Consider the following 144179-nt stretch of genomic DNA (forward strand, 5'->3'; position numbering starts at 1 on the left):
TTGTCCACCTGCCTCCATGTGCATCTTTACTGCCATCCAGTGATTTCTGCACTCAGTTGTCTTGGTGCACTAAGTCTGGTTTGCCCTAAATTCCACTTGGAGGTGGCTCATATCAGGGATAGTCAGAGCCTTCATTCCTTCCCCAGGATGGATGAGGCAATATTAGCTACATCCAGTTAGGTCTCTGGTGCCCAGTCAAGTCAACAAACCTAGACCTGCAATGTTTATATCAGAAGTAAAACTCTATACCAGCAGAGCATGGTAACTTGTATATTACTATAACCATTGTGGCTATCCTCAATAAAATGCTTAAGGCAGCATGCTTTTCATAACGTATAAAAAAATAAGTTATGTACTTACCATAATGTTCCATCTGTGTTGTCCATTTTCATTTTTCCTCAACGTATGGGTTCAGATCTGATATTAGGATCCGACTTGACAGTTACTCCAGCTTGTGGAGGTGAACAAACTCTATGGCTCCTTTCCTAACCATAATGTACCAAGCCTAACTCCCCTCAGGTCTTATATACAGCTAGAGAGAGAGATAAAGAATGACTATAAAAGAATTGCCATATCTGGAGTTCAACACCACAAGGGACATTGGGTGTCCTTGGTGAACTTGAAAATTCCGTTCCTCCAGAAGTCATTTAAGGGAAATGGAGGGGGATGGAGGGTGGGAAGTTGAGGAAGAATAAAAATGGACAACACAGATGGAACGTTATGATAAGTACATAACTTCTTTATCTGATGTTGTCAATTTTCATTCATTCCTCAATTTATGGGACAGAGTCCCCAGCTACCTAAATTACTGGATGGACTCTAAGGAAGTATATTCCTGAGTACAGTTGAGCCAAAGGCCACTCTTCCCCTTGAGAATAGATCCAATCTATCATCAGTGATAAAGCTATGAGGATTTGACCAAGTAGCAGCTGCACAAATGTCATTGGATGCTCTAGACTGGAATATAGTGGAAGTAGCCATAGATCTATTTGAATGAGCATTTAATGGTTTTGGTAGGGGGAGATTCATTTTAGTATAGACAAATGATATTCAATTTGTCAACCATCTCGCTATAGTTACTTTTGTGACCAATTCACCCATCTTGTGATGAGCAAAGGAAACAAAGAGCTGGTCGGTCTGTCTGTCTAAAATGTTTTGTTTTGTGCAGGTAGAAACACAACTGCCTGTAAACATCTAGTAAGTGCAGCACATGCTCTCCTTTATTTGCAAAGTTTGGGAGGAATACCAGTAGGTTAATAGCTTGGTTAATGCAGCATTCTGACACCACCTTAGGTAGGAAGGAAGCATTGGTCTGTAAGCTGACCCTGTTCTTGTGGAAAACTAAATATGGGGGTTTAGAAGATAATGCCTGAAGTTCTGAAATTCTTCTAGCAGATGTAATCACAACTAAAAATATGGTTTTCCAAGTTAAGAATTTTAGATCACATTTAGCTGAGATTCAAAGGGGGACTGTGTCAAGGCTTGTAGTACCAAATTTAAATCCCATGGTGGTATAGGATCTTTGTAAGGATGTCTAAGTAGAAGATTGCCTTTCAAAAATGCGTTCATAGTTTGGAGGAAGCCAGGGAAGAATTATGAAACCCCCAATGAAAATTTGAGATGACTGGAAGTTGGACGTTGATAGTTGATGAACTAGCACCCTCACTAAAAATTCAAGAACAGAATGTATCAGAACTGAGAAGGGTTCTGCCTGATTCTGCTCTGCCTAACAAACAAATCTTCTCCATTTGCTTTTGTAGAGTTTCCTCATAGAGGGCTTATGGGATGATAACAGAATGGAACAGAGATGCGACAAGAGCATAGGTTGCCTGGCTATCAATGGAATTGGAGAAACCATACAGTTAGCATGAGGTTTGTGATGTCTGGGTGAATCATGCCTATCAGTTGAGAGAGAAGGTCTGGGTGGATCCAGAATCCAAGGTAGGTACAGCAGATAAGGCCAAAGAAAGAGGAACCAAATTTGATGAGGCCAGTAAGGTGCAATGAGGATGACTCTGCTCTTCAACCTGGCTACTTTCTGAAGGAATTTGGGTATTAAAGGAGTCATGGGAATAAACATACAGAAGACCGTGGGGGGGCCCAATCATGGATTACAGCATCCTTTGGTGACTCCCTCGGAGGGGTTATTAGAGCAAAGAAGCTGCTGTAGTTGTTGTTTAGGGGAGATGCAAAGAGATCACAGCAAGGCTGGCCCCAGTGAAGGAAATTCCTGTCCGCCACTTTGTTACTGAGAGACCACTAATGAGGTTGTAAGGTGGACCTGCTCAGATTGTCTGCTATCACGCTGGACTTCCAGGGCTTCTTGACACAAGGGGTAAGATCTATTTCCTCTTTGTTTGTTTATGTATCAAACTACTGACATGTCCATTTGGATAATAATCATTCCAAGGAGAGAGTTCTGGAATGTTTGCAAAGCCAAAAGCACCACTCTCATTTCTAGAGCACTGATGTGCAAGTTGGCCTCCTTGAGGGAGCAAGTGCCTTGGATGGTCTTCTCCAGAAAATTCCCGCCCACCCAATCTGGTGAGCATCTGTGACCACTGTGGGCTTCGGCTGAGTGTAAATGAGGGGACAGCCTAGCAACAGTTGTGACTGCATCCACCAGGAAAGATACTGCTTGCATACCTGAGTTATTCTTATCTTCATCGACATAGAGTGAGAGAGAATTGACCATTGTGTTTATAGCATCCGCTGTAAAACTCTCATGTGATGTCTTGCTAAAGGAACTAAGACTATCATCAGTGACATTGATCCCAGAGCTTGTAGAATCAACCGAGCTGAAATTCTGGTACTGCAAATTATTTTCTTGACCTGATTTCTTATTGTTTGTACTCTCAAAAGGGGAAGTGATGCTACCATAGCGACTGTGTTGAATATTGCTCCTATGAATTCCAATGACTGGGTCTGTTGTAAATGCAATTTGTTGTGATTGGCAGTTATTCCAAGATTTGACCAAGTCTGCAACACTCGGTCTTGGGCTTGTACCAGTTGATGCCTGGTCAAAGCAGTAATGAGCCAGTCATCTAAATATGGAAACCTGCAGAATCCCTGTAGTCTCAAGTGAACTGCCAATACTGCCATATATTTGGTGAATACCCTGAGGGCCATGGTGAGACCAAAAGGTAGTGCTCTGAATTGGTATTGACTGGCTCCCAGCTGGAAGTGTAAATACCTTCTGTATTATCTGTTAATTTTTATGTGACAGTACGCATCCTGAAGGCCTATCAAGCACATCCAGTTGGCCTTGCTCAGAAAGGGCAGAATGGACTGAAGCGTGACCATCTGGAACTTAGTTTGCGAACTAATTTGTTCAACACACTGAGATCTAAAATCAATATCCAATCCCCTGTTTTCATTGGCACTAAAAATAATCTTTTAAGTTCAAGATTCTATTTGGTCTAGAAGGACCTCTTGGATGACTCTTTTTTTTCTAGCAGCTTTTGTATTTCCAAGAATAAAAAGTGAAAGGAAATGACAAAGTGATGTAAAAATAAGTTTAATAGCAAAGCTTTTTAGATAAAGCTCTTCTTCAGTGCTTAAAATCATGCTAAAACACATTTTCATATATAGATCACATGAAAAAATTCAAAGCAATAGAAGTGCAGGGACAATAAAATTAAATAATTAGGTGCTTGTTTCATGGAAAAAGACCTTCTCTTAAGAATAGGTTTTAAACTCACAGTATCATTCAGCTCAGGGGGCACATTTACTTAAAAGTAATTAATTCATCTATACTCAACATTTTCAGTATTCAACACAATACCCCATCCTCTAATACTTCTTTCAATGTTTTATATAACCCTAAATGTAAAAATATGCATTTTATCTGAACTTATATGTTTATCTAAGGCATTACTCTCCACCTTCCTATGTATGTCAGATAGGTGTTAGGCTATTCTCTGTTAACATCCTGTTGGTTTTTCCAACATTAAATGAAGTGCATTTTTCACAGGTGGCTAAATAAACCACATTCTTGGTTTTACAACTGGCAAACATGTAAAAAATAAAATGTCTTACTTGTATTAGGGTGTACAAAAAACAGAAGTTATGTACTCACCATAACCTTCCATCTGTGGTGTCTATTTTCATTCTTCCTCAACTTATGGGTTTGGATTTGATCCCTTGGATATGACTCGGCTATTGCAAAAGCTTGTGGCAACCAGACAATTGTTGAGTTACTCCCTTACCCACAATGCACCAACCTCAAGTACCTCAGATCTTGTTTGCTAATATCAGCAGAAAAGTATTGAATTGCAGTGAGAAGAGACTATACCTTGAGCCATGTTCCAAGGAAGTGGCATAATCAAAACTGTTCGCTCTTCCAGGAGACACAGGGCAGGGCGGTTGGTGGTAGGGGAGTTGAGGTAGAATGAAAATGGACAACTCAGATGGTAAATTATGGTGAGTACATAACTTCTTTATCTTATGTTGTCAATTTTCTTTCTGTCCTCAACTTATGGGACAGAATCCCCAGCTACCTAAATCCCTGGATGCACTCAAGGAAGGATATTCCTGAGCACCATTGAACCAAATGATGGTCTACCCGTGCAGTCCATATCCAATTTGTAATGAGTAACAAATGTGTGGAGAGCACCCAAGTTGCTGCAGCACAAATGTCATCCATGGAAGCTCTAAATTGGAAGACTGATGAAATAGCTATGGCTCTAGTGGAATGAGCTTCTAATAGTTTTGATTAGGTAATGCCCAATTTGTTGTGTGTGTGTATATATATATATATATATATATATATATATATATATATATATATATATAAGAAATACAATCTGTAAGCCATCTGGATAGAGTAATTTTGGCAACAGGTTTTCCTAGTTTCATGTCCCAAAAAGAGACGAATAACTGGTCACTTTTCCTGATATTTTCTTTTCTGTGCAGGTAAAAACATAATTGCTTGTGGACATCCAATAAATGCAACGTGTATTCACCTCTGTTAGAAAATGTGGAGAAGAATACTGGCAGACTGATAGATTGATTAATATTCGCCTCTGAAACCACTTTAGAGAGAAAAGAAGCATTAGTTCTTAAAGTGATTCTATCTTTGTGAAAGATCAAATAAGGTGGTTTCAAAGACAAAACCTAAATCTCTGAAATTCTTCTGGCAGAAGTAATGGCTACTAGAAAAATTGATTTACAAAGGAGATACTTGAGGTCACATTTAGCTGCTGGTTCAAACGGGAGGGGGGTTAAGTAAGTTGCTGCAAAACCAGACTAAGATCCCATGAGGGAGTAGGTTCACTAAAAGGAGGCCTCAGAAGAAGATTACCTCACAAAAAGGTTTTTCATAGTTCATGGGAGGCAATAGAAACACCTTCAAATCCTATGTGAAAATTTGAGATTCATGCTTGCTGGACCTTCACTGTGGAGGAGATATCTTTATCTTTAAAACGCATGGCTAAGAATTCAAGGATACTATGCAAAAGGGTTGAAAAGGGAACAACATTATTTTTGTGGCCCAGTAATTAAATCTTCTCCGTTTACTGGAGTAGGGTTTGCGTATTGATGGTTTATGTGAACATAAAAGTATCTGACAGACTGGAGAGGAGAGCATAGGTTGTCTGGCTATTAATGGAATTGGAGAAGCCAGGCAGTCAGCCTGAGGTTTGATATGTCTGGATGAATCATGCCTGTTGAATGAGACAGGAGGTCTATAGTTGGATCCAGAATCCATGGTTGATGGATTAAGTGAAGCCAAAGATAGTTACAAATGGAGAGTAGCTGCCTTAGTGAATGTATTCATACTGAAAGAATTCCAAAGGGCCTGAGACTTTGGAAGTTTCCAATGGGACTGGTAAGGGATTCATTACTACATCTAGAGCTCTTGGAATTGTTTAATAAAAATGGTTGTGAACTTCTAAAATGTTTAATCAGGGATAATGATCGTAAAATGGCTGATCTTTTGAACAAAATAAATATAGTGGATGAAAACATCCAAAAGGACTTATTGTTTTAAAGTAAAAAAAGTGGACTATTTTAAAATGTTTGAAAAAATTGATTGTGCAATGTTTGAATTAAAGCAAAGGAAAATGCATAAACTGAGAAGGGATGAAAAGGAATGTGGGGAGAACAGAGCCTACCCATTACCGCCCAAGGGGCAGGAGGGGCACGTAGTAGCACTGAATATGACATACCTGACATAAACTGTGTTAATAACAACCATAGCGATAATAGAGCAAGTTCTCTGGTCCCTTTAGAGACCCCCCCCGAGGAGGTCAGAGAGACTGAGGAACCAGAGGAGGGGCGAGACACACTACTACTACAACCACCAATATCCCACACATTCCAGTGGGAATTGGAGAGGGAGGAGGAAAAGATATTAGAGAGTGAATGCAGCACCAATGTAGTTATTTTGCAAAATACAAGTGGGGACTTCAAAGTTTACAACTACAGTAGTGTTTAATTTAATGGCCAGATAGCAGATTTGTTTCAAAAAGTTCTAATATTTGTTCCAGATAAAGCTTCTCTAGACCAAACCATAATTGACCTTAAGTTCTTTACTAGGAAGCTGAATTCTGAATTCTTTTTCAAGGGCCTGAATTACAATATGAACGAACAGTCGAGATATAAAAAACCCAGTACATTTAACCCCACCTTACATCCCAGAGTGTTAACTTTTAAAAAAGTTATGTGAGAAAGACATTAGAGAAGTTTTCAAAAAAGGGGGAAATAGATGGGACAACAATTTGAGTAACACAAAGAAAACATTACTCAGGGAAATATCTCAAAACCCAGAGATAAGGGTCATGAAACCTGACAAAGGTGGGGGCTTGGTCATTATGAACCATGATACATATACCAACAAAATATTCAATCACTTATTTGGGGACACTTACTGTGAAATCAGTTTAAATGAAAAAAAATATTAGCTACAACAAAGTTGACATTATGTTAGAAGAGTTACTTATGAACCAGCAAATTAACTTAGAAGAACACTATTATATGTCAGTAAAAAAAAATCCCAAAATACCGACAATCTTTGGGATCCCCAAAATTCATAAAGACCTAATTGATCCCCCGCTTAGACCAATTGTTGATGCTCGAACATCAAAGACTTTCCCCATAGTGAAATTTATAGATGGCCAACTTAAGGGTATTTTACTTGATTGACCCTGGATACTCTAGGATTTGTGGGATTTTTTGTCTAAAATTAACAAAAAGATGTACACTGACAACTTGGTTTTTACAACAGCAGATATTAGGGACCTATTTTCAGTCATACCACATGAAACGGGTATAGACTGGTTTTACCAATATCTTTGTCAGTATTCTACACTCAGCCATAACAGTATCCTAACATTAAGAACATTGATGGAATTGGTATTGGATACAAATATTATAACTTTCAAACAACAGTTATTTAAGCAGGTGAAGGGTGTGGCAATGGGGGCAGCATGCGCCTCCCATATTTGCCAACACAGTATTGTCATTCTAGGAGAGAGAGTATATATTTACTAGTTCCTATGCAAAAGACTGGACATTTTATGGGTGGTTCCTTGACGATATAATAATTGTTTGAAATAAGGACAAGAGGGAACTCAATAACTTCTTACAATTTTTGACAAATAGTACTGATTTTCTGGAATTCACCCACTTCATTACTGAATCTGCCATCCATTATTTGGACATTACTATTAAAAAAGATTCAGTGAAACAACAGTTTACTTCTACCATATACCAGAAACCCATGTATTCAAACAGTCTTTTGCATTTCACCAGCTGATACTCCCTTCATCAAAAGAAGGCATTAGTAAACGGGCAGGGGGGTAAGATTAGCTAGGATGATTTCTGATTACGATGAATTTGTTACACAGATCGACATCTTGAAAGACATGTTAGAAAAGAGAGGGTACCCTGTGAGTATGTTGCTGATATTTTTCAGGAGGTAATTAACAAAAGGTTGAGTGGGCATTTTTACCCCTACTTGGTACAGGGGAAGGAATTCAAAACGATGTAAGATAGGAGAGTAGTGACACTTTTAAAAGGTCAGCTATATTTAAATTCAACCAGCAATTTTACAACATTAAAAACATTATTCAGCACAACTGGAACATTTTTAGTACTGATTTAGAACAGTTACAACTTGTAGGACCAGTCCCTAACATTATATATGAGCGATGGCAACATAAAACACATACTGGAAAGACAGAAACACCATCCAGGCAGAGATATAGGGATGGCAAAATGTGGTTACTGTCTACAGTGCCAATATATTCTTGAAGGCAAAGACATCATGATCCCCATTTACGGGAAATATATTATAAGAGGGAAAATGTCTTGTAACAGCAAATGTGTGGTCTACTTGGCCCTATGCTCCCAATGTCTGAGTTTCTACATTGGCAAAACTATAAATGCATTGAGGAGTAGAATATATCAACATTATTATGATATTAATAAGAAAGATGGTAAAAAGGCATTAGCAGCACATATTATTGCCAACAAAGGGCAAGGATTTAAATTTATTATAATAGAACAGGTAACTATGGGAGAAAGAGGGGGACCCCTCAATGATTTTCTGGAATTGTCAGAACTTAAATGGCAAATAAGAGCAAATACATCAGAGGGTCCTGGAATTAATAGTACCATGTCCATTAGTTCTATTTTAAGACTGAAGGCACAATTCTTTTTATAAAGAAAGTTAAAAATATAGGATTGTTGCCTTTTGGAGAGATGTTGCAAACATTGTGGATGAAAATCATGCATGTATCTGGTGGTTTATGCATTGTATTTTTTATGCACTTTAAACAACATCTTTTAAGTATTTTAATTTCAGCCTTGTCATTTTATGTCGGTTTGTTGTATGGATGCTTTAAGAAACATTTTTACTAATTGTTTTCAGCTGAAATTGTTTCATTATGTATATAAGGGATGTTGGGTAAAAGACAGCTTCATTCTGATGAAGTTTCCATTAGAGAGACAAAAGTGCTCAAAATAAACTTTCCTGTGTGGATTTGTACCTTGGTTTCTGCATTTTTTTGATTACTACGTTTTGTTTCCTATGAGGCCAAAGATAAGAAAACCACATCTGACAAGGCCAAAAAGGTGCAATGAGGATAACGTTGCTCTTCAACATGGCAGCTTTCTGTAAAAACATAGAAATTAGTGAGATTGGTGGGTAAGCATAAAGAAGGCCGGGGAGCAAATCATGATGTAGAGCATCCCTCAGTGACTCCCCCTGCGGGGGGATCAGGGCAAAGTTGCACTTATTTAGGGGAGAAGCAAAAAGATGGTAGCAAGGCTGGCCCCACTGATGAAAAATCATATCCACCACATGTTTGTTGAGAGACCATTTGTGAAGTAGAAGAATGCACCTGCTCAGCTTGTCTGCTATCACACTGGACTTCCCCAGAATGTGTGTTGCAATGAAAAAGCAGTTGGATGAAATTGCCCATTGCCACACTCTGAGCTTATGATATGTTTAGCTAAGGCATTACTCTCCACTTCCCTAGTTATGTCAGATAGATGTTAGGCTATTCTCTCTTTGAAAATTCTGTTGGTTTTTCCAACATAAAATGAAGTGCATTTTTCATAGGTGGCTAAATAAACTGACACAAAGGGTAAAATCTGGTCCCACCTTGCTTGTTGATGTACCAAACCACTGACATGTTGTCCATTTGAATTTCAATTGTCCCCAAGGGGAGAGCTTCTTGAAAGCCCTACAACACTAAAAGCACCACTCTCATCTCTTGAACATTGATATGGAAATTGGCCTCCTCAGTGGACCAAGTGCCTTGCACTGTCTTCCCCAGGTAATGCCCCCCCACCCTAGCTGGGAAGTGTCCATGGCCACTCTGGTCTTGGGCTGAGGGGGAATGAATGGATGGCATTGCAGAACCTATTCTGAATGAATCCATAACTTGAGATCTCTTGAAAATCTGAGTAATACTTATCAGGGTTGACATAGGTTGGTAAAGTATTGACCAGTGCGTGGCTAGCACCCATTGTAGAATTATCATATAAAACTTTGCTAATGGTGCTAGAGTTATTGTCCCTGCCATCGATTCTAGGGCCTGAAGAACCAAGCGGGCAGAAACTTTGGTGCTGAAAATTATTTTTCTGACCTGTGCTCTTAATGTTTGAACTCTTAGAGGAGGCATTGAAGCTATTATTAACTTTGTGTTGAGCAAAGATCCTATAAACTCCAACTTTTGAGCAGATTCCAAATGAGACTCTTTGTAGTTTATGGTTATCCCCAGAAAGTTGCACGTCTGAAGAACTTGATTTCTTGCCTCTATTACTTGATGCCTGGTAAGGGCGGTAATGAACCAGTTGTCTAAATATGGAAACACCTGGAATCCTTGCAGTCTCAAGTGAGCTGCTACTGCCATACATTTGGTGAACACCTTGGGGGCTGTGGAGAGACCAAAGGGCAAAACTCTGAATTGGTAATGACTGGCTCCCTGCTGGAAGTGTAAATACTTTCTGGATCATCTGTTCATCTTTATATGATAGTACACATCCTGAAGGTCTACTGAGCACATCCAGTCATCTTTGCCCAGAAATTTCAGAATGGACTGAGCCATGACCATCAGAAACTTGATGTGTCAAACTGATTTGTTCAAGTTAATGAGATCCAAGATTTGTCTTCAGTCCCCTGCTTTCTTTGACACTATAAAAATAATCTTGAGTAAGTTCCACATTCTATCTAGTCTGGTGGGATCTCTTGGATGATTTTTTTTCTAGCAGCTTTTGTGTTTGAAGTGCTGCTTCTTCCCTCTGACTGGGTGGAACATTAGGGATTTTTCTTGAGATTGGAGGAGAAAGGGAAAAGGGTATTATATAAACTCTAGAAATATCCTCTGCACCCATGTATCTGTTGTCATCTCTAGCCGGGCTCTTTGGTGTAGAGATAATTGACCCCTGATTGCCTCCACAGGGTGACAATCAGGTCTCCTTTCAGGAGTGCTGGAAGGGTCTGTTGAACAGGGAATCTCTAGACCCTTGGTTTAGCAGATGACATCTGCCACAAAGGTGGCATCTACCATTACAGTTCCCCCTCTACCCATGGCAACCTTCTCCATGTGTGTCCTGGAAAGGACCCTGAGATTTTTTGAACCACATTTTTCCAGTGCCTTGTTGATTCCTGGAGAAGGATCTTTGAAGCATGGATAAATGTATGCCCATGGCAGATAGGGATTTTTTTGTCCTTTTCACACCTGGATAAAATGTCCTTAACTTTGGGGCCAAATAAAGATGTTCTTTCAAAGGGGGCATTGATGAATGAAGACTTGAATGGCTACACAAAATCACATAAGAGCATCCAGGTGTACCTTCATATGGAAATGCCAGAACCTGCTGCCCCTGCGGTTCCTTCAGCTGCATGTGGAATTAACCTCATGGAAGAATTGGAAATTCATTGCAGGGTAGCCAACTGAGAAGTAACAGATGTCTGTACCTCATCAGGAATGGATCCTGAAAGGGTATCAGAGAGTTCCTTAACTAGGTCTCTCTGTAACCTGGTCAAATGTGCCAAATAGTTCAGACACCTTAAGGCAAAGGTAGCTGAAACATAGACGCCCTTCACAAATCTATCAATCATCTGAGAATCCTTGTTTGGAGGATGGCTATTGAAACTCTCTTTGGATAGTTCCTTTTTAGGGGCCACCACCATGACCATGGCATCAACAGGCACCCCATTTGTCCAAAACTGTCTTTCTCTCTGTGCTGTTAAAATTTTGTCCTGTCTCCAGCGGTTTGGTTCAATATTGTCCAAGGTGTTTCATGCCTGCTGAGAGATCAAATCTATGAGGTCATCAGTGGGCTGAGTCACCCAGGAGGTAGATGGGCCAGTACCAAATGCCTCCAGGAACACAAACTCCTCAGACAAAGAGCTGCTGGACTTCCAGCCACCTGTCTGTTTCAGGATTTCAAGGATGTCTTCAAACTGGACATCTTCAGGTGGTGACTGTGGGGACCCTTCACCTTCATCAAAGTCTGTATCTTCTGTGGCTGATTCCTTGGGGGAGTCTAAGGGCTTCCTCTTGCACGATCTCTTCTTAGGGACTTCCTCAGTGGGATGCACTGAGGAGGTATCAGAAGAGGGGGGAACACCCTATTGAGAAACACTGGATTTTTGGTATCAGCTGTCCCTGTGGAGAGGATAGATGAGACTCTAAGTGAAGAGATGGCAAGCCTGTAGACTGGGGATCCAAGGGGAAGGGAACTGTCTTTGTTGAGGATGCAGACAAGGCTCTCAACATGATTTGAAAGGCAGATACCCCCAGAGAGGAACAGGACCCTGGGTCTGCAAGGCAAGCCTCTGGACCGAAGTCCCTCCATCCTCTAAGGAGAACTCCTCCAAGGCTGAAGTTGGAACTGAACTAACTCATGTCAAGTTCCCAAGGTGCAGAGATGGATCTGACAACTTCAGAGTCAACTGTGACATCCTAAACCTGACAGGGCAACTCCTGCTCTGATAGCACTTCAGATGCAATGTAACCAAAGAGCTCAGGACAACCTTCAGATCTGAGGATAAAAATATTATTGGATCTGATGCAGACGGGCCTGGATAATTTGAATCTGATATCTTCAAGACCAAGTATGAAGTCAGAGGAGGAACTTGCACAGGGAGTTGTGGAAGGTCAGATCTCCTGACCCAAATGGATAGGAGCTGACAGGACACTTGACATGCTCTACACTGAGAGAATCCTTCTCACTAAACTCTCCACATCTTCCTCTGTAAGGGTCCTGGAAGAGTTAGTGGACACAAGGGAAGAAGACCTAGGTGTCTTCAAAAAGGGAGAAGGAACTCTGGATGGAATAGGGTTCACTGATGGACAGTGTCTGGTCCTTGGAAGGGAAGTAGAATGAACCGTATGATCTGATGTTTTTGGTGTTGGATCTGGAGAAGTATGATCTGAAACTCCTAGGCCTCTTAAGCTTCAGATCCTTTTGTGAAGTTGGACCCAATAGCTCCTTAGTCAGGTGTCTTGAATCCGAGTGTGAAGTCAGATCCGACAATTTTGTAATTTTCTTTTTAGAATCTGATGACTCAGTTAGATCTGAAAGAGGTATTTTCTTTGATTTACCAGATGATTTAGTAGAAGCTATCGAAGAACTGGGAGAAATACTCTTTTTTGTTTTCTCAGGGGAAGCTCCAGATAAGGCCTCAGGAAAAAGAGGAAGGAAGTAACTCTTTCATAATTAATTTATTCTTTTGCTCAACCAGAGCCCTAGGGATTTAGGAATGGCAAATAGAGAGCAGTCCTCCTGGAGGTGGTGGGGTCCTAAACATAAACACATAAAGAATGTGTATCTGAAAGCAGTATTTTGTGATCACATTTAGTACATTTTTTGAAACCAGATGGTTTTTCTGTCATATTGATATGGAATACAGTCCTGTAACAAATACGAGAAGTATATATCTATAGAAATGTTTTTTTGGGGTGATGCATTGTAGTTAAGGGAGTAGCTTGAGAGTTTTCTGGATGCCACAAGCTTTTGCAATGGCCGAGTTGGATCCGAGGTTTTGAATCTAAACCCCTAAGTAGAGGACAGAATGAAAATTGACATCATCAGATCATTTTATCACAAAATTTAAACATTTGAAAGGCATTTCCCACAGGATCAGGTAGTTTGACAATCAAACCGTATAACCAAGTCTTGTAGTGACAACATGAAAAATGTGCTTTGCACTGAAATTTTTTTCATGTACCTGATCAGCCTGGTAGAATAGGCACCTGCCTCACTGTCATGCACCTTTTAACATCCCACACCTTTAGGTATTTATGAGATTTTTTCTGTAAGTTAAACTCATGTTACTTGCAGTTTCTGTCTCTAATGTCACGGATTCCTTTGAATTCCTTCATGTATCTGACATAGAACTGTTAGATGATTCTTGATACCATAGGGTGGTATGGGCAGAATTAAGAGCTTAGCATTCGGTTCCTATGTTGCCACTGCCATGGCCTAGAGGATAAAGCACCTAATTATGACCCAGGGCATGCGGGTTTTATTAGCACCTTAGGAGTTTGATGTGCTGAGTGGGAGGGATGGCCATGACCATCTGGAAGGGCAGTGGTGTTTATGTAGGCATTTCACATATGGAGGACTGGTTCATAGAGGGGATGTAACAGGCAAACACAGATAAGTGGAGGGGAATTAAGGAGTAGGTATTAAAATAAAAAATCCCCCTGGTGAGGTAGGCAGCAGTTCAAACCCCCAGGATGCCCTTAGGTTCTGCTCCAGCCCCAGCAGTAGAGCAGGATGGCAGATCTCACAATGGATGGGAGAACTGAAGTAGTGGAGAAGAATGAAGTAGAAGGGTCCAAAAAATTCAGTTCCTACATAATCATTTTTCAGGGGTTCAGTTTCTTTTTAGGTCTTCTCTGGAAATAGTAAAGTCATTTGTATCAGCAGTGAATGGGTTCCAGACCGAATCTAGTGTTAGCAACAGTGCAAACACTAGAATTCTTAACTTTATATAGAACACACAGATAATGCATTTTGTAAATAATCAGTATCATGTTGCATTTAAGGCTATTGTAAACCTAAGGAGCAACCTCTTATGCAACTAAGCAATTATTATAGTTACTCAGAAAAATGTTAATCTCTGTAGTGAAAAATCAACAATGCAAAAAATGAAACTTTTGTTTCCTATTTTACCTATTTGTTTATCTACTAATATATTATTTTTCTTTTAACAGCGTTAGCAGTGGATTATAAAATCTGAAGAAAAAAAATGGATGAAGATGCCTGCTGTATAAACTCTCTGTCAGTGACAATACATAATAAATAAATAAACAAATAAATAGCAGACATAACAATGAACTCAAACCTGCTGAAAATAAACAACCAACAAGTTCTTTCATCCCTACAAAAAGATTTCATCAGACTGCTTCAGTGTAAAATAGCAGGAGTTTAAATAACAAAAGTCATGAGGCAACTATATGATAAAATCAAAATTTATATTTAAAAACAAATAAAAATAACACTGTTTAAAGTATCTTTCAACACGTCTTTTAAAATTTATATGGCCATTCATCTCTGGAGGTACTGATTCTCTGCAACCAATTCATTTATTACACTTTTCGTTAAATCAAGATTCACAGTATTTAATACAAAGAATAAAAAGTGTAAAAAGTTGCACAGAACATGGAGTGTTGAAACAAAGCATTTTTTTCATGATTAACTGAGATGATGTAAGTATATTCATATATCCTTTTAAAATGACAAATTCTCCTTCCACCATGTGTCACAACCAGTATGCCAAGCTACATATATTAAACAGGTTGAATTTCAATTAAAATAACCTGGGTCCTTATAATACCGCATAAGAAATTATTACTGTTAGTGCATTAAAAGAAGGAAAAACTGTCCCATATCTGTACTGTTTGCATGAATTAAATAAATATATGCCTATATTCCTATGCTACTATTTGTGGCCATTTTCTAGAATGCCTATGATGTTAACATTGTTCTTATTTACCAAAGGTGGGAAACACTCATTATGTTTTAATACCTTGATTAGCTGTTAGAATCTTGTATCTATGTATCAATGCTACATGGCAAAACAAAGCTAAAACCATATATTTTCCTGGCTTTGTTCACTGCTCTTACTAGAACTTTTCTCATTTGAAGCTAATGGTTTTGCATGTAGCAAGCCTACAACCTAAGACATATTGTTGTTTGAAAAGCAGTATAAGTGTACCATCTCAATGTAACAGAATTAATTTAGTTTAAACACTCTATGAATTGTACACATTTTAAAAGATTTGTATTTATGTATTAACAAATACTGTAGATCTTGATATGAGGGAGAGAGATTCAATAAATGCACTAGACTGCAGATAATACAACTTAACAGTTTATTTTAAATGTGCCACCACCTCAAGAGCTGAATGATCACATAAAAAAATCCTAAAATTAAAACTTCTACAATGCTTTAAAAACAAACAAAAAAATCCTAACAATGTTATATTTTTTATTATCTGATGACTGTCACAAGACTTTTTTACTATTTAAGTTGCCATTGGTATGCAATGATGACAGCTCCTTATAGAAACAAATGCATGTACTGCTTGCTGTAACAAACTTATGTTGTTAGAGGGCTTCAGTACTGTCCTGTTATCTTATTTGCTGCAGTTACAGAGGTAATTTGTATATATTTTTTATTATAGAAATAATGTACAAAAAGGTAACTGTACTGTGAGATTATTTCACTCATCTGATCGGATCATAGAAACTGAAACACAAATAAGTTGAAAAACATTTCCATCATGCCAATATCCATCCTAGTGGCATACTTCCCACATTTACATAGGCAAAGCAGGTCACACCAGGAATGAATTCTCATCTGCCCATCCAGTTGTCAAGGTTCATATTAAAAGGATGCAAGGGTGTCACTCTGTTTTAAATGCAAGGGCAAGTTGTTCCTGATTTGGGATAAATGTTAGGTAATACATCTCTTGAGCTTGGTGTAATACATCCATTCCTCCAGCATGCTTTATTTATTGTGATACAGACTTAAATTCTTGGTTTCAGTGTTTCTGAGCTGTTCATTTTGAGGTGATGCAGAAAATCGAAGAGGCTTGGCTCCCTAATGGCATGGAATGCAAGACGCAGGCATCTCCACACAGAAATCTCATGACTAGGCATAGTAACAGGACTTTAAGACTCTCTTAGTTGTCAAGGGTCTTTAAACCCATAAACTTTTTAATTAAGAAACTCTGTGGTCTTTCTAGATCTGTGAAGACGTGCATGACAATAGGGGCACTTTATAATTGGCCTAATCAGAGCTGAGTAAAGAAGGACAACTACTTCTACTTTAGATAAGGTGGTTGGGAAGATGGCCTAATGGTTAAGGTGTTTGCCTTATAAGCACAAAGTACAGGGTTTGAATCTCACAGGGGATAATTGGTTAGGCTTAAAATGGCTCGCAAGGGCAGTTAGCCTATTACTAATCTATGAACCTATTTATATATCATTAGAGCAAGAAAGAAGGATTTCCTGTAACTATTTAAATGTCAGGACCTGGTAAAGCAAGTCCCAAACAAACAGAGACTGAATGGCTGAAAGAGTGGACTTTCATATACTAAGTCAGAGATGCCATTTCTCAGAATATTCTTTTTTCTCCAAGGTATGGCTTTCTCGGAGTTGGTATATATATAAATCCAGGGGGTGTGAGGAGAGCAGGTGGGGTTGCTTTCCCTACAAAATTAAGTTTAATGGAAAAGAGCGATTTTCCGTATTCGCTCTTCTCCAGTGTATTCTGTCCATTTTTATGACTTGTTGGCACTTGGTATTTTGAGTGTTGACATTTCAATAAAGAGCAGGCCTTCTTGGCTACTGATGCTACATGCATGTCAAAAGAGAGTGAGATGCTGATCAAGGTGTCAAAATCCCTGACTACATGTCAGATTGGAGGAGGGTCATCTAGACATCTAGTTTCTGTATGTATGTTTTTATAATACGCTGCTACTTACGCAAATTCTAAAACTTTATCAGATGATTAATACAGTGGTTTCATCAGAAAATGCTGTTTGTGTTTGAGGCATAGCTCTCAGATTTCTTATTTATGGTGCAAGACACAGAAGACAAAGCTCAGGTAAGTTTTTTAAACTGGTAAAAAAAGTTATGTACTCACCATAATGTTCCAGTTTTGCTGTCCACTTTCATTCTGCCTCAACTAATGAGTCTCAGAACTGACTTGGCCACTTCCACCAAATCCTCAGATCCAAAACCTCCCAAGCCCACCTCTTTACCCACAACCTAGCTCAGATTGAGTTTTCTGCCATTAGAGATAAAGGGACAATTTTTTAAAGAAAATAATAAAAGATAGAATAAGAAAAGGAGCTGGACCTCAAACAAGGAACAATGGTTCACAAAAGAAAAACTCTTAGGTCTTTCCAGTGGCAAAGAGAAGGGGGAAGGTGGGTGGGAAGTTGAGAAAGAATGAAAATAGACAACACTGATGAAATGTTATGGTGAATACATAACTTTTTATTTGATGTTGTCCTTTTTATTCATTCCTCAACTGATGGGACAGAGTCTCCAGCTAGTTGAACCTTGGATGGCCATCACAGAAGGATATTTTAGAGAACTGCAGAGCCAAGGGCAGCTCTGTTCATGAAAACCAAACCTAATTTGTAATGAGCAACAAAGGTATAAGCATTACTGCAAGTTGCGGCTGCATAATGTCATCTATAGAAGCCCTTGACCAAAAATCTGAATTGGCAGCCATATACCTTGTGGAATGAGCTCTAACAAGCTTAGGCAAGGATAATCGTCTTTTATTACAGACAAAGGAGATACAATCAGTTAACCATCTGCCCAGTGTGTAACTTTGAAAACTGGCTTGCCCAACTTGTTAGGAATTAAAGAGATAAACAACTGGTCAGTCTTTCTGAAATCCTTTGGTTCTATGGAGATAAAAACTGAGTTGTCTATGGACATTTAAAAGGTGGAGCATGTACTCTCCCTTATTTGAAAAGTTTGGGAAGAAAACTGGCAGGTTAATGACTTGGTTAATGTTCTACTCGGAAGCTACTGTAGGCAAAATAGATGGGTTGGTCCACAAAGGCACCCACTGTTTATGGAAAACCAGGTAAGGAGATTTGGAAGACAGAGCCTGGAGATCAGATACTTATCATACTGATAGAACAACAACTAGAAAAATGTTTTTGCCAAGAAAAAAAAATTTAGATCTGACCTGGATGAATGTTTAAAAGGAGTTTGATTCAGGGCCTGTACAACAATAGTTAAATCCCAAAGAAGGGAGAGATCCTTTAGCAGAGGTGTAAGTAAAAATGCCCCTTTAAGAAAGGCTTCACACAGTTTATAAGAAGCAAACATAGAATTATTTCACTTAACACCAAATGTGTGATAAGAGACATTGGGACCCAGGTGGACAGTAGTCTCTCGTTTGATAGTCACATCGCCACAGTAGTCAGGAAGTTCTTCTACGTGGTACACCTCATCATAAAAGGGTTCTCATCCAGGAAAAAAGAGGTCATTGTTCCCCTCTACTCGACACTTATTAGACCCATTATAGAGTACAATGCCCCTTTTAGAATGTGCCTCACAATACATCTGCAGCAGCTGGAAAGACCACAGAAGTACCTCACAAAGAGGATTACTGGCCTCAAACAAATGCCCTACATTGACCGCCTCAAAAAACTCCAGCTTTACTCCATAGCATATCGCCTACTCTGAGGTGATCTTTGCCTAACATATAAAGCTATGTCAAACCCAGAGCTGTTGGACATGCTACACCTAAAGAAATCAAAATCCCTCTGAGCTACACGCTCTAGGGACCTAAACCTTGTCACCACAATAAACAGGACATGCTGGAGGGATAGATTCCTGTCCCAGAGACTTCCCATACTCTGGAACAGGCTGCCCATCTATGTCAAGCAAAGTTCTTCATTAGTACTCTTCAATAAAAATCTTGATGAATGGATGGAAAATAGGAAATACACCCCAGGGATCACTTCTGTGTCTCTGCTCGACAGTGGCACAGGAAAATAACTTTCTTGTGTGGCGTAAGCCAGGGAACCTTGTTGGCTAGGATTATGTAGGCCCTTGGGCCAATAGCCTAGAACCTACCTATGAACCTAGGTGGAAATTGGAAATGGTAGCCAACTGGACCTTAATAGTAGAAAATATAGCCCCTTCATTGAAAATAAAACTCAAGTATAGAAGGTACAGGGGCAGGAAATGGGTCCAGACCCCTGTTAAGGACCCAGAATACAAATATCTTCCATTTATTCTTGTAAATCTTTCTAGTAGAAGCTTTTTGAGAAGATAAAATATGATAGACCAGGGAGGATGGCCTAGGCTGTCTAGCAATCAATGGAATTCGAGAAGCCATGTGGTCAGCTTGTCAGTTATGTCGGAATGAGTCATCTTAGTCAGGTGAGGCAGGAGGTCTGGGGTAGGATCCAGCATCCAGGGTGGATGTAGAAGCTGAGGCCAGAGGAAGGAGAACAAAATCTGTAGAGGCCAGAAGGGGGCAATGAGGATAACTGTGCTCTTCAACCAGAATGCTTTCTGTAGGAATTTGTAAATGAAAGAAGACTGGAGGGCCAGTTGTGGACTATAGCATCTCTTGCTGACTCCCACTTTGGAGGGATCAGGGCAAAGAACCTGCTGCACTTGTTGCTGAAGGGAGAAGCAACTTCTCACCAAAGCAGCAAAGATTTCAGTATCAAATTCCCACCTTATCTCCACCCTACTTTATGCCTCTCCAATATATACCAACCTAAGGCAATGCGATCTAAACAAGCTAGAGAGACCTGCTACAACAAAATCGCCAAATTCGCCACACAGGCATCCTACCGTAGTCACCATTGTCTCTCACTTGCTGAACTGGGCTGGCTTGAACTCCCTCACCTCCTTCAATGGTATCAACTATCACTCGCCCACAAACTAGTAAACCGTCCACTAAATGTCCCATCCCTCCAGAATCTACTCCAACCCTATCGCACCACCAGACCACTAAGATCCAGCAACAAAAATCACTTTCAGATCACTAAAGCCAGTGACTCTGCTGGTGAAGCACTATTCTCTTGTGCCATAGCCAAATTATGGAACTCCCTCCCACCCACAATTGCCTCCATACCATCATGCACCCACTTCAAAACTTTACTAAAAGCGCACCTAAAAACATGCTGGCTATGCCCTTGCAACTCCCACTCTAATATCACCCACCCCTACCTTTCTTTCCCACTAACTACCTTGATTATAGCAAGCTCAGATGCTCATAAGCCTAGTACTTATTATACAGCAGGAACTTCTTATTGTAACATTTGTTAATGTCTGTTATGTACTTCGCAGATAAAGATTCTAGTTATCTACTGATGTACTATGTACTTCATCTGTAAATATGTTTGTAATTAATTGCTATGTTAAATTGTTAATCGCTGTTCAATCCAATATAACTACTGTCTGTTTATTTTAACTGTGGAGCTTTTCTCCTTGGGCCTCCACTAAAAATGGACCTACGTCCAGTCGGACACTCCCGGTCAACAAATGTAAATAAATAAAATAATAAATAAAAGAAGTGAATAAGTCACATCTCATTTGGCCCCATCGACAGAAAATTCTCTCCACTACTTTGTCATTGGGAGAACATTCATGAGGCATCAGAATTGACCTGCTTAGTCTATCCACAATCACTTTGGCTGTCCACTGTCACACTGTCATTGCTTCTTGGCAAAGCAGGTAAGACTTGGTTCCTCCCTGTCTGTTGATGTACCAGACCACTGACACATTGTCCCTCTGAAAAGCAGGGACAGAGAGGAAAATGTTTTGAAAGGCCTGCAATTCTAGGAGGAGGACTGCTTTCATTTCCAAGATATTGTAATGTATCTTGCCCTCTTTGGGGACCATGTACCTTGGAATGTCCTTCTCAAGTACTGCCCTGCCACCCCAGTTGGGAGACATCAGTGGTCACTGTGGGTGTGGGCAGGGGTAGAACTAATGGGCATCCTTCAAAGAGTTTGAATGAAGCCACCAAAGAAGATATATTTTGCATGCTTGTGTGATCTTCATTGGGGCAGTTAAAGGATGCTGAAGAATGGACCACTGGACTGACGTTGTCAGTTGAAGAATTCACATGTGAAGCCTGGCTATAGGAACAAGTGTAATAGCAGCTGCCATGGATCCTAAGTCTAGTAAAATTAGTCATGCTGGAAGAGAAGTTGTATTACTTTCCTGACCTGGGATCTGAGTGTCTAGATTCAAGCAGGAGGAAGAGAGGCTATCTGATTGACTGTGGATAAGCACCTATGAACTCCAGACTCTGCATAGGTGTGAGCTGTGATTTGTTGTAATTGACTGTGATGCCTCGGTACAGGCACAAATGGAACAAGCAGTCCATTGCTTGCAGGAGCAGATGCCTGCTTGGAGCAGTTAGGAGCCAGTCATCTAGGTATAGAAGCACTCGGAATCCTAGCAGTCTCAAGTAAGGTCCTACCACTGCCATGCATTTGGTGAACACCCTGACCTGAGACTGGTAATGACTGGCTCTCAGCTGGAAGTGAAGATATCTTCTGGACCGTCTGTTCAGTTTGATGTGATAGTATGCATCTAGAAGATCTAAAGCACATCTAATCGTTTTTTCACAGTAGAGGCAGAATAGACTGAACCTTGACATCCGCAACCTTGAATATTGCATGAACTGGTTTAGTTTGCTGAGATCCAGGATGGGTCTGAAGAATCTTAAATATGTTTTGGGTCCTCTCTTGTCTGAGGTGACCTTCTGCATGACTCACTTTTCTAGAAGTTTTTCTATTTCTAATGCTGATGCTTCCCTCTCATTGGGTGGAACATATGGGATTCTTTTCATTCTTGTAGGGGGAATTTTCTGCACCCAGAAATCCTTTATTATGGCTAAACAGGCTCCTTGGTGCAGAGACAAACACCCCCCAACTCCTGCCAGAAGGAAGCAGTCAGGCCCCTTTTCAGGAGTGCTGGTAGGACTTGTCCAAGAAGGAGTCCCAGAAACCCTGGTTCTGCAGGCCACCTCCTTTTGAGTTCCTCCCTCTGCTATTGGGAGAACTATCTCCTTGTGAATCTTTAAAAGGACTCTAGGATTTACGGAGAGCATGTACTTCACTTGGGGTCAAATAAGGAAGATCCATCAAAGATCCATTAAAGAGAGCATTGATGAATGAAGACTTAAAGGGCTCTGCAAAAATAACATAGTCACATCCAGGTATGTCTGTTAATGTTTATGCCTCAACTCACTTCCCATGATGCCCTTCTGCTGCAGGGGAGATCAGCCTCATGGATGCATTAGAAATCAGCAGGAGGGTGGCCAGTTGTGAGGAGACTCTATTTTGGTGCTCAGCAGACATGGACCCAGAAAGATATTTGTAAAGTTCTTTAGTCGACCCTCTCTGTAATCTTGTAAAATGTGCAAGGTAATTCAATGACTGCAGAGGTCACTAAAGCATATATGCATTTACTTACCAAATCTGTTCAAAGACTTGGACTCCCTGTTAGGGGAATGGACTGAAGAGGTCTGTTCTACAAGCTCTTTTTTTGGTGGCTGCTGCCACAAATATGACATCAACTGGTACCTCCTTGCTCAACTATGCTTTTCTCCTTGGGAAGAGAACATTTTGTCTGGATGTTTAAGATTGGCTCCACAGTATCTGGTTCCTTCTATACCCAGTGAGAAACAAGACTGAGGAGTTCATCAGCCAGGAGAGTTACTGAAACATAGCTTGGGCAGATGCGAAAGCCTTTAGAAACACCAATTCATCCTGGGAAGTGGGGAGTGGAAGACCAACCACTTTTCTGTTTTAAAACTTCTACAATGTTTCCAAATGAGACATCTTCAGATAGAGACCCAGTGGACCCCTCCTCTTCATTGAAATCAGTGTCCTCCTTCAGAGATTCCAGAGGGTAATCTATGTGTCTCCTTTTACACGTCCTCTTCTGAGGGATCTCCTCAGTGGGATGGTCTAGGGAAGTATCAGAAGTGGTGAGAATGTCTTGAGGGGCTGATTGGAGACTTGATCAGGCTGGCTGTCTCAGTAGAATGCATGAACAAGGCTCAGAACAAAGAACCAAAGGAGGTACAGTTTTCTGATCACAGGGAGTCAGGGATGTCCTTTCCCTAGATAAGCAGAAGGCCCTCTCCACAACCTTGAAGACAGAGCACCTTTGGGAAACTGAAGTCGACAGCAAAGGAGCTGATAATTCCCAGACTGTCAGCTCCTGCAACCCCACAAGCACTCAATCTGAGGAAGGAGTCAGACTTGAGCTGTCCAGCTCCGAAGCCACAAAGGGTTGAGAAGGTGCCAAGAGCTTCAGAGTCAACCATAGTGTCCTGGATCTGGCACCGAAGCTTTAGCCCCAAGAGTTCTATGGTTCCAAAAGTAGCCATATCTGAGGTGGTCAGATATGTTATTTTTGGTATTTTTGAAATATTAGCAGGTAGCTTTGAAGGAGCTGAAGAGGAAAATTGATCTGGTGACCTCTTGTGAGATTCTTTATCTTTGGGAGACAAGTAAGGCTTCCTTTTATCCAATTTCTTAGAGGGGGGTTTGAGCTCCAGCTATAGAAGCAGAAGATGAAGAAGTAGAAAGGAGAAGGCCCTTTAATACCAACTTGTTCCTCTTGTCAATGAGAGCCCTGGAATTGAACCCAGAACAAATAGAGCAATCAGCATCTAAATGTGCAGCTCCCAAACAATATACACATTCCCTGTGGGCATCCAAGTTTGGAATTTTATGCCTACAGGTAATGTGTTTTTTAAAACCAGTAGACTTGTCAACCATACTTCCTAAGTAAGTTAAGTCCAGAAGTAAACTACAAAAGAAAACTACTAATTAAAGACTTTTTTATATGAGAAGAGAAAGGAAATGGAGAAAGGATAACTACCAGCAATGGTAGTGTGAGAAATACTCCAACCAGTAGAGAAGAAGGAGTTAAAATATAGAAAATTGTAAATAGCCATGTACCAGCAATGGTACTCTGTAGAAGTGCTGAGAAATCGGTAGCAACCATATAGAAGAAACATTAGAAAAAAAGTCAACAAAGGAGGTAGGAGAGAAAAAGAAATTAAAGTAGGTAGTAGAAGTTGTAAAATAAATTCACAATTATGACAGACAAACTCCAAAAAGCTTGACAGCAAGAGGATCCATGTCTGAAGCTGAATGGAGTCAAACAAGATATGAGGTATATTAGGCTGGCGGGGCATTATGGGTAAAGGGAGGAACTCAGGACTTTTTGGACGCAAGGGTTTGGTTGAAGAGGTCGAGTCAGATTTGAGATCCTTCAGTTGAAAAATCAATGAAAAGTGCAACATCAAATCTGATGTTAACTAAACAATAATTGGTGATGGTAGTGACTTCTTCCATCTGGTGACTTCCATGGACATGCAAAGTAAGTATGAGGAACAGGTTATGGGAATTAAATGTAGTCTGTCTTAACCCCAAAACCATACCACATGCTACATTATGCCTTTATTCCCTCACTGGTCCCCTCTACAGTTTTTATATTTCCACGCTCAGTGAATCCTATGCAATGGAATGATGTTGGTACTTCTACAGAGTGGTCACAATAATAAGCAGGTATACTGTAACCTGAAGTCATTTCTTCACTTCTTTAGCTGCATGTTAGTATGTCACTGTACAGTTCAGTGTTTACATTTTGCAGCATGGATTGCAGTGTTTATAGCACCATGATAGTTTTTCCCCTGAAGCATTCTCAGAATATGGGATTGAGGTTTCATGTAAAGCTTCATGAGGTTTTCATGTAAAGTTTCATAAAACTATATTCTTTACATCAGCATTAGATGGACATATTCCTTGGTGATGTCAAAACAAGGCTAGTAAGTGGATACATCTGTTGTGGCACATCCAGCATAGTCAATGGACCAATCCCCATGTTAATCTTGCTATGCTATCAGCAACAGTTAAAACTAAACTGATTTCTGTAGACATATCATTAATAAAAAGTACAAATTGCATCATGGCACTGTGGCCACCACATGTCACAATGCATTGTTAAACTGTAGAGACACTTGAAAACAGCCACATGAAAGCCTAAGTTTTCTGATAGTTGTCTACTTTAATATGATTTGCTTATGTTCCTCTTTAGCAAACTTCCTCTTCCTATGTAGAAGTTTCATAATCCAAGCACATTCTCTCGTGCCATCCTTATAAAGTTTCTGCCTGCCTTTGATTCTGTAGTGCAGTCCTGATCTGGACAGTTGTATCATGCAGATTAAAAACAGAAAGGTAATGTCTTGATATTTTAGCAATAACAAATGACTTTCTTGTAAATATTGCAGACCATACTTCGTTTCAGAATATTTGATGAAACAATACTCACTTCGATCCTAAAATAAAAACAGGCATTGGTTTACAATATGAACTAGACTGAGGTGTCTTATGTTTAGATAAAAATGTTCCCTTTGGGAACTCAAACACAACGTAACCCAGTCCAGAAATGACGTAGCACTCCTTGCAGTTGTATCACTGGCTCTTTTTTATTTTCCCATCAATAAGCTCTGTGCACCATGTACTTTATTACTAGATTAAGTTTTACTTTATTTTGCTCAGAAGTCTCAAATCCCATGGACTTGTACAGTGTCAAGCTGCCTGATATACACTGACAGTGTGTCTTGTGATTTTCCAGTTATTTTCACATTTTCTAATTAGGCAGTGTAGTTCTTTGCTTCCAGGACTTTTTCAATCACAGCATGAGCAACAAAGCACTATAAAGAGAGTAAACACAAGCACAGGACTTACAGTTTATGCAGTTATATGGCGTAAGTCCAGAAAACGTTTTACTGAAGCATAAAATACTGCACACGCCATCCTGAACACAAAATCCTGAAGTATAGCCAAACATCTTGTGCTAGATGGAACCAAACCCTACACCATTCAAGGTAACGTGCAAGTCCCATACTTGGCATACCTCTGACTATGTCAAATTGTTGGGTGAGGGTGCAAAGATGCCTGTGTACATATTGACTTTTTGGTCTCTGTTACCTAGTTATGAATAATGTATAAGTTGAATTCATGTAGAAATCAATAATTTTGAGACTGAAAACCCAGTAAAATATATTTGACTCATTTGAAGTATACATGTTGTAAAAATGAGTCTGGTGCTTTGAGGTCTACTAGTGGGAAACTGTAACTGTGATGCTCGCACTGCAGTGAAGGCAAGTATTATTCATTCTATACTTACCTACTTCATTCTGATAAGCATTGATATTAGGATTAAGTAGGCACCAGTAATCATGGAAACCAAAGATAAATTAATGCCAGTAAGACCTTTTAATTCCTCCTTTTCCCAAAAGGATATGGCTAGTCAGTTTCTGTCCTGTTGCTATGTAAGTAACAATGAGTCTAACTGGTCACAGCACCAATCTCAGCACTTACTAGTGCAACATATCTTCAATAATGTTTTTTTCTCTTGCAATTATTTTTATTTTACTGGCAGTTACAAAATATTCTGGTATCTGTGTGCAGTGGTAACAGTATGCAGTGTCCACAGCAGTCAGCCTCTTTACCTTCCTATTTTCCTTTTGCTATAATTTACAATGGATGGGGTGAGTATGTGGTTGTGAATTACTACAAGCTGAAATGCATCACTATAGCCATCATTTCATTCACTTTCTTCGTGATCACAGAAGTGATTATCGAAAGCAGCTAGCAGGTATCTTTTTGGGAGATCAGCCTATGTGAGAAAAGAAGAATTCATGAATGTGTATTTTCCTCACTGTTTAGAAAATGTGAAAGCCACTTAACATTTGTGAGTCAGTAAATTCTCCTGCATTTGACCTGTGGTCGTTATCACTGCAAAAACTTGTGGATTAAACCAAAGACTGAAACGCACAGTAGACAGAAATGTCTTCAAATCTGAAACACTTCATCAGGTGCCAGGCTGCTCTAAAGGACCCCTCAGAAATTAAACTACTTCAAGAAAATCAACCTTCGAAACATTTTTTGTGATTCTGGAGATGTTTTTCACATACTTAACCAGATTTGTAAATATTCTGATCTAAGTAGAAATATTTAATTTTGAAGCAGTACATCTAGAGCTAAATGTGCTTCACTTTCACTTTTGATAATGACATGAGCATTCTTAATCCGGCTTTTCTTCTCTTTTCACACTCCTAGGGATGGATGCATAGATGTGTGCAGACCTCCTGTGTATATGCATATCTGCGTACAGATTTATGAATATATATATATATATATATATATATATATATATATATATATATATATATATATATATATGTATACAGAGAGAGAGAGAGACAGGCAGACAGAGAGAGGGGGATGGCTATAGAGATGAAAATAGAACTATATATGTGTGAGTGTGTGTGTGTGTGTGTGTGTGTGTGTGTGTGTGTGTGTGTGTGTGTGTGTGTGTGTGTGTGTATATATATATATATATATATATATATAAAATATATATATATATATATATATATATATATATATATATATATATATATATAGTTCCCCTTTAGAATCTCAAAATTGCTGAAAGCTCGAAATTCATAAGCTCAAACCCAGAATCTCAGCTTTTCAGCAACTCGAAATTCTAAAGCGGATGTAAAAGACATGCAAACATGTCTTTATAATGTTTTTGCAGGGGGGGCAACCCCCCTACTCCAAGATCGCACTACAACGGGGATGAGGGAAATCTCCCATTCTGTGCTGTATACAGAAGCGCACAATGGGAGAATTTCCGTTTCTCATCTATAGTGTGGTCACGGAGCTGGTATATTTCAGCAGGGAGACTGCAGAGGGACTTGGCCCCCTGCATACATGTCAGTAAACTTCCTTTTTTTTTTTGTCTTCCCTTCACAAGTTCGAGTTACTGAAACTCGAGATTCTGGGCTCGAGCTTATGAATTTTGAGCTTTCAGAAATTCGAGCTTGTGAAGGGGAAGTATATATATATATATATATATATATATATATATATATATATATATATCTATATATATACAGAGACAGAGTGAGACAGAGAGGGAGGGATGGATATAGAGATAAACATTAAAATATATGAGTCTGAGTGTGTGTGTGTGTGTGTGTGTGTGTGTGTGTGTGTGTGTGTGTGTGTGTATATATATATATATATATATATATATATATATATATATATATATATATATATACAGACTTTACCAGATAAGCAATTTAAAGGTTGGCAAACACTTTAGTTTACTGTTCTTTGCAGCCACAGTTAACTGTAATTACAGCTAAGTGGAACAGTGTAAGAAGTGCATCCAGCTTGAAAATGATTATAAACACAGGACATGAGGAAATATTCATATAACACTTCTGTGTTTCGCAGAATTTTTAATTTTTTTGTAAAAATATTTAAGTAAGCAAAACCGTGTTAAAATGGATCTTATAGGCAAAACAGCCTTGCTTTTATTAAAACCACTGCATCTGATCTGCTGTTTTATTGCATACAAGTAGTATAGTTTTAGCTGAACTGCCTACAACAAAAACAAATGTAGTGTTTGTGCTGGCTAGTACAAATAAGCATGAGCTGCTATTCTAGTTATATTTACCTGCTACAGAACTGAGATGTGCTTACTATTTTTATGTACTATAAATTTTATAATGGCACTGGCTGCTATTTCAGTTTCATTAATTTGACTGCGGTGGAATAGAGGTGTTTTTGATGTTTTCAATATACACAGTAGCAAAATAGGATGATAAACCAGCATTTTATCAATGCTATGACCTGAGGTTCGACTTCACAGCTGCATTACTGAACATTCGTTCATTTATCTTCTTATACTTGCTTTACCCTGTTCAGAGTTTTGAGGGATTGGAGTCTAGTCTGATAAGCAATGGGCATATGGCATGAATCTAACTGCAGACTGGATCCCAGAAGAACAAGCATTTAAATAAACACATTACAAAATGATATACTTTCTGAATACTTAAATGCTGTCTTCTTTCTTTGTAGTAGTTTTATTTTTGTATTGTGTTAGACATGTTTTACTTTACCTATTTACCAGAGTAGCAGATTTATCCATAAGGAGCCATTTCAGCAATAGCCCAGGAGCTAAAGTATACAGAGCTGACACATACAGTGAATAAAGAAGGTGATCATGATATGGAGAAAAGAATAAGTGCACAAGTAATCAAAATATACAGAACATAATGCAGTGTGCACAGTGGATTAAAGTAATTAATTAGAATGAGTACATTCATTTGAATGCAGTGGCATCAATGTGAAAAGTCATGTAAGACAGAGAGATATGGTTAAAGTAATTAAAATATGCAATATAAAATTAAAAATTTTAGTCAGCTCTAAAGGGAGAAAAATTTTCAGAGTTTGTAGTAAGCAAGGGAGGTAGTGTTTTAGACATAAGACTGAGAAGCATGGCCTCAGGAAGCCAAGGAACAGGGAGGCCTCTCTAAAATAATCTAGCTGTTAACCTTCTCATCACATTCCTGCTTCCACCTACCTACCTATCTACTTTCCATCTCCAAATAATTTTATCCAAATTTAGGGTGAAATGTTTGACCTACAGACAAGAGAAAAGTTTAGAAAGATCCTCATGGAATATGGACATGTGGTGTTGGAGAAAGGACAAGAGTAAGCAACGGTTAGATAATCACTTTATATAAGGAAACTAGCAAGGTGGACTGGTAAAAGAAGGGGAACCAGTGACTAAGTATTGAGGAATTCTGGAGTGAAGAGACATTAGAGTTGGCTTTGATCTGAAATGACCTACTTGGTAATTTGTGGCCTTTACAAGAAAAGCTGGCAGAGTGCAGGGAAGAAAGGAGAATGTGATGATCAAAAAGAATCAAAGGCTTTAGTGAGGGGTTATAAAGTGTACTTGAGAAAAGATACAGGTCTATGGTTGTCATACAATACAGCAGTTTGAGTGCTTTTGCCCAAAGTGAAACCAAGATGAAACCTAGACAGAACATAATAGTTCAAAAAATTAGAAGCTTGATAATATACAGCTTTCTTCACAAAACTAACTGGGAAGAGAGGGAGGATACTGGTTAAAAATCACAGACATGGGAGGGGGAGTTGATTCTGGGGAGGGGGAACATGGACTCTTCTTACCATTGCCTAGGGGGAAGTAGCCAATGCAGACAGATTAACAAAGAAAGGTAACACAGAGGTTGAAAATTTAATCTTTACAGTCTTTATGAAATCAGAGGTACTGACCAAATTATCCTTGTTGCCCATGGCTTGGTAACTCACTAAGAATGCTGGCTGTTTCTTTGTTGGAAATTTTCTAAAATGAGATAAAAGGGATAAATAGGCTAACATTAGAATGGCGAGATGTTTGACCAGGGATAACAGAGGAGAGAGGATATGGAGAAAGCCGTTTTGAAGTTTTCAGGGGTATAGCATCTGAATGGCTAGAAGGGCAGATTTTCCAGCTCTGTAATACAGGGTTTCAATGGATTTCTTTTTTTTTTCTGTATTACTACAAAGGCAACTATAATTGCATCTGTGCAGATTTGTTTCCAAGACAATGCTTTATTCAAGTTTTCCTGTAACTATGTAATAAGACTGTGGCTTTTACTTAGTCTAAAATGTTTTTGAGAAGTGTTTATTTTGTGGAAAATGCAGGATATCAAGGGAGGAATTAAAAAGCAGTACTAAGGAAGGTAGAGGTTAAAAGACCAGTTCAATTGACTGTAAACTGGTACTTTAAGAGAGTAGATTTAGGGACAGTACCTGTTTCTGCCAATGTATGGAATGGGGAAAATATAACTTTTATTAGACTACCAGAAGTAGTAAAAGGAAATTAATACTGACCTCAAGTATAACTAGTCTCAATAAAATGGGAAAAATGTATTGGAAAAATGACCCAAAGGTGTGGTTGGAGGTAGGGGAAGATGAATTATGGCTATAGGTAAGTTGGTAGTGCTATGGAGTGAAAGTTTAACAATAAACCAGTTGGAATTGTATTCATCATCATGAGGTAGATAGAATACAGCAGGATAGAGTTACCACCTTTAAAAGAGACAAAAATGGATAAAATAAATACAGCTTGTTAAATGGTCACTCACATTACTCCACTGATAGGACTAGGACTACACATTTTGTGCCACAATGGGCCAAGGCACTACTGTGAGAACCGGAAGTCTTTTTTTTTTTAGTGGCAATTTTTTCTGAGTTTCCCCTGATGGTTACTTTCCTGCACAGAAACAATGCTTGTTAAAAAAAATGCCACCTGGAGTAAGTGACCATTTACAATTAATATGGTACATTGTTGTGTACTGCCTATAAGGTAGCTGGCATAGCTGAAGAAAGCTTTGTGATAGTCCTTAGCCTGGGAGTCTACTTTTACCTAAAATTTGGCTTTGGTAGATTTGAGCAAAACCAGGAGTTGCTTATTAAGATTGATGAGGGTGTTATTACCTAGCTGGGCATTGTTTCCCTTAATTTTTGCCATGATTGTTTTCCTTTTGGTATACAACTTATCAGTGCTGAGATGCTACCAGGATGACTGTTTTTTGTATTCTTCCTGTGCTTGTTCTGTGTAGGTACAGCTGTCTCTATGAAGCTATTTTTATGCTAATATAGGGTTTCCATGAACAATTCTGCATAGGCAGTGATGTTCTCAGAATTTGGGGGAGCCTGAAATGTTGCCAGGATGTCACTTAATACTAGAACGTTTGCTATGGTAATTTAGACATGGAGAAACTTATGTAGGTTATACTGACTGAACAGCCTTGACATGTGTTGTTTTTTATGTAAATAGAGACAGCAATACATTGTATCCATTCCTGTGCATTAAGTGGTCTACCTGTGTGGAAAGCATTATACCCCTGCAATGTTGGAGTGCTTTCTGCAGCATTGAAGCAAATCTTACTAAGTGCACAAATGTCTACATTCTCCAACATGAGGCAGGCTTGCAGGTGGTGGAGTTTCTTTGTTTTCATTTTTTTTTTGATGACTGGGTTAGTTCCACTATGCCAGCAGCCATTTTTTATGGGAGAACCTGAGGTGGCAATTGTGCTATTAGGGGAAACTTGGTATCGGGGGAACTTCCCCTACTCTTTGCGTAGGGGAAACTTGGTTAGGGTATCCGGGGAACTTCCCCTACTCTTTGCGTATGGGGACTCTATTCACTGTTACGCTTCCTGATTTCCAGTGCAGGTGTGAAGGTGGCTTGGAAAAGCAGGAAGCAGAAAATCAAACATGGAGGAGAAAGAACATGTTTTCTAGGTACTGGAGATGAGTGAAGCTGTTAATCGAGCAACAGAAAGGTTGGATATGTTAAATAATGAGTCAGAAGTTGAGCGGAGTGAAGAGAAAGGAGAGGGGAGAAAGAGAGAAGTAAAGTTGGTTAAATGGCAAAAAGAATGAGTTGAAGTAGCTATTATGGCTTTGGAGAAGTTATTTCAGAAAAAATCTGTTCACAACATATGCTACAACACCTGAGTGTGTTGTTACAACCTTCCAGTTTGGGGGGCGAGATTGCGAGATGTTTATTTGAAAGGACTAATTGAGCAAAGTGAATCAGAGAGTGAAAAGGCAGTGTCGTAGGGTGAAATAATGGACAGAATACAAAGAGGAAATTGTTCAAGAAGTAAGTAAGGAAGAAAGCAAATCATATTCACAAACAGTAAGAGAAGGTGAAAGAAGAAAAGAGAAGAAAACAGAAGTAAGAGGAAAACATCAAGTAAGAATAAGTAGCCAAACAGAACTGGAGAGGTATGAAGTATGGGACAGTATCATTTCACCACTGGATATTGAACCCACAGAGGTAAGAACATTTATTTGTATTAACAAATATACTTTTTGTGACATTTATTTTGAGGAAATGCAGTATTTGGAAAATTCTTACAATAATATGAAAAAAAGAAAAAATGAAAATCCTTGGAACTTATATGTTGTGCAAGCATTTAATAGAGAAGCTAAAAAAGCATTAATACAATTTCATACTGAAGTAGAAAGAGCAATCTAAAAATATTTAAAAACTGTGTGTAGAGATATGATGGACATTACAAAGATTTATGACAATAGAGGTTTATGGACTGAGGTTGAGAATGTGGTGTTGTATTGAGAATGCAAAAATGACAAAATAATACAGTTGCCTAGTTTAATTAATGTGGAGGGGAATAAGGGATTGGTTAAATACTGGGGTCAACCAAAGATATGTTTTTGTGGTAAAAATGACCATTTAATTAATAATTGTGACAAAAAGAAATGTTTCATTTGTGGCAAATTTCATCATGAAGCAAAAAAATGTGAGCAAAAACTATAAAATGTAAAACAATAGGGCATTCATGGATAGACTGTAATGTTAAAGATAATCATACACAGGAAACAAGGGTAGACCAAGAAAGAAAGGTTGTTTTAGTAGATGATGTAGAAGAGACACAAAAAGAAAATAGAAATGAGGAAGATATAAAAATGAAAATAAAGGAATATATGAGGGAACAAAAAGAAGAAAAAGAAGGAGAGTTAGAAGAAGAATTAAGTAATTCAAGTGATGAAAGGGAAGATAAATGGATAAGGGTTAAAAGTAAAAGAACTTCTATTGGATTGGAAAGAGAACAAATGACAGAAAGTGCAAATTTAAAAACATAGGGATAGGCGGAAACAAAAAAGGAAAAGGATAAAAGCAATAGAAACTTTTCCACAAAGTTAGAATCCTAGTCATAAATGTGAATATTATAAAGAATGGCCAATGAAGGTTAGGAGTGTTAGAATGATGTAGATTGTTAGATGTGGTTATCATAATATTAATAGACATAAGAATAATATAGAGTAAATGGGTTATGGGAAGGCAAGGTTATATGGAACACAGGAGAGGAAAAATGCTCAGGCATAGCAATTGTATGTAAAGAATATATAGCAATTCTGGATTACACATTAGTAGTATTAGGAAGAATATTAATTTTAGGCATAAGATGGAAGAACCAAATATATAGGGCAATTACACTTTATGCATACACTTTACAGAAACAAAGAGGTGTTATATTTAGGAAAATACTTGATTATATTAGCATGAAAATGCAAATAGTACTGGGAGACTTTAATTGTGATTTAAGACATAGGGGAAAAGGATCAGATGTAAAGATAATTGAAGAGATGTTTAAAAATGGTAAAATTAAGTTATGGAAAAAGAAACATTGGACATATAAAAGGAGTAATTTGAGAACTGAAATTAATTACTTTATAGTACCAAATTGTTTAAGGATATTACATCAAGGAGTTAAAATTATGTTGTTTTCAGACCATATAGTAATTTGGATGGAGAGTCAAGAAAAATAGGCTATAAAAATAGGTAGCGGCATAAAAAGAATGAATGAATCAGATTTAAATGAGTATGTAAAAGAAACAATACATCAACTATGGTTAGATCATATAGACATGAAAAGTTTTTATAAAGATTGGAAAAGTTGGTGGATTAGTCTAATAGAAAATATAGAAAAGAGGCATTGGAATGGCAAAGGGCAAAGAGAATACAAGATAGTTGTAAATATGAAGAAATCAGTAACCAAGTCTTTAAAAACATAATAGATAATAAAGAAGAGTTTTTAGAAAAAGAAAAAAAAGCTGTATGAAATGAACAAAGAGAAAATTTAAAAAATTGGTATTGAAATGAATATATTTTTACAAGGAAAAAATAAAAAGTAGCACCATACTAAGCAAAGTGGTTAAAAAAAAGCAAGAGCTAATAAACGATGAAGGAAGTATAGTTAAAACACAGCAAGAAATAATGCAGATAGTAAAAAAGACATCTTTTAAAAATCTTTTTCCATATGTGAAACTATAAGGAAGAGTAAATGGAACTTAAAAATTAACTGAAGAAGATAAGAGAATTGAAGAAAAGATTACAATGATATAATTAAAATGTGCCAAAAACAGTAAATGTAGAAGCAACTACAGGTTTAGATGGACTTGAATATCTATTGTTTAAGGATATACAAGAATGGCAAAAAGAATATTTTTAGAAGTGTTTAATGAATGGTTTGAAAAAGGGATAAATAATGAAAAAAATATGTATGGGTTGAATGAAATGTATATGGAAAAATGGAGAAAGAACAGACATAAAAACTGGAGAACACTAGTGTTAAACAATGCTGATTATAAGATATTTATGAAGATTGTAGAAAAAATGAATAATAGGTAAGACTAACAGACTACTGAATGAAACAGTTTTTGGAATTAAATAAAAAGGAAGTCAAGAAATTTTAATGATAATAAGAAAATTGGTAGATGACATAATAAAGAGGAAAACAGATATGAAAATAGTAGGGGATATAAATAAAGCATTTGATAAGATACAGTATGAAACACTATGGGAAATTCTGAAAACATATATATGAATAACAAGATAATCAACATTCTGAAATCAGTATATAACAAAAATATGACCTAGAGTAGTCCAAATACATGCTTTGCTGTATTCTGGACTTTTGGAAAGTTCCTGTGTTGCCCATTTCCTTTCTTGGATAGAGGGAGGTTTCTTTGTTCACCAGTGGCAGTGGGGAACTTAGAGCAGCCTATCTGTCCCTGGAGGAGTGTTCCCAGCACAAGAATCCGGTAGTCTATTGGCCGTTTTGGGCCAATTTCTAGCTCTTTTAAATCCCCCTGTATAAAACCCGCTTTGGCGAGGTTTTTGCGCTTGTTACTACTCAGCCAAGCTCCTCGTGGTCCTGCAGAGTGGTGCTAGCAGCAGAGAGGCTAAAAGAGCGACTGCTAACCTGATAAAAGTGTTTTTTCCTGCTACTACCTGGGCGACTGTCCGATCTAGCTAAACTGCAAATATTTCTGCTTCTTGAACTGTTTTAAACTGTCTAAAGTTGTTTTTGCACCTGCACTTTTAAAGTTTGTCCTGTTTGTTGCATTTACTTGTTGAGGCTACACACTCAAGTGCGCTAGCCTGTGTTACATATTTATTGCAATTTCCTGCTGTTTGTTGCAAAACAGAAAAAAAAAAAAGTTATCCTTGTTTCCCATTTTTCCTGACCTAGAGTAGTGTAAATACAGGCTTTGCTGTATTCTGGACTTTTGGAAAGTTCCTGTGTTGCCATTTCCTTTCTTGGATAGAGGGAGGCTTCTTTGTTCACCAGTGGCAGTGGGGAGCTTGGAGCAGCCTATCTGTCCCTGGAGGAGTGTTTCCAGCACAGGAATCTGGTAATCTGTTGGCTGTTTTGGGCCAATTTCTCGCTCTTTCAAGTCCGCCTGTATAAATCCCACTGTAGCGCGGCTTTGCGTGATTTTGTGCATAGCACTTCATCGAGCAGCGCCGCTTATTTGGGTTTGAGCCTTGGAACTGATCTAGTTCTCATAATAAACACCCTATTCCTACACTAAAGCCTAGCACTTGCTCACTAAAGCAATTATATAAGTCAGCACTAAAAAATTAAAAGCACTACACCCTCACAAACTCCCCTTGAGTAACTTGTTCCCCATTGGCCCTTTTTTCAATTATAAAGGAATTCCCAATACTATTCTAGCATGTCCAAAGGTCAGTTGTCAATCTCCTCTCCGGTCCAGCTGGTGAACCTGGGAATCTTGAGGCAATGTTACAACTGCCTAATGTACACAGACAACCCTCTCCTCCTCCCAACAAATTCCAACACATGTGAGAGATGCAACCATATAGCCAAACTGGAGGCTAAGCTCTCTCAACTCAGTACTGGCATAACCAGTCAGGAGGAGAAGGAAACCACACTCACTACAATTCCAGTCTCACATAGACCTACCACGACAGCAAACCAAACACATAAACACACAAAAACATACTTGGAGGCTCTAAATAAAAATCTGCCTAAGCAGCAGAGACCTCCAAAGCAGACACCCAAGCAACCACTACCCCAAAACAAAACATGTGCAACACATAGCTCACAAAGCCAGTGTGCCGAACAGTCACAGCCCTTAAGGGTAAACAACACACCTGATGCACTTGTAATAGGTGACTCTATCATCAGGCACACTGACGTCCCGCTCACCAGGCTGAACAAGAAGAAGGTCATGGTGAGCTGCCTATCGGGTGCTAGGATCCGCCACATAACACAAGCACTCAGGTCACTCCAAGGCAAGTACAAATATGACTCAGTCATTGTCCATGCTGGTGTGAATGACCTGAGACGTACCTCCCTGGACTACATAAAAAGAGACATAGAGGAGCTCTCTGGGCATGTAGCCCAGGCCGGTATGACCCTGACCTTGAGTAGCATCTTACCCTCACCAAGAATGATGCCACAGTATGAAGACAAGATTATCAATTTCAACAATTGGCTTAAGTATTGGTGTCATTCAAAGGGGATCTAAGGCCTGTCAGCCTGGGATGACATGCTCGACAACCAACGATGCTTCGCTAGGGACGGCTTGCACCTGTCACCCCTGGGCTTTCGGATATTGGCAAAGGCTCTTGCTACCCCCATAGTGCCTTTTTTAGGCAAGGCTCAAAAGACAAACCCACCTCCATAGGTATCACAAGGGATAAGAAACTAAGAGTAATGCTACTCAACGCCAGAAGTCTAAACCTCAAGATGCATGCACTCAAAACTCTCCTTAGCATGGAGAACATCGATATCTGTGCAGTAACAGAAACCTGGTTCAAGGCTCTCGAGAGCACCCCAGCACTACCAGGTTATACCTCATACCATGCTGTTCGGCCCCAAAACTTGGACCGAACCACAAAAGGAGGGGAGTATCAATATTCGTCAAAGATACCCACACCTCCAGGTTGGTGGCATAGCACGAAGCATCAGAGACTATCCATGTGCAACTAACAGTGGGTAAAACTGCCTTCCAGTTTATAGCCTGCTACAGACCACCCTCCCAAACCCAGGAGCCCCACTCGGCCTTCCAGAGAACACTGGAAAATATGAAGGTCTCTCCAAACACCATTATATTGGGTGACTTCAACTACCCAACCATAGACTGGGAGAATTACTCTAGTTCCAACACCCTAGCCCAAAGGTTCCTAGAATTTATAAACTCAAATGCTATGGAACAACTTGTTACCACTCCCACAAGAGGGGAAAACATACTGGACCTGATCATCACCAACATGGGGACTCTATGCTCCAGACCAGAAGTGTATCCCTCACTGGTAAGATCATACCATAAACTAATCTCACTGGATATTCACATCCCGACCCCACCCCATGCCCAGAAAACCACAGTGAAAAACTTCTCTAAAGCAAATTTCACACTCCTCAAAACCGAGGTGGAATCCTTCAAAGCCCCCGTGCCTCTGGATAATATGGCCCAGACCACAAAATCCTTTATAAACGCATTCTATGAACACCTTCAGGAATGCATGGATCATGCAATCCCAAATAAAACCAAGACCCAATCCCCCAAAGGCAGACGTCCTGTCTGGTGGACCCCAGCCATAAACAAACTATACAATAGAAGGAGGAAGCTACTACATGACAGAGCAAAATCCCATAAAGGGAAGGCATCTCTGATCAGTATTAGCAAAAAACTACGGGCACTCATAAAATCATCTAAGGCCAGCTTCGAGAGAAAAATTGCACAGGACACTAAGGATAATCACAAGGCTGTCTTTAGTTATGTTAGGAACCTGGGTGGGAATTCCCAGATATGCTCAGAATTAGTCCAAAATGACAAAAAATCCACCGAACCCACAGACATTGCCAACATCCTAGCTGACAGGTTCAGCACAAACTTCTCCCCTCCCACCAAAGGGCTAATATCTATCCCAGCAGAGTGCTGCCCCCCTGACATCTCAGATGCTCAGGTAAGAGCTGCCCTCTCCAAAGCAAGAAACACAGCATCAATGGGACCAGACGGTGTCCTGGACTGCGTCCTACATGAACTCCAAGAAGAGCTAAACCCAAACCTAAAACTACTGTTCAATCTCAGCCTTACTACAGGATATGTACCCAAAGAGTGGCGTACAGCAACAGTGGTCCCTCTCCACAAAGGTGGTGCCTCAACGGATCCTGGAAACTATCGCCCCATAAGTCTCACTAGCTTGGTCTGCAAAGCTATGGAAAGGATCATCATGGACCTTATAAATAAAGATATTGGGGACCTACAGACACTGGATCCTACTCAGTTCGGCTTTGTTAAGGGCAGATCCTGCCTCTTAAACCTGGTTGATTTCTTTGAAACAGTCACCAAGGCCATTGACAAGGGGAAGGTGGTCCACACAGCCTACCTGGACCTCGCAAAAGCCTTCGATACAATACCCCACTCGGGCATTATAGATAAGCTCACCAGCTTAAATATAAACCCCTATGTCACTAGATGGGTTGCAAACTGGCTCAAGGACAGTACCCACATGGTTAGAATAGCTGGAGCCATGTCAGACTCCAAACCAGTTACAAGTGGCATCCCACAAGGCTCAGTCTTGGGACCTCTCTTGTTCGGTATATATTTCTCGGAGGTACAGGCCAACATGGAAGGACTGTGGCTGACCAAGTTCGCAGATAACTGCAAACTGGGCGCCATAATAGACTCTCCAGCTGACACAAGCATCCTCCAAAAGGGCCTCATAGAAACAGACAACTGGTGCCAGAGCCATGGCCTCAAGCTAAACGCCAAAAAGTGTATAGTCATCCCCTTTGGCAAAAACAAAGTGCCCACAAATTACCACATAGGTGGTAATCCATTAAGTACAGAAGAAGTAATTAGGGACCTGGGGACCCAAGTTGATAGCAATCTCTCATTTGACAACCACGTGGCCAAAGTGGTTAGAAAAACATTTTATATAGCCCACCTAATCATGAAGGGATTCACATCTAGATCAGGGAGGTCATCGTGCCTCTTTACTCATCTCTCATCAGGCCCATAATTGAGTACAATGCCCCTTTTGGGATGTACCTTACCAGACACCTGCAGCAACTGGAAAGACCCCAAAAGTACCTCACCAAGAGGATCAAGGGGCTCAAACAGATGCTGTATGCTGCCCGGTTAAAGAAACTCCAGCTCTACTCAGTGGCATACCACCTGCTCAGAGGCGATCTGTGCCTGACGTATAAAGCCATGTCCAACCCGGAATTAATGGACATGCTGCACCTCAGAAAATCCAAATCCCATCGAGCTATGCGCTCGAGGGACTTAAACCTCTGCACTGAAATAAATAGGACATGCTGGAGGGACAGATTCATAACCCAGAGGCTCCCTTCACTCTGGAATAAAATCCCAGTCCAGGTTAGGCAGAGTCCCTCATTGACTCTCTTCAAGAGGAATCTTGATGAGTGGATGGGAGATCATAGGTTTACCCAGGGTATCACTTCTGTGTCACTGTTAGACAGAAGCACAGTATACTAACCTCGAAAAAGGGCATAGCAAAATTAATTTAAAATGGGTGGCGAAAGCCATACACACTCTGGCTAGGCTTATAAATGCCCTAGGGCAGATAGCCTAGTATGAACCTATGAACCTATGAACCTATATAGTAAAACTAGTGGTTAATGGCTGGTTAAGTGAGAAAATAGAAATGAAAACTGATATTATGCAAGGATGTCCAGCAACTAGTACTATTTGCATTAATTATAAATGCAGTCATTAACAAGATAAATTTAGTATTGCAGGAAGCTAAATATTGCACATCTGAGAGAATTCAGATTCCAGTAATGTTTTCTTATTCAGACGATCTAGTAGTAGTTCTGAAAATAAAGAATGGATGAGTATAGCCATTAAAACACTTGACAAATAATTAGGCATATTAGGTGTTAAACAATGCTGATTATAAGATTTTTATGAAGATTGTAGAAAAAATGAATAATAGGTAAGGCTAACAGACTACTGAATGAAACCCTATTAAGAGAGGGATCCTTTATGTTACAAAAAAGGAAGGAGATTTGAGTTTAATAAATCCAATTGAATTTATATAAAAATATTAACAAGAATAAAGGAAAACAAAAATGTAGTAATAAAGATAATAGAAGAAAAATATAAAGTAATATGGGAAAATTTTAAATGTTTAAAAGCAAGTAAAGAAATTATTTCTATGAAATGAAAATATAATAGAAAATATTATGATGGAAGATTGATTTAAGCAATATAGAAAAGAATAGGAAATAATAGTATGAAAATATAATGGAAAAATTCTATTATATTTACACTTGGAAACACTTGGGAGAAAAAAGTAAAAGTTGTAAAAGCAGGAATGATAAGATTTGAAAAATATGTGGAATGTACTGATTTTTCGTGGATACTGTCTATAAATGTTTCCTTACAAAAAGAGATAGAGTCTGTATATATTGTAAAGAATTAGAGACTGCTGAACATGTTTTCCTTTTGAAATCTAAAAGAGTAAATCAATTGTGGGAAGAAATATGTGGTAAAGAATGTTTAAAGAATTGAAAAGTGTTAAATGTATAAATATGGACATGATAGAATATGGATACTATGCAAATATGAAACTAAATGATATAAATAGATTAGATGAAAATAGTTTTGTATAATGTAGATTGTCTGGAATGAAAGAATGAATGAGATGACATTTCATGGGAAATTCGTACTGTTAGAAATTCTGAAGAAAATAAGATTTTAGTTGTGGAAAATAGAGTGGGGGAATTGAAAGTTTAAAAAAGTGGAAATATGTAACTCAATTGTAAATGATCATAAATGAGATGTAAAATGTGTATATAGAATGTGTATATGTATATATATATATATATATATATATATATATATATATATATATATATATATATATATGCATAGTACCTTGTGAAATTTAATAAAGGACCCCTACACTGCAATGGTTGTGCAGAGGGAGCGCTATTGATATTACACTTCCCACTTTTGTTCCAGGCACAGCGGCAGCTTGAAGAAGCAGGGAGCAAACGAAAGGTGAATAATAGAGATAGATTTGAATTGCACAATGGAGGAAAAGAGTGTTGTTTGTGATGTAAATAGGGCCGTTATTGTAGTAGAAACTATGAATAGTAAATAAAGATGGGTGAGCCATTGGAAGAGGGAGAGTTCAAGTTTAATTAGAAAGAAAGGGCAGTTGGGTCTTTTCAAAAGCAGTGAATAGCTATGGAGGAAAAGGCAACCATGCCTTTGATCAACTCATAAGTTATTTTTCAACAGAACCTCTTCAGGGAAGAGGAATCAACACAAGAATGTGTTATTACAACCCTTCCAATCAGAAGGGTTGCGGGATGTTTATTTAAGGGACATGATGAATCAATGTGAATTCAGGAATGAGATGGTAGCATTGTGCATCAAGATTATTGCTAGAATACAGGAAGAGGATGTGAGATAGATTGTGAAAGAGAAAAAGTCATATGTGCTGATGGTGAAAGAAGGAAAATATGACCAGAAGGAGTAAATGAGTTGGCAAGGAAGACATTTGTAGTAAGGTTAAGTAATAAAGAAGAAGAAGGGCTTTAAAAATATGAGTTTTGAACATTGTAATTGCACACCTGGGCACTTCCCATGAGGATGTAAGAGCTTTTATACTTATTAATAAAGAGACTTTTTGAGACATTGTGTTCAAGACAGGACAGTACATGTAGAAGTTGTTAGAACAGTTTGAAACAAAGAAAATTTGTAATCCATGGAATTCATATGTGGTACAAACATTTAAGAGAGAGACAAAAAAGATGATTTCTGTGCAATTTTGAACTGAAGTTGGGAAAGAAGTGTTAAAGGACTATTTGAAAACTTTATGTAAAGAAGTTTTGAACACTACAAAAATCTATGATGATAGAGGCTCGTAGACTGGAGAATGGGAATGTGGGTGATTTTGAAAATGGAAAATGCAAATGTCATACATATTTCAAGTGTGATAAATGTGAAATGAAGCAGAGATAATTTTAAATTTGGGGGACAACCAAAAACATGCTTTTTTGTGGAAAAGATGACCATGTGATCAGTAATTGTGACAAAATAAAATGTTTTATTTGTGGCAAGCAAAGGCATGAAGCTAAAAATATGATATGATGTGTAAAAAATGTGGGCAAACTAGACATGTATGGGTGGATTGTGAAGAACATATTTAAAGAACAAGAACACATAGAGGAATGTGTGTGTAACATAGAAATACATTTAGAAGAGGAATATAAAGAAATAATAAAGAAAAAATAGCAGATAAAAAATGAAAATTATAAAAGGAAGGAATTGGTACAAGAAACAAGTGAAAATAAATATGTAAACTGGAAAATGGTGAAATGAGAAAATAATTCTATAGGGAAAAGGGGAAAGATAGAAAGGGGAAGTTTAAGAGTGTAATTGTAAAAGAAAATAAAGGTAAAGGGTAGAAGTTGAGGGGGATAAAAAAGTTCTATCAAAAGGAAGCAGAAATTTTTAGCTATAAATGTTAATAGTATAAAGAATATTATAAGAAGAATAAGTGTATTAGAATGGTGCATATCACTTAATATGTATATAACTATGTTAGAAAACACAATAATATTAATGGAAGAAGAAAGGTTAGAAACGGAAGAGTTATGGGAAAATTTTGTTGGAATATAGAAAATATACATGTTCTGGAATTGGTGTGCTATGTCATGAAACAAGAAAAGTTTTAGATTATACTATAGTAGAATTAGGTAGAACAACGGTGATATACATAAGGTGGAAAAAAATTGTATATAATTATTGTAATTTATGCATATGTCACAAAGAAAGAGAGAGATAATGTTTAAAAAAATCTTAAATTACATAGGAGTGAATATGGAAATAATATTAGTGGGAGTCTTTAATTGTGATTTAAGAAAAAGAAAGAAAGGATGTGATGTTAGCAGTGTATATGAAATAATGAAAAGTGGAAAGTTATATGGGATAACAATACACTTATAAAAAAAGAATATAAAATGTAAATTGAATATTTTGTAATATCTGATTACTGATATATGGCTTCTCAGTAAAAGTAACAGGCTTCTTAGACCACCTGCTATATGGGTAGGTTCATAGGTTCATAGGTTCATACTAGGCTATCTGCCCTGGGGCAATTATAAGCCTAGCCCAATTCTGTATGGCTTACGCCACCCCTTGATTTGAGTATACTGTGCCCTTTTTAAGGTTTAGTTTACTGTGCCTCTGTCTAATAGTGACACGGGAGTAATCCCTGGGACAAACCTACGATCCCCCATCCACTTATCGAGATTCTTCTTGAAGAGATTCAGTGAGGTGCTCTGCCTCACATGAACTGGAATTCTATTCCAGAGCGAAGGGAGCCTCTGGGTTATGAACCTGTCCCTCCAGCAAGTTCTATTTATTTCTGTGCTGAGGTTCAAGTCCCTCGAGCATGTGGCTCTAAGGGATTTAGATTTACTGAGGTGGAGCATGTCCGTTAATTCTGGATTTGACATAGCTTTGTATGTCAGGCATAGATCGCCTCGAAGTAGGCGGTATGCAACTGAGTAGAGCTGGAGTTTTTTTAACCGAGCAGCATATGTCATCTGTTTGAGACCCTTGATCCTCTTGGTGAGATACTTTTGGGGTCTTTCTAATTGCTGCAGGTATCGGGTAAGGTACATCCCAAAAGGGGCATTGTATTCTATGATGGGCCTGATGAGGGATGAATAAAGGGGCACGATTACCTCTCGATCTAGATGTGAAATCCTTCATGATGAGGTGGGCTATGTAGAAGGTCTTTCTAACCACTTTGGCAATGTGGTTTTCAAAGGAGAGATTGCTATCAACTTGGGTCCCCAGGTCCCTAATAACTTTCTCTGTACTTAATGGGTTTCCGCCTATGTGGTAATTTGTGGGCACATTGTTTTTGCCAAAGGGTATGACTATACATTTTTTGGCATTTAGCTTTAAACCATGGTGCTGGCACCAGTTATCTGTCTCTGTGAGACCTTTTTGAAGGATATTTGTGTCAGCTGGAGAGTTGATTATGGCACCCAGTTTGCAGTCATCTGCGAACTTGGTGAGCCATAGTCCTCCCACGTTTGCCTGTACCTCGGAAAAGTATATACCGCACAAGAGTGGTCCCAGGACAGAACCCTGTGGGACGCCACTTGTGACCAGTTTCGAGTCTGACATGGCTCCAGCAACTTTCACTCTGTGAGTTCTGTCTTTGAGCCAGTTTGCGACCCATCTTGTGACATAGGGGTTTATATTTAAGCTGGATAGCTTATCTATGATGCCCGAGTGGGGTATTGTGTCAAATGCCTTTGCAAGGTCCAGATAGGCTGTGTGGACTACCTTCCCTTCATCTATGGCTTTGGTGACTGTTTCAAAGAAGTCAACCAGGTTCAAAAGGCAGGATCTGCCCTTGACAAAGCCGAACTGGGTAGGATCTAGTGTCTGTAGGTCCCCAATGTCTTTGTTTATGAGCTCCATGATGATCCTCTCCATAGCCTTGCAGACTAAGCTAGTCAGGCTTATGGGGCGATAGTTTCCAGGGTCCGTAGAGGCTCCACCTTTGTGGAGTGGGACCACTGTTGCTGTACGCCATTCTGTGGGCACATATCCTGTAGTGAGGCTGAGATTGTATAGCTGTTTTATTTGAGGGATTAGTTCCTCTTGTAGTTCATGTAGGACGCAACCTGGGACACCATCTGGTCCCATGGAAGCAGTGTCTTTTGCTTTGGAGAGGGCAGCCTTCACCTGAGCATCTGAGATGTTTGGGAGGCAGCTCTCGGCTGGGATAGATACTTGCTCTTTTGGGGGGAAGGGGGGAGAAGTTTGCACTGAACCTGTCTGCCAGGATATTGGCGATGTCTGTGGGTTCAGTGTATTTTTTCTCATTTAGAATCAACTCAGAACAAGTCTGGGAGTTGCATCCCAGGTTTCTAACATAACTGAAAAAAGCCTTATGATTGTCTTTGGTGTCCTGTGCAATTTTTCTCTCAAAGCTGGCCTTGGAGGATTTTATGAGGGATCGTAATTTTTTGCTAGTACTGATCAGAGATGCCTTCCCTATTAGGGATTTTGCTCTATCATGTAGTAGCTTCCTCCTTCTGTTGTACAGTTTATTTATGGCAGGGGTCCACCAGACTGGACGCCTGCCTTTGGATGATTGGGTCTTGGTTTTGTTTGAGATAGCATGATCCATGCATTCCTGGAGATGTCCGTAGAATGCATTTATATAGGATTCTGCAGTTTGGGCTGTAGTTTCCACTGGCCCTGGGGCCTTGAAGGATTCCACTTCGGTTTTGAGAAGTGAGAAGTTCGCTTTGAGAAGTTTTTCACTGTGGTTTTCTGGGCTGGGGGTGGGGTCGGGATGTGGACATCCAGTGAAATTAATTTATGGTCTGATCTTACCAATGAGGGTTATACTTCTGGTGTGGAGCATAGAGTCCCCATGTTGGTAATGATCAGGTCTAGTATGTTGTCCCCTCTTGTGGGAGTGGTGACTAGTTGTTCCATAGCATTTGAGTTTATAATTTCCAGGAATCTTTGGGCTAAGGTGCTGGGGCTTGAGTAGTGCTTCCAGTCAATGTTTGGGTAGTTGAAGTCACCCAATATAATGGTGTTTGGAGAGATCTTCATGTTCTCCAATGTTTTCAGGAAAGCCGAATGGGATTCCTGACTTTGAGAGGGTGGTCTGTAGGATGCTATAAACTGAAAAGCAGTCTTGCCCATTGTTAGTTGCACATGGATGGTCTCCGATACTTCGTGCAATGCCACTAATCTGGAGGTGTGGATATCCTTGATAAATATGGAAACTCCCCCTCCTTTTGTGGTTCGGTCCAGGTTTTGGGGCCGAAAAGCATGATATGAGGTATAGCCTGGTAGTGCTGGGGTGCTCTCTGGAGCCTTGAACCAGGTTTCTGTCACTGCACAGATATCGATGTTCTCCATACCGAGGAGAGCTTCGAGTGCATGCATCTTGAGGTTAAGACTTCTGGCATTTAGCAGCATTACCCTTAGTTTCTTGTTCCTTGTGCTGTCTATGGGGGTGGGTTTGACTTTTGAGCCTTGCCTAAAAAAGGCACTACGGGGGTGGCAAGAGCCTTTGCCAATATCCGAAAGCCCAGTGGTGACAGGTGCAAGCCATCCCTAGCGAAGCAACGTGGCTTGTCGAGCATGCCATCCCAGGCTGACAGACACTGGATCCCCTTTGAATGACACCAAAATTTTAGCCAATTGTTAAAATCGATCATTTTGTCTTTGTACTGTGGCATCATTCTAGGTGAGGGTAAGATGCTGCTCAAGGTCAGGGTCATACCAGCCTGGGCTACATGATCAGAGAGCTCCTCTATGTCTCTTTTCATGTAGTCCAGGGAGGTACATCTCAGGTCATTCACACCAGCATGTACAATGACTGAGTCATATTTGTATTTGCTTTGGAGTGACCTGAGTGCTTGCGTTATGTGTCGGATCCTAGCACCCGACAGGCAGCTCACTGTGACCTTCTCTTTATTCAGCCTGGTGAGCGGGACGTCAGTGTGTCTGACAATAGAGTCACCTATAACAAGAGTATCAGGTGTGTTATTCAGCCTTAAGGGCTGTGGCTGCTTGGCACACTGACTTTGTGGGTTATGTGTTGTGTGTGTTTTGTTTTGAGGTAGCGTTTGCTTGGATGTCTGCTTTGGAGGTCTCTGTTGCTTAGATAGATTTTTATTTAGAGCCTCCGAGTATGTTTTTGTGTATTTATGTGTTTGGTTCGCTGATGTGGTGGGACTATGTGATACTGGAATTGTGTTGTGTGAGGTTACCTTCTCCTCCTGACTGGTTACACCAGTTTTGAGATGAGAGAGCTCAGCCTCCAGTTTGGCTAAATAGTTGCATCTCTCACATATATTTGAACCTGTTTGGAGGAGGAGAGGGTTGTCCGTGTACATGAGACAGTTGTAACATTGCCTCAAAATTCCCAGATTCACCAGCTGGACTGGAGAGGAAACCATTGACTGACCTTTGGACATGCTACAGTAATAGGGAAACTGAATTTAAGACAGACCAATAGAGGACAGGGTAATCGTAGAGAATATAAGAGTAAGTAGTGCTTATGGTTTAATAGTGCTAACTTGTAGGATTACTTAATTGGACCAGTGAAGGGCCTTAGAATGAGAATATGGTGTTTAAATTGAGAGATAGAGCAGTTCTAAGGGAAAAAGTGAAGAGCAGACTTTGTGGAGCCAGGAATAGTTTAAACCCAATTAGGCGGTGCTGCCCGCTGTTGCGCTATGCACAAAAACACGCAAAAACGTGCAAAAGAGGGTTTTAAGAGAGGAAGATGAAGGAGTTTTGGAATTGACCCAAAATGGCCAATAAAACTACAGTTTCAATTCAGTAACCACTCCCACAGGGGCAAGCAGGCTGCTCAATGTTTTTCACTGCCACTGATCAACAGAGAGACTTTCCTTTAGCCCAAGCAAAAAATGGCCTCACAGAAACTTACAAACAGTTCAAGAACAGCAAGTCTGTAACTGAACTTTTTTAAATCTCAGAAAAGTGGGAAAAAAGCAAAATTTTTTTTTGTTTTTTTGTTTTTTCAGAGATAGCAGAGGTTAACAAGTATCAACAAGTTATAACAGTGCAGTAAATGACCCCAGACAAGAGTGCTAGGCCAAAGACAGATAAAATGCAAGTTGAGAAAAAAACGATTTTAAAAATAAGTGCAAACAGGAAATTCAGTAAACAGCTCTAGGTTGTGCTCTAAATACAGTTACTAATGCAGAAATCAAATTTAACAAGCCAGAAAATGCTCAAAATAGGCGGCTATGCAGAAAAACTTAGCAAATAAACAGAGGAAAAATACTTAATGTCTCAAAAGTGGCTCCTTTGTTCTCTCAGCGTTTTCTCCTCTTGGTGGGTGCTTCACCAACAGCCAACAAGCCTGAAAAGACACCAAAACCACGAGGCAACCAGGTTTTAAGAGATGAAGATGAGGGAGTTTTGGAATTGACCCAGAATGGCCAATAAAACTACAGTTTCAAGTCAGTAACCACTCCCACAGGGGCAGGCAGGCTGCTCAATGTTTTTCACTGCCACTGATCAACAGAGAGACTTTCCTTTAGCCCAAGCAAAAAATGGCCTCACAGAAACTTACAAACAGTTCAAGAACAGCAAGTCTGTAACTGAACTTTTTTAAATCTCAGAAAAGTGGGAAAAAAGCAAGATTTTTTTGTTTGTTTTTTTGTTTTTTCAGAGATAGCAGAGGTTAACAAGTATCAACAAGTTATAACAGTGCAGTAAATGACCCCACACAAGAGTGCTAGGCCAAAGACAGATAGAATGCAAGTTTTGAGAAAAAAACGATTTTAAAAATAAGTGCAAACAGGAAATTCAGTAAACAGCTCTAGGTTGTGCTCTAAATACAGTTACTAATGCAGAAATCAAATTTAACAAGCCAGAAAATGCTCAAAATAGGTGGCTATGCAGAAAAACTTAGCAAATAAACAGAGGAAAAATACTTAAAGTCTCAAAAGTGGCTCCTTTCTTCTCTCAGCGTTTTCTCCTCTTGGTAGGTGCTTCACCAACAGCCAGCAAGCCTGAAAATACGCCAAAACCATGAGGCAACCAGGTTTTAAGAGAGGAAGATGAGGGAGTTTTGGAATTGACCCAGAATGGCCAATAAAACTACAGTTTCAAGTCAGTAACCACTCCCACAGGGGCAGGCAGGCTGCTCAATGTTTTTCACTGCCACTGATCAACAGTGAGACTTTCCTTTAGCCCAAGCAAAAAATGGCCTCACAGAAACTTACAAACAGTTCAAGAACAGCAAGCCTGTAACTGAACTTTTTTAAATCTCAGAAAAGTGGGAAAAAAGCAAGATTTATTTTTTGTATTTTTGTTTTTTCAGAGATAGCAGAGGTTAACAAGTATCAATAAGTTATAACAGTGCAGTAAATGACCCCACACAAGAGTGCTAGGCCAAGACAGATAAAATGCAAGTTTTGAGAAAAAAACGATTTTAGAAATAAGTGCAAACAGGAAATTCAGTAAACAGCTCTAGGTTGTGCTCTAAATACAGTTACTAATGCAGAAATCAAATTTAACAAGCCAGAAAATGCTCAAAATAGGTGGCTATGCAGAAAAACTTAGCAAATAAACAGAGGAAAAATACTTAAAGTCTCAAAAGTGGCTCCTTTCTTCTCTCAGCGTTTTCTCCTCTTGGTAGGTGCTTCACCAACAGCCAGCAAGCCTGAAAATACGCCAAAACCATGAGGCAACCAGGTTTTAAGAGAGGAAGATGAGGGAGTTTTGGAATTGACCCAGAATGGCCAATAAAACTACAGTTTCAAGTCAGTAACCACTCCCACAGGGGCAGGCAGGCTGCTCAATGTTTTTCACTGCCACTGATCAACAGTGAGACTTTCCTTTAGCCCAAGCAAAAAATGGCCTCACAGAAACTTACAAACAGTTCAAGAACAGCAAGCCTGTAACTGAACTTTTTTAAATCTCAGAAAAGTGGGAAAAAAGCAAGATTTATTTTTTGTATTTTTGTTTTTTCAGAGATAGCAGAGGTTAACAAGTATCAATAAGTTATAACAGTGCAGTAAATGACCCCACACAAGAGTGCTAGGCCAAGACAGATAAAATGCAAGTTTTGAGAAAAAAACGATTTTAGAAATAAGTGCAAACAGGAAATTCAGTAAACAGCTCTAGGTTGTGCTCTAAATACAGTTACTAATGCAGAAATCAAATTTAACAAGCCAGAAAATGCTCAAAATAGGTGGCTATGCAGAAAAACTTAGCAAATAAACAGAGTAAAAATACTTAAAGTCTCAAAAGTGGCTCCTTTCTTCTCTCAGCATTTTCTCCTCTTGGTGGGTGCTTCACCAACAGCCAACAAGCCTGAAAAGATGCCAAAACCACGAGGCAGCCAGGTTTTAAGAGAGGAAGATGAAGGAGTTTTGGAATTGACCCAGAATGGCCAATAAAACTACAGTTTCAAGTCAGTAACCACTCCCACAGGGGCAGGCAGGCTGCTCAATGTTTTTCACTGCCACTGATCAACAGAGACTTTCCTTTAGCCCAAGCAAAAAATGGCCTCACAGAAACTTACAAACAGTTCAAGAACAGCAAGCCTGTAACTGAACTTTTTTAAATCTCAGAAAAGTGGGAAAAAAGCAAGATTTTTTTTGTTTTTTCAGAGATAGCAGAGGTTAACAAGTATCAACAAGTTATAACAGTGCAGTAAATGACCCCACACGAGTGCTAGGCCAAAGACATTTAAAATGCAAGTTTTGAGAAAAAAACGATTTTAAAAATAAGTGCAAACAGGAAATTCAGTAAACAGCTCTAGGTTGTGCTCTAAATATAGTTACTAATGCAGAAATCAAATTTAACAAGCCAGAAAATGCTCAAAATAGGTGGCTATGCTGAAAAACTTAGCAAATAAACAGAGGAAAAATACTTAAAGTCTCAAAAATGGCTCCTTTCTTCTCTCAGCGTTTTCTCCTCTTGGTGGGTGCTTCACCAACAGCCAACAAGCCTGAAAAGACGAGAAGTGCAGGAAAAGGAACGATGCATAAGAATAGATAAAGGCATTAAGACATTTAATGAAAAAAGATTTAGATGATGAAGACAGAAGAAATATTAATCAATTATGGAACGATCATATAGATATGAGAATGTTTTATGAAAACTGGGTGAGTTGGTGGATAAATTTTAAAGACAAATATGAAAAGTGTTTTTTGGAATATCATGCAGTGAGAAGAAGGAAAGAGAAACTAAAATATAGGCAGTTGAACCAAGTAGTATTTAGAGAGGTGTTAAAAAATAAGATAGCTATTTTTGTAAACGAGAAGAATCTATATGAATGAATCAGGAGAAGCTTAAGAAAATGTTATATAAGCAAAGGTTTTCTTACAAGGGAAAAAGAAAAGTTGGCTCTGTATTTAAATAAGATAGTAAGAGAAAGTAAAATAATAATAAGGAAATTGAAGAATAATAAAGGAGAAAGAGTGAAGGCACAACAAAAAATGTTTGAAGTAATAAAGAAATACACACAGAATGCAATTAAAAAGGAGATGAAGGAAAGGCAAAATGGAAAGTTAAAAAAGGATAATAAGAGTTTTTAAAATATAAGCGTAAAATAATTTATTGAAATTCTAAAATAACTAAATATGGAAAAAGCTATGGGAATAGATGGTATTGATTATTACATGGATAATAATACAGAATAATGGCAAAAAGTGTATTTTGTGGAAGTATTAAATAAATGGTTAGAAAAAAGGAATAGTAGAAAAAGAAATATGTACTGGGGCCATGGAATTTATATGGAAAAATGAGAAAAAAGGATAAAAGAAACTGATGACTAATAGTGTTGAATAATATAGATATTTGTGAGAATAACAGGAAAAAGACTAGAAAACAGTATAGATAAATAACTTGATTATATGATTTTTGCTAAGAAAGGGAAAGGATGTTAAGATCTATTGTGGGTAATGAGAGAAGTACTAGATGACATTATAAATAAAAAAGATGAAAACTAAAGATATGGTAGGATACATGAGTAAAGCATTTGAGAGAATACAACATAAGTGTTCTTGGGCTATATTAAGACATTATAATATAACTAATAAAATAATAAAAGTATTTATGTCAGTATATAAGCATGATAATGTGAGAGTGATATTAAATGTAGGCTATGTAAAGAAATAAAAATGAAGTGTGGGATAAGGCAGGGATGTCCTGCAAGTAGCATTATATTTGCATTAGTTATGGATGTAGTTGTTAATACGATGAATAAAGTGTTTAAAATCCCAGGATACAAGATAGTAGAAGAAATACAAATTCCAATCATTCTTAATTATACAGATGATATAGTTTTAGTTACTAAGAATAAGGTGTGGATGGAAGAAGGAATCAAAAAATTAAATTGGTATTTTAAGGTGCTTGATTTATCTTTCAATAAAAATAAAAGTAAAGGGATTGGGTGAATGGGTAATATAGAAGGCAATTAGATTAATAATGAGGTTATAGATATTTTGGGAATAATATTTGGAACAAGTATGCATAGAGAGAAACAGCAGGAGAATAATATACAGAAATTAAAAGAGATATGCATGTTTTGGAAGTCATATAAACTATCACATAAAAAGTACATTTAATTAATTTGATTCTTTTAGGTAAAATTGCTGATTTAGCAAATGTATATATGATCTTGTCTAAAGATGAAAAAGAGTTACTGTCTATTATATTTTCATTTATATGGGGATCAAGGTTGAATCCAGTTAGAAGAGGGATTTTGTATGTTAAAGAAGAGGAAGGGGGATTAGGGATAATTAACTCAATTGTTCATGCAGCTGCTTTGAATCTTTATACAGTTTTGGTAGGAATGAAAGAAGAAAATTGGAATTTATTAGATGTTATAATGAAAGATAAATATAAGGATGGCTGGAGAGGATAGGTTTAGGAAAAGATGGAAAAAATACGTAAATAAACATATAAGAGTGCCAGAATAAACTTTTATTTATGGAAATTGAATATAAAAAATGTAAAGCAGAAAATAATGGTATTTAAGTATAATGAATGAACATTATTATATTTACCCATTGAAACATTTAGAAAATGCAAAAAGAAATGTGATTAAAATAAGATTTGTTTGGTATAAAATAATTTATGAATGTAATGATTTTTTTGTGGAGATTGACAATAAGTAAACTGCCTGTCAAAGCTAATATGCCTTACAAAAGAATACAAGAGAGGGTGTGTAATTATTGTGGAGAAGCTGAAACAACAAAGCATGTTTTTTTTTTAATTGTTCCTTATCCTGTATGAATTGTTCCTTATCCTATATGAATAAACTTTCTAAACCAAACCCACCCAGACTATTTATACTACTCAACAACCTTTAGAACAATACTAACTAAATCTATCCTAACCATTCCTATGCTTTGTTTCTAACTCCCTTGCCTAACCATTCACATACCTTGTTTTTTAACTCTTCTATAGCAACCTGTTATCCTAGCCATTCCAAGCACATGTTTTTAACCCTTCTACATCTAATTTCCAATAACTCCCCTTCTTAACTAACTATTTTTTTTTCTCCTGGTTGTCATTCATGACATCAATCTAGGTATCATGTCATTCTATACTCTCACATCCTGTCCAATAATTTCTGTACATATTTCATACTATAAACCTATAAAGATCTTAAACTTCAATGTAACCATGTATATATAATCACCTTTTATAATTTTAAATTTTTTTCAATGTAACCATGAATATTGATTTTCATCTTTTGTACATGTGGAACATTTCTCCCCGGGCCTCCGCTGAAAATGGACATGTATCCAGTCGGACTCTCCTTGTTAACAAATGTAAAATAAAAAATAAATAAAAATAGTTCTAGAGTGAATGAATTATGGGAGAAAATATGTGAAAATAAGATATTAAAATAATTTAAAAATGCTGAAGACTTAAACAAGAATATATTACAATATGGATATTATGGTAATAGAAAACAAGAAGAGGTGAAGGAAATTGATAACAAAATGTTCTGCTTTTTATGGACAATATAGAATGAAAGATTGAATGAAATGAAATTTAATGAGAAATGGCTATTATCTGATATTTTGAAGAAGATACATTTTTAGTTATGGAAAAGAGGGTGGGGTGAATAATTAAAGTACACGGGACTGTAATATATTACAAATGAAACATATAAGTAATATATAATATGTAAATAATGTATATAAGCTGTGACAATTAATAAAGAACCCCTACTCAACTGAACATGGGAAGTATTGTACAGTTGCACTTTCTGCTTCTGTTATGGGTGCAGTGGAAGCCTGGAGAAGCAGGTGTAGTCATGGTGAAGAAACAAGGAGACAGTGATAATTTGGCAAAGTTGTTTCAGTTCCTGCAAACAAATGATTACACAGCGGTCAACGAGGGCAAAATGGTGAATGAGGATATCTTATGTAGTACAAAGGCAGTTGAGCCTTTGCAAAAGAATTTAGAAGTCGGGATGTGTTTGAAGGTGAGCAAACCTTTAGGCATCAAGAATGCAGATATGATGGTATGTAGAAAAATGAAGGCGGTCGAACCTTCAAAAGATACAGAAGTGCTGTTGCAGCAAAAGTTATTTGAAAGTGGAACCGAGAGTAAGACTGAATGTATTATAACATTCCTTGAGTTGGGAGAGTTGTAGGATGTTTTATTACAAGATTTATTGTTACAGAGTGAACCAGAAAGTGAGAAAACAGCATCATGGGGAGACATCATGAATAGAATACAGGAAGAATGAGCAGAAGAGATCATGAAGAAAAAGAAGTTCTATGCAGATAAATTGAAGGAAATGGATAAGAAGAAATTAAAATGGAAACAAGAAAGAAAAACACCTAGTCAAGATAAGCAGCAAAGAAGAGAAAGATCTAGATAGGTATGATATTTGGGACAATGTAATAACACCATTAGGTACTTTTCCACAAGAGGTAAGAGGTAAGAGCTTTTATACATATTAATAAAGACTATTTTTGTGACATTATATTTGAATCAGGAGAGTACATAGAAAAGTTTTTAGTACAATATGAATTAAAGAAAAACAACAATTCAAGTAATTTGTACATTTTTCAAGTATTCAACAGATAAACAGAAAAAAGTATTCATTCAATTTAGAATTGAAGTGGAGAAAGATGCATTAAAAGAATATTTAAAGACTGTGTACAGAGAAGTGATGGACATTATTAAAAATTAAAGTTTGGTGCTCACCATAACTATGCAAAGGACCTGCTGCACTTGTTGTGGGGAAATGCAAAGAGGTCACAGCAAGGTTGACCTTATCGACAGAAAATTCTCTCCACCACTGATTGACCACTCACAAGGCATCAGAGTGGACCTGCTGAGCTTGTCCACTAGCATGTTGGATTTTACCTGTATGTGCATTGCCATAAGAATGCAGTTGGAAGCGATCGCCCACTGCCACACTCTCACTGCCTGTCAACAAAGGGGGTAAGATTGGGTCCTCTGATCTTTCAATGTACCAAACCACAGACATGTTGTCGGTTTGTATCACAATTGTCCCAAGAGGAAGACCATCTTGGAAGGCCTGCCATGCTAGTAGGACTGCTCTCATCTCTAGAACATTGATATGTGAATTGGTCTCTTCTGAGGACCATGTGCCTTGGACTGTTCATCTCAAGAAATGACCCTCCCCCCAGCTGGGAGGCATCCATGGTTACTGTGGCTACTGTGGGGGAGATGTACAAGAGGGTTTCCTTGAGAAACTTCATCTAACTGACTCCACTGATGTAGACAGTCTTGGCATTCTCAAATGAGTTTGATTGGAAAGGAAAAGGGATGGTGAATAACTGACCACTGAACAGTTAGGGTCCACTGAGGAATGCCCATATAAAACTGGGTCATAGGAACTAAGGTTATGACCATTGCCATTGACCCTACAGCCTGAAGAATAAGGCTAGCTGGTGGAAAAGGATGCGCTATCATTTGCTCCACCTGGCACCTGACGATCCTTACTCAATGTGGTGGAAGACAGGCTGAGTGACTATGTTCATTTTAGCATCTATGAACTTAAGGCTCTCAACAGGTTGAAGATGATAATAGGATTATAGGAGAGTACTAGGCTAGCAACCTGGAGGTCATTTTATGCCTAGCCATTTTGACCCAATGTAATACCATAGAAGTACTAGTCAATAGGTTGCATTTAGTGATGGCTGCCCATGTCCAGGAGGGTTGTGGCGCTATCCCTGGTAAGAATTAATGGTGCCCCATTCATATGTCCAGGTTCCTCTTGAACTGTTATAGAACTTCTCTGTTTTGCATGAATTGTTATCCTGTTCCAAACATGTGGCAGTCACTGGGAGATAAATCTGTCCCTCCAGCATGTTCTATTTAAGTTGCAGGCCATATTTAAGTCCCTGGAATGGGTAGCCCTTGACTCAATTGATTTATGGATATGCAATAAGTTCATTAGGTTTGGGTCATGGGTTGCTCTGTAGGCCAGGCCTAAGTCTTCCCTAAAAATTCTATACAATATGGAGTATAGTGACAGGGACTGTAGTCGGCCCATGTAAGGCACATGCTGGAGGCCCTTGATCTTCTTTGTTAGAAACCTCTGAAGTCTGTAACTGCTGCAGGTGCTTAGTACAGTACACACTGAATGGGCACTTACACTCAATTATGGGTCAGATAAGTGCCAAGTATAGGGGGGTTCTAACTTCTTTTGCTCTCAAGACAATTCCTTTACTAATCAGGTGAGCTATGTGGAAAGTTTTCCTTACAATGATAGACTCATGGAAGTCAAAGTTAAGGTCACAGTCAACCTGTGATCCCAGGTCTCTTACCACTTCATGGGTACTTAGGTATCGTTGTCAATCTGATAGTGTGAAGGGACATTGTTTTTGCCTAAATTAATGATGATGCATTTCTTTGCATTCAGTTTGAGACTGTGACAAATGCACCAGTTGCTGGTCTGTGTGAGATCCTCCTGGAGTATTCTGACATCATTTGGGGACTCAGTGATTGCACCTAGTTTGCAGTCATCTGCAAACCTGGTCAACCACAACCCTTTAGTTTTGACCTGAACTTCTAAGAAGTATATACCAAACTGTAGGGGCCTGGAACTCATCCCTGTGACACCCCACTGGTAACAGGTCTGCTGGTTGATGTGGAGTCACCCACTTTGATAGTATGTGTCCAGTTTGTGAGCCAGTTGGCCACCCACCTTACAATGAAGGGGTTTACATTCAGTTTGCTAAGTTTATAGGTAATGCCTGAATGTGGTACTGTGTTGAAAGCCTTTTCCAAGTTGAGGTATGTTGTGTGCACAGATTTGCCCTTATCAATGGCTGTAGTCACACTTTAAAAGAAATCCACCAGATTTAACAGGCAGGATCTGCCCTTCATAGAACCAAATTTGGTAGGATCTGGGGTTTGGAGGTCTCCTATATCTTTATTTATGAGGTCCATAATAATATGTTTCATGGCCTTACAGATGAGGCTGATCAGGCTTATGGGTCTGTAATTCCCCAGGTCTGTTGCTAGACCACCTTTGTAGAGAGGAATAGCAGTAGCTGTTCTCCATTCTGCAGGAACAATGCCTGTGGTTAGGCTATAATTGAAAACGGTACTCAGTGGTGATGCTAGTTCATGTTTTAACCTGTTTAGAAGACAGCCTGTGATGTCATCTGGTCCCATAGAGGCCGTTCTCTTTGTCTTGGACAGGGCTTTGATGACCTGTTCTTTAGATATGTAAGGTGAGGGGGAGTTTTGGGGAGGGTGCATCGTAAGTTAGGAGGGGATAAGGAAGTGAAATGTTCACCAAACTTATCCACTAGCAGGTTCGCTGTCTCTGTAGTGTCAGTGTTTGTGATCCCATTGACCACTAGTTCTGCACATGCTTGTGTCCTATTCATTAGGTTATATACATAGCTATAAAAGGCCTTATGGTTATTCTTGGCGGTACTCGCTTGGCTTCTCTCAAAGAAGCTCTTGGAGGATTTGACAAGTTGTCTTATTTGCCTGTTAAGGCTGAGGAGGGTGCTTTTCCATTGTTGGGTTCTTGTCTTTATTTCCTTTGACAGCAACTTTTTGCACTTATTGTAGAGTTTGTTGATGCTGGAAATGTACCATGGCAGCTTGATTTTACTTGTGGCTCTGGCATTGCTTCTATCTGGTACAACTGAGTCTATACACTTATGCAAGTGATTATACTGGGCATTAGTGTAAGCTTCAGCATAGATACCACTTTCAGCTGGGGTGGGGCTTGGAATGCATTTATACCTTCACCTAGGGAACTTCCTCAGTGGGACGATCTTGAGAGCTATCCAAAGAGAGGGGAAAGTCCTTGAGGGGACTGTCTGGATGCTTGATAGGGCTGGTTGTCTCTGGGATATAAGCCTGAGAGGATCACAGCTTGGACTTGAAAGAGGTAGGATTATAGGATCCAAGGAGGATAGAGCAGTTTAATCTCTCAGATGAGAGAAGTCTCTCTTCACTACCTTGAAAACGGAGGGACCAGGCGACGTCATAGCAACAGAGCCAAAGTTGCAGGTGTTACCATGCTTTGATCCTTCCCAGACCTGTGCTTCAAAGGGGGAGTTGGACCTGAGCTGTCCAACACTGAAGCTCCAATGGGCAGAGACAGCTTTGGCAACCTTTGAGTGGAACCCAGCCCCCCCCCCCGCACCTGGCATTAACACTGCACCTTCAAGACTCATGATGGTCCAAAGGAATTGGAGTCAAACATGTTAGGGAAGTAGTTAGGGTCAAAGATCTAGCTATCTTTGGATCCAACACCAACTGTCTTGGGTCTCTTGGATCTGAAAGTTCAGAAACCATCATTTGGATCAGAGAAGGAGAGATCACTGCATGCAGAGTAGAAGAGATGTTGATGGATCTGATGGGAGAAGGAGCCAGGATAACTCCCATCAGAGTCTGAGCTCTGTGGAACTTCCTCATCATCCTATTCACTTTGGACCTGATGGAAAAAGTGGTGGACTGGGGTTAAGACTCTAAGGGTCTTCTGAAGTAGAGGAGAATGGTGCCAAGGAGAAACAGGCTCAACAATGAACCCTAGGGACAGGGCATTTGGAGGCTTTGTATGAGCAGTTGTCAGATCCAAGGATGTGGGATCCAACTGTTTCCATTTTGAATTCAAGGTGGTCAAATCAAATTTCTTTTGAATCTTTAGAGGAGGATCCTAAGAAGTAGTCTATGGAGAGCAGGTTAGAGACAGCTTACATTATTCTTTTGCCTCTGAAGAGGCTGTGGATGATTTTGAGTGGGATTCAGCCCCTGGGATAGAGGAAGTTGATGAAGTAGCAGTAGAAGTAGAAGGTGGCAGCAATCTCTTTAAAACTAACTTGTTTGTATGATTGTTGAGGGCCCTGGAATTAAAGGTTACACAAATGGAGCAGTCTGTGATCATATGAGAAGCTCTGAGGCAGTAGATACACTCCCTGTGGGCATCAGTTAGGGATCTTATGCCCATAGGACGTGCATTTTTTCAAACCTGTTGGTTTTTCAGCCATGGTACTACACTGATTTTAGTGATTCTAAGAAAAAAGGGGCAGAGTTTTGTTTTTTTTTTGCGGGGGGATTACCAACAATTGTAGGGAAAGAAAATACCCTCCAGAAGATGGAAAAAAAGGAAGGAAAAGAAAAAAAAGTGAAAAATGTACCAACAATGGTATTTTACAGCTACTTGAGGTAGAAGAGAAAGAGGAAACTACTGTAAAAAAAAAAAACAACTCAATAACTCAAGAGACTAGGCAAGAGAGATGGGTGAAATATAAAAATAGTAAGTTTTTGTGGAAAAAATGGGAGATTGAACTGGCAGTAAGGAAAAAAAAACATCAAAAAAAAGCTCTCTGAGAAGGATCTGCATCTGTAATGATATGGCAGCAAACAAGATCTGAGGTATAGCAGGATGACTAGGGCATTACAGGTACAGGGAGGAGCTTGAGAGTTAGATCCAAGAGTTTAGTAAAAGTGGCTGTGTCAGATCAGTGACCCAATCATTGAGGAAAGAATGAGAAGGACATCATAGGATTTTATGATAACAGAGGTTTGTGGACTGGAGGATGAGAATGTAATGTGGTATTAAAAAATGGAAAATAAAAAGATTGCACATATTTGAAGTATGATACGTGTGGATAGTAATAGGGGTACAGTAAAATACCTGGGGCAATAACAAACCTTGTTTTGTGGAAAATGTGATAATTTAATTAAGAACTGTGATAAAAGAAAATGTTATATATATGATAGAGAGGTTAATGATTCAAAAAATGTGAAATGAAATGTTTTAAATGTGAGAAGATGGACACTTATGGATGGATTGTAAGGAAATTATAGAACTAAGTAAAGAAAAAGCAAGCAAGGAACCAGATATTGAGCAAGAAATAGGGCAACAGGAAATATAGTAAAAGAGCAAGATAAGCAAACAATAATAATAATAAGTAGTGAGAGAAAAAACGAAAATAAAGTTAAAGGGAAAAAAGAAATAATAAGGTATGAATGAATATCAGAAATTAGTGAAGAAGAAGAAGAAGAAACAAGTTGGAGAGTGGTGAAAGGAAGAAAAAATTCCATTGGAAAAAGGGTGAAGGATAGGAAAAGAAAATGTATAGGTTTAGGAATAAAAGAGAACAAGAAAGGAAAAGGTTAAATAAGAAAAGGCATTAGGGGCAATGACGTAAGTAAAGTAAAAAGAGAGAAAGCTGAAGATTTTACCAATTAATGTCAATAGTATAACATGTAAAATGAAAAATAGGAGTATTACAATGTTGTGCAACATTGTACATGGATATAATCATTTTAGAGGACATAAGAATATTAACAGAGGAAGAGAGACTACAAACAGAAAGGTTATGTGGAATAAGATTATTTGGAATATAGGAAAAGAAACATGCTCAGGTATAGTAATAGTTTGCAAACAATCAGTAAAAATCTTAGATTATACTCTGGTTATGATATGTAGAATAACAATAATAAATGTGAGCTGGAAAGAACACGTTTATAGAATTATATCAATGTATGTATATGTTATAAAGAAAGAAAGAGTGGATATGTTGAAAACAATACTAGATTACATTAGTGTAAACATGGACATAGTACTAGCTGGTGATTTGAATGGTGATATAAGTAAAAAAACAAAAAGGAGTGGGGATATACAAATAATGTTTGAAATCATTAAAAATGGCAAGTTAAACATTTAGAATAGTAAACAATGGACATATAAAAGAAATACTTTAAGGACGGAAATAGACTATTTTATTATTTATGAAAGTTTAGAAATAATAGAGGAAGGGACTAAGTGTACATGTATTTCAGACCATTTGGATATCTGGATAGAAATCCAAGAAAGAAATGGTCCTATAAAATAGGTAAAGGGATTAGGAGAATAAATAGAAAAGAGTTAGATAAAGAAGGTGAAGAAATGATTATGCAGTCATAGCTAGATCATGTGGAAATGAAAGATTTTTATAAGAACTTGACTGTATGGTGGGTAAGCTTTAAAGACAAATATAAGAAATGCTATTTGGAATGGCAAAGAATAATAAGAAAAAAGGGAAAGTTAAAATATAAAGAAGTGAATAATAATGCATTTACAGATGTAGTTAGAAATAAAATAGAGCTTTTGATAGAGAAATAAATATATTGAATGAATCAAGTAAAGATTAAAAAGTATTTATTTAAACAAGGATTTTTTCTAGAGAAAAAAAAGAAGAGGTAGCACCTTATTTATGTAATATGGTAAAAGACAGCAAAATTATAAGGGTAATAAAAATGAAAAAGGTGAAAGTGTGAGAAATCGGCAAGCAATAAATGCAGTCTTCAAATATAGAGAAATTTCAAGAAAATAAGATAGAAAACAGAAGCGGAAGGTTAAAAAGCTAACAGAACAAGATAATAAAGAGCTAAAAGAATAAATATCAATATAATGAGTAGATAAAACATTAAGAATGATGCACTTAAAATCAACAACTGGACTAGATGGAATAGAATATCATATGTAAAGAGATGTCAGACTGGCAGAAGTATTTTGTACAGGTGTTGAATGACTGGTTAGAAGAAGGCTTCAGAGAGGAAGAAATATGTCTTGAAGCCAGGAAACTAATTCAGGAAAAAAGGAGAGAGAGAAAACTTAAGAAACTGGAGGCCCACAGTTTCTTAACATACACATATCTCAGATTATAAGATTTTTATGAAAATTATAGAAATAATATTGGAAAATAAAATAAATAAAATATTGGAAGATACGATATCTAGAAGAAAGGAAAAAGGATATCAAGAATTACTACTACTAATAAAAATAATAGAAATGTAGATGAGAAATTAAATAGGAAAGCAGGAGCAAATATTATGGCAGGTGACTGGGACAAGGCATTTTCTAATATACAAAGTTAAATACTATAGGACAAAATTAAAAAATATACGTGAGAAGATACAAAAGATTTTTGTTACCGTGTATGAGAGAAATAAAGTGAAAGTAGTAGTGAATGGCTGGTAAAGTAAAGAAATCAATATAGAAAGTGGTTTAAGACAAGGATATCCAGCAAGTAGTATTTGTTTGCATTAATTATGAATGCAATACTAAGTACAATGAATATTTCATGAAAAGTAGCAGAGTATATGGTAATTGAAGGAATTAAAATGCCAACAATGTGTTCATATGGGGATGATATAGTATTAGAAAGAGCAGGGAATGGATGTAAAATGCTATAAACATGCATAAGAAATGGATCCAATAGAGAATTTTGAAATTCCACAATCTCGACGTTCTAAATGCCGACACTCAGAACCTTGAGATTGTGGAATTTCGAAACCTGTAAATGGAGATTGCTATACAGTGCAGGAAGGGAACATTACCATTCACTTCACTGTAGTGTGATCTCAGAGTTAGTATATTTAAGTTGCAGGGTTTGTGGGGGTACCTGGGGGTTGCCCACTTGGAAAAATGTGTTTTTTTGATGTGTTCTTGTTTGTTTTTTTGTTTTTTTTTTTAATTTAGAGATTCCACAATCTCAAGGTTCTGAGCATCAGTATTTAGAATGTCGGGATTGTGGAATTTCAAAATTCTGTAGTGGACCCATAAGAAATATCTGAGTGTCATAGGTATGAGTATAAACAGAGAGAAAGGTCTAGGATTTGGGGAAAAACTATAATAGAAGAGATTTAATTTAACAAGACAAAAATTAAAATACTAGGAATTATATTTGGAAATCAGACATCTAAAACATCTACAACAATGAGAAGACATGATGAAAAAATTAAGAAATAATGTAGGTTTTTTGGAGAATATATAAACTGTCATACAAAAGGAAAGCATATTTAATGCAGTATATTTAATACATTCTGTATTGTTAGGAAAGATTGCATATTTAACAAATGTTTATATGATTCCAATACAATGAGAGAAAGAGATAATGTCAATTGTGTTTTCATTTATATGGGGATCCAGATTAAACACCCTGAAAAGAGGTATATTTTATATTAATGAGGAAGAAGGATGATTGGGATTGATAAATCTGATAGCATGCGCAGCAGTATCAAATTTATGTAAAGTAATGAAATGGATAAAAGAAGAAAAAAATTGTTAGTAAGTATAACAGTGAAAGAAAAATATAAAAATATATAGTGCTTGATGATCAAATTAAAAAGAGGAAAATAAGCTGTAACTGGGGAAATAAAAGAATATCAAGAGAAAATAATGTTATGGAAAATAAACAAATGATATAAAGGAAATAAAGGAAACTATGTTACTCAAATATAATATAATATTTGAACTGTATCTTACTGAAATTGGTACACCTTGTTTGCTGTAGCATAGACTAGATCCAGGCCTGCTGAATCTAGCTTTGTTTGTATGCTTGTTATTTCCCTGGAACGCTAATTCCACCTAAAACGCGGCTTCTCAGCGCTTCTGTGGATCCCTAGTGATATCTGCATTGTTTACTGTACTTATTTCCTTGCTTCGCTTGAAAGAAAGTTACTGTTTGTCGTTTTTGCATTTAAGTTACCTGTAACACATTGCACTTGTTACCTGGCACTTGCTCACTAAAGCAATTATAAGTCAGCACTAAAAATTAAAAGCACTACACCCTCGCTCCCCATTGGCCCTTGTTTTCAATTATAAAGGAATTCCCAGTATTATTCTAGCATGTCCAAAGGTCAGTTGTCAATCTCCTCTCCAGTCCAGCTGGTGAATATGGGAATCTTGAGGCAATGTTACAACTGCCTCATGTACACAGACAACCCTCTCCTCCTCCCAACAAATTCCAACACATGTGAGAGATGCAACCATATAGCCAAACTGGAGGCTAAGCTCTCTCAACTCAGTACTGGCATAACCAGTCAGGAGGAGAAGGAAACCACACTCACTACAATTCCAGTCTCACATAGACCTACCACGACAGCAAACCAAACACATAAGCACACAAAAACATACTCTGAGGCTCTAAATAAAGATCTGCCTAAGCACCAGAGACCTCCAAAGCAGACACCCAAGCAACCGCTACCCCAAAACAAAACACGTGCAACACATATCTCACAAAGCCAGTGTGCCGAACAGTCACAGCCCTTATGGCTAAACAACACACCTGATACACTTGTAATAGGTGACTCTATTGTCAGGCACACTGACGTCCCGCTCACCAGGCTGAACAAGGAGAAGGTCACGGTGAGCAGTCTGTCTGGCGCTAGGATCCGCCACATAACACAAGCACTCAGGTCACTCCAAGGCAAGTACAAATATGACTCAGTCATTGTCCATGCTGGTGTGAATGACCTGAGACGTACCTCCCTGGACTACATGAAAAGAGACAGAGAGGAGCTCTCTGAGCATGTAGCCCAGGCTGGTATGACCCTGACCTTGAGTAGCATCTTACCCTCACCAAGAATGATGCCACAATATGAAGACAAGATGATCAATTTCAACAATTGGCTTAAGTATTGGTGTCATTCAAAGGGGACCAATGCCTGTCAGCTTGGGATGATATGCACGACAAGCCACGATGCTTTGCTAGGGATGGCTTGCACCTGTCACAACTGGGCTTTCGGATATTGGCAAAGGCTCTTGCTACCCCCATAGTGCCTTTTTTAGGCAAGGCTCAAAAGACAAACCCACCTCCATAGGTATCACAAGGGATAAGAAACTAAGAGTAATGCTACTCAATGCCAGAAGTCTAAACCTCAAGATGCACGCACTCGACACTCTCCTTAGCATGGAGAACATCGATATCTGTGCAGTAACAGAAACCTGGTTCAGGACTCCCGAGAGCACCCCAGCACTACCAGGTTATACCTCATACCATGCTTTTCGGCCCCAAAACTTGGACCGAACCACAAAAGGAGGGGGAGTATCGATATTCATCAAAGATACCCACACCTCCAGGTTGGTGGCAAAGCACGAAGCATCAGAGACTATCCATGTGCAACTAACAGTGGGTAAAACTGCCTTCCAGTTTATAGCCTGCTACAGACCACCCTCCCAAACCCAGGAACCCCACTCGGCCTTCCTGAGAACACTGGAAAATATGAAGGTCTCTCCGAACACCATTATATTGGGCGACTTCAACTACCCAAACATAGATTGGGAGCATTACTCTAGCTCCAACACCCTTGCCCAAAGGTTCCTAGAATTCATAAACTCAAATGCTATGGAACAACTTGTTACCACTCCCACAAGAGGGAAAACATACTGGACCTGATCATCACCAACATGGGGACTCTATGCTCCAGACCAGAAGTGTATCCCTCACTGGTAAGATCAGACCATAAACTGATCTCACTGGATATTCACATCCCGACACCACCCCCTGCCCAGAAAACCACAGTGAAAAACTTCTCTAAAGCAAATTTCACACTCCTCAAAACCGAGGTGGAATCCTTCAAAGCCCCCGGGCCTGTGGAAAATACGGCCCAGACCGCAGAATCCTTTATAAATGCATTCTATGAACACCTTCAGGAATGCATGGATCATGCAATCCCAAATAAAACCAAGACCCAATCCTCCAAAGGCAGACAACCTGTCTGGTGGACCCAAGCCATAAACAAACTATACAATAGAAGGAGGAAGCTACTACATGATAGAGCAAAATCCCAAAAAGGGAAGGCATCTCTGATCAGTATTAGCAAAAACTAAGGGCACTCATAAAATCGTCAAAGGCCAGCTTCGAGAGAAAAATTGCACAGGACACTAAGGATAATCACAAGGCTTTCTTTAGTTATGTTAGGAACCTGGGTGGGAATTCCCAGATATGCTCTGAATCAGTCCAAAATGACAAAAAATACACTGATCCCACAGACATTGCCAACATCCTAGCTGACAGGTTCAGCGCAAACTTCTCCCCCCCCTCCCCACCAAAAGGGCAAATATCTATCCCAGCAGAGTGCTGCCCCCCCTGACATCTCAGATGCTCAGGTGGGAGCAGCCCTCTCCAAAGCAAAAAACACAGCATCAATGGGACCAGACGGTGTCCCAGGCTGCGTCCTACATGAACTCCAAGAAGAGCTAAACCCAAACATAAAACTACTGTTCAATCTCATCCTTACTACAGGATATGTACCCAAAGAGTGGCGTACAGCAACAGTGGTCCCTCTCCACAAAGGTGGTGCCTCAGCGGACCCTGGAAACTATCGCCCCATAAGCCTGACTAGCTTGGTCTGCAAAGCTATGGAAAGGATCATCATGGACCTCATAAATAAAGATATTGGGGACCTACAGACACTGGATCCTACCCAGTTCGGCTTTGTTAAGGGCAGATCCTGCCTCTTAAACCTGGTTGACTTCTTTGAAACAGTCACCAAGGCCATTGACGAAGGGAAGGTGGTCCACACAGCCTATCTGGACCTCGCAAAAGCCTTCGATACAATACCCCACTCGGGCATTATAGATAAGCTCACCAGCTTAAATATAAACCCCTATGTCACTAGATGGGTTGCAAACTGGCTCAAGGACAGAACCCACATGGTTAGAATTGCTGGAGCCATGTCAGACTCCAAACCAGTTACAAGTGGCATCCCACAAGGCTCAGTCCTGGGACCTCTCTTGTTTGGTATATATTTCTCGGAGGTACAGGCCAACACAGAAGGACTGTGGCTGACCAAGTTCGCAGATGACTGCAAACTGGGCGCCATAATTGACTCTCCAGCCAACACAAGCATCCTCCAAAAGGGCCTCATAGAAACAGACAACTGGTGCCAGAGCCATGGCCTCAAGCTAAATGCCAAAAAGTGTATAGTCATCCCCTTTGGCAAAAACAAAGTGCCCACAAACTACCACATAGGTGATAATCCATTAAGTACAGAAGAAGTAATTAGGGACCTGGGGACCCAAGTTGATAGCGATCTCTCATTTGACAACCACGTGGCCAAAGTGGTTAGAAAAAGATTTTATATAGCCCACCTAATCATGAAGGGATTCACATCTAGATTAGGGTAGGTCATCGTGCCTCTTTACTCATCCCTCATCAGGCCCATAATCGAGTACAATACCCCTTTTGGGATGTACCTTACCAAACACCTGCAGCAACTGGAAAGACCCCAAAAGTACCTCACCAAGAGGATCAAAGGGCTCAAACAGATGCCATATGCTGCCCGGTTAAAGAAACTCCAGCTCTACTCAGTGGCATACCGCCTGCTCAGAGGTGACCTGTGCCTGACGTATAAGGCCATGTCCAACCCAGAATTAAGGGACATGCTGCACCTCAAAAAATCCAAATCCCATCGAGCTACACGCTCCAGAGACTTGAACCTCAGCACTGAAATAAATAGGACATGCTGGAGGGACAGATTCATAACCCAGAGGCTCCCTTCACTATGGAATAAAATCCCAGTCCAGGTTAGGCAGAGTCCCTTATTAATTCTCTTCAAGAGGAGTCTTGATGAGTGGATGGGAGATCATAGGTTTACCCCGGGTATCACTTCTGTGTCACTGTTAGACAGAGGCACAGTATACTAACCTCGAAAAAGGGCATAGCAAAATTAATTTAAAATGGGTGGCAAAAGCCAAACATACTCTGGCTAGGCTTATAAATGCCCTAGGGCAGATAGCCTAGTATGAACCTATGAACCTAATAGAAAAATATTATTGTGTTTATATGAGTTCCATACACTAAATTGAATTTTCACTAATTCGAAATAGTGCATGGAATACTCACTGTAGTGAAAGTGCACTTAATCGAAAGTGCACTTACGGGAAGTTCAGTACAATGAATGGGTAAGGGGATAGCCCGTATGACCCGTGCCCTAACCCTAAGGTCCATGATGACTGCAGCGCAGTGAAGGACATAGCAATGTCCTCCACTATGGTGCGATAGTCACGAACCTTAGGGTTAGGGCATGGGTTAGGGTAAGGAGATAGCGTTACTAACTATCCCCTTACCTTAACCTGTGCCCTAACCCTAAGGTCCGTGACTATCACACCATAGTGGGGGACATAGCTTGTTTTTTATGTCCTCCACTGTGCTGCGGTGTTTTCGGTGAAGTGCACTTATGCAAAAGTTCACTTTTGTTAAAGTGAACTTTCGCAGAAGTGAGGCTTCCTATTACAAGTTCGAAGTAGTGAACTTTCATTCTTGTAATAGGAATCTGTTTATACACAGCAAAGAACTGGGCAGGAGAAAATAAAAGTAATAAAATTGAAAAAGCAATGCTGTAAAAAATATATGGAAGGTAGCGATTTTTTAGGGAGATTGGGCTAGGGTGGTTGGAGCCAAAGAAGGTGGAGAAGTTTGAGCTGTTGGGATAGAGAAAGCTCTCTCCACTATTTTGAATGCCTTGGAGAGAAGGGAACCAATAGATCCTGAAAAAACATGCTTACAGGCTGTAAGGTCACTTCTCCCTGAAGGTAGAGCACTCAAACAGGGAGTTGGAACTGAGCAATTTAAGACAGAGGCTCTACAGAGAAGAGGTGGCTCCAGCAGCTTCAGAGTCATTTCCAACACCTTCGATCTGGTGCCAAAGCTATATGGCTCTGCATCATCTGGCTCTGAGTGCCTTGGAGCCAGTCCACTCAAAGACACCACCAGAGGTGGAGATACCAGTATCTTTGGATCTGATGTGAGCAAGTCTGGAAATTTCAGATCCAACAACTCCACTACCACGGATCAGATTGGAGAAGAAGCAAGCAAGTTGCGGGGTTGTACTAATAAGGATCTCTGGACCCAATAGGTTCAGAGCCAGAAGATCCCCCATTTATATCTAAGTTGACAGAAACTTCCTCATCATCCTGTCCATGTATGCTTCGGTCAAGCTTTTGGAAGAGACGGTCAAAATGTTATTGATGAAGTTCTGTAAATGGTGTCTTTGAGAGTGCTCCAAGAAAGGAGAAGGCAGTCTAGATGTGATTGGATCCAGGGCCAAGAGTGCCCATCAAATCTACAATTTCCCTTTTCTGTTTTTTGGAACTGAGAAGGTGAGATCCAAAGTAAGTCTTATCAAGTTTCTTAGGAGGTTCTGAACCCAAAGCCAATAAAGCGGTTGGTTCCAGGGAGTGCTCCCTGATATCCTTTTTCTCTGTATTGTTAGGGGTTTGTGCCCCAGAAGATACTGTTGAAGCAGAAGATTTAGAAATTAACCACATGCCTCTGAAAATCAGTTTGTTCTTTCTGTCTATAAGGGCCCTAGGGTTAAAACCCTTACATATGTCAAATTTAGTGGTAAGGTGTGAAGGGCCTAGACAGTAAACACATTTAGATTGCATGTCAGATAAAGTAATCTTGTGGCCACAGGCCATACATTTCTTGAAACCTAGGGTTTCTCAGACATTATCTTAAGAAGGAAGGAAAGAATTAGGAATAAAGTTTTTTTTTTTTTGTAAGATACAAATGTAGAAGAAAAAGAATTACAAAGTGCAAAATGCCAGCAATTGCATAAAAGAGGTACAGACAAAAATTACCAGCAATGGTAAAAAGAAAGAGTACACAAATACTTCAAATACCTGATCAGTATCAGCAAGAAATTACAATCCCTCATAAAATCACCCAAGGCGAGCTTTGAAAGAAAAATTGCCAAGGACTCCAAAGATAACCACAAGGCATTCTTTAGCTATGTCAAGAATCTAGGTGGCAATGCTCCGATTTGCTCGGAGTTAGTGCAGAATGGCACAAAATACACTGAACCGACCGATATCGCCAACATCCTGGCAGACAGGTTCAGTGCAAACTTCACCCCCGTCTCACCCCCAAAAGGGCCCATAACCATACCAGAAGAATGTAGAGTCGCTGAAATCACAGACACTCAGGTTAAAACAGCCCTCTCTAAAGCAAAAAACACAGCATCAATGGGACCGGACGGTGTCCCAGGCTGCGTCCTACATTAGCTCAAAGATGAACTAACCCCTCACCTAAACACACTGTTCAAACTCAGCCTCTCCACAGGCTACATACCCATAGAGTGGCACACAGCAACGGTTATTCCACTCCACAAAGGTGGGGCCACAACAGACCCTGGGAACTATCACCCTATAAGCCTGACTAGTTTGGTCTACAAAGCTATGGAGTGCATCATCATGGAACTCATTAACAGAGACATTGGGAACCACCAAACACTTGACCCTACCCAGTTTGGCTTTGTTAAGGGCAGATCATGCCTCCTAAACCTGGTGGACTTCTTTGAGACAGTTACCAAGGCTATAGACGAGGGAAAGGTGGTACACACAGCCTACCTAGACTTCACTAAGGCCTTCAACACCATTCCCCATTCTGGTATTATAGACAAGCTCACCAGCCTGAACATAAACCCCTACATCACAAGATGGGTTGCCAACTGGATCACAGACAGAACCCACATGGTGAGAGTTGCGGGAGCAAGGTCCGACTCTAAACCCGTTACAAGTGGCATTCCCCAGGGCTCAGTCCTAGGACCCCTCCTGTTCGGCATATACTTCTCAGAATTACAGGGAAGCACAGGAGGACTATGGCTGACCAAGTTCGCAGACGACTGCAAACTAGGGGCTATAATTGACTCTCTGGCTGACACAGACATCCTCCAAAAGGGTCTCACTGAGATGAATACCTGGTGTCAAAATCATGGCCTCAAGCTAAATGCCAAAATGTGCATAGTCATCCCCTTTGGAAAAAACAAAGTGCCCACAAACTACCACATAGGTGGTAGTCCCCTAAATACGGAAGACGTAATAAGGGATCTGGTGACCCAAGTAGATAGTAATCTCACCTTTGATAATCACTAATCACATTGCCAAAGTGGTTAGAAAATCCTTCTACATGGCCCACCTAATCACAAAAGGGTTCGCATCCAGATCAAAAGAGGTCATTGTGCCCCTTCTACTCATCACCCATCAGACCCATCATAGAGTACAATGCCCCATTTGGGATGTACCTTACAAGACACCTGCAACAGCTGGAAAGACCACAGAAGTACCTCACCAAGAGGATCACTGGCCACAAACAGATGCCCTCTGCAGCTTGACTGAAGAAACTCCAGTTGTACTCGGTTGCATACCGCCTTCTCAGAGGTGATCTCTGCCTGACATACAAGGCCATGTCCAATCCGGAATTGATGGACATGCTCCACCTAAAGAAAACCTTATCCCCTCGAGCCACATGCTCTAGGGATCTAAACCTCACCAAAACAATAAATAGGACGTGCTGGAGGGATAGAGTCCTGTCCCAGAGACTTTCCATGCTTTGGAACAAGATCCAAATCTACATTAGGCAGAGCTCCTTGCTAACACTCTTCAAAAGAAACCTTGACGAGTGGATGGGAAACAAAATGTTTACCTCAGGGATCACTTCAGTGGCTCTGCTGGACAGAGGCACAGGGAACTAATCTAAGGGGACGGCGAAAGCCAACACATTCTGGCTAGGCTTATAAATGCCTTCGGGCAGATAGCCTAGTACCAACCTATGAACCTACGGTTCTAAAAGCTATTTAGTGTGAAAAAGGGAGGAAGCACATTAGCAGATAGGATGATTTTTTTTTAGAAATGTATAGAAATAAATTAAAGGAAATAAACTCACAGTATCCAGAAAACACTATGAACTCAACAGCAAAAACAGTGAACATGTCTGTACTCTAAGGCGGCAAATGAGATCTGAGGTATGTGAGGGACTAGGAAATTATGGGAAAGGGAGGAGTTCAAGAGCTTTCAGAGATCCACGAGGTGGTAGAAGCATCCGAATCTGATCCATGGAGCAGATCCAAACCCAAGAGTTAAGTAAAGAATGAAAATTGACAAAATCAGATCATTTATTTATAAAATGTATAAGGGTAAAGCAAATCTGGAAAAGCTATGGGAAGATAGTTATCTGGAAGGAATAACAAATGTAGAACATACAGATATGGATATGTTGGAATATGTTTTTTTTTATAAAGATAAGATTAAGGAATTTATAAAAAAATGGATAAAAATATATTTCATATAATATGGACTGTATGGAATGAAAGAGTGAATGAAATAAAGTTCAATGGAAAAGGGACATTGGCAGAATTACTGAAACTAAATAAGATTTTGGCTGTGGAAAAAGTGTAAGAGTCATAAATGTATATATATGAAATGAAAATGTATAGCTACGAAGTTATACAAAAGTAGAATAATATGTGTTGAAGTGACACCCCAACCTCATATGCAAAAATGGGAAAAAAAGCTTGTGGCCGGAAGGTTTTGAAAATATTTTGTAAATATTATACAATATGTAAATAATGAATTTAATTTATGACCCCTACTCTTTTCGAGAGGTGTCATAGGATCTTCTACATCCAGCTGAGCTACCAACAAATCAAGCAGATGGGACCTCAGTTTAAAGTCTCATCTGAAAGACAACACAATTAGGAGTGCATCACCCCACTTATGCTGCACTGCAGTGTCAGCATTCGATCTACCTAGTGTGGGAATTGAATCCACAGCCTTCTGCACCGAAGGTGAACATGCTATCTCTTCCGCCACTGAAATGACGTTCTCCTTGTTTATACTTTTGGGATTCAGCAGTAACACCTTTAGATGTCCTTGGACTGGGTACGCTAAGTTGGAATATTTATTTATTTATTTAACATTCATTTACCAGGAAAGTCCGACTTGAAACAAAGCCAATTTTCAGCCGAGTTCTGGGAAGAAACGCTCCAGATGCATGTCTTTTAAAAATGGGAGGAAACCGCAAAACCTGGAGGAAACACACACAAATGCAGGGAGGACATGCAGACTCCATACAGAAGGCAGTCCAGTAGAGTATCGAACCGGAGAACCTCTTGCTGTGTGACGACAACACTACCGCTACACCATCCATTAGCAGGTTGGCAATATCTAAAATAGGCACTATGAGGGAGGGCAAGATTTTAGCCACTATACAAAAACCAAGAGGAGACAGCTGCACAACATCCCTGGCAAAGCAGCATGGTCTGTCAACCACATCTTCTCTGGCTGACAAATGCTGTGCCCCCTTCCGATGACACCAACTCTAAACCAATTATTGAAGTCAAGTATCTCCTGTTGATATTACAGAATCATCATTAGAGATGGAATAATACTGTTTGGTGCTATGCTTATACTGGCCTGGGACACAGTCTGTGAGCTCTATCAAGTATCTGTTCATGTAGTGCAGGGAGGCACATCTCAGGTCATTTACAGTCACACTGACTATAACTATGTAATCCTGGTACTTATGTTTGCGTGGTCTGATAGATTCTGGACCCTGAAAAGCAAATGACTGTGATAATCTCTTTACTCAACCTGATGAGTGGACATCTGGGTGTCTCACAAAGGAGTCTCCAATGACCAAAATATTGGATAATATGGTGGTTTGCCTTATGGGCTTAGAAGATGAGATGATGTGAGATGTGGGTGTATGTGTCATGTTAGGTGGTGTTTTCAAAAACTGCTTTTGAGGTTGCTGAGGATATTTATTATGGGTGCAATGTCTGTAATTCTTTTGAGGGTTTAAGAAGATTACATTTAAGAACCCTATCATATGTGGGCCTGTGTGCCTGGTCAGTATTATGTGTAGTGGGTGTAGTATGGGTGTGTTACTGGTAACCTGTTTTACATTAAATGTTTGTCTATATGACAGCCTTGCCTCCAGTGACATAGTGTAACTATATCTCTTGCATACTATATCAGTTTGTTAAGAATTAGGTACTTGTCAGTAAACATGAGAGAATTGCTACATTGCCTCAAGAAGTCCATATCTACCAAATTGGTTTCACAGAGGGTAGGAAAGTGCATATCCATGACAACAGATCCTTATTAAGTGATCTACAAGAGGAAGGTAAAAGAGAGGTCTGCAGTTGACTAGTTCAGCTGCGATAGCAGTTGAAACTATAACTATGACTAAACTCCTGGGGCAGTGATCACCAATGCACAAACTAGTTGCTATTTGTGCAATTAAGTTCTGAGGAAGTCTCAAGGGTAGTTTAATAGGGAAATTTTAAATTCTAATTACCTGCATCAATGCAGGATGCTGCTAACTGCTGATGTGCACATAGCAGTTGAGAAAGTTCAAAAAGAAAGCTAAGGGCCCTCTGGCCAAAAGGAAACAACACACCTTTTCTTCCTTTTACGCAATCCTAGGTCAGAAAAATGGCTAATGTGCTCTCTACTTGCACTAGAGTGTGACCAATTCTGCTCTAACTTGAGGTTATAAAAAGGTCAAAAAACTGCAAGCTTTAACAATAAGGCACATTCAATAGTGCAGATAAAGTACTAAGCAGTAAAAAAACGACATGTTTAGAACAGTAAAAAAGTGCTTAACAGTCTTATTTGAAACAGACATCCAGAAAAATGACACTTTTGCAGTTGGTATGGTTGCCAAATACCGATGATCTCTGTGGAAATGAGCCAAGCATTGCCCATGCACAACTATATAGCAGCTGAGAAAATTCAAAAACAAATCTAAGGCCCCACTAGCCAATCTGAAATAAAAGAAGGTTATGTACTTACCATGATGTTAAATCAATGTTGTTTTCTTCCATCTGTCTTAACAACTAGGTCTTTCGGATTTATATGGGTCAGTGTCTAGCATTTCATACAAGACTTTGGGCTCTGAGGTTCAAACTCTTCCCCTTTCCATAATGCACCTCCACCATGCCAACCCTTCAAACTGAGTTTGCCCTACTCACAGCCAAGAAACTGCAAAACCTAAATGACCCCACCCCTGATTATCAGGTGCATATCATCAGATTATTGAAGGACAAGCTCCAGATATGATCAGTGCATTCTTCGGGAGTCCATAAAAGTGACAATTTGGAAAGGGGATGGTGAGGGGAATGTTGAGATGGATGTAGGAAGACAACATGGTTCTAGAGTTATGGTAAGTACATAACTTACATATCTGATGTTTTATTTTTTGTATGTCTCAGCAGCTGTGACAGAATTTCCAAATACAAGAGCCCTGAAGGCACTATGGAAGGATATTCTGGTGAATGGTGGAACAAAAATCAATTCTTGATCTATACTGTAGATCAAATTTATAATGAGGAATAAAGGTATGAACTGTAGCATATGTAGTGGCTGTGCAAATATCAGTTGAAGCACTGTTAAAGAAAGCTTTAGAAGCAGCAACAGCTCTCTGGAGTGAGCCTTCAGTTTGAAGGGTAAAGGCAGTCCTCTGGACTTATAAACAATGACTATACATTTAGAAAGCCACCTGAAAAGAGTAACCTTAGAAGACCTGGAGCCCAACTTAGATTTGGAGAAGGAGAGAAAAAGATGGTCAAACTTACGAAGATCTTTTGTATAACATAAGTAAAAACATAACTTAAGGTGAACATCCAGTGAATGCAATTAATATTCACCTTTGTTAAAATAACAGGGAAGAAAACAGGCATATGTATGGTCTGGTTCAAGGCAGATATGAATGCCACCTTGGGAAGAAAATCTGTGTTAGTTCTGAGAGAAACCCTGTCCTTGTGAAACATTAGGTGAGAAAGCTTGCACGACAGTGCTTGCAACACAGAAATCTTCAGGGCAGATGTAATGTCTTGCAAGAAAAGCATTTTCTGACATACTAACTTCAAGTCAGCTGTACTAGCAGGCTCAAAGAAGCGCTAGATCTCACAAAGGTGGACATGACAAAAAATACCCTCTCAAAAAATCTTTCAATAGCCTGAAGGAGGCAATAGGGGTATGATCTTTGTCCATGTGAAAATTAGAAATAGCAGTTAACTGGACCTTAATGGTGGAGGAACTGGCCCTTGAATGAAAAAAAGCCCATTAAAAACAGAGGAAAGCGAAGCCAAGAAAGGATCTAACCTTTTGGAGAAAGCCCAAACTGAAAATCTTTTTTACTTACTTCTGTAAACTTTCCTAATAGTTTTTTTTTGAGCAGAGACAAGAATTGAATTAGATCAGAGGAAAGCTAGACATCTGGCCGTTACTGAAATTACAGAAACCAAGCAGTCAGATTTAGAAATTTGGTGTCTGGATGAAGCCTTCCAGACAGGATAGATATCAGATCCAGACATGAATCGAGGACACAAGGAAGATGAACTAGATGAGGTCAAAAGAAGGCTAATCAAACTTGACAGGGGCCAAATGGGGGAGAAGAGAATTACTTCTGCCTTGCACTATAACACCTTCTGAAGAAATTTGATTATGAGGGGGGTTGCAAATAAGCATAAAGGAGTCCCATGGACAAGTATGGACCAGAGATTCCCTAGGTGACTGTCCCTCTTCTAGGATCAGGTTAAACATCTGCTGCACTTAGTGTTGGAAGGGGCTGCACACATATCACAGTAGGACTGAACTCAACAGCTGCAAAATTTTGATGCCACTGATGGGTTGAGAGACCACTCATAATGCAAGAAAGATGGACCTGTCCACTGTGTCCTCCAGAATACCAGATATCCCCAGGAAATGCATTGCTAGAAGAAAGCATTGGGAAGACATTGCCCACTGCCAAACCCTTATGGCATAGGGGATAGGAACAGGTTCTATCTTGTTTGTTGATTTACCAGACAACTGACACATTGTCTGTATGTCACACACTTGGGATGCAATCCTGAAATTCCTGCAATGCAAGGAGGACAGCCACATCTCCAAAACGCTGATGTGAACCTTGGTCTCTGTCTGGGGTGAGGTGCCCTGGACCAGTCTCCCTTTGAAATGCCCCTGGCCCACCCCAGAAGGGAAGAGTTTCTAGTCACTGTGGCCCATGTAGAAGGAAACATGAAGGGATGACCTAAAGCAGCTATGGGGGAAGATATCCACCACTGAATATGATGTCTGAGTTTGACTGGGTAATCCATTTTACTAATGAATAATGGACCACTAGACTGATAAAGTCCACTGAAGAACCTTCACAAAGAATCCTGTATGTGGGCTGAGAGTGTTAGATGCTGCCATAGATCCGAGAATACTGAGAAGAAAGTAACCTAATGATTAATTTCAACAGCAACTGAGAAGCTTGCAGTTGTAGTTATGACTACCTGGATAACAGAAGCTATGCTATTTGAGAGGAAGGGGCTAGGTGGCAACTTAGAAATTCTATTGCCTGAACTCACTCTAGAGAGGTATTTTCACCAGTTGACTGTAATCCCCAGGGGCAAACACAGGCAATGTAAGCAGTCTCTGGTTAGGATAAGGTAGTCCTTTCATGTAATTGTGATAAGCCAGTCATCTAAATAAGGGAACACTCAGGAACCCTGTAACCTGAGTTATGTAGCTACCACTGCCATACACTTGGTGAAGACCTACATAAGTGACCATAACTGATAATGACTAGCTCCCAGATGGAAGCGTAGGAACTACCTTGACTGTCTGGCTATTCTGATGTGACGGCAGTCATCTTGGAAGTCCAGTGAGTGCATCCAATTGTCTTTCCTCAGCACAGGATGTGAATGGACCAGAATTAAAGGCCTCTAGGAGCACTGATTCCTGCTGGGAAGGGACATCACTGGACCAACTTCACTTTATCTCAATAATTCAAGGAGGTCTCTGAAGGAGACATCTTCCAAGAGAGACCTTGAGAACCCACCTGCCACATCAAGGTCAGTGTCTTCTGTGAAGGACTCTTGAGTGACAGTCCAAATGCCTCTTCTTGCATTGATGTTTATTGTGCTCTTCTACAGCTCAAGGAAGGAGCCACAGTCATCAAGGCAGGCCAAAGGTTGGGTTTGCCCAAAATCAGTTAGGTCTGGCTGTCTCAAGGATAGGGAGTGACAGGGAAACAAAGAACCAGAAGCACCAAATGTTTGAGGCAGATTGGGATGTCAACTCAGAGACTGAAGCCAGTCCCAAGGAGGACCTTCCTGGACCCAAGGATCCTAACAGGAGTTCCTCTGAAAAAGAAGGACAGCTTGGATCCAAGGACAGTACCAAGCTGTTGAGGGCCTAAGTGCAGAGAGGCAAGGATGGCTCTAAGAGTCTTAGAGTTGACTCCAGCTCCTGATACCCAGCTCTAACAACTCAGCATAAGGATCAGTTGAGGTCCACCATGATCGGATTTCAATGAGGAAAGAACACAATCAGTGTCAAAGGTGTTCAGGCAACTGGCTCCAACAAAAGCACTAGAAGGGAAGCATCTAGACCCAAGATTACCTGATATGAGTGGCAGGTATGGGTCATGCAACCCCAAGAGTGGGGAGAGTGGACAAATCTGAATCTGTGTCTTCAAAATGTTCCTCATCACCTTATCCACACTGGCTTCAGTAAGAATCCTTTAGGACTGTACAAATTTGAAGGATGACACTGCCAAAAATTGTCTTGAATTCTGATGCCCCTATCTCTCCAAAGAAAAGGTCACAGAATGAAAACATGCGGAGAAAGGCTCGTGGGGAAAAAGCAGGCTCCAAAATTCCATGCATAGTCAGAGATCAGATCCTAGGTTAATCAGACAGAGCTGAGGAGACCACAACAGTTGGATCTGAGGAATGTGGTATTCTTGGTGCCAAACCCGAAACCAAAATAGGGTCCAGAAATCTCTTACAGGACTTCTTACTACCTTCTGGTTCCCTGTCTTTGGATCTATCTTTTTTAAACTTGTCAGAAGACTTCACTGAGTTTTTTTTTTGATTGATGAAAACCCAAAACAACTGTTGTCGTTTCTCCTGATGTAGCAAAGTGAAGACTCTTTAAAATTAGTCTGGACTACTGGTCCAAATGACCCCAAGGCCCAAATGAAGCACACACATCACATTCCACTTGAAGGTGAGCTGCCCCCAAATAATAAATGCATTTTACTTCTGGGTAATGGGGTGGGATTTTTTACACATGAGCTATAAACTTCTTGAAGCCAGAGCCATGTCAGACATAACAATACCATAAACACCAAACTGCCAAAGAAACAAGAAACAGATTGTGGTACCAGCAAACAGCAGGGCAAATAACTAGAAAAAAATTACTTATTACTCACTCTAACTCACAAATTACCCAGAAAGGAACCGCAAGGTAAAAATGTAGGATTTTTTGTGGGAAGGGGAGCAAAAAATGTCAAGAACACCCACAATAGAAAATCTGCAGAAACTACAATTCACCTAACTAATGCTAACTAGAAGTATAGAGAGAAATCTAGTAAAGAAGAAAAAAAAAAGACCTGTCCAAAAAAAAATAGCAATCACACACCTATTGGAAATCTCAATGAGTGCACAAAGAGACCACATCTTGCTTGCAAAGCAGCAAGCAAGATCTGAAAGGTTAGCAGAGTGATGGCGGTGCATTATGGGAAGGGGAGCAAACAGAGCCTTGGTGCCAAAAGCATTCTGTGAAGTGCTAGACTTAGAGCCATATGGATCTGATAGACCCAGTTATTAAGGAGGACAGACAATACAACATTGGATCACATATTTTCTTGCTTTGAGCAAGCCTGGGTCAGAAAACAACTCGGGTCCTCTCAACTCTCACCAGAGTGTAACCAAAACTGCTCTAACTTGAGATTACAAAAATATCAAAGAAGTGCTGTATGATATTTTGGCAGCAACATTATGCAGCAGATGAAACTGGCACATATCATCTGCAAGCATCCCCAGGTGCAGGCCTACAGAAACACAAAGCACAAAGGACTAGTACATATATTACAGTGCCCATTTCATTGGGAGACGATGTCCGATTCTTATTTTCCAATTAGTGCTAGTGACAAAAAAAAAAAAAAAAAAGAAAAAAAATCACCACAGCAGCTATGGCTGTCCCATTGAATACTGCTAGCCCACAAAACCAGTTTAAACAATTCAAACCTTAAAACATTTATTGAGCACTTTTCCCAAATTTTGTCTCTGGACATCTTCAGAATATGTGAAGTTCACAATATACCATCAAGGCTTGAATTTCAACATAACTTAATTTCATTCAGATGTCTGCAGTTCAGTTCAAGGATGCAGATCCATTTTGCCATTTTTTTATCCAGAGCACCACTGACAATTCCATGGGAAGGGTGAAAAAAAAAGAGGAAAATATCAGTTTAGCTACGATAACTCATACCATGCCCTTGGATGAGATCTCTTAGAGTAAGCATGCAACCCTGAATACCAAAGATCCAACACTGAACCTTGAGGAAAACTACTGGATAAAAGAGCTGCTGAACAGTCTGCACCAGACAGACTGTTTGGGTCCTACCAGTTAAACAAGATCTACACCAAGAAAGAATTAGCTGTCAAGGCAACAGCTGGTTCACAGGCTATAGACTAGAATCCCCATGGTCCAACAGATTGAATGTGGTGAATGGACAATCTAGGACCAAGATGGAACATAAACAAAAGTTATGTACTTACTATAACAATATATCCATGTGGTCTGATTTTCATCTGGTTCAACTGTGGGTTGTCATTTCCGACGTCGGCACAGATGCTAAAGCTTTTTGGTTCTGGGACTCTGACTTCTCCCCTACCCATAATTCATTGGTCACCACCCTACTCTCTCAGATCAGGTTTGCTCCTTGATAAATAACTTATTAAAGCAAAAGCAAATAACCTTACTCAAATTGAAAAAGCCTTACTCTGGTTCACTTATAATTGGTATGAAGAAAGCCATGACATGGTTACAGAACGCAGGCAGTGAAAACTGCTTACTGACAGATGATCCCAAGGTTGATCAGTCCTCAGAGTCTCATTAGTGACAATTTAGTAGGGGAGCAGGTGGCAGGAATGTTGAATCAGACAAAAATCAGACAACATAGCTCTATCATTATAGTAAGTACATAACTTTTATATTCAATGTTGTCTATTTTCATCCAGTTCAATGGGAGACAGATTCCCAGGGATATAGTCTTGGGTGGTATCAAGGAAGGACACTCCTAAGAATGGTGGAGCCAAAAGATGAATGTAACCTGGATTGTTCATCCAGTTTATAATGCGACACAAATGTAACTCTTAACTCTTGGCCAAGTAGCAGCTGCACAAATATCATCAATAGGAAGTCTGCTTTCAAAGGCTGTAGAAGTGGATGCAGCCCTTGTGGAATGATGTTTAAGCTTAGATTGTAGGGTTAAATCCCTTTTATTGTAGAGAAATGTAATACGATCAGATACCCATCTACACAATGTAACCTTAGCCACTGCCTTGCCCAATTTTTGTCTGGGAAATGCCACAAAAAGTTGATCAGACTTCCAGAAAGGCTTAATTTTTTGAAGGTAAAAACCTGAGTTGTCCATAGACATCCAGTGTATGAAGCATGTATTCACTTTTGTTAGAAAATCTTGGGAAAAATGACTGGAAGATTCATTGTCTGATTTACATAAGCCTCAGATACCACCTTAGGAAGGAAAGAAGCATTTTTCTCAATGAAACCCTGTCTTTTTGAAAGACCAAATAAGGAGGTCTACAAGAAAGTGCTTACATCTCTGTTATACACTTAGCTGACATAACAGCCACTAAAAAAATAAAGTTATGTACTCACCATAACATTACACCTTTGTTGCCCATTTTCATTATTCCTGCCTTACCCATAATGCTCTATCCTAACATAACTCAGATTTTGTTTGCTGGCTTATAGCATAAAGGGAAACAATTAGCAACATATCAATGGAAAAAAAAACATATCTAGAGTTCAACATAAGCAGCAGTGATTCCATTATAAGATATCATTTTTCCAGAAGTCATTAGCTCAAAAGTAGGGGGTTGACGGGACTAGGGACATTCAGGAAGAATGAAAACGGACAACACAGATGGAATGTTATGGTGAGTACATAACTTCTTTATTTGATGTTCTCAATTTTCATTCATTCATCAACAATTGCAACAGAGTCCCCAGCTACCTGAAATCCCAGGAGGACTCTAAGGAAGGCTATTTTTGAGTATAGTTGAGCTGAAGGCTGCTCTTCCCCTTGAGACCAGATCCAATTTGTAATGAGTATTAAAAGTATGAGGATTATCCCAAGTAGCAGCCACACATATACTGTACATAGATCCTCTACAAAGGAATACTGAAGATGTAGCCATGGACATGGTTGAATGGGATCTCAATGGTTTTGGTAAAGATAGGCCTAATTTGTTATAGGCAAAGGATATACAATCTGTAAGCCACTTGGCTAAGGTTACCTTTGTGACTGGCTTGCCCAATTTGGAATCTGCAAATGAAACAAACAATTAGTCTGTTTTTCTAAAAATTTTTGTTCTATGCAAGTAAAAATGCAATTGTCTGTGAACATCCGGCAGGTGTAACATATATTCACTTTTATTTGCAAAATTTGGAAAGAAAACTGGCAAATGAATAGATTGTTTGATATTTGAGTCTGACACCACCTTATGAAAAGAAGGAAGGATTGATTCATAAAGCCAGTCTAACCTCATGAAATACTAAGTGTGGAGATTAGGATGCCACCTGAGTTGTAGCATCCAAGAGAGTCTCTATGAGTTCCATGGTTTGTACCAGGACTACATTTGACTTGGCATACTTTATTGAAATGCCTAAAGTGTTTGAATCCTGGAGCAAGTAGTACCTGGCTTGTAAAAATTGATGCTTGGCTGGGGTGGTGAGGAGCCAATCATCGAGAAATGGAAACACCTGGAATCCCTTGAGTCTCAAGACAGCTGCCATGACTGCCATGCATTTGATAAACAACCTGGGGGCTGTGGTGAGTCCAAATGGCAATGCTCTGAATTGTTAATGGTTGGCTCTCAGCTGAAATCGTAGATGTCTCTTGGATTGCCTGTCTATTTTTATGTGATAGTATGCATCCTGAAGAATTGCAGAGAACATCCAATAGCACAGAAGAGGCAGGATGGACTGAATTGGAACCATGCAGAACTTTGTCTTCTTTACATATTATTCAACTTGCTTAGATCCAAAATGAGTCTTAGGTCACCTGTTTTCTTTGGCACTAAAAAGAAGTTTGCGTAAGTTCCGAATTTTATCTGGTCAGGTGGGACTTCCTGGATGACTCTCTTCTGTATCAGCTTTTGTATTTGTTGTGCTGCATCTTTCTTCTGACTGAGCAGAATGTCAGGAAGTTTCCTCTTTGGGATAGGAGGAGGAAGGGGAATGGTAGATAGTAACCTCTGGATATGATTCTTAGCACCCATGATTTTTTGTGATATTTGTCCAGGAATCTAGCTGCAAAGAAAAATGCCCCCCCCCCCCCCCGACTGCCTGCAGAGTTTGGTCAGTTGTGCAGCACTTCAGAAGTGCTGATAGGGCCTATCAGAAAAGAATTTCAGAAACCCTGCTTCTGCAGACCTCGTCTGCCTCTAGGGTGATGTCTTCCATTAAAATTTCCTCCTCTGCCTCTGGAGGAATTATCCCCATGTGAATCCGAGAAGTATTCCTGAGATTTTTGGAACCACATCATCTTGCCACCTTGTTGGTGTCTAGAGAAGGTCCATTGAGGTGTAGAAAACTTGATTCCTATGGCAGACAGAGTCATCCCTCTTGTTCACTGGGGGTAAGTGTGTCTTTAAATGATGGCTCAAACAAGGAAGTGCCAGCAAAGGAGGCATTGACAAAGGATGTCTTGAAGGGCTGTGCAAAATTGCATAGCTGCATTCATACATGTCACCTTATAGCTATGCCTGAACCAGCTGCTCATGAGGTACCTTGCCCTGCATGGGAAATTGGCCCCATTGATGCATAAGAAATGTACAGCAAAGTGGCCAGTTAAGAGGAAGTCTTTCTGAAATCCTCCACAGACAAGGACTATTTCAGAGTGTTTGATAATTCCTGAGTTAAATCTCTCTGTAGCAGACTGAAGTGTGCCAAGTAGTTTAACAACCTCAGCATGAACGTAGCTGCATCATACACTCACTTTCCAAATCTGTCCATTTCTCTGGAGTCCCTGTTCAGTGGATGGACAGAAGAGGTCTGCTCAGCTAGCTTCTTCTTGGTGGCTGCCCCCACCACCATAGATTCACCTGAGACTCCCTTGCTACAGTGTGGTCTACTAGCAGAATGGGCCAGCAAGTTGTCCAGGTGCTTGGGAATAGGTTTGACAGTGTTTGGTTTCTTCCAAGCCCTGCAGGAAACCAGGTTAATCAGTTCATCTGCCGGGGGGGGGGGTCACCCAAGATGTAGATGGTCCAGAACTGAAAGCCACTAGAAACACAGATTCTTCAGGAGATGGAGAATGGGAAGACCAGCCACCCTTCTGTTTGAGGATTTCGAGGTTACCTCCAAAGGAGATGTCATCAGTTGTCGATCCAGTGGATCCTTCTCCCTCATCAAAATTAGTGTCTTCCATGAGAGACTCCATGGGTGAGTCTATGTGCCTCCTCTTATATGTCCTCTTCCAAGGAATCACCTCTGTGGGGTGATCGGAAGAGATATCAGAATAGGGGGGGATTCCTCAAGAGGAACTATCTGGAGACTTCCTGGAACTGGCTGTCCCTTGTGGAATCAGTCTGATGGGCTCAGAGCTTGGAAACAAAGATGGGAGAATGGGTAGGATCTGAGATAAGACAGGATGATTCTCTCTTGAGAGAGAAAGCCCGTTCTACCACCTTGAATGCCAAAGGACCAGGGGAAACCACTCCCTCCTCCTCACAGTGGAAGCCTCTGAGGAAGGTAGGAAGTGCCACCCCCCCCCCCCGGAACCAAGCCTCATGGGGAGAATTGGATCCAAGCTGTCCAAGACCAAGGCTATGAGAAGAAGGCATGGGTCTGACAAAGTTAGAGCCAAACCTAACCCCTTGGAGCTGGCGCAGACCTCTCAAATTTGAGACCTGCTTTGATCTGAGGGTATTTGAGCAGAACCAGTCAGGGACACAGTCAGAGTCAAATAAGGTACTTTCCTTGGATGTAACGCCAAGTCTCTCATGGATCTTGTATCCTGGGATTCTGAAACCACCTGTTGGATCAGAGAAGGAGAGAGAATAGACTTAGCAGGTGCACTCATGGATCCAGGAGGGGATGGAGCTGGCAGGACCCCTATCTAGGTCTGAGCCCTGAGAAATTTCTGAATCATCCTATCCACATCCACCTCTAACAAACTCCTCAAAGACCTGCAAAATGCTGTGGATCAGGGTCTAGAGTGTTTCTTTGGAGTCTGAAAAAGTTGAGTGGGCAAAGAAGGAGAAATAGGTTTCAGTGCATACTCTGGAGTATGACTTCTATGAGTTGAACTGGTTCTCAGATCCAAGAACTTATGATCAGAAAAGGAAGTAGATGGCACTAGGGAAATGACAATAGGAGCCAAACCTTTTGGATCCAATGAAGGCTTTGGATCTGAGGGTGTCCCGTGAGGTTTTGAATCCGAGGTGGTCAGATCCAACATTTTTCTAATCTTTTCCAGTGGCTCTGAAGAAGCCTTGGGGATTTCTGAGGATATCTCTTTTTTAGAGGGGGTTTGAGCCCCAGAAAAAGCAGGTGGCAACCCCTTATCAGTTTATTGTGCCTGTCCAATAATGCCCTGGGATTAAAGGTGGCATAAATGGGACAAGATAAGTCAAGATGATCTGGTCCTAGGCAATACATGCACTTCTTGTAGGCATCTAAGTTTGGGATCTTATGCCCACAACAAGTTCACTTTTTTGAAGCCAGTTGGTTTCTCTGACATAGTCAGTGAGAAAAGTACAGTGTAACCAAGAAACAAGGTTCACAACAAATGAAATATTAAATAACAGATTTCTTTGTTGTTTTTTTTAACAATAGCTTAAGAAAGGAAAGGGGAAGAGAATACCAGCTATGGTATATTGAAGAGTACCTAAAAAGGTAAGAGAAAGAGATGTATCATCAGTGGTACCAAGACTATTCAAACTTGAGTAAACGTCAAGAAGAGAGAAGAGATCCTAACCCCAGCAAAAAAACTTTAGAGCGAGGAAACAGACAGAAGAAGCTACAAGTTTTAAGGAAAAAAAGAAGCAAGTTTTAAGAATAAACTGTAAATATTATAAGAAAAAGACTGCTTACTTTGCTCAAGAGTGGAACCAATGTGTAGCCATGATGACAGCAAATGAAATCTGAGGTTTTGAGGATAAAATGGAGCATTGTGGGTAGAGGGATGAGCTCAAGAGCTGCATCTAAAGTCAGCCGAGTCGGATCCTAGGATCAGTTCTGAACCCATTGGTGAGGAAGAATGAAAAAGACAGCATCAGAGTTGTTGCTAAAAATTCAAGGACCCTATGTACTGATGCTATGAGTTAACATGTTTCTGCTGCACCCAAAAAAACACATTTCTTCCCTTTATTTCTATAAAGTTTCCTTGTGGAATCCTTGTGGGAAGACAAAAGTATATGACGAACAAAGGAAGAAAGCATATGTTGTCTGGCTATCAATGGAAGTGGAGAAACCATGGAGTCAGCTTTAGGTTTGAGATATCTGGGTAAATCATGCCTATTGGGTGAGACAGAAGGTCTGGATTGGATTCAGAATGCATGGACGGTAGATTAGATTTATTTTTATTTATTTATTTTGACATTTGTTAACCGGGTATGTCTGACTGAACATGTGGCCTTTTCAGGGGAGGCCTGTGGAGGAAAGCTACAAACAGAACTAATAAAGCAGAAATATCACAAAATACAGAAAACTTCAAATACATGACAGATGTTAAATACAGAAGTATTTACAGATACATAAGAATCTCAAAACATAGTACAGCATAAAAATCTGAAAATATAGTGCAAAATAAATCAATCTGCAAGCCATGAAGTATAGAAATATGACATAAAAATACTACTAAGAAAAGGGCTGAAGAAGATGGTACATATGAGGAATAGAAGGGCCAATAAACCAATATATTGAGTATTTGCCTATGGTACTAGGGAAGGTGTAAACATACATGGGCATGTGGATCAAAAGAATCAGGAGAACTGAAAAACATCACATTAATTGGCTTCTTGTATTGGGGAAGAGGTGAAAGTAATAGGCACGTGAAGTGAAGGATGAGTATGGATACAGTAAGGTAGGGTATTAGGAAGTTAGATATGGGGTTGTAAGAGGGGCAGATCAGAAGTTGAATTATCAGGGGAACAGTGAGGAGTGAGGGGTGGGAGGAGGGGATTAAAGATGGAGGGAATGAGAGAGTTAGGTTGTGTTTTAGCAGGAGCAGAGCCATGAGTTCAGTAGAGTCTCTTTTAATTCCTTTTTGTAGTTGAGTGTAATGGATACAGTTCTAATGGTTAGAGGAAGTTTGTTCCAGGCCAAGGCAATGGAGTAGCTGTATAGATGTTGGCCAATTATTCTTTTGGTCATGTAGAGTTCCAAGAGAAACTGGTCAGAGCTCTAGAGACAGTGATTGGGAGTATAGAATGAGATGAGGGATGAGATGGTGGGGCAGGAGGTAGGTTTGTTAATAATAGAGTGAGTAAGGAGCAATTGAGCTAGAAGGAGCTGGTAAAAGAGTTCAAGCCAGTTTAAGGATTTAAGAGAAAAGCAATGGTGTGAATTGTAGAGCTGATTTGCATTAAACCTAGTGGCTTTATTACATGAGAGCTCAAGTTTAGACTTTAGAGAGGATTGTAGGTTGGTTGAGATTGCAGAGGCATAAAGTACACTGGGAAGAAGATAGGCATAGGCAAGGAGAAGTCTAGAGTCTATGGTGAGGAATTTTTTTGTTTCTATAGAGCAAGCCTAATATTTGGTGAGTCTTTTTTATGCAATTTTGGACATTTAGATCAAATTTTAGTTGCTCATCAATGATAACACCAAGGAGCATTGTGTGTGATGCTACATTGTTTACAGTGTTGCCAAGGCATGTAATAGTGAATGAAAACTTAAGATGAGAAAAATATTTTGAGAGAAATAAGAGAAGTTAGTTTTTTGAGGGGGGTTGAGTACAATTTGATTATTAGCCACCTTTTGATGAAGTTGAAGGAATTTTGGGTTAAAGTGTGGAGATTATCAGATGTGCAGATGATAGTGGAGTCATCCACATATTGTATAAGAGAGGACTGAGAGCAGGAAGTATGAAAACAGTTAGTGAAGGTGTTAAATGGTAGTGGTCCGAGAATGGAACTTTGTGGTACTCCGGCATTAACAGGGAGGAAGTGTGAGAAGGAAGAGAGCCACTTGACAGACTGCTGTCTGTTGTTAAGGTAGGTAGAAAAATACTTGAGTGTTGGGTTGGAGAGACCAAAATTAGACATTTTAGTGAGATGTTTGGTGTAAGAGACAGTGTCAAAAGCTTTGGAAAGGTCTAGAAACAGACAGAATACTAGTTTATTGTTGTCTCTCACTTGAGAGTTAGTATGAGTGAAGGAGATTAGAGTAGAAGTTGTGCTATGGTTGGGGAAGTAGCTGTGTTGGGTAGGAGTGAGTAAATTTTCTCATAGAAAATAATCGAGGAGCTGTTTGTGTATGCATTTTTTAAGTATTTTTGAGAGGGGGGGGTAGAATGGCTATGGGCCTGTAGTTTTAGAGGCCAGTGCAGTATCCTCTGTTGTGAATTGGTATAGTATAGAATTGTTTCCAGACAGAGGGGACTGCAGATTCTTGGATAGATTTGCTGATAAGAATAGAGATAGGGCAGGCTATTTAGCTAGCAGATAGCTTTAGGAAGACTGGTGGTAGATTATCTGCCAAGGGAAAGCAGGCCTTTAGTTTGTTTAGTAGTGATTTTATGTAGGCAGTGGGGACAGGTTTGAGTGAAAAGGTAGGTTTAAGGACTGAGGAAGATAGCGGAACTGTGAAACTTGAAGCATAATTATGCTGGGTTAGTTTGTTAACATAGTCAGTGAAAATAAGAGTCAAGTATAGTGGTGGTTTCCAGGGGAAAGATTTTAGGGCAAGGGTTAGGTATACTGGGACAACCTGCATAAAGAATCTTGTTAATGAAGTTCATGATATTTTTAGGATTGTTGTGTTGGTATGTTTGAGGCTTTAGATAGAAGTTTTTTTTATTATTATTGACTTGTTTTTAGTGAGGTTGTACAATTCTTCATAGGTTTGGAGGTGAATGGTGGATTTTATTTTTATCCAGTTCTTCCATGTATTATCTCTTTTGTGCATTAGGGAGTGAGTGGACTTAGAAAGCCAAGGTGCAAAGAGAGATTTCACTCTGATTTTCCTAAGGGGAGCAAGGGAATTGAGAATGTCTAGAAAAATGCAGTTAAATTTGAGAACAGCATCTTCAACTGGTAGGTTAAAGAGGAAAGACCAGTTTATGGTTGAGAGTCTGTTGGTGAACTCATCAGGGTTACAGTCAGTGAGACTACTGCACTTTTTGTATTTGCATTGCCTAATTTGATGAAGTGAGTACCTTCAAATGCTGATGGGAAGGTGGTCACTTATAGAATCAGGCAATGTTTTGGGGTTGTGGTAAAAGTTTGGATTGGATACTAGAATCCAGTCTAGGATAGAGCTGGGTTAGTTTGTTTGCTATAGTGGGTAGGATTTGAAATTAGTTGCATGAAGCCATGGAGATATATACTAGAGTTAGGGGAGTCTTTGGTCAAGGTTTGCAAGTTGATGTTGACATCCCCCAGAATTATTCTTTCATAAGATATGTACTTAGTGATCCAGGAGAAAACATGTTCAAGAATGGGGATGCTATTACCCGGGGATATATATATATATATATATATATATATATATATATATATATATATATATATATATATATATATATATATATATATATATATATATATATATATATATATATATATATACATATACATACATATATATATATATATATATATATATATATATATATATATATATATATATGTACATTTTTTGGGATTGTGAAGTTTGCAGCTGACTATTAAGAGTTCAGCAGGTGAAAGCTGGTGAGTGAAATGGACAAAGATGACAGATTAATCTGGTCAAAATATTTTACAGCTACACCTCCACCTTTTTGTGGAACTTGTCAGAGCAGAAGATATTGGATGCAGGGGTTGGAAGAATTTAATTGTCAGTGATGTGCGATTTAAGCAAAGTTTCTGTGAGAATTATGTCAGGTGAGTGCTGGGCAATCCATGACTAAAATTCACGTACTTTGTTGAGAATGCTATGAATATTCAATCAGCTTCTGGTTAAGCACTTCATAGAAGACTTGGAGAAAGAGATGGATGGGGTGTGGGGAAGGTGTCATGAAAGGAAAAGGAGTGGTGGCCAGGGTTGGGGTGAATATCTCCTGATAAGAATATACTTTTGGTGATGTGTAGCAGTGTAGGTATCGTAGAGCTATTGGTGTAGTATTTAGGCTTAAGTTTGAGAGGATGTTGGGGACTAATTTGATCTTGTGTAGGAGATGGTTAGATGGGTTAAGTAGATAGAATGCTATAGAGATTGTGTAGGTTCTTCCAAGTTTCATAGTGGGTGGTTTAGAGTAAGAGGCAAGTTTATGGGAGACAATTCAGTTTGATAAGAGGAAAGGTGAGAGAGTAGATGAAGATGAGGAGTGGAGACATAGATGAGACACATGCTTCGGGAGGGTAGGAAAGTAGGAGTGATGGAAGTTAGAGAGAGATCAAGTAGGGAAGAAAGGTGGGCAGGCATGTGGTGGAAGAATAATTTTGGATGTAGAGGCAGGAGAGAGGATGGAATTTGCTATTGGGAACGCTAAGGAAATGATCAGTACAGGAGATGGTGAATAAAGTGTACATAGTTTAGAGTGAGGGGGTGTAGTAGTGTGGGAGGTGTGAGGTGAGCTAGGTAGTGGATAGTAAAGAGTTTCAGTTGGTAAGGGTTAGAAGTAGAGGAGGTGTGGTAAAGAGGAAGGATGTGAGTGTTAATTGCAGGGGATGAACAGAAAGATGTGGAGTAGAAGGGGAAAAGAAAAGAAGGGTGAGAGTATAACTTTAGAGTAAGTGGGTGTGTGTGTGAATTGGGGTAGGGTAGGGGAGTGGAGTGAGCCCAAGCAGGCTGAACCAGACTTGAATGGCCGATATTTTTAGAAAAACAATCAGTAAGCAAACGCTGCTTTTTTTGTAAATGTTTCAACAATTTAACTGAAGGAAAATATGTTATATATGCTATTTTATTGTACCTAAATGAATGACTGCACATAGGAGTCTTGTAGCATTGCAGACAGGATGTGAAAGTGAATATAAAGAGAAAAACTAAATAAATAAATAAAGTATGGAAGATGGTGAGGAAGAGTGGACAACAGGGTCGAAGAGTAGGTGGAGGTTACAATACAGAGGACAAGGCAGCTAAATAAATGCAATATGATAGATGGTAGGGGAGAAAGGAAAACATAGTAAACTATGGATTAGGAGGATAGGGCAGGACCAATAAATTGTGCATGGAAGGAGAGGAAGAAGTGGAGAGTAACAGGGGGAATGGTGATATGTGATACAGATGTGAGGAGTATTGACCAGAAATAAGAAATAAGTAAGATAGCAAAACACATTAAACATACAATAGTAGGCTGCGGACAGTAACAGCTTTCAGGGGTCCACAAGTTGGTGAGAGACTGTTTACTTGCAGTCAGGAATAGTGAAGTAATTGTTATTGAGAGATGAAGGTGAGTCCTTATCCTTGGCTAGCTAATCACACATTTGCATTGAGAAAGGTAGGAACTCAAGAAGAAGCCAGAGAAAGGGGAGACAAATTTTTGAGGCGATTTTAGGGGCAATGAGGATGACTTTGCTCTTCTGCAGAAATTTGGGGGATTAGCATAGAGGAGATCAGGGGTCAGTCATGTAGGACAGCATTTCTCAGTGACTCCTCTTATGGTGGATTAGAGCAAAGAAGCTGCTGCACTTGTTGCTTATGGGAGATGCAAACAGACCACAAGCATGGCTGGCCCCATTGATGAAAAATAATTTCCACCACTTCCTTGCTGAGAGTCTACTCATGAGGTAGTAGGATGGACCTCCTCCATTTGTCTGCTATTACACTGGATTTTGTCAGAATGTGCATTGCTAACAGAAATCAACTGGATGAGATCAACCATTGCCAAACTCAGAGCTTCTCGACACAGGGGGTAAAATCTCATTCTTTCTTATTTGTTGATGTACCAAATCACAAACAAATTGTCTGTTTCAATTGCAACTGTCCCAAAAGGGAGATAATCTTGGAATGTCTGCAGTGCTAAGAACACTGATATAATTTCAAGGCCATTGATATACAAATTGGCCTCTTCAGGGGACCATGTAACTTGGACTCTTTTTCCCAGGAAGTGCCCCACCCACCTATCCAATCTGGGATGTGTCCTTGGTCACTATGTCCTTGGGTTGAGGAAGAATGAAGGGCTGGCCATGTAGAAACTGATCTGAGGGGATCCACCACCAAAGGTATATTTTGCACATTACGGTAATTCTTATCTGAGCAGATGTGTTGATGAAGAATGAACCACTGATTTGCTAACATCCTTTGAAAACTTCTCGCATGAAATCTTGCTAGTGGAACAAGAACTATAGCCATAGACATTGATCCCAAGACTGTATGATTAATTGGGCTGATATTGTGGAGCTGTGAATTATTTTTCTTACCTGGAATCTGATAGTCTGTACTCTTGAAAGAGGTAGAGATCCTGTCATGGCTACTGTGTTGAAAATGGTTCCTATGAACTCCAATGTCTGAGATGGTTTTAATTGAGATTTGTTATAATTTATGGTTATCCACAGATGGGAGCAAATCTGGAGTACCAGGTTTTGAGCTCTTACCAGTAGATGCCTGGTCAGGGTGTTGATAAGCCAGTCATTCAAGTGTGGAAACACTTGGAATTCCTGCAGGTCTAAGACAGCTGCTACAACTCCCACACATTTGAACACCCTGGGGGCTATGGTGAGACCAAAGGGCAGTGGTCTGAACTGGTAATGACTGTCTCCCAGCCAGAAGAGTAAATACCTTCTGGATTGTCTGTTCATTTTTATGTGATAGTATGCATCCTGAAGGTCTATCAAGCACATCCAGTCATCCTTGCACATAAAGGGCAAAATGGACTGAACCATAACCATTTGGAACTTGGTGTGCTGAAATGATTTGTTGAGGCTGTTGAGAACCAAAATTGGTCTTCAGTCCCCTGTTTTCTTTGGCACTAAAAATCATTTTGATTAGGTTCCAAATCCTATCTGGTCTGGTGAGACCGCTTAGATGACTCTTTTTTCTAGCTGCCTTTGTATTTTTAGAGCTGCTGCTTTCCTTTGACTGGGTGGAACATTGGGAATTTTGCAAACTGGTGGAGGTGGTAGGGAAAAGGGAATTATATAACCTCTAGAAATAATCCTCTGCACCCATGTATCTTTTGTAATGTTTAGCTATGCTCACTGTTGCAGGGATAAATGGCCCCCAGTTGCCTCCACAGGTGGTCAATCTGGCCTCCTTTCAGGAGTGCTGGTATGGTCTGTCAGAGAAAGAATCTCTGAACCCCTGATTCTGTGGGCCTCCTCTGCTACATGGGTGATATCTTCCATTTGACTCTTCCTCTCTGCTCATGGGGAAACTATCTCCATGGCGATCTTGGCAAGAACTCTAGGACTTATTGAACCACATTTTCCACCCTCCTCATTGATTCCTGGAAAAGGTTCTTTGAGGAATCGAAAAATGTACTCCAACTGCAGAGGTGGTCTTTCCATCTTGTTTGCACCTGGAAAGTATGTCCTTAACTTTAGGTCCGAACTACAAGCTTCCATCAAAGGGATCATTGAAGCAAGAGGACTTGAAGGGCTCCACAAAGTCACACAAGCACATCCTTGCATGCCTCTTTATAGAAATGCCTGAACCCACCACCCTTGATGTACCTTATGCCTCATCGGAGAGAAGCCTCATGGAGAAGTTAGTGATCAATTGAAGAGTAGACAACTGCAAGGCCACAGAAGACTGAGCCTTAGGAGTACTGGTCTTAGATAGGAAATTTGAAAGTTCCTTAATCAGATCCCTGTGTAATCTTGTGAAGTGTGCCAAATAAGTCAGCGATCTAAGTGCAAAGGTCACTGAAGCATATACACTCTTCCCAAACCTGTTCAATGCCCTAGACTCCCTGTTAGGGGGATTGACAGAAGAAATCTGCTCCACAGGTTCTTTCTTGGTTGCTGCCACTATGACCTGACCATAGAATCTACAGGTACTCCCTTGCTCCAAAATTTCTTTCTTGCAAGTGGTGCCAGAATCTAGTCTGGTATTTCAAGGATTGGATCGACTGTGTCTGTTTCCTTCCATGTCCACATAGAGATCAAATCAATGAGCTTGTCATAGGTGGAGTCAGCCAGGAGGTAGATGGGCCATACCAAAAGGCCTCCAGGAATACATATTCCACTTTGGAAGGTTATTGGTGGACCAACCACCCCCCTGTTTAAGGATCTCTAGGATGTCTTCAAATGAGACATCTTCAAGTGGAGACTTTGGGGACACTTCCCTGTCATTGAAATCTGTATCTTCAGTGATGGATTCTTAAGGAGAGTCTAAAATCCTCCTCTTGCACTTCCTCTTCAAAGGAACGTCTTTGATGGGGTGTTCTGGAGAAGTATCAGAAGAAATAGAAATACCCTGCTGGGTAGCCGGAGACTTTGGTCTGGCAGTCCCTCTGGAGTGGAATGATGGGGCTTAAGCCACCGAAACATATGGGATAAATAGGGGAGATCCAAGTAGAGAAGAACCATCCATCCTGCAGAGCCAGAGAACACTCTCTCCACCACCTCAAAGGCAGAATTCCCAAGGGTGAAGGAAGTCGATAAAGCCAAGGAGCCATTCTTCTGACCTATTGGCTCCCTGTGCTCTGAAAGCAATCCACCCAAGGCAGAAGTTGGAGCCAATCTATCCAATGCTGAAGCTCCGAGGGGCAGAGATGGCTCTGACAGCTTTGGGGTGGACTAACACCTCGGATCCAACAGGTACACTTTGGCACTGAGAGTCATCCAACTCCAAAGCACTTAGAGCCAGTGCCCTCAGAAAAAGCCTTGGAGCTGAAGATACAACGATCTTTAGATCTGAAGCAGATTCCAGAAGACTCAGATCCAAGGGCTCAGAAATGACAAGTCAGATTGGAGAAGGAGCTGTGATTGGAGATGTAGTGCTAGTAAGGGCTTCCTGACTCAAGGGGGTAAAAACCGGAAGAACTCCCATCTGAATCTGTGCTGAGAGAAACTTCCTAATCATTCTATCCCCATCAACCTCAGTCAGGCTTCTGGAAGAATGAGATGACGTTACTGAGGAAGATCTTTAGTGCCAGTGAGATGGTACCCAAGAGGGTATAAGATCTATAGTAGGAGAATAAGAGGTTTGAGAAAGTTGATTAAGTTTCCAATGCTAACTTTGGGGAAGAAGCAGACATTGAATTTGATTTTTTAAGTTTCTTTTTGGAGTTTCCATCATCAGATCTGAGGATGGTGTTGAGGATCCAGAACGACTGGACTATTTACCTGAAAGCTACTTTAGCTAAGGTTTTGGGGGTTGAGCCCTAGAAAGAGCTTCTCAGAAGGAGGATGTTAGCGAACCTTTTAAAATAAGTTTGTTTTCCTGTCCACCATGGCACTAGGATTAAAGGATTTGCAGATTTTAAAACCTGTCTGAAGGTGTTCAGGGTCGAGGCAATATATGCATAGGAGTGAGGGTCAGTACGCGATAATTTTCATAAATAGCAACTAGCAGAAAATACAACAAACTTTTTTTTATCTATAGTCAAAGAAGAGAAAAAATGAGAGAGGGAGAGAGAGAGAGAGACATAACCAACAATCGTCTCAAGAATACACACTACATGTTTAAAAAAAGGGGAGAAGGAAAATTTACCAACAATGGTAATAAATAGTACACCAAAAGTGTAGGGAAGTGAGGTAAGGCAGCTACTACAATACTAAAGGTTATATTATAACACAGGTATAAAGATTTAAAGCTATATTAATGGTAAAAACACATCTTAAGAAATAACTAAATTAAGCTTGACAGCTCACAGCGACCACATCCGAATGTGAAAGTGGTAAACGAGATCTAAGATATGTTAGGGGATAGAGCATTATGAGGTAAGAAGGAACTCAAGAGTTTGTTAGTGATGAAGGGCTGAAAATAACATCCGAGTCAACTACAAGGATGGGATCCGAACCCAATTGTTAAGGAATTAATGGAAATTGACATCATTAGGTTATTACTTTCCAAGACAGGAATTTAAAATCTACTGATGCTGCTGGCTCAAATGGTGGATGGGTCAATAATTGCAACATGATAGTACTGTCCCAAGGAGGAGCTGGATCTCTGATTGGGGGCCAAAGTAGGAAAGTTCCCTTTAAAAAAGCTTTGGAACTCTTCAATGAGACTATAGAAGAGTTGTTATGGCCTACATGAACAAGGCATTGCTGCCAACTGCACTTTGATAAGTTGAGTAACTAGAGCCTTTGTAAAAAAGTTCTGATAAGAACTCTAAAATGGGGGCGGGGGGAACAGAAGCTGAAAATGGGTCTAAACCTTTAGATGATACCCAAATAGAAAATCTTTTTCATTTGCTATGGCACAACTTGAAAGTGACATTTTTGAAAGGCTGGTAAGTTTGAAAAACTGACAAGGAAAGCCTGGCATCTCTGACTAATGTTAGAACTGGAGAAACCAAGTGTCTAATTTCATGTTTTTTGATGTGGGGAGTCAGTCTGGCTGGATGAGATAATAGATCAAGATACTTATCCAGGTTCCAAGGAGAATGTACTAAAAGTGGCCACAGGAATAAAAACCATGATTTTTGAGTCCAGAAAGGGACAATGAGGATCACTTTGGCCTTGCACATTGTTGCTTTCTGTATAAATTTGTTCAGTAGAGGTAATGGGGGGAAGCAAAAAGGAGACCCGGGGGTCACGTGTGTACCACAGCATCCCTCAGTGACTGTCCCTGTAGAGGGATCATGGCAAAGTAACTGCTGCACTTGTGATTTAGATGGAATACAAAAGCATTGCAACAATGTTGGCCCCAGTGACTGAAAATCAAGTTTGTCACTGTTGGATTGAGTGTGAGGCATTAGGATAGATTTGCTCAGCTTGTCCACCAGAACACTGGACAACACCAGGATATACATTGCTATCAGAAAGCGGTGTGAAGATATTGCCCATTGCCAGACTCTAATGACTTTACAGCATAAGGGGTAAGAATGGGATCCTCACTGTTTATTGATGTACCAGGCTACCAACAAGTTGTCTGTCCACACCTGAATCACACCTCAGACAAGGAGGACAGCCCTCATCTCCAAAACACCTATGTAAAAATTGGCTTTTATATGTTTCCATGTGCCCTGGATTGTTTTCCTTTTGCAATGCTTCCCCCCACCCTAGAAGGGAGGTGTCTATTTTTTACAACTGCCATTGCTGGTGGTGGTGGTGGGGGGGTTCATTTTGAAATGACCATCTGTCTATCACTGATGAAGATGCAATCCATCAAGATATTTGCTGTCTACACATCTGAGTTACTTGTATTTTGGCATCAAGTTAGTAGACCCTTTGGGACCACTGAACTGCTCACTTCCATTGGAGAACCCTCATGAAAAATTTGGCAAATGGGACTATGAGGATTTGAGTTCTAAAAATAAACTTACATCTAGAGCAAAGCAGTGCTGGTGATTTTGTCAGTTCTGAAAACAAATGCCAAATGCTTTGAGTCTCTCTGTCATTAAATTGATAGCACAGTACTACTGACATTTCAGATTACATCATTTTTTTCTCTGGTTCCCAGGTAACAGAAACTCAGAGTTTAACAGCCCTTTTGATCTTGCACCTGATCAGGAAGCTACAGCAGTAAAATACATTATACATGCAAATGATAGCAATTGACTTTGGTCTCGAAACAAAAAAAAATGAATCTGCTGCTTCAGACACCACAGCTCCAAGCCCTGAGATCAAAAACAGTCATAAAATGCTTGACTTATCAGCTTTCTTACAGCAGAGTGCACTGTTGTTACATTTTTACAGTTCAACGTCCAATACAGTCTTTTCACATTTAACAGAACAAACCTGTGGCTTATATTAATATTTACAAATGACAGAATTATCTACAAAATTCTATCTAGCTAGGCTGGCAGCCTTCACATATCTTCACAGGTGTGATAAGAGATTGTCAGTTGTAGCTGTAAGGAGCCAGTCATTGAAGTATGGGAAAACCTGGATCTCTAGCAGGCCCAACTGCACTGTTACCAGTGTCATAACTTTGATGAACACCAAAGGGGTTGTGGTGATCAAAAGGGCAGAGCTCTGAACTGATAATGATTGGTTCCCAGCCAAAAACAGAGGAACCTTCTAACACTTCTCTATCTTTACACAATAGTATGTGTCCTTGAGGTCTGTTGAGCACATCCAATCATCCTGCCTTAGTGGCATCAATATTGACTGTAGTGTTACAATATGGAATTTTATCTGCTTGTCATTCTGCTTTAGATGACTCAGATCCAGAATGGGTCTGAGGTCCTTCATTTCTCTTAGGTACTAAAAAGAACCTCGAGTAGACGCCGGATTCTAACTGGTCTTGGGGGACCGGCTGGATGACTTATTTTTCCAGCAGCTTGGAAATTTCTGCAGCTGCAAGTTCCCGTTGACTGGGTAGGACATCAGGAAATTTCTTCTTCCTGACAGGAGGGAGGGAAAATAGTATGGAATAGCCTCTGGAAATTATGTTTAGTACCCAAGAATCTCTGGTTATGTTTTTTTCTAGATTGTGGGTGCAAAGATGAGTACCCCCAATTGCCTCCAGAGTGCTGCAGTCAAGCAACCCTATGGGAGCTGAAAGTGCTTTTCATTAAAGGGCCAGCAAAATCCCTGGTTATGCTGGCCACCTCAACCTCTAAGGTGCCGCCTGTTATTGTTACTTCCTCTGCCACTAAGAGGTCTATCATCAGTAGAGTTTTGGTAAGAGTTCTGTGATTTTCTGAACCACATCTATTTCCCAGTCTGCTGACCCCTAGAATAGGATCTCTGGAGAGTGGAGAAGTAGATTCCCACTGCAGAGATGTCTTGCCATCCTTTCTTTCACTTACTTTCCAAATAAATTGGAGCTATCGAAGACGGCATTAAAAAAAGACATCTTAAAGTTTTCCATAAAAATCACATAGGCAGATCCAAGTTTGCCGATAAATGGTAACAGCAGTGTCTGCTGCTCTCACCATTCCATCAGTCATGTAGAAAGCAGTCACATGGAGATAACAGAAGTAGACTGAAGGGTAGAAATCTGGAAAGTCCACTGTCTTCTAAACATCTGCAGGCAAGATATCCAACAGAGACTTGCAAGTCTCCTTGGTCACATCTCTCTGAAATCTGGTGATGTGCTAAATAATTCAGTGTTCTAAGTGCGAAATTCACTGAATCATATGTCTGTTTAAAAAAAAAATGGTCCACAGTCCAAGGATCTTTTCTCAGTTAGTTCCTTCTTCATGGTTGCCTCTACTATTATTGTGTCCACTTGTGGACTTTGATCCAGTGTTTCCAGTCTGATAGTGCTGCTAGAATTTTGCCAGGCTTCTTAGGGATGGGTTCCACCACATCACATTCCTTCCATGCCTGTTGAGCCATCAAATCAATGAATGGGTCAACAGGTGGTACCACACAGGATGAAGATGCATCAGAACTAAAGGCTTCCAGGAACACAGGCTCATCTGGAGAAGGGTTATCTGTGGAACACGCCCTCTCTGCTTCACCAATTCAATGATCTTGCCAAAGGTGACATCTTCAAAGGGAGATCTAGGAGAGCCTTCATAGTCATCCAAGTTTGTGTCTTCCATGATTTACTCTGAAGAAGAGTCTAAGTGCTTCCACTTACACATCTGTTTTCTGTGAACAGGGAAGGGTCAGAAGGTTCTAAATCATATTGGGAGCTTATGAAGCAGGTTGTCTGGGAAGTCTGTGGAACTGACTGTCCTTGTCTGACAGAAGGATGGGAAATCAAAGCTGATTCTCTTCAGAGTTTGGATGGAAACAAACTGAATAGCTGCACCTTTTCTCTTGGCTTTGAAAGGATGCACTCAAAAGCCACGAAGGCCAAGGACATTATCAGGTCTGTTGGGACTCTCATGTCCTCAGAAACAAAGGTACCCTGAAACTGAGAAGTCATGACCCAGATGCCAACCTCTGTGCCAAGCTATCGACAGCTGCGCAACAAGGGGAAGAGACAGTTCTGACAACTTTGGTGGTGACCCATCCCCTGGAGCTATAGCTGCAAGACTCTTTCAGATCCAAACATGTCAGGGCTAAAAGAGGAAGGAAATCTTTTAAAGTCCAAGTCATCTGTACTGTTGGCTTTAGCAAAGGATATCTGGGACAGATTGGATCCAAGAAAACATGGTCCAAGGAGCAGAGCAGAACTGGATAAGACACAGTAGGAGGGGTACATGGCCCAGTACTCAGTATGTTCCCAGAAGATCGTACCAAGAAAACCTGAGCTGCATCTGCAATCTGAGGAAGATCATTATTTTGCTGACATTGTGTTAGGACGGGCTTCTCGATGACCAAGATAATGACACCACCGAAGGTGGTCTCGAGTACCTTCTTTTTTGAGGGATTGCTGAGTGTAGTCAAGTGCACTGGGTCCAGGGAGAACCAGGACCAAAGAGGAGATAGACAGATCTAAGGAAATGTCAGCTCTGAATGTCATGGCACCTTGGGATCTGAGCCTGAATTGAGTGTTGAATCTGGTGAGTGCTTATGGGACTTCTCAGAATTCGATTTCTGTTTTTCCTTTGTCTTTTCCTTCTCTTTGTATGTTTGTTTCTCTTTCTCAACTTCCTTTTTTTTCCTTCTCTTTCTGTCTGCCTTGGACCTCTTATCTTTCCTGGTGGGTGAGGAGGCAGCAGAATAAGTGGAAGGGATATCAGACCTTGTTTTAGGTGGAAGAAGTCCCTTCACAATTAACTTCTCTCTCCCCATTTGCACAGCCTGGGAGCAAAAGGAGGAGCAGGCCTAATTCTGAGTGTTGAGGAGAGCAGCACCCAAACAGAACAAACACATGGGTCCTGGGGTGGGAGCTTCTGTCCTCACTTTGAACATTTTTTAAATCCTTGACTGTCAACCATTACTGCAGAAGACTCATTTTTCCAACAGCTTGGAAATTTCTGCAGCTGCACGTTCCCATTGACTGGGTGGGACATTAGGAAATTTCTTCTTCCTGACAGAAGGAAGGGAAAATGGTATGGAATAGCCTCTGGAAATTATGTTTAGTACCCAAGAATCTCTGGTTATGTTTTTTTATAGATTGTGGGTGCAAAGATGAGTGCCCCCAATTGCCTCCAGAGTGCAGCAGTCTCGCAACCCTACAGGAGCTGAAAGTGTTTTTCAGTAAAGGGACAGCAAAAGCCCTGGTTATGCAGTCCACCTCAACCTCTAGGGTGTCCCCTGTTATTGTTACTTCCTCTGCCACTAGGAGGTCTATCATCAGTAAAGTGTTGGTAAGAGTTCTGTGATCTTCTGAACAACATCTTCTTCCCAGCCCTGTGACCCCTAGAATAGGATCTCTGGGGAGTGGAGAAGTGGATTCCCACTGCAGAGAGGTCTTGCCATCCTTTCTTTCACTTCAGTTCCAAATAAACTGGAGATATGGAAGAGGGCATTAAGAAAAGACATCTTAGAGTTTTCCATAAAATCACATAGGCAGATCCAGGTTTGCCGACAAATGGTAACAGCAGTGTCTGCTGCTCTCACCATACCATCAGTCATGTAGAAAGCAGTCACATGGAGATAATGAAAGTAGACTGAAGGGTAGAAACCTGGGAAGTCCACTGTCTTCTAAACATCTGCAGGCAAGATATCCAACAGAGACTTGGAAGTCTCCTTGGTCACATCTCTCTGAAATCTAGTGACATGTGCTACATAAGTCAGTGTTCTAAGTGCAAAAGTCACTGAAGCATATGTCTGTTTCAAACAAAAATGGTCCACAGTCCAATGATCTTTTTTCAGTTAGTTCCTTCTTCATGGCTGCCTCGATTATTATTGTGTCAACTGGTGGACCTTTGATCCAGTGTTTCCGGTCTGATAGTGCTGCTAGAATTTTGCCAGGCTTCTTAGGGATGGGTTCTACCACATCACATTCCTTTCATGCCTGTTGAGCCATCAAATAGGTTCATAGGTTGGTTCATAGGTTCATAGGTTGGTACTAGGCTATCGGCCCTAGGGCCTATACAAGCCTAGCCATAACAATTCCCCGGATATTACTTCTCACAATATTTACTTCTCTGGACCCCTGTCTAGCAGGGCGATGATATGATCCCTGGGGTGAAGTTCCTATCTCCCATCCAATCATCAAGGTTCCTTTTGAAGAGGGCCAAGGAGGTGCTCTGCTTGACATGTATGGGCAGTCTATTCCAGAGTATGGGGAGTCTCTGGGTCAGGAACCTATCCCTCCAGAATGTTTTGTTCATTGTGATGACAAGGTTTAGATCCCTGGAGCGTGTGACTCTGAGGGATTTCTTTAAGTGGAGCATGTCCAACAGCTCAGGGTTTGCAAAAGGAGGAGTAGGCCTAATGCTGAGTGCTGAGGAGAGTAGCACCCAAACAGAACAAACACATGGGTCCTGGGGTGGGAGCTTCTGTCCACACTTTGAACATTTTTTAAATCCTTGACTGTCAACCATTACTGCAGAAGACTCATTTCTCCAGCAGCTTGGAAATTTCTGCAGCTGCACGTTCCCATTGACTGGGTGGGACATTAGGAAATTTCTTCTTCCTGATAGAAGGAAGGGAAAATTATATGGAATAGCCTCTGGAAATTATGTTTAGTACCCAAGAATCTTTGGTTATGTTTTTTTATAGATTGTGGGTGCAAAGATGAGTGCCCCCAATTGCCTCCAGAGTGCAGCAGTCGCGCAACCCTACAGGAACTGAAAGTGTTTTTCAGTAAAGGGACAGCAAAAGCCCTGGTTATGCAGTCCACCTCAACCTCTAAGGTGTCCCCTGTTATTGTTACTTCCTCTGCCACTAGGAGGTCTATCATCAGTAAAGTGTTGGTAAGAGTTCTGTGATCTTCTGAACAACATCTTCTTCCCAGCCCTGTGACCCCTAGAATAGGATCTCTGGGGAGTGGAGAAGTGGATTCCCACTGCAGAGAGGTCTTGCCATCCTTTCTTTCACTTCAGTTCCAAATAAACTGGAGATATGGAAGAGGGCATTAAGAAAAGACATCTTAGAGTTTTCCATAAAATCACATAGGCAGATCCAGGTTTGCCGACAAATGGTAACAGCAGTGTCTGCTGCTCTCACCATACCATCAGTCATGTAGAAAGCAGTCACATGGAGACAATGAAAGTAGACTGAAGGGTAGAAACCTGGGAAGTCCACTGTCTTCTAAACATCTGCAGGCAAGATATCCAACAGAGACTTGGAAGTCTCCTTGGTCACATCTCTCTGAAATCTAGTGACATGTGTTACATAAGTCAGTGTTCTAAGTGCAAAGGTCACTGAAGCATATGTCTGTTTCAAACAAAAATGGTCCACAGTCCAAGGATCTTTTTTCAGTTAGTTCCTTCTTCATGGCTGCCTCGATTATTATTGTGTCAACTGGTGGACCTTTGATCCAGTGTTTCTGGTCTGATAGTGCTGCTAGAATTTTGCCAGGCTTCTTAGGGATGGGTTCTACCACATTACATTCCTTTCATGCCTGTTGAGCCATCAAATAGGTTCATAGGTTGGTTCATAGGTTCATAGGTTGGTACTAGGCTGTCGGCCCTAGGGCCTATACAAGCCTAGCCATAACAATTCCCCGGATATTTCTTCTCACAATATTTACTTCTCTGGACCCCTGTCTAGCAGGGCAACTGATATGATCCCTGGGGTGAAGTTCCTATCTCCCATCCAATCATCAAGGTTCCTTTTGAAGAGGGCCAAGGAGGTGCTCTGCTTGACATGTATGGGCAGTCTATTCCAGAGTATGGGGAGTCTCTAGGTCAGGAACCTATCCTTCCAGAATGTTTTGTTCATTGTGATGACAAGGTTTAGATCCCTGGAGCGTGTGACTCTGAGGGATTTCTTTAAGTGGAGCATGTCCAACAGCTCTGGGTTTGACATGGCCTTGTATGTTAAGCAGAGATCGCCTCTGAGTAGACAATATGCCACAGAGTATAGCTGGAGTTTTTTTAGACGGTCTGCATATGGCATCTGCTTTAGGCCTGTGATTCCTTTAGTGAGGTATTTCTGTGGCCTTTCCAGCTGTTGCAGATGTCTTGTGAGGTACATACCAAATGGGGCATTATACTCTATAATGGGTCTAATGAGGGATGAGTGCAGTGGGACAATGACCTCCTTTTTTCTGGATGAAAAGCCCGTAGTGATGAGATGTGCCACATAGAAGGATTTCCTGACTGTTGTGGTGATGTGGTTATCAAAAGTGAGACCACTGTCCACCTGTGTCCCTAAGTCTCTCATCACACTTTCGATGTTTAGTATACTGCCACCTATGTGGTAATTCATGGGTACATGTTTTTTCCAAAGGGGATAACTATACATTTCTTGGCATTAAGCTTGAGCCCATGGCTCTGGCGCAAGGCATCTGTTTTTGTAAGGCCCTTTTGTAGAATATCCACATCATTTGGGGATTCAATAATGGCTCCCAGTTTGCAGTCATCTGCAAACTTTGTAGCCAGAGTCCCTTAGTGTTGGCCTGTACTTCAGAGAAGTAGATGCCAAACAAGAGTGGTCCCAGGACTGAACCCTGAGGTAGTCCACTTGTCACTTGTCTGGAGCTGGATTTGGAGTCGGCTACTTTTACAGTCTGGGTTCTGTCAGTAAGCCAGTTGGCAACCCATCGAGTGAATTAGGGATTTATGCCCAGCTTAGTAAGCTTATCTATGATTCCAGAGTGGGGGATGGTGTTGAAGGCCTTGGCGAGATCCAGATAGACTGTGTGGACCGCCTTACCCTTGTCCACAGCTCTGGAGACTGATTCAAAGAAGTCAATCAGGTTCAGGAGACATGATCGGCCCTTCACAAACCCAAACTGGGTGGGGTCCAGTGTTTGAAGGTTGCCAATGTCTTTGTTTATAAGTTCCATGATAGTGCAGTCCATGCCCTTGCAGCTCAGGCTCATCAGACTGATGGGATGGTAGTTCCCGGGATCCAAGGTGGATCCCCCTTGTGGAGTGGGATAACTGTAGCTGTGCGCCACTCAGTGGGCACGAAGCCTGAGGTGAGGCTATGATTAAACATGACACTTAGGTGAGGTGCCAGTTCATTTTGTAGTTCATGTAGTACACAGCCTGGGATGTCATCTGGTCCCACGGATGCAGTATTCTTAGCTTTGGAGAGTGCAGTTTCTACCTGTGTGCCATGATTACTGGAATTTGGCAATCTTTTGGTATTGAGATGGGCCCTTTAGGGGGTGAGAGGGGGGTGAAGTTGGCACTAAATTGATCTGCCAGGATATTGGCAATATCCTTGGGTCAGTATATTTAATGCCATTCTGTTGAAGCTCAGAGCAGGTCTGAGCATTGCAATTTAGATACTTGAAATAACTATAGAATACCTTGTCTCAGCTTCTTACTGAGGCTGGTGAGGGTGTTTTTTGCATCCTGGGATTTTCCTCTTTTCTGCAACAGTTTCTTCCTTCTGTTGTATAGTTTGTTTATAGCAGGGGACCACCAGGATGGCTTTCTTTTTTTGGAGGAGAGCATCTTGGTTCTATTTGGGATGGCACAATTCATGAACGAGTGGATGTGCTTGTACAGTGCCTTAGTGTAGGATTCTGCAGTCAAACTTTTGGATCCCGTCTGCGTGTCATGAAGTTTGTCACTTCTGACTTCAGTAGCATGAAGTTGGCTTTGGACAAGTTTTTTAAGGAGGTTTCCTTACTGGGGGTGGGGGTGGGATGTGGATGTCAAGGGTGATTTGCTTATGGTCAGACCTGACCAATGAGGGGGTGACCAATGGTGTGCAGCATCTATCTTCCATGTTGGTAATGACCAGGTCTAGAATATTGGAGCCCCTGGTGGTTGTTTGGTTGTATCTTAATATTTTCCAGTATGTTTAGAAAGGTGTAGTCAGAATCTTGGGGCATGGTGGGGGATCTGTAGCAAGCTACAATTTGGATTGCAGTCTTACCTAGTGTTAGTTGCACCTGGAGAATTTCAGATGCATTGTGTTGGGCAACTAGCCTGGAGGTGTGAATATCCTTGGTGAATATGGACACTCCTCCTTTAGTGTTTCGGTCTTGGTTTTGTGGCCGAAAAGTGTGGTAAGAGTTGTAGCCTAGTATTGCAGGGGTGCTCTCTGGAGCTTTGAACCAGGTGTCAGTTACTGCACAGATATCGATGTTCTCCATTTTTAGGAGTGCCTCGAGAGAGTGCATTTTGAAGTTTGGACTTCTAGCATTGAGTAGCATTACCTTCAGATTTTGCATACTTGTATCTTACGGTGGTGGTTTTGTCCTTTAAACCTTGCCTAAAAAAGGCTCTATAGGGGTGGCAAGAGCTTTAGCCAGTAACCTGAATCCCAGGGGTGAGAGGTGCAGACCATCTCTGGCAAAGCATCGTGGTTTGTCGATCATGTCTTCCCAGGCAGACAGATACTGGATCCCCTTTGAATGACACCAGAAGCTTAGCCAATTGTTGAAGTCAATCATTTTGTCCTTATATTGTGGTATCATTCTGGGCAAAGGCAGGATGCTATTCAGGGCTAGGGTCATACCTGCCTGGGCCACATGATCCGAGAGCTCTTCCATGTCTCTTTTCATGTAGTCCAGGAGTCCAGGGAGGTACGTCTCAAGTCATTCACTCCAGCATGGACAATGACAGAGTCGTAGTTGAACTTGTTGTGGAGTGACTTGAGTGCATGCATTATGTGGCGGATCCTGGCACCCGACAGGCAGCTGACTGTAATTTTCTCCTTGTTCAGTCTGGTGAGTGGGACATCAGTGTGCCTGACTATAGAGTCACCTATGACTAAAGTGTTGGGTACATTGTCTTGCCTTAGGGGTTGTTGTTGAGTGGCACACTGGTGTTGTGAGCTATGTGTCACTTTGGTTGTGACTGGTGTTTGTTTGCATTTCAGCTTCGGAGGTCCTTGTTGCTTGGGCAGGTTAATTTTAAGGGCCTCAGCATATGTGGGTTTAGTGTTGCTATGTGTGGGTGTTGATGGTGTGGGTTTTGAAGGGCTATGAGTTGCTTGAGGTGTAGTGCAAGTGTTAACTTTCTCCTCTTGACTTGTTGGGTACATTGTCTTGCCTTAGGGGTTGTTGTTGAGTGGCACACTGGTGTTGTGAGCTATGTGTCACTTTGGTTGTGACTTCTGTTTGTTTGCATTTCAGCTTTGGAGGTCCTTGTTGCTTGGGCAGGTTAATTGTAAGGGCCTCAGCATATGTGGGTTTAGTGTTGCTATGTGTGGGTGTTGATGGGGTGGGTTTTGAAGGGCTATGAGTTGCTTGAGATGTAGTGCAAGTGTTAACCTTCTCCTCTTGACTGTCTAGCACAATCTTGGCTGGAGAGAGCTTTGCTTCCAGTTTGGATATGTAAGTGCATCACTCGCAGGTTGTAGTGTTGGGTGGTAGGAGGAGAGGGTTGTCTGTGTACATGAGGCAGTTGCCGCATTGCCCCAGTATGCCCAGATTCACCAGGTGGACAGGAGAAATCATTGGAAGCTGACCCTTGGACATGCCTGTTTAGGTGCTTTTTTTGTAAAGTATAAGAGCTGTTTTCCCTTACCTTTGCAAGGTACTTTGCAGTTATAGGCTGTTTAGTGCCTACGATTAATTTTTCCTTACTGACAAGGAGAGTTGAGTGCTTGTATAAGTTTCAAGCTTCCTAGTGCTTTCCAGCAGGTTCTAGAGCAAGTGGTATTCACAAGGGTTCAGATTTTAGTGCTACTGCTGAGAAACCAGCTAGTTCTAAGGGAAAATTTGAAAAGCAGATTTTCTGGCACCTGGAATAATTTAACTGTAGCCCCGCGGCACTGCATGATGCAAAAAATGTGCAAACACACGCGTTTTCATTACATCCGAGTGACGCCTCCAGGTGCATCTGCAGTTACCTCCTACTGCACCTCTAGGCGTCAAATATTGCTTGTTCATATTTGCATTAATAATTCTAAAATCATGCTACATACAAGGTATCAGAATGTTTTATTTTGAAGTATACATGATGGCAAACACAGCTGTGTTGACATTTGACCTATGTCAGTAAGTATTTGGTAGAACTGTAAAGTGATAACTTCATTTTTAAAAGGCTCAAGCCACACCCACTAGGAGTTAAAGATACACACTCAAAAGAACTGTACTGGAGGGAATGAGTTAAGCCAGAAAGTTGAAAGGAATAGAAATCAACCCAAAAAGGCTAATAAAATTACAATTTCAGAGCTGGAAACCACTCCTCAAGTGTTAGATAGGCAGTACAATACTCACCACTCCCACTGGTAAGCAGTAGGATTTCCCTTTACCAAAGCAAGGTCTGGATAGCTCTGAACACAGAAAATAAAGTCCTGAGACAAGCAAAACCTGGGATCTAGACTGGCTAGGAAAGGTGGGAAATGAGCAAACAAGATAGTATTTTTTTTTTAAAACAGGCTGAACAATGCAGTAATACAGTACATAAACACAGAAAAGTTTAACACACTTAAGTGTGTAGTCCTAAACAGTAAATGCAATTAAAACTCTACAAAATTAGCAATTTAAAACTTTTTAAATGAAGCAAGGCAAGTGCACAACTGAAAAATTATTTAAGAGGCAGTAATACAGCAGAATAAGTAGCTAGTCTACATATACAGAGAAGTCTATATATACAGAAAAGCAGCTAAAGCGCACAAACAATTCAGATGCAGTGCAACCTAGAGCACTTGAGTTGTAGCAATATTAAGGCAAATACAGTTATAATAAATGCTCTAAAATATACTCTATATTTCCAAAATGTTTGAGAAACACAGAACACAAGGAGATTCAGGCAATTTTTTTTTGAAAGGGAGAAAGGAGGAACAGAAGGCCTTCTCAGATGTTCTCTCTCAATGAATGGGTCAACTGGTGGTACCACACAGGATGAAGATGCATCAGAACTAAAGATTTCCAGGAACACAGACTCATCTGGATAAGGGTTATCTGTAGAACACCCTCTCTCTGCTTCCCCAATTCAATGATCTTGCCAAAGGTGACATCGTCAAAGGGAGAGCTAGGAAAGCCTTCATATTCATTCAAGTTTGTGTCTTCCATGATTTACTCTGAAGAAGAGTCTAAGTGCTTCCACTTACACATCTGTTTTCTGTGAACAGGGAAGGGTCAGAAGGTTCTGAATTATATTGGGAGCTTATGTAGCAGGTTGTCTGGGAAGTCTGTGGAACTGACTGTTCTTGTCTGACAGAAGGATGGGAAATCAAATATGATTTTGCTCAGACTTTGGATGGAACCAAACTGGATAGCTGCACCTTTTCTCTTGGCTTTGAAAGGACGCACTCAAAAGTCAGGAAGGCCAAGGACACCATCAGGTCTGTCAGGACCCTCATGTCCTCAGAGAGAAAGGTACCTTGGAACTGAGAGGCCATTATCTAGAGGCTAACCTCTGTGCCAAGCTGTCAACAGCTGCACAACAAGGGGAAGAGAAAGCTTTGACAACTTTGCTGGTGACCCATCCCCTGGAGCCACAGCTCCAAGACTCTTTCAGATCCAAACATGTCAGGGCTAAAAGAGGAAGGAAATCTGTCAAAGTCCAAGTCATCTGTACTGTTGGCTTTAGCAAAGGAACTCTGAGACAGATTAGATCCAAGAAAACCTGGTCCAAGGAGCAGCCCAGAACTGGATAAGACACAGTAGGAGGAGTACATGGCCCAGTACTCAATATATTCCCAGAAGATGGTACCAAGAAAACCTGAGCTGCATCTGCAATCTGAGGAGGATCATCATTTTGCTGACATCCTGTTAGGGCGGGTTTCAGGATGACCAAGTTAATGACACCACCAAAGGTGGTATTGAGTACCTTCTTTTTTGAGGGATTGGTGAGTGTAGTCAAGTGCACTGGGTCCAGGGAGAACTAGGACAAAAGAGGGGATAGACAGATCTAAGAAAATGTCAGCTCTGAACATCACAGCACCTTGGGATCTGAGCCTGAATTGAGTGTTGAATCTGGTGAGTGCTTATGGGACTTCTCAGAATTCGATTTCTGTTTTTCCTTTGTCTTTTCCTTCTCTTTGTATGTTTGTTTATCTTTCTCAGCTTCCTTTGTTTCCTTCTCTTTCCATCTGCCTTGGACCTCTCATCTTTCCTGGTGGGTGAGGAGGCAGGAGAATAAGTGGAAGGGATATCAGACCTTGTTTTAGGTGGAAGAAGTCCCTTCACAATTAACTTCTTAAGCCTGGGAGCAAAAGGAGGAGCAGGCCTAATGCTGAGTGTTGAGGAGAGCAGCACCCAAACAGAACAAACACATGGGTCCTGGGGTGGGAGCTTCTGTCCACACTTTGAACATTTTTTAAATCCTTGACTGTCAGCCATTACTGCAGAAGACACACATGCAGTAAAATGTTCCTGAATCACAAAACAACTATCTAGCTAAGACTATACAACTGCAACTATTCACCTAGGTAAATATCAATATAACTAGCAAAATCTAAATAAGAACACAGCACACTTCATAAACCTAACTTACTATAATATACCTATCTATTATAAAACTCTTGACACTAAAAGCATGCACATTAGACTTAATTTACCTAATCTGCCTAAACACTGCAACACTCTAACAATATCCATTAACTGAAGAGGAAAGTTTTCTCTCAGTAAAGGAAGAGTAGAAAAAAAGGCAAGATCTGCCAGAGCAACACCAAAAAATATTGAAAATTAGAGCCCTCAATGATGTGACCGAACACTTCAGGCAACAAACAAGACCTGAGGTACTGAGGTGGAGTTCAGGGAATTATAGTTGTGGAAGGAGTCAGAGCCCTGAAACCAAAGTGCTTCAAAATCGGTGCCAAGGTCAGATCTGGTCGGAATCAACAACCCATAGCTGAACTGGATGAAAGCAGACAACATTGGATAGCATACTTTTGGTCTTGGTGGGATTGAGAAGTAGTTTATAGTTTATGAGCCATCGATGGAGCTCATGTAAGTCTGACTGGAGTTGGCATTGAATGTTTCCGTGAGTGACCTGAGTGGCAAATGATCATGTGATCAGCATAGAGACCAAGTGGGAGATGGGGGAGGTCACAATGAAGTTTGTTAATGAATATGGAGTCGAGATCATCCCACTCTATTACCTTTTGTTCTCTAGTTACTTGCAACTAATGCCTTGGTTCCTTTGCTAATTTTCTCCAGTAAATGCCAATCCTTTCCTGCCTATTTTCTATACCCATACCTGCTGTCATTCCTATTGGTAAAATCTTCTTTCTCTATTCCCTTGGCTTAGTTCTTAGAACAGTTTCTGTAACTTTATGAATATAATATTCTGTATGGTTCATATCGTTCTCCTTAACGACCTGCATTAAAAATCCAACTATCTCCCTAATTCTCAACTCCCCCCCCCCAGTTTTGTCATCATCTGTTTCCACTCTGATATAACCTCCTACTCCAGAGGATGGCTGAACAAAATGCCACCCTACTCCTGGAAAGCAGATCTAGTTTACAATGGGAAATGCAGGTGTGCATGTTAGACCGAGTACAGCATCAGCACAAATATTATCAATTGAGGCCTTAGAAAAGAAGACTGAGGAGGCCGAGCCAGATCTAGTTGAGTGAGCTTTGATAGGTCTAAGGAATGTCAAGCCTTTTCCTTATACACGTGTGAGATGCAGATGCACTCAGCTAAATATCTAGCTAAAGATACTTTCAAAACACCTTGACTTATCTTAGCTTTGGAAAAGACAAATAGCTGGTTTGTCCTCCTAAACATTTTGGTACAATGGAGATAAAAGTGTAGTTGACGATGTACATCCAACAAATTATGCATATATTGTCCATTATTCAAATAATTTGGAAAGAAAAACAGTAGATTGATACATTGGTTGACAGAGGTCTCTGTAGCTCCCTTAAGTATGAAAGGATACCCTATCCTTGTGGAAGATAATGCACTAAGGTTTGTAGGATAGGGCATGGAGTTCTGATACTCTCTTAGATGAAGTAATAGCAACCAGAGTTTTCCAAGTCAAAGATTTAATGTTCATCCTGGCAGAAGGTTCGAAGGGTGGATAGGTTAAAGCTTGGAGCAAAATGTTTTTATCTCAAGGAGGGGTAAGATTCTTAAGTAGAGATCTAAGAAGGAAGGTTTCTCTCAAGAATTATTACATAGTCTGAGAGAAACTTAAGGTAACATGGTTCGAATATCAAAATTTGCAATAGCTGCAAATTGACCCTTAATGCTACAGTAACTAGTCCCATCATAAAAAATGGAAGATAGAATGTCTAAAACAGTTGGAATAGGTGCCGATAAAGAATGCAGATTGTTTTGGTAGGCCCAAATAGAAAATTTTCTCCACTTTCTCAAATTTTCCTGGTAGATGGTCTCTAAGAAGTAGTTGAAATGTGGATAATGGGAAAAGAGAGCCATTACTGACTAGCCATCATTAGAAGTGGAGAAACCAAGTGGTTAGCTTGAGGCCTGAATGTCTGGATGAAGTATTCTGGATGGGTGAGAAAGATGACCTGGATCTGGGTCCAGCCAACAAGGTACGTGTATCAAATGAAGTCAGAGGAAGGGAAACCACACTTGTTGAGGCCAGAAAGGGGCAATGAGGGTGACTGTGATCTTCCCCATAATGCTTTCAGCTGAAATTTTGGAACTAGTGGGATAGGAGAAAAGACGATGGGGGCCAAGAGTGTGTCACAACATCCCTCAGTGACTCCACCTCCTGGGGGGATCACAGCAAAGAACCTACTGCATTTGGAGTTGATGGGAGAAGCAAAAGGATTGCAGTATGGTTAGCCCCACTGATGAAAAAAATTTGTTTTGCTACTTTGAAGTTGAAGGACCATTCATAAGGAAGCAGGATCGATTTCCTCAGCCCATCCACTGGAATGTTGGATTTCCCTGGTATGTGTGTTGCTATCACAAAGAGGTTGGAAGATATCACCCACTACCACACTCTCACTGCTTCTCAACAGAAAGGGTAGGAGTGTGCTCCCCTTGTTTATTGATGTACCAGACTACGGACATGTTATCTGTCAGGATAGAAGTCATCCCTAGAGGAAGGAGGGCATCCTGAAAAGCCTGCAATGCTAGGAAGAATGTTCTCATCTTTAAGACACTGATGTGAAGTCTGGCCTCGAACACAGACCATGTGCCTTGGTCCACCCTTTCCATGTAATTACTCCCCACCCTAGTTGGACAGAATCTGTGATTACTGTAACATTAGGAGGGGAAGAAACAAACTGATGACCTTAGGGAATCTCAGAAGATTGAATCCACCACTTTATGTGAGTCTGCGAATGCTTGCTAAATGAACCCAAACGCCTGGGTTGGTATCTGATGGACCACTGAACTGAAGTGTCCACTGTAAAACTCTCATGTAATATCTTACAAGGGGAACTATGGTAATGGAGGTCAAAATCAACCCTAATAGAGGAAGAACCAGTCTGGCTGTAGGCATTTGGCAGGATAGAAGCTGTGTAACCTGACTGCGCAGGGTGGACAGTCTGTTCACTGGTAGCCTTGCTATCTGTGCAGTGGTATCTAAGTGGGCTCCTATAAACTCCAAAGTCTGTAATGTTGAAATTAACATTTCCCTGACTCACTGTGATACCCACCTGAAAGCAAAGATGGGGCAGGTATTTTTCTGGCCCAAACTAGAAGAGGCCAGGTAGGAGTGGTGATGAACCAGTTGTCCAGGTAGGGATACTTAGAAACATTGCAGTCTGAGATGAGCTGCACCCACTGCCATACACTTGGTGAACATCCAGGGGGCTGTGGTGAGACCAAAGAGCAGGGCTCTGACCTGAAACTGACTGACTTCCAGCCGGAAGTGGAGAAACCATCTGGACCACCTGTCCATCATGATGTGATAGTATGAATCTTGAAGGTCTATCGAGCATATCCAGTCATCCTTTCTCATTAGACGGTAGATGGACTGTACTATGCCCACCCAGAACTTTGTGCATTTGACATGCTGACTGAGATCGCTGAAGTCCAAAACTGGCTTGAGGTCTCTGTTCTTTTTTGGTGCTGAAAAGAATCTTAAGTAAGTTCCAAATCATTGTTGGTCTGGTGGTAGCTCCTAGATGACTAACTTGTCTAGCAGTTTTTTCATTTCTATAACTGCTGCTTTTCTTTGTGAGGGTGGAATGTTGTGAAGTTTCTTTTGTGATGGAAATGGCCAAGCTTCTGGGTACAAAGATAAGTACCCCCTGACTGCCTTGAGAGTGCAGCAGTAGGACACCCATTCAGCATCACCAATGAGGCCTCTCAGGGAGGGGACCCCTAAAGACTTGATGTTGAAGACCTCCTCTGCCACATTGGTGATACCCATTGTTAGAATTCCCTCCTTCTGCCACTGTAAGGCATCTCCAGAAGCATTTGGAAAGAACCTTTGAGACCCGAAAGCTTGTAATATGCACCAAATAGTTCAACAACCTCAATGCAAAGGTAGCTGAAGCATAAACTCCCTTCCCAAACCTGTCCAAATCCCAAGACTCTCTTCTGCAAGCTTTTTGGTGGCTGCCACTACTACCATGGCATACACTGCTGAGTCTTTGCTGCAGTATTGTTCAGCTTTTGGAGCAACAAAATATTTATCTGGTTTCCTAGGTATTGCTCCTGCCTCATTCAGCTCCTTCTGTGCCCACTGAGGGATCAAATCCACCATCTCATTAATGGGAAGTAACATGCAAGATGTAGCTGAGCCAGATACAAAACCCTCAAGAATTTAAAGTTATGTACTCACCATAAGTAGGCATCTGCGTTGTCCATTTTCATTCTTCCTCAATGAATGAGTTTGGGATCAAAACCTTGTATCCGTCTCTGCCGCATACTTTAGACTTCAGATCCAACTCTTGAGCTCCTCCCTCTACCCATATGCCCTAATCCATTCTTTAATACCTCAGATTGTGTTTGTTGCCATAAAATCCCAATTGATTAGGTAAAGAAAGGAGAAGCTCAAAGAATAAGGCTCAGATCCAGAACCATAAGTTCCAATAAGAAAACCAACAGGTTCCTCTAGAAATTTATAGGAAGGGGGGTGGATGGTGGGCAAGCTGAGGAAGAATGAAGATGGACAACACAGTTGCTTAGTTATGGTTGACTATATAACTTTTAAATCTGATGTTGTCCTTCTCATTCTTCCTCAATGAATAGGACAGAGTCCACAGCTACATTAATCTTGAGTGGCCCTCATGGAAGGATATTCTGGAGAACTGCAGAGCCAAAGGCAGCTTTGCTGCTGGATATTAAATCCAATTTGTAATGAGTAACAAAGGTATGGGCATTGGACCACGTGGCTGCTGGAAATATCATCAATAGATGTTCTTGACCAACAAGCAGATGAAGTGGCCATGGATCTAATCAGGTGGGCTTTAAGCAGTGTTGTAGAGAAATGATTTGTTGAGAATAGGTCCAAGAAATGCAATCAGTAACCCATTTAGTCAATGTAACTTTGGAAACTGGCAAACCCAGTTGATTTGATGAGAAGGCTGCAAATAGCTGAGCTGATTTTCTAATTAGTTTCATTCTGTGTAGATAAAATGTAATTGTCTGTGCACCTCTAAGAGATGTAGCATGTATTTGTGCTTGTTTGAAAAATTTGGAAAGAAAACTGGTAAATGAATGGATTGGTTAATGTCAGATTCAGAAGCCACTTTGGGTAAAAAAGAAGGTTTTGTTCAGAAAGGCACCCTGTCTCTGTGGAAAATAATGTAGGGGGTCTTTGATGAAAGAGCCTAGAGTTCAAAAATTCTTTTGGCAGAAGTGATAGCTACTAAAAAGCTGTTTTCCAAGACAGGAATTTTAAATATTTTTTTTGGGTAAAGGTTCAAAGGGTTTTTGAGTCAGACCTTGTGGTTCTACAGTCAGATCACAGGGAGGTGAAGGATCCTCTATGGGGGGGGGGGGGGGTCTAAGAAGAAAAGTGCCTTTGAGGAAAGCTTTGCATAACTTTGAAGAAGCCAAATAATGATTTTTATCTTCTATATGAAAATCTGAAATGGCTGCCCACTGTAATCTAATTATAGAAAAACTAGCTCCTTCTTTGAAAAGAGCAGCCTGAAACACAAGAACAGCAGAAACTAGGGCATTAAAAGGGTCAACATTATTTCTCAATGGCCAAAGAGAACATCTTTTCCATTTGCTTCAGTAAACCTTCTTGGTGGTGTCTTTTTGCAAAGATAATAGAATGGTATATACAGGAGAAGAAAGCCTGGGCTGTGTGGCTATTATTAGAAGTGGAGAAACTGTGTAGTTAGTTTGAAGGCTGGGATATTGTGATGACTCATGTGAAGGGTGTGAGAGGAGATCTGGAGCTGGGTTCAGTATCCAGGGAGGATAGCAAAGGTGAGACCAAAAGAAAGGGGAATCACACCTGGGGAGGCCAGCAGGAGGCAATGAGGATGACTGAGCTCTTCAACCAGATTGCTTTCTGTAGGAATTTGGGGAGTAAGGGAAGTGGAGGATTAGTGTAAATGAGACTGGATGGCCAAACATGGACTAAAGCATCTCTCGTTGACTCTCCCTGAGGGGGGATCAGGGCAAAATACCTGCTTCACTTGTTGCTGTGGGGGGACACAAAGATGTTTCAGCAAGGTTGGCTCCAATGATGGAAAATTTTCTTCATTACTGATTGTTTGAGAGACTATTCACAAGGCATCAGAATAGACAGCTGACTTTGTCTGCTAGTATGTTCGTTTTCCCCAGAATGTGTTTTGCGACTAGAAAGAGGTTGGTAGAGATTACCCATTGCCACTCTGTCATAGCCTCTTGGCAGAGAGGGTAAAATGGTGTTCCCCATTGTTTGTTGATGTACCAGCATGTTGTTGGTCTGAATCACAACAGTCCCTAGAGGAAGAACATCTTGGAATGCCTGCAAAGCTAATAGGACTGCTCTCATCTCCAAGGCATTAATATGCAAATTGTTCTCTTGTGGGAACCACATGCCTTGGAATGTCCTTCCCAAGCTATACCCCCCACCCCAATTGGGAGATGTCCATAGTCACCATGGCCACTGGGGGCAGTAAAACAAAGGGCTGGCCTAGATAAAAGTTGTCTGACTGGATCCACCACTGGATATGGCATTTTCAAATCAATGTAAGCTTGACTGGAAAAGATAGGGGTTGTCGAAGAATAGACCATTGAACAACTAGAGTCCATTGAAGAAAGCACATATATTAACATGCTGAACAACTAGAGTTCACTGAAGAAAGCACATACGTTAACATGCTAAAGGAAGTAGGACTATTGCTGCTGCCACAGAGCCCAATGCTTGAAGAATGAATCTGGCTGGAGGAGACAGTTGGAATTGAATATGATGAACCTGGTATCTGAGTGCATCTATGAGATTAATTGAAATGATTTGCATTGTGTTCAGATGTGCGCCAGTAAACTCCAGGCTCTGTAATGGTGTCAGATCTGATTTGGTGTAATTCATTGTTATTTCCAGTAAATGACAAATCTGGAGCAAACAGTCCCAGGTTGTTGAAGGAGATGCATAGAGGAGATGGTGAAAAGCCAGTCATTTGGGTATGGAAACACTAGGAATCCTTTTCCTCTCAAGTGAGCTGCAACCACTGTCATACATTTAGTGAACATCCTGGGGCCATATGAGTCCAAAGGGCAAGGCTCTGAATTGGTAATTACTGGCTGAAAGCCAAAAGTGTAAATATCTTTGGAAGCAGCTGTTTATTATGATGTGATAGTAACTAGGCTAACAAACCAAACAGAATAATGAAACAAATAAAATGCACTCAGTAGAAATACCAAAGCATGAGAAGACATTAATATGAGTTCAAAGACTTTAATAAACCACAATAAAACAGATAAGTGCTTTTGTCCATAATTTACATAGATTTCATCAGATATATATATATATATATATATATATATATATATATATATATATATATATAAGCCAAAGTAACATGATGCACACACCTATTAATTAACTCCTCTTAAAAAGATGCATCCTTAAAACTTCCTAATATAACTCTTAATGTAGGAAACAATCTCGTATAAAGCTAAACTGCATTAACTTGTTAATATAAAACAATAAATAATATTCTTATAAACACAAACACACTAATCTTCAAAATACATATAAAGAATGTACAAATGCATATAAAAATACATACATTTACATTAAAAAGTATTGTGTATATGAAGGGCCAACTACTTTTCATATGCTTTCATTTTTAAACTCTGCCTGCAAATAATTTATTTCCCTTGCTGGGCAGATAAGCACCCTTTGGGGAAAAATAAACTTCCATTCTCTTAATTCTTACTTATGTCTTATTACATTTATCTTCAGGAAAGTTATTTTAAAGCTGGAAGTGTTGTGTTTTAACAGACTGTCTCAAGACTGTAATGTACTTTTAAACAGAGCACTCTTTTTCTGTCAGTTTAACAATAACGTTAATTAACTGATAAAATATTTTGTGTAAAGAAATTGTGTTTATTTTTCCACTGTGTGGCTGCCATAGCATTTTGAAAGTTTTTTTTTTTTAACTGTGTTTTTTTCTGTCAAAAACAGTAACTTTTGTGGAATGGTAGTTTTACCAGCATTTGTTGCTTGTCTTACCCAGGAGAGAGGCACCATTTTCAGCTTGACCATGGAACAGATTGTTGGTCCCATGGCCAGTCCTTCCAACCACAAAAAGAAAAAGTTAAGCAAACAGCCTTTGCCACCACAACAGACTAGCAATTTCCTCAGCTGCAGATGGGTGACTCAGCTTTAGCATTAGTTGTACCTCAGGCCACTCATCTTTTACCCCGGATCCCTCTGGTGTAGCACCTACAGCCACTATAAACCTGGGATTAGCCACGTCCTGCACGGCTATTGGGGTCCCCTCAGTGGGCAAGGAAGAGACACTTGTATTGGTCCTGGGAGAGGGAACAGGGAAGGTTTCCCTGTTCCATCAAAATGTTTTGCCCAACCCTCGGGAAGCAGTGGCTGCAATTAGTAACACGATTGTCCCATTCTTCCTGTCAAAAAGAAACAGAAAACTAAACATATATACTCCTCCTCAAATTTCCTTGGATAGCAGTAGTTTACTGGGACTGGCTTATGGTTTGATTCAGGATATTGATCCTTTGTGTAGAGTAGTTTCTGGTAAAGAGATTGAAGAGTCTGAATCTAAACAGGAAGATACAGGGATGGATTCAAGGTTTTGTTCTCAGATTTCTGATTCAGTCTCAGAAAACAGCTCAATTTCTGGTTCTTCCTGTGGGGGTTTCTCTTTCGCTGAAACTACTGATAGAATGTCCCTCTGTTTTCAGTGGGGAGAACACTGACATTTCTGTCCCTCAAAAAATACTATGAGTTGTTACAAAAGCATTTTCCAGAACCTACATCCCATTCCTCCTGTCTTGTCCCATCTGCTTTAGAGGATGTGTGCCTTACTGCCTGCAATTTTTCTGATAGTCATCTAGCTACTCCTAAAAAGGTAAATAGGATGTGTAAAGTTCCTCAGTCTTTTACATTTTTATATGTTATTCCCAAATGTGACCTAGCAGCTATAGCCTAAATTGACTCCTCTGATGCTCAGCACTTAATTATTTCCAGTCCTACTCTTCCTAATAAGGAAGGGAACATTACTGACAGGTATGGAAAAAAGTGTATACTTCTGCAATTTTGATTTTCAGAATTTTAAACTGTTAGGGCTCACATGTTAAAGTTTGTTCTGACATACTGTGAAAATATGAGTAATGTTTTGCCTACAGTTTCTTCTTGTGAATAAAAATCATCTTTAAATAACTTAGGTTCTTCTATTGCACAGGTCACTACTCATTGTTCACTACTCATTGTTTGCAGTGTGTATGTATGGCCATGGTCACTGGTACTGTTTTAAGTATGTTTGCCAGGCGGCATTCTCAGAAAATCCCAGATGATGTATAAAAACAAGATTTTAAATTCTCGTTTGGATAGAGATTTAGTGTTTGAACCCTCTATTGCAGAGGTGATCAAAAACTGGGATGAAAGGGGTAAGCTGATCAAGAGAATCTCTAAGACTGTTCAACACTCTTTTTCCAACTTGGTCCAGGGATTTTCTTTCTCTTCATTCAATTTTGACAAAAACAGAATAAACAGTCTCAATGGAATTCAGATACACAGCCATTTAAGAAGTGGCAAGGAGGTTCCAAAAAGAAGTCTCAAACCTTCCAAACCCAAGAACATTCCAAAAACTCTGAATGACTTTCTTCCAGAAAGTCTGAAACATTCTGAAAATAATTCATCAGAGTTACAGATGGCAGTGAGAGGAAATTCCTCCTTTCCAGGGGGTCTTCCCTCATCCTGCAGTTCAGACTATTTTGTTTCCACCATTTCGTCATCACATGCCATCTCAAGAGTGACAGAAACAGTTCCTATTTCCCAGGTGGGGAAGGGGTTTTATTCAAGGATGTTCCTAGTCCAAAAGAAAGAAAATGATTGGAGACCAGTTCTGAATCTTTCTTTCCTGTTTATGATTCTGTCCAAATTCAAATTGATGTCACTTCATAACCTACTGCCTCTTCGTTCTCTTAAATTTCCTGATAATACTATACTTAAACGATGCTTATCATCACAGCCCTATTCATCCAGACTTCACGTGTTTCTTAAGGCTGTGTGTGTGTCTAGATCATATTATCAATCCTCTGCCTTACCCTTTGGACTATCCACTGTACCAAGAGTGTTCACAAAATGTCTAGCTCTAGTTATAGCTCATTCCAAGCTACATGATATCCACATTTTCCATACTTATATGACTTGCTTATTTCTGTGGAGTCTTTTTCAAAATGTCAAGTATCTCTTGCTTGGGTGAGAGATCTCTTGCACAAGCTGGATTCTAAAAGAGCATTCAAAAGTCGTTCTTGAGTCCCTCACGCAAGATTGTGTTCCTGGGATATCAACTAGTTACTTCAGTTCAAAGAGCTTTTCTTCCACAGGAAAAAATAGATCTTTATTTAGATATATTTCTATAGTTTCCACTCAGACTTCAGTCACTATAAGGGAATACCTCAAGATTTTGGATGTCATGGAATCTATGATTCACATGATGTCTCTGGCAAGACTCCACATGGAAAGATACAATGGTATCTGAAATCTTTCTGGTCCCAGCATCAACACCCTTTATCCTTTCATATCCCAGTACTGTGATGTGTCAGAAGAGAAATCACTTGGTGGAGACAACAGATATCCTTAAATCCAGGTCTCCACTTCTCCCTCCCTGCTGTAAAGCAGTCACCACAGATGCTTTGGACTTTGCTTGGGGAGAAGTTTCAGGAGGAATGAAAGTGCAGGGGCTGTGGGGCAATAACAACACAGACAAGAACATAAATATCAAGGAGATGCTTGCCTGATCAAGATACTCAACTCTATGAACCATCTTTCTGTCCCTGGGACCTTTTCAAGTGGTTACAGACAATACCACAGTCATGTAAAAAAATTCTGTTACAGAACTCCATGCAAGAAGGCTTGGAAGACAGATTATTTTTCTTTTCTTCGGACAGGAATGTTCTTGTATATCCTTCCACCCTTTGCACTAATATCCAGTGTACTTCTGAAGATTCAGAAGAAATCCCCCAACATCATCGTGGTGACTCAATTATGGCCCAGGCAATCATCATTCTCCCTTATTTTGGAAATGGCCAGAGGCAATTACCACAAGCTTCCTTACAGAATGGATCTATTCACACAAAAACAGTAGTGTCTGATACACCCCAACATTAATCATTTTCAAATGACTTCCTAGATGATAGTTTTCCTTTTAGGCACCTGTTTTCTGAAGAAGCACAGAAGGTACTAACAGAGGCAAGAAAGCCTGCTACTAGAAAATCAGACATTACCAAATGGAAAAGTTTTTTAGCCGATTCCAACAACATAACCAGCACCCACGCAGGGCAAGCTGTTCTCTTGTTTTACAATAATTGTGTGAGTTACTAACCTATGACCTTTCTTATTCCTCTAGCAAGGTTCTTTTATCACCCATTTCAACATATCTGCCCACAGAATCTCCTCTTTCAAGGAAGTCTCATATCAAAAAGTTCTGGAAAGGGGTTTTGCATTAAGAGACCTCCAAGTAAATAATAAACCAGTGAAACAAACCACCTAAACTCCTCCAGTGAAACACCACTCCAAAATCAAACTGGGTTTTCAATTATAAGTGAAATAAAGTATAACCATCCAGTAGATCTGGAAGTAAAATAACAACTCACAGATAAAAGCAAAAATATTTAATAGAATCATTATAAGTTCTTTTGCCTTCTACCTGAAGGCTTCATCAGAGATAAAAACAACAAGCCTTTGTAAATCTTAAATGCACCTTGCAATTAGTCGGTAATAATCAGAACTGAGGCATAATTAACAAGATTTAATATCCGACAAATACATTTTCTATTATTATAAAAATATGTGAATATTTACGAATAAGCAATACATTTAAAATAAAATATAATATGGCATAATTTAATTTAATACAGTATTGCAGCTCTATCTCTAAGAATATAGTTTAGGGACAGCTTATTATTCAGTCCCGGTTTTCTCCCAGCATCTAATTGTAATTGCCAATATAATTATTTTTATTCAAGCAGTAAACTGGTAGTTCATCCTTGGGAACTTAATTTTGTGTTAGAGAATGGAACACTTGCTCCATTTGAACCAGCTAATCTGGCTGACTTGAGTTTTTTAAACACATTTATTAAGTTATCACTTAAGATTTAAGCTAACATACATTAACAGAAAAGAAAACAAAATATTTTAACATTTTTCCATTTAAATACAATATACATCACATGTATTTTCTTTGCTACTATCATCAGTCTAACATTACAAAAATGCTGAATTCCTGCCTTCCCTTAAACCTCACTCATCCTCCTTCTGAACATTATTATGCATGTAAACATTATTATGCATATATTGCTCCCACAGTTTCCATTTACTTCTATGTAATTTGCTCCTTCCCTTTTCTAAACATCCCTCTTACAGTTATTTTATCACTTTAATACCTCAAATACAGTTGGTGCAGACTTTGATTTCCATTTTCTAGTAATTGCTTTTTTGACAGCCAACAGAATTAAACTTAATATGGCCTTACTATGTCTAAACAATTCAGATCGTGTATCCCAGGTCACAAGAATCATTTCCTTACTTACAACCATTTGCTCACCCAATATTTCTGATACAGTACTCTGTAGGAAATTTTTAAAATAGTTCAACACTTCCAAAACATATGCTCTCAGTTACCTCTTTCTTCTCCATCACACCTCCAACATTTGCTATCTACCCGAGGAATAATTATTTGAAGATGTGAAATCTGCATGGGGTATAAAATATATATGCAAACACTTCCAGGCAAAGATCCTAAACCTCCTGGACTTGGATGCATACTTGGTAGCCAAACATATGTCTTCCAATTATTTTCTTGTAAATTGCTTTTCTAGTCACTCTTCTCAATCTTTTTTAAGCTCCTTTGATAGATTCTTGTATTTATGTAATATTTTAAATGTCCTACTAATTATCCATTTTTTTACAGTTGCTTCTGTTGTAGATTCAACTAAGAATGCCACCAGAGCAGGTCTTTCACTTAAAATCCCCCTATCCCTTTCTCTGTCTGCACTCTGGAGATCAAGACCTAGTAGGAAAGGTAGTCTCTAGCCTGCAATCCAAATGTCTTCTTGGCCTCATCCCACTTTATTACCTTTTCTGCATGAGTTATTTGCCCCCATTATCTTGGTTCCCCTGCCAGGTTTCTGCAGTAAATTCTAGTCCCCTCTTGCGATTTTTTTGTACCCCTACTTGCAGTCATCCTTACTGGCAAAATTTTCTTCCTCTATTCTTGTATTGGCTTAGTTCTTAGAATACTTTCTGCTGCTTTATGAATATAATATTCTGCATGGTTGTTGTTATTCTCTTTAAGGATCTGTATCCAAAATCCCACTCTCTCTATTTCTTGAACTTCCCTGTTGCTTCATCATCATTCCTTTCCACTTTGAATTATAACCTTCTGCTTGTGTTATTCATATGAACCTTAACGCTGTAGCTCTAAAATATCCCTTCAAATCAGGTAAACCTAAACCATGTTGCTTTATTGGAAGGATCAGTTTATCCCTCTTCACTCTTGCCCTCTTCCCCTTCCAGATATTTTATTTTCAGTTCTTTATTATTGTCCACAACTTTTCTTGGGTTGATAAAGGTATGGCTGACTCAAACTAAAAGGATTAAAAACATTTTCATTACGTGTATCTTACTATTCACATCCATAAGTAAGAGTTTCTAATTTTTCAATTTTAGTATTATCATTTGTTTAGTTGCTTCCCACATATCCTTTGCTGTTATAACAGAAGGCTTTTTAATACATACTCCTAAATATTTTATCTTATATCCACATAAATATGGTTATTGCTGCACCAATTTGTGTGTGGGTATATAATTTACAGCTATAGCCTTTATTTTATCTTCATTAATTTTATATCTAAAAAAGACCTGAAACTGTCTCAAAATGTTCCACAACCTGACTTGAGGTTCTTAACATGGAAAACAGTTTTACTGACTCTTGCAGAATTCAAAGCAAAGGTATCTGAGTTGCAAGCTCTTATGGTGAGTCAACCCTAGATCATTTTCCAAGGGGCAAAGTTTCTTTGAGAACTAAACCATCTTTTATGCTTAAAGTGATATCAGAGTTTACTTTAAGCCAAACTATACATCTTCCCAGTTTCTTTTCTGAACCTAAAAATGACTGAAAAATGATACTCCATACCTTGGATGAACACATACAAGTAACTCTTTGAGATCCTCAGATTAATTATTCACTTCTTGTGAAGGTAAAAAGAAGGAAGGGACAGCCTGTGTCAAAACAGAATATTTTCAAATGGTTACCTAAGGCTTTTGTTATAATCACAATAAAAAATCTATTTCCAGGCAGGGTCAAGACCCTCTCTACCAAGGCCTTGGCTTCATATTTGTTTTTTTTTTGTTGAGAGAAGGATTCTAGAAGTATTCTGGAAGCTACTTGATTTTCTGTAGATACTTTTACATAGCATTATAAGCTTGATTCCTTTTCTAGGTTTAGATCAAGATTTGCTAGGGCCATTCTCCTGGACCCTTCTGCCTCCTCCACCCAAATATAGTTAGCTATGGTTATCTACCTATATAGCTAAGGCTACAAGAGGAGTGATCAATATCAAGAGCATAGTACAGTTGTGTAAGCTGAACTTATCATAACAGTAGATGTTCAAATGATCACTGCTGCAGTAGCCTCTCCCTCCCCATCCTTCTTGTTTTTTGGTGTGTTTTTCACAGCAGGGTGTGGTCATTTACATTTTATTATTCCTAGCATTGTCCTGTCATGGCTAAGCCTCCGTTTCTTTGCTGGCAGGAAATCTCTAAAGGGCTTTGCGCACTAACTTATGTTTTAGTCAGCTCAGCTTGAGCTGCTTGACAGTTTTGGCAAGTAGAAGGTGCCCTAAAGCACTAGAAGTTGGCCGGCTGTTATATCCTTGGCAAGATATAACCCGTATATCTAAGACTACTGCAACACTTATTCGAACATCTATGGCTATATAAGTTCAACTAACACAAGTGTACTTTCACACCTCTCTGTCTTTTTTATAGCAGCTGCTGAGCTCTTGACATCAGCAGGATTAATTACCTGTATAAGATTACCAGCGGTACCTGACAGGGTAAATTACGGATTTCTCTGTGTCTATGGTATGTCAAGCAGGTGAAAACAAATTCCTCTACAAAGAGTGTGAGAAGTTAAGCTTAAAAGTGAGTTGGCTTCCTCTTCCTTTGATTACAAAGCAAGGAAATGAAAGTTTTATAAAGTATAACCAGATTTCTGGTACCTACACAATACTGGAACCATACTGCAGGAAAAAAAGCAACCTAAGGGTTGAGTTAAACTGTAGGAGAAGATGGAGTTTTCCTTTAAGATATTGAGTAAGGCACCCGATGAGAGGATTTTGAATGAGGCATTAGCGAGATTCGAGTCTAAGTTAAAGGCTCTACCAGAGTTTTTGTCATACCTTGTGGGAACTGAAATAAGCTATATGAAAGCATATAAATTAATGCCATTAGAAAGACTGTCACTGTTAACAGTTTGACAATCAAGATTCACATCTCCTAAAACAACTGTTTCAAGTAACATGTTGCTTAATGCTCAAGAGAGAAATTTTTCTCCAGTAACTATGTTATTTCCTGGGGGGGGGGGGGGGGGGAGTAAGCTCCTTTAATGCAAAGGCTTTTGTGAACATTAATTTGCAAAGATGTTATAACTAATTCAGCACTGAAGAGAGGGGGAGGGGTTAAATGACACCTAGGAAGGTTTAACATATTCTTGTATATAATGGCCATACCACCGCCTTTACATTGGTTCTATCAAGACTTAAGGTGTTATATCCCTGCAGTAAGATTTCTTCATTTTTTATTTCTTGTTTAAGCTAAGTTTCCATGGCTACTAGTGTATATATGGGGAGTGGTGGGTTTCCAAGGCATGTACATCAGTAAGCTTGTTTCTTATGCTTCTAAGGTTAGCTATGTGTAGGTGGAGACTGTACGGGTTTGAGGGGTGATGACTATTTTGTGATGTGGCAGACTTGTTATATTGTTGAGTGGTTGCAGGACCTGGGTTAGGATGGATGCTACCATATGTTTGCAAGTGTAAAGACCACAGGGAGTACGTATAAGGGTCCTTGAATTTCAGCCTTGGTCTAGTAGAAGGCTTGTTGATTATGTCGTTGTGGGTGTGACGCTTTATTTTAAAGAGAAGGACAGTAGCAGAGGAGAAATGACTAGGGGCTATTAATAGTTGGCAATGTGTTATATTAGAGAGATGACTGGTGTGTGTGTGTGTGTGTGTGTGTGTGTGTGTGTGTGTGTGTGTGTGTGTGTGTGTGTGTGTGTGTGGAGAGTTGAATATAGAGGTACGTATTGATAATATGCAAGGAAGGCAATAGTTGTGAGGGATAATACAATTGGGTAAAATACTAACATTGTAGATGTGGAGTGATAAAGAATAAAACTGACGGAAATGAAAGAGGAGGAGTGTAAGTGAAGAGTTATAAAAGTATGTTAAAACTAGGGGGCAGTTAGAAGGGGACAATGTGAAGAAAAAATAAAATGTAAGTAGTCTGCAGTGATAGATTGCATTGAGTTGCAAGTGCCCATGCTATCATGGCTAGCCTGCATGGGGATAAAAACTGGTTCCCTCCTTTAACATACCACACAGCAGTAGTGTTCTGTGACTACTAGAGGAGGTCCCAGAGTCCATAAATGATTCAAGGCCTTTAACACATTTATCAAGGCCATTATTTGATACCTGTGTGATTTTTCTTGAAATGATGGCCTAATAGACTCTGCATTTTCATCTTCATTGATGCAGCTCCCCATGCAAAGTCTGAGGCATCCATTGTTACAGACTGAACTGTGATTGGAGAGGCAACTCAGTGACTTGGATTCAGTAAAATTTGGTCTGTCCACCATAACAGTTCCTTCCTAATGAAAGGAAGTACTGGGATGTGGAAAGAAAGAGGGTATTGGTGCCATGTCCGTATTAACTTGAGAAACCCCTGTTATTTTCCTCATGAGTAGGCTGGCTAGATGAATAATCAGGATCATAGAAGCCATATATCCCAATCCTATGTTATTCCCTTGAAGTAGCCATAGGTTAATGAGAAAACTGTAGGAACTGACAGGGATACAACATTGTCCTTTCTGGAGGAAGATAGCAAGCAATCTAGAAACGTGATTCCATGAGAAGGAATGAGACAAGACTTCTCCAGATTTAAAAGAAAATCAAGGTTTTCAGATTTCTGACCAACACCAGAGATTCTTGACAGGTTTCAAAACTAGTCTGCAAAAATAAGACAATCATCCAAATATAGAAACCGTGAATGCCCTGCAGTCTGTAAAAAACAGTTACTGGTGCTAGATGCTTTGTGAATCAATTAGTGCCATGGAAAGCCTTTTAAAAAGGTAAAGGTTAGAGAAGAATACTGAAAATGTAAACCAGAAACAGAAAACCTCAACAAGCATATATGTTTATCATATCGATCACTGCTGCTGTGATCTTAGCTATATGGGTTGTATCTGAAGGATGTAATAGATGGCCCACTTCCAAAGCTTCAGGGTACCTTCCATGTGCTCAAACCATTAAACTCAAAAGACAGGTTTGGGCTCCAAGCCCTTCAGAGCTTTCCTGATGCCAAAGAGAATGCTCCTCTGAGGCTTTCAAGGATCAACAGTAAGCTTGTGTTGTTAGTTTGCTGAGCAGATAAGTTCCTTTTGGGGAAAAAGCTTCCATTTAAAAAAAAATGTTTAATAACACTTTCCTATACAGGAAACTTATTTTAAAGCTAAGAGTTTGTGCTTTAATGGACTATCATGAGACTGAATTGTAAACACAAGTGCAATTTTTCCCCGTCAGTTTAAGTTGTTTAAAGTAACTGAAAAACATTTTTTCTGTGGTGAAATTGTATTTAATTATTTTTAGGGGTTGGCAAATTGTTTTAAAGTGTTTTTTAATAATTTTTTTCTGTGGAAAAAAGGTAACTTTTAAAGACATTCATTTTTACCTGCTTTAGCTGTTTGTTTTCCATGGGGAAGGCACATCATTTTCGGTTTGACCATAGAACAAACTGCCATTATCAGGTTTGGTCCTTCTTCCAGCAACAAAAAGAAAAAGTTAAGCAAACAGTCTTTGCCACCACAGCAAGCTAGGAGTTTGCCTAAGCTGCAGTGGGTGACTCTTCTGTGGCCATTAGTTGTTCCTCAAACCATTTATCTTTTACCCCAGATCCCTCCGGTATAGCATCTATGGCCACTATGGACCGGTGGTTAGCCAAGCCATCTGTGGCTGTTGGGGTCTTCTCAGCTTTTTCAGAATGCTGTGCCCATCCTTTGGGAAACTGCTGCTGCCATTAATAATGCTGCAAGCCCCATTTTTCCTGCCCAAAAGAAACAGAACACTAACATGTATCTAATCCTCCTCAAATTTCCTTTGACAGCAGTAGTTTACTAGGTCTGGCTCAGGGTTTAATTCAGGCTACTAATCCTTCTTATATAGTAGTTTATGGTAAAAGAGAGATGCTTCTATTCTTGAAGAGATTCAAGATTCTGAAGATGAAGGGACAGATACAGGTTTTTCTTTGATCTGTTTTTGGAACCTTTGGTAATGGGTTATCCCAAGTAATATAAACTTCATCATTCTCTATGATGCTCTGTGGTTCGTGTTTCCAATACTTCTCAAATTCTTCAGTACTGAAGTGTTTGGCCAATCTCCATTGCAATAGTCTTGCCACATTACTGTGCCTCTCAGTATACAGGCCCTCTATCATGAAAGTTTCACATCCAGCAACAAGATGTGCGACTATTTCTGCTGTTTTTTTTTTTTTTTTTTTTTTTAGAACCTGCATTTATCTGTTTCTCCCACATGTTCAATGGATTAAACCAATGTGTATGTAGTCAACTATCCTGGGCCACCATTATTAACCTTTCATCTTTTGGTTTCATGTCACCTCTCTTTAACCATTCCTGTGTCAGATTCTGATCAAAATGAATTAGTTCCAGGAGATCTCTCTACTTGCCACAATATTTAAGTCTTTCCATGACTTTCCTAATTGTCTTTCCTTATATTCTTTTTCAGTTTTTGGCACATTCAATTGCTGATTGATTTTTATCTATTTCTGGTTTGATTTCCATTCCTACTTTATACCAAAATGCTACTGCCAAACTATGCAGAGAAGTCATCTTAGACTTCTTCTCCTCATGTTTTAAAAGTTTCACTATGCTTGGATCTGGTTACAGTAGGTTAGCAGATATGTATGCAGTCCCACAACTTCAGATCTATATATGTAATCAGTTTAGAGGAGGCCTATACCTTCTTTGGAATGCAGACTATTAATAGCTGTTGTGTAAGTATAAAATGGTTTCTCATAAAGATGATTAGTCTTTGATTCTTCACTGAACTGGCCACTCTATGACGAAGTGTGGAAAAATTTCTGTAAGTATACATTTCCAGTATGGATTTTAACAAGTATAGCTGGTAAGTGTAAATATTCTTTAAAACTGTTTATGCAGTTATATCCTAAAGATGCATTTAACAAAGTTATATACTGGCTAGATGAAACTTTTAAGCCATGTGATAAATCTGACTTTTCTAAGCAAGCATAATGCAAAAACAACTACTATGCGTACAGGTATGTTAGGATATTTACATTACATGATCCAGATCTGCTGGGACAATCTAATGTGTTTTCTAAAGTTATAAATGGTAATACAAATAATGCTGTTAAAATGAGAGAAACAATTCAGCTATATACACAAATTTAATGCAGGGATTTAAAGATGAAATGATAAATGTTTTACAGTGATTAAAGGTAGGAGCAGATAAATCTGGAGACAGATATGCTGAATGTTCATACTTCACCTCCTTCTCAACCCCTGCACACAGTAGAAGACCATTAGAACAAATTGCTTGTGAAGTTTTCCATTAACAGCACTTTCGGCAGCAAAAGAGTTGTATCATAGATCAAAACTCTTAGTAATCATAACCAAGTAGAATGATAAAGGTCTTTTTCAAAATTTAGTTACATTCAAAGACTAGCTAGATAGAACATCTTAAGGGGACTGGAATGATGACTTACAAGAATGTTTTAAAGCTTCTGCCACCAAACACTTAAAATAATACATAGAACAACATTTGTTAAGTGTTACAAAGCTCTACAGAACACTTACAGTCAACTCTGCAGGTATTCACTCAAAAGATGCAGTTATGATCTATGATCATTTGTTAGAAAATGCTAGATTATATAAACAGGCATTTCAAGTAGTCCATCCATATTTTAATCAAAAAATGAGTGAACCAGATGCAGTATCAGACTTGATAGCAATTTTTGAAGCACAAACAGGATTAAACAATACCATCAAGATAAATGTTTCAAGTAAGGCAAGTTTTATACAACAAGCTGCACAAATGAGTATTAAGCAAAAAAAGCTACTGAATACAGATGAAAATGTGTGTAGGATTTTTGCAATTGAGCCAAAAGACAATTCGGAAGTAGCAGTAGTCAGAAAGACTCCAAACTCAGGGACACCGTCTGGTATCTCATTGGGTATGACCTGGTATTTCTGTACACAGTTAGGATGTACAAAAAAGCAGTGTTCAAAATATTGGGAATGGAAAAAGCAAACAAAGAAATAAAGGAGGGGAAAACATCCACCTCTATAACAAAGAGCAGACTAAGACTACAGAAACACTCTATTTTGGGGCCAAAGGTAACTACAGAAAGCCAACAGTTAACCCAACAGGTGTAATCAATGCAGTCAAATTATACCCTGGCAAGCTACAATAGACAATGTAAATCCACCTCTGCACAATTCTTTGAGAGAGGAAGAGGTGCCTCCACAGGTTCCCAACCCTACAACTCTCCCTGCTCTTACAGTTTTGCCAGAAACTTCAGTACAAACAATCTAAGTATCAGATGTACAGACAAATGTTAGCTTTGTTAGCTGTGAGCAAACAGCTGAAGGACTCATGCAAAATATTCAGCTAGATGGCCAGGGGTGTGACACCCCTGCTCAACTCAGCTGCCTAATCTCTTTAACCTTAGAATCTTATCACCTTATGTATCTGAGACTCACAGTGGTCAAAATCTGACATATGTACCAGCTCTAGTTAAGCAAATGCTAAAATACAGTTACCAAATTCTGGGACACATCATCAGAAAAGCTATAGTCAATAGTAAAATACAAGTGTTGGCATCCACATTTGAAAAAGCTCTGTAAGAACATAACAGGAATGTATAGAATGTTTACAGACAAATTCAACCTGTAAAAAACATAGTGAGTTCAGGATTCCAATGGACCAGTACAGTATACAGATAGATTATGCAGCACCCTTGCCTCCTGCCAAGGGAGGGTAAGATAATTGGTTGTTGTGTATACATTTTCTGAAAGGCTTAAAGCAATACCCACCAAAAACTGTGCTATATATATTTTCACACTGGGGATAGCCTCAGATAATACAATCCGATAATAGTCCACAATTCACCATTCGAGTTGTGTAAGAAATGTGCAGTCTGTCAGGGATCCAGCAGAGATTTCATATGCCATACCATCCCCAGTTAACTGGAATTGCAGAAATAATTAATAGAACTCTTACAGAAAGGTTAAAAAAGGCCCATCTAGAAAAGGGAACCTGTTGTCAACCAGGATTGTGTCTTTTTGGGATGTGCATATAAGTAATTCTTACTCAGGTCTAAATCTTAGTGTACAAATGTTAGTACTTTTAGCCAAAAGTTGGGTACTGCATTTGGGCCTAGGGTCTTTCCATTAAGAGCTTTTCTTAATTTTGTATCAATTTCTCTAGCTGTTACACCATCCCATTTCATATTAACTGCATTAGAACTCTTTACTGCTTTTAATTTTTCTATCCATTGAGCAGCTTTCTTATGTTCCTTCGGGTGTTCATAAATATTTCTCCAAAATGTGTTTTCTTTTTTGGTGGTGTTTCCTTTATATTTTTCTGCAACATATCTTCTAAGTTTTTCTGCCTATGCTGATATTTTTAGTATATTATTTACAGTAGTGTATGATAGATCCTGCTTTGCTTTGATACTATGTGTTAGGTTATCATGTCTATCTTAAAAATTTTTGATGAACTGTCCCTTGACTATTTTTCTAAAAGTGATACTTCTTGTCTTAATTGCTTAACAATTTTCTATATTTGGTGCTTGCATGATGGCATTTGATTTCTTCCCTTCCTTTCCCTTATTGCTCTGTATTTTTATGATAAGACTTTATCAGTTATTAATTTAGCTGCACAGTAATATATACTCTTAGTTTAGGTTGTATCACAAGAATTTATCTTAATAGTCCTAATTACTGTGTTCCTCTGTTTTACCAAACTTCTAACATTTTGGGTCTTTTTTATTTTCTGTAATCAATTTCTTTCATTGATCTTAATATGTCTATTCATCTCTATTAAATCAAGCCGCTCTTTCCTTAGATCATCTTCTTCTAGGCTGGGAGCACATTATTTGCTCTCCTTTTCCTGCTGGTATTCTACAGGAAGTTTTGAAACATCTTCCTGTGGCATATCCTCTTCAGATGCACACTGATTCATGTGCTGCTCCTTCATATGGGAGCTTATTGGCCCATCATCCAGAACACTGTTTGCAACAAAGTTGCCAGTTTCGTGCTGCTTCTCTTGCTGTGCAACTTCAACTGAACTTTTGTGCCAGTTTCCTACAGAAGGCTTCTGAGCATCACTACGGGGCAAGTTTGTAAATATCTCCTGCTCCACCTGTTTTGCCTTAATCTGGAGACTCATTTTTCCATTATACTGAGACATTACCTGGGTTGGATTTTCTACACCAAACCCTTCAAATTCGCATATAATCTGTAATGTCAGTTTCTATTTGTTTAGCTTCTTCCTTACTAATACTCATTTCTACTTTCCCCCTTTGATTTCTTATGTTTTGTATTGTGATATTTTACATGTACATAAGTTCATAGGTGTGTACTAGGCTAATGGCCCTGGGGCCTTTACAAGCCTAGACATAGGATTACCCTGGCATAGTGCCACTCGACCTTAGTTCCTGGTGCCTCTGTCGAGTAGAGACACTTGAGTGATCCCCGGGGTGAATTTTCTGTTTCCCATCCACTCATCAAGATTTCTCTTGAAGAGGCTCAGTGAGGTGCTCTGCTTGACATGTATGGGAAGTCTGTTTCATAGTATGGGCAGTCTCTGGGTTATGAACCTGTCCTTCCAGCATGTTCTGTTAATTGTGGCAATGAGGCTGAGGTCTCTGGAGCATGTAGTGTGGAGGGATTGGGATTTCTTTAGCTGTAGCATTTCTAACAGACCTGGGTTAGACATGGCTTTATAAGTCAAGCAGAGATCGCCTCTAAGAAGGCGATATGAGACAGAGAATAGTCGGAGTTTTTTTGAGTCTGTCCATATAGGAAAAGTGTTTATGGCCTAGGATCCTCTTAGTGAGGTACTTTTGTGGCCTCTCCAGTTGTTGCAGGTGTCTAGTGAGGTACATGCCAAATGGGGCATTGTACTCGATGAGTGGCCTAATGAGGGAAGAGTAGAGAGAGACAATGACCTCTTTCTTCCTGGATACAAAACCCTTAGTAATGAGATGTGCCACATAGAAGGACTTTCTGACCACAGTGGCAATGTGGTGATCAAAAGAGAGGTTGCTGTCAACCTGTGTTACCAGATCTCTTATAACGCCTTCTGTGTTCAGTGGACTACCATCAATGTGGTAATTCATGGGAACCGGGTTTTTCCCAAAGGGGATGATGACACATTTTTTGGCATTGAGCTTAAGGCCATGGTTCTAACACCAGTCACTGGTCACACTGAGGCCATTCTGTAGGATGTCAACATCACAGGTCCAGGTACCTTTGTCCGCATTTCTCTTCAAATATTGTTGTTGCTGCTTTTTTATCCAGAGCAGTTTTGCTTTCTCCTTTGCATATCCTTTTCCTTCCCATGTCCATGTTTTGTTTTTATACCTTTCAAAAAAATCTCTGGGTTTTTTGTTCTTTATATTTTTGCACCTCTTTTTCCAGGCAGTCCAAAGTTTCTTCAGCTATGTAATGTTTTTCGTGGATCTGTTATACTAATGAACACAAATTGTTATTTTAACCTTTTGACAAGTTTTTTGTGTGCAATTTATCCCTTAATCTTTCTGAATATTTTCTATCTGCAAATTCTGGGTTTCTTGTATATAGTAACCACACATAATTATTTATCCTCAACAGTCAATTCTGTCATCTTTATGACTATTTTTTGCCTGCCATTTCTGTGTTTTTTGTAGACTACTGCTTCCTACAACCAGTGGAGGGAAGAGTGCATCCACATGAGAAAGATACTATGATATGTATAGTATGTTCCATCTCAGCACCAACATTCTTTGTCTTTTTAAATCCCTTTGCTGGTGGGTTGTCAGAAGAGAAATCACTTTGTGAAGACAGCAAAATTTCTTAAATCCATATCTCTCCTTCTCCCTCCCAGTTACCACATAAACCTAGGACTCTGCTTATGGATCAGTGTCAGAAGGGTTAACAGTGCAAGGTGTGTGGGACGCCATGGACAGATGCAAGTGCACAAATATAAAAGAGATGCTTGCCCCAATCAAGTCACTCAACTCTATGAATCACCTCTGGTGCTCAGGACCTCTTCCAAGTCGTTACAAACAATACCACAATAGTATAGTACATCAACAAGCAAGGGGAACTAGGGCATACTCCCTTTGCTGACTAGCCATGTTAGCTTGGGGTATAGCTTCACAGCACAATCTCACTCTACAGACATCCCACATTCCATCAGAGCAACACTGTGTGGCAGATAAGCTAAGAAGGACAAGGGCAAACCCTCACGAATGGAAACAAGATCAGAGGCTCTTTCAAGATTTGATACATGTGTAGGAATTCATGTAGTAGACCTTTTTGCTGCCTCTCTGAACAATCAGCTGGCAAAATTCTGCTCCAGGACTCCACGCAAGAAAGCCTGGAGAACAGATGCCTTTTCTCTTCCATGGACAAGAATGTTCCTGTATACTTTTCCACCCTTTCAACTGATATCCAGGGTACTTCTTAAGATTCAGAAGGAAACCCCCAAAATCACTGTGGTGACTCCCTTCTAGCCCAGACAGCAGTAGTTCTTCTTTCAGAAATGGCCAGGATCAATTGCCACATGGTTCCTCAAAGAACGGATCTACTTATATACAGTCAGGGGTCCCTGACCCCAATCAACTTCAACTGATTTCCTGAATGGTAGGGTCTTAATTCCCTTTAGGCACCAGTTTACTGAGGATGTGCAGCAGGTACTACTGGAGGTAAGAAAGCCTGCTACTATAAAGTCATATATTAGCAAATTGAAAAGGTTTTCTAGTTGGTGTCAACATAACCAGCACACATTCAGGGCTAGTTGTTCTCTGGCTTTATAGTATTTGTGCGAGCTAATATCCTATAGTCTTTCTTATTGATCTATCAAGGTCCATTTATTGGACATTTCAGCATGTCTACCCACGGATACTCCTCTTTCAATGTATTCTCAAGTCAAAAGGTTTTTGAAAGGGGTTTAGGCTTACAAGAAAACTGGTGACCCCTCTTTGTGATTTTAAGTTTGTGTTAGAGAAGCTAACTTGCTCCATTTAAACCAGTTAACCTGGCTGGTTTGAGCTTAACATGGAAAAACAGTTGTACTGATTGTTATGACTTCTGCAGGAAGGGTGTCTGAGTTAAGAGCTCTTATGGTGAGTCAATCCTATCTCATTTTCCACAGACACAAAGTTTAAGAGCTAATCCTTTTATGCCTAAAATGGTATCCAAGTTTATTTTAAGCAAAACTTTCCATCTTTCTGGTTTCTTTCCTGTTCCTAAAAATGAGGTTGAAAGCATACTTCATACCTTGAATGTCCACAGACAACTTGGGTACTATCCTGACAGAACTAAATTGTTCAGATCAATTGTTACATTTCTTGTGAAAGTAAGAAGAGACAACCTGTGTCAAAACAGAGTATTACCAAATAGTTTTCTAATGCTATTATCTTTTGTTATACTCATAACAAAGCTATTCCAGGCAGGGTCAAGGCTCAGTCTATCAGGACCTTGGCTTCCTCTATGGCTTTTTGGCAAGGGATGGATTCTAGAAGTATTCTAAATGTAGCAACTTGGTCCTCTATGCATACTTTTGCAAAGCACTATAAGTTTGAATCCTTCTGTAGGTCTACATCAGGCTTTGCTAGATCAATTCTCCAGGGGCTCCTGGATCCTTCTTCTCCATCATGTAGTCAAGTCAGGGTAATCTACCCATATAGCTAAGGCTAATGCAGCAGTGATCAAAGCCACAAACATAGTACAATTGTCTAAGTAAACTTGCTATAACAGTAGATGATCAAATGACTGCTGCTGCAGTAGCTATCCCCTCCCTTGATCTCCTTTTTTTTTGTTATTTATGCCAGGGTGTAGACATTTACTTTTTTGTTCCTCGCATTGTCCTTTTGGGGCTCAACCTCCCTCCCTCTCTTTATCTTTTGGTATTACAGCTCTGAAGGTATTGGTGCACAAAATACCTCCCAACCATACTGAATAACTCAGTTTTTATCAAGTTTTGTGGTCCAAATGAAGGGGTGCCACGATTCCCAAGTGGCACCCCTTCATTTCCGTTTTTTTTTTCCTTTTTTTTTTAAGTTATTTTTCAATTTTTGCACTGTCGGTGCTGTTGTCATCACATGCGCAATGATGTCAACGCCGTCAGGGCTACCAGCCAGTCAGAGTTGAGCTGAAGGAGCTTGCACACATCATTTCCAGCTGGCCATGAGCGGGAGCAGGAATAGCTTGCTCTAACAGATGGGCGTGGAAGAACAGACCTTCATGGAGTTTTACCAGCGAGTGGGGGTGTTTTGGATTTAACATTCAGAACAAAGAATCAGGTAAGGGTGTGTGTGTGTGTGTGTGTGTGTGTGTGTGTGTGTGTGTGTGTGTGTGTGTGTGTGTGTGTCTGTGCATTGCACATGCATGTGTGTGCATATTTACTTTTTACCAAGCTCTGTGAAAACTGAATACACAGTAACCCTACTGTTCTTTCTGCACATTGGGGTTCATAATCTACTTTGCTCTTCTTACTTCTGGTCTATGATCCACCCGCTGATCACCATGCTTTATATCTTTCTTTGCATGATACAAAGTACAACCCTTCTATGCATATTGCCCAGTCTCCAACACCAGCACTTCTGAATTGTCATCGCACACAGCAGATGTTTATGCATTTTTCATTTCTGCAAGTTGAGCACTAAGCCTCATTTCATGAATGTGACATTCTATTTTTGTATCACTCATTTATCAGCTTTGCAGCCAAAACACTCTGTGCACCAGGCCAATATGGAAAGTGTGAAGGTGGCTTTTCATTTTTATTAATCTAAAGTTATCACTTAATGAAGCCAGTGCTTCTGCATCTCCTCTGAAATTCTGCACATGTGAATAACTGGCTTACCTGATAATCACCTCATCAGTAATAAATTAATAAATTACACAGGACATTGCAAGCTATGAGTCTAACAAACTTGTTCTACAGATTCTATTAATCTATTCATGTAAGTGTCTCCTATATAAATGACAAGGCTGTAAATGCACACAGCTATTTTGTTACCATTTTGTGAGTGCCTTTTAGTCACTCCTTATAGTTTTACATTAAAACTCATCTGACATCTATTTTCTGCTATAACCATATAAACATACTGATATTCCCACATTACTTTAGAAATTCACATTGTAGAATAACATTTTCCAGAGCTTTCCAGCTCCTACTTCATTTCTGCCTACTACTGTATATCTTCATATTAAATTAGATCTTGTACCTAAAGTACAGTTTACTTTTTACCCATACCTCATATTATCTACATCATTAGAAATTCTGATCTAGATTAGCTAGTAAATGGTTTGTTCTCAAAGGCTGTTTTGCCATTTATTGATATACTAACTAAAGAAATATGTTTTTATGATGTATTTTGATTTCCACATGTTATTTATGCTGAGTTCTAGATAATGTTGCCAAGTCATTGATACCTGGATGTACATGACAGATTTACATACATGATTTGTATTTCTTTGAGCTATATAATGTATTTCACTCCATTCTAGCTGTACAAAATTAATTACAAAATGTATTGAACTGTGAGCTTTACTGAACTCTATAACAATTCTTTACATTCTAAACTGCATTTATGATATATTTTATGGTATTCAGATGCTACTCACTTTCTGTTTTTATTATGCATCGACTGCCCAAGTAGAATATGTACTTATATGTGTGTGTGTGTGTGTGTGTGTGCATGTGTGTGTGTGTGTGTGTGTGTGTGTGTGTGTGTGTGTGTGTGTGTGTGTGTGTGTGTGTGTGTGCGTGTGTGTGTGTGCACGCGCAATACTGTGTTTCATTTGTTTGCAGAGTTGACTAGTTGTATATTTGATGGGGTCTATCAAAGGAACTTGTGCCTGTAACTGTGTAGTTCAATTTATAATGATACACTATGCATGGACTCATGCATTTTGTTTCATTGGGCAGTCTTGTCATTATTGGTTCATGCATTTTATTTCATTGCCTACAGTACAGCCTACTGGAAAAATGTTCAAACAATACATTTAAAATGCGCTCTAACACGTGTGCTGTATTATACATGGGAAGGTGTATCAAAGAAAAGAACACATGTATGCTTGTTTTGTGTGTAAGGGGCCAGTGATTTGAAAACAGCCCAAAGGTAATCGTTATCCACCACTGGCCAGATGCATTTTCTTTGGATGTGGTGGGGGTTTTAGTGCTGTTTCAATGAATGTGAGTTTCAAGGGCAGAGACGTTTTAATGTCAAGTCTATTTTCATGGTGAGACAGTATTGCTTTGTTTAGCAGATGTCTATTAGTCTTTGTGCATTGTTGTGCTGCAAAATGTAAAAATAAAATCCAAATAATCATTGTAGAAGTAAAGCAGTATGCACAAATTAGTGTTTATGGTCCATTGGATGAAATAGCCAGGTAATGGGGCATTGGAATGGCTGTAGGGGGAACTCTGGTGCCATATTTTGGTTGTCGGTTCTTCAGTTTGCGTTTAAAACTTGGTATCCCACAATTCCATTGGAGTGGGTGGGGTTACATAATTATGTATGCAAATTAGATGTTAATCAGCGTACAGATTTGTACCTATTTTTCATGTGACTTGTCCAGACTTTTGATGTTTCTAGGTTGAGAGGTATGGTGCACAAACCTGTCTTTTTGGTCACCTCAGCTCAAACTGAATGATGGCCTGGGAGTGTGGAAGGTGCCCTGAAGTTTTAGAAGCTGGCTGGATATTATATCCTTTGCAGGATATAACACATACTGCCCTGAAGTTTTAGAAGTTGGCCGGCTATTATATCCTTAGCAGGATATAACCCATATATCTAAGGCTACTGCAGCAATGATCATTCAAACATCTTCTGTTACGGTAAGTTTACATACACAAGCGTTCCATTTGTGAAGGAGTATATGGTGATATACATCAGGTACAGAGTCACCACAAAGGGGGGGGGGGTTGATGAGATAAGAGGCTGAACTTTGGAATTTTTATACAAAGGTTAGCACCTCATTTAGGCCACCAGACTACCCCTAATTTCAACTCCTTAGCTGAATTTTTTGGAATGTGGCTACCTTCCAAAGTCGGAACTCTATCCTCTAAAATAAATATATTGCAGAAGGCTTATATAAACCACTCACTGCAATAATACTTAACAGTTGGATTTTTAGCCCCTCACTGCTCAAGATGTGATATGATTCAGAAATTATAGTAAAAGGCAAAAGTTGCCATACTGGTTCATTGTCAAAAACAAAACTCCACAAAAGGGATGCAATGCATTTTATTGGAGCAATGTAAACTTTGCAAGTGCCAGCATCACATGAGCTTTACTTCTGGAGCCTTAACAGCTTATTCTTGAAAAAAGTACTCAAGCTGTCCAAAAGGCTGTGGCAACCCTACTGTGTACTTTACAATGGTCCAACAAGAAGAATTACAGCTCCTCTGTGCACTGCAAAACATATAGTTTTACAACCACAGAGACACTCATACCTGATCACATACAGCCTCCCTCACCCAGATGACTACTTTCATATTTGTGTAACCTTGGTGAAATGACAGCTTGTCAAAAATTTAGAACATGCCAGCGGCCAGGAAAGTTTCTGAATTTCTGTCCCTTCAAACTAATGCCTTTACACATGAATCAAACATCAGCTCAAAGACCAACTCTACCTTATGCTAAGCATACCTGCAACAGAATGAAAGAGGTTCAGCTTTAAGTGTAAGCATCTAGTTATGACTTTAACTGTGGACAAGAAGCATATGTTCTTGCTCTCTGTTAAAACTACAAAATTTCATAAGCTTTCAGGGTTGCTAGCAACAAAGGCATGAATCAACCAGGAAGAGAATATGTGTCTGCTAGTGAAGTGCTGCCTTACAGTAAGAAAGTACAGTTGTATAAGTTGAATGTTTTAATGGTCACTGCTGCAGTCAACTTAGCTATATAGGTTATAATCTGACAAGGATATAACAGCTGGCCAGTGTCCAAAGCTTCAGAGTACCTTCCATGTGTCGAAACTGTCAAGCAGAGCAAGCTGAGCTGACTAAAAGACAAGTTTGGACACTAAGCCCTTCAGAGCTTTCCTACCAGCAGAGACAGGGAGGTTGAGCCCTGAAAGGACAAGGCTAGGAATAATGAAAAAATAGAAGTCCACACCCTGACACGAAAAAATCACCAGAAAAACAAGGGAAGTGGAGGAAGGGAGCAGCTACTGCAACAGTGATCATTCAAACATCTACTGTTATGGTAAATTCAACTTACACAACTGTACTATATTCTTCGTATTGATCCCTGCTGCAGCAGCCTTAGCTATATGGTTAGACGGTTTAATATCGTAGGTCTGAAACTGCATTAGTCGACTGATCAAAATGTCAACATGAAATGCCGAATACAAATCATTGATAAAGCAGCCAAATCAAAACTGAATACATCGACACCTGTAGTTCGATGTATTCGACATAGCAGAAGGTGATATCAGTCACCCATGCTATGCACTCTAGCATACCATTACACTCTACAGTGAATGGTACATTTACTTCATTATTTTGCAGGAGGTGCAAGCTGCCCTGCACCCCCGATGTGGGGGGGGGGCTGAGCCTCCCACACCATGTGCAAATTATATATACCAACTCCAAGATTGCACTACATTGAGGAAATGAGATATTTCCATGTTCCTCACTGTACCATGATCTCCACTCAGGATGTTGAACTCAGATAATCAAAGTACACTACCTATTTGCTGTAGTGTATTTGATGTTACCTGGTTCTGCATTCTCTCTCCTGGAAAATTGTCTTTCGACTAACCCATGCTCGATCACCTGCCATTTGGATATCTGATAATAAACCTATTACACTACCATAGCTGACTATGTTTGGAAGGTGGAAGGAGAAGGTTCCAGTGGCTCCTGGAGAATGGTCCTAGCAAAGCATGATCTTGACCTAAAGATGAAATCCAGCTTATAGTGTTTTGTAAAAGCATGTACAGAGGGCCAAGTAGCAGCTTCTAGAACACTTCCAGAATCCAACCCTTTCCAAAAAGACATACAAGAAGCCAAGGTCCTTGTAGAATGGGGCCTTGACCCTGCCTTGAACAGATTTGTCATGATGAGTATAACAAAAGGTAATCGCCTTAAACAACCATTTGAAAATCGTCTATTTTGACACAGGTTGTCCCTCCTTCTTACCTTCACAAGAAATGAATAATTGATCTGATGATCTGAAATATTTAGTTCTATCAAGATAGTACCTGAGTTGTCACATCCAAGGTATGGAGTATCCTTACTCCCTCATTTTAGGTTCAGAAAAGAAAATGGCGAGATAATTTGACAAAGTAATCTCAGATACCAGTTTAGGCATAAAATAACGATTAGTGCTCAAATAAACCCATTTCTTGTGGAAAATGAGGTAGGGCTGACTCACCATAAGATCTTGCAACTCAGATACCTTTCTTGTAGAGGTCACAGCAATCAATAAAGCTTATTTATGTGTTAAGAATCTGAAGTCAGCCAGATTAGCTGCTCCAAATGGAGCAAGTGTTAGTTTCTCCAACACAAAATTAAGATCCCAAGGAGGGGCCACCAGTTTACTTGGAGGCCCCTTATGCAAAACCCCCTTTAAGCACATTTTGACATGTGACTGCCTTGAAAGAAGTGATGCATGGGCAGATATGTTGAAATGAATGATAAATGAACCTTGACAGAGGAATAAGAAAAGCCATATGATAGTAACTCACTCAAAAATAATAAAACCAGGGAACTAGCCCTGAATGGATGCTAGTTATGTTGTTTGCACCAAGTAGGAAACCCTTTCCGTCTGCTAATACATCATTTTGTAGTAGCAGGCTTTCTTGCCTCCATTACTACCAGCTGCACATCCTCAGAAAACAGGTACCTAAAAGGAATTAAGACCCTATCATCCAGGCAGTCAGTTGAAGATAATTGATGTTGGGGTGTATTAAGCACCCCTCTTCTTGTGTGAGTAGATCCATTCTGTGAGAAAGCATGTGGTGCTTCTGGACATTTCCAAAAGAAGGGATAACCACGGTTGCCTAGACCAAAAAGGAGTCACCACAATGATCTTGGGGGATTCCTTCTGAATCTTTAGAAGCACCCTGGATATTAGTGGAAAGGGGGTAAGGCATACAGAAACATTCCTGTCCAAAGAAAATAAAAGGCATCTGTCTTCCAGGAATTTT

The sequence above is a fragment of the Protopterus annectens genome, chromosome 6.part0 (genome assembly GCF_019279795.1).
Source record: "Protopterus annectens isolate FY-2018-M chromosome 6.part0, PAN1.0, whole genome shotgun sequence".
Taxonomy (NCBI): domain Eukaryota; kingdom Metazoa; phylum Chordata; order Ceratodontiformes; family Protopteridae; genus Protopterus; species Protopterus annectens.